Below are 108,866 nucleotides of genomic sequence, written 5' to 3' on the forward strand. Positions count from 1 at the left end.
GTAATATAATTTGTAAAAAAAAAAAAAAACCAAACAAGCCACCGTAAATCTAGTAATTGCATAGACCAAGATGTAATCATCATGTACCTTGTGCTGTAGGTCCCTTGCAGTTGGCAGTGGTAGCATGATGTGTCGCATTGGCAGTGTTGTTGCTCCCTTTTGTGTCTACCTGACAGATGTTTGGATATTCATGCCACAGGTTAGTTCATGCCATCATCTCTATATACATATATATAAATAAAGAGCAACAGGTAAACAATATAATATAACAATGCTGTGTATAATATACAGTGCCAATACACCGAATTAATGAATGTGTTATGATTGTAGATGCTGGTTGGAATAATGGCTTTCCTTACTGGAGTATTAACTTTAAAGCTTCCCGAAACCCTAGGGGTGCCATTGACAAGTACAATAGAAGAAGCAGCAGAGATGGGAACAAACAATAGGATCACTAAAAGGAAATCAATTACAGAATGTAAAGGGGTTTTAATGGAAAACGTCAACCCTTCAACGACAGACAACACTACTGCCTAAAAGGTCTTCTTATTTTTATACACTGTGACCATAACTGGTTTGTTCATTTTTCTGCAAAAGAGAACAGTGACTGTTTTTTTTCCTCTTAAACAACTGACCTGTATTTCCAACTCAAAAAACAATAATACAGTAATCTGCTGCTACACAGTGGGCTTCTGGGTTGAATCAGGACTTGGAAGTACACATTATACACAATATGGCATAGATCTGTGGTCCGATAAAAATGATAAATATGTTAACATTACTATAAAAATTATTTATTACTTGTAAATTATAATAGTTATTATAGATAAATCTTTAAAAAAGAAATGTGGATCAGCAGAAACACTAGAGTTATAACTTCACATCAGATTACAAAATATAAATGATTTTTTTCTGCAGCTGAAAGGCTTGCTGAGCAGGCATACATAAATAATCAAGTGATGACCAGGGGTGCTTGTTTTGGCTGATAGGATGATGACTTGTGAGCTTTTCTGCACAATACGTTACAGGCAGAGGGTTACTTTCAATCCAGAATATACAATACAGCTCCATCCCATCTGCAATTCTTCGAACACTGAGTGCCAAACAAAACACGGCAGCATCACACAGGAATTGGCTCCGTGACATGGCTTTTATTTGATCTTTTGTTCTGGGTGGATTTTGCATGCCAAGAAATTCACAGGGAAACCTTGAAAATGCACTAAACATGTTTACAGAGAATGTTGAGCTATACACCATTTTGTAACAGCCTTTTTGTAATTCCCACATTAATTCCATTTATACTGTAAATCAACAGAAAATGCAAGAAATAAATACACATGTAAACACTGAAATACACGGGACTTTCACTTCTCTGCTGTTCTAAGTGGCTTTTGCATTTTTGAATGAAACATAGTATTATTCATTTGTTTTATTTTCAGTTTTCAGGATTTTTAATAAATTTGCTGTACATCATTATTGAAATAACACAAAAACACTCCACTTGGCTCAGCTCCTACATTGCATTAAATGACAAGTAAAGCACGTAAAGTATAACTAAACCCTAAAAATGAATATGGCTAGAAATGTCATATTTTATATACTGAACCTACTGCACCAGCCTAAAGTTTCAGTATCTCTTTAGTTATAATGACCCAGGCCATCAAAGTTGTCACAGGAGCTCCCGATCTTGGATTTTGTTAGAAGTGTCAGTGACACTGCATATGCTCAGTGTGCTCTGGGCAGCTGTTGAGAAGCTAGGCTTAGGGGCCGTTCCAAATTATCAAGCAGAAAATGAGGTTTGTCTGTAATATAAGACAATGTTACAATGCTGCTTAATAAATTCAGATGCTGATTGCACTGATTTCAGAGCTGCCATGTAATGCGAATCAGAATAAATTACTTATCAACCTTATATTGGGATATTTCAATTCTATGAATACTGTATAGGTATATAACACTAGGGATATACTTATCAAGATGTTGTGATGAACAATACATAGGCAGAACATATAGATCCCTTAAAGAGGATAAAGGAACACAATGCACCTGTGGATCCTAACCTTAGTGTATAAACAGTGAATCAGTGAAAAATAAATGTGTATCAGCAATTGGTAAACACATTGTACTGCAACACGGAGTAGTCAAGTTAAATTTCAGGGCATATAGTTTGCCCTGAAATTGGGACCTAGAGGTGGTGAACTTTATAGACTTATAGCTCAAAGGGAAGTATACTGTGTCTATACTTTGAGAACACGGCTTCCTCAGGGGTTGAACTATGACTGGGAAGTATCATGTTTCTTGTAGATAATGGTACTAAACAATGATAAATATGCAGTCATATTAGATTGTTTATTGCTATATAAGTTCATTGGTCTAAAATTCCTCTCTGTTAACATTTTTTATTTTGGCCATTGAATACTTGATTGTACTTGAATACCTTGACGCGTGTCTTTCTGTGTATGGTAACTTTGCATATTATACAGGTATGGGACCTGGATGCTTGGGATCTTTCCATAATTTAGATCTTCTACTAAAAATTATTTAAACAGTATTTAAACCCAGTAGGATTGTTTTGGCTCCAATAATGACTAACTATATCTTAGCTGGGCTCAAGTATAAGCTACTGTCTTATTATAACAGAGAAAAAGGAAATAATTAAAAAAAATGTGAATTATTTGATTAAAATTTAGTCTATGGGAGATAGCTTTTCCACAATTTGGAACTTTCTGGATAATGGGTTTTCGGATAGCGGGTCCCATACCCGTATTGATTTTTTTTAATATTTAATGGGGTTGGTTTATATGAGGGGATGAGTTACTAGTGACTCCACCGAGGCAGGTGATTGCACACATCATGGTGGTGAGGATCAGCAGCGCAACTTGGTTGCACCAGGTTCCCCTGCAGAATAATCCTCTAAGGTCGCCCAGTGCAACCAGTGCCTCCTCCCAACCCTGACTCCTGGCCCCCTTGCACCGCACCTCCTGGCCCTGACTGTGCCGCTATATTTAAAGGTAGGAGAAGGGCCAGGGAGGGGGGACTATGGTACAGCAGTCTGCTGTATACATAGATACGCCACATTCATAGATGTGTCTTTGAATAAAATCTCTCTGTGTTTTTAATGCTGGTTGTATAATAAAGTTTTGTTAATTTTTAATGCTGTAACTTGGAAGACCATTGTTTTGTTTCCTTGTTGTCATTGTGAATGGGCTGTAGAGTCTAACTCCAAGTGGGTATCCTCAAGATCAGCATGATCCTTTGCAGGGGAAGCCCGGGATGGTGACATGTAAGTTTTGTACTTCACACTTTTGGCCTCCTTCAGCCTGAATGACTGCCCCAATGGCTACACAGCAGCTTATTCAAAAAAATTATAGTATTGTTCATAAAGCAAACACATTTGTACCAGTGCAGGGCAACAGTACATTATATTAAATGCATATAAAAACTTTTTTTTAAAGTTTTTTAGTGTCTTAATAGATATTTACTTGTTGCTTTTGGAGTGCTTCTTATGTCTTCATGTGTTTTTGTGTCAGATAATAAGGACATAACTTCAGAGTCCTAGCTACAGGGGTAAAACTCCTGGGGCTTTAGTAGGCCCCACAGTCCCAGATATATGCATTTTTTACCACAGAATACAAACAAAATGTTGTTTAAAAGGGCCATTGCACAATACCATATGCATGCTTTGAGAGATATTTTATGGGTGTATAGAAGATGTAGAATTAAGAATCTCTAAAGTCCTCCAGCAGTTGTAAAACTTCATATCCTAATGTCTTTATACAGTTAACTGAGTCTCTGTTTAAACACAGTCTCTGACACTCTTTGGTAGAGATGTTTTGGATGTTATGAGGCAAATGTATCAAAATGTGAGTTTAGAGCTTAATACATAAAAACTCACTCACATTCTAATCATTCCTAGGGGGTTTGGGGTGAGTTCTTAAATTCACATTTTCATGAATATGCCCCTTAATGTAGCAGCGGATGGAATAACTCTTACCAGTCACACTACCCCTAAACCTATCCTGTATTAAGTACTTACACAACTTGCACCTGTTTTTTCCACACCTGTAACAGCAATTTTGTGTGAGCCACTCTACTCCTTCCCTATTGGCTCTATGAAGACTGGGAGAAATGTCACATGACCATATACCTTACCACGTCTAAAGACAAATTTTACATCTTCAATAATAGAATTATCCAATAAAGGATCCATCCTAAGTATAGCTAACCTTTTTTTGATTATGTTTTGTAAGTTTCAGATTGTTTGCTATAAGTAGTTATAAAAAGTATGAAATATGTTCTCTCCTTGTAACTCCATGTTTCTTTTTTTCTACCTTTAACATTCGACAGCAAGCTAATTCTAGATGTTCCCACTGGCCTTTCATATGTCTTCCTGATCAATTCTCCATCATAGTTTCTTTGTAAATGCCTGTCCCACAAAGCCATACAGATAGGACAGCTCACGAGCAAGCAGTGTCCTGCATCATATCCGTATTGCAAAATATCTCTATTTTTTGTAGTACCTCTGACGTGAATATGTGTCAAGCCAAGCAAATGTTCAGCCATGCACTGTATCAGTTGAGAATTTCAGAAACTAGCTGGCATTGGATTCTGTTTTTCATTAAAAATTTATATTTTCTAGGACCCTTTGCCAAAGAACGGATTAAATGATGGCAAAGTGAGAACATTTTAGTCATCTAACATCTTAATTCCATTCTTATTTTGAAATATTATTTTTAGCAAGCCTAATTCAATAAATGCTGCTATTGCCCAAAAGCTTACAGAGGCAACATACACAAGCTGTGTATTGTGTGACTTGTGTAATGTTATCCAAATTTATTTTAAACTAGGTTTTATATGTGATTCTGCTATGGTAAGCTGATCATTGTAAACCTTGATATATAAGCCCCTTAAATGAAATTTCTTTACATCTCCCAGACATAGCAGACATCTTGTTTTAGTCATTTATTGGAGGTCTATGATATCTGAAGTAAACTGCATAGATAAAAAAACATACAAGATAAATCCAGTTTGAATAGGAATAGATTTTTGCAAGGAATAGCTTTATGCAAAAACATGTGGTTAAGTAACCTGTCTAATGCAGTTTTGGTGTTAAACATAAGGTATGCATTTAGTTGTCCATATCTGCCTGCCTTGGGGTCATACCCATATGCAAAAGAAGAATTGCCGCTCACTGTATAGACTGAAGTGTTGCAAAATTAATTTATTAGCTAAAAACATACAAGAAAGGTAACAGTTCAGGCCCTTGAAACCCTTTATCAAAGTCTGGCTTGAAGGCCTGATAGAGTACTAGCATAGACCTAGGAGCTGCGACACTGATGTTTGCTCCGTCTGAGATATGATACATTTTGCCCCAGGTTGAATCTGAGATAGAAACATGAATCTAATTTAGATTAGGGTTTTCCCACTGATTTTTTATTACAATCTGTCCCCTGCCAGGACATTAATCAATTAGATTTTGGGTGGGATGTGACTCCACATTAATGTAATAAAAAGCTTCTAATGACAGTTCTATGTTCCACTTACAAGTACTTCAGAACAGGCAAGTGCTTTTGGTGTATTTTGGGTTAAAGTTTCACTTAAAACTGCTCAGAGCTCACTTACAAATATAATCACAAGCACTAAACAAAAATTTGGACCAAATATTGTGTGTACAAGGATGCAATTCACAAAAGTACATACATGTTCCTTACTAGTTGAGCCCTTACAGTGAGCCCATTCAGACTGTTTTGATCAATTGTCTGCAAATATGTAGAAGTCCGAATTACAGGATGAATACAACTACAAACAAGTGACAATCAGCTGTGGTACAACTGGAACAACAGATCCCATAGAGTTAGATTTGTATACCTGCACAAAGATAATGCACATGCAGGTATATTTCCATACATTTCTACTTAGGTGTGTTGTTCTAATGTACAGCCATGGCTATTGAACCTTTTAACAGGTCTGTCTCTCAGATAATACTCTACCTCTCACAGCAACAGTGACAATTGAGACACATTTATCTCCATTTCTTGTAGCTGGAAACACAGCTTTTTGCTTTAGACCACTTTGTATATGCAAGAATATTAAGCACCATAGACTAAGTGCAGGGAATAAAAATGAAAACCAAATACTGATTTTAATAATTGCACAGCACCAGGTGACCTGCACCACATACCATTCATGCTATAGGGACACAATCTGTAATTACTTTAAAGGCAATATTTCTGTCCTCATCAGCAAAACCTGTGCAATACTGAGCATGTGTCTATAGTACTATGTGCATTGAATGCTATTATGAATTACAAGTGGAAGGGGGTCCAGGAAATACAGTAAATGATGGCAGTAAGTGAAAACTCCTTTCATAAATTTAATAAGCATTGGATTGCCTATAGCCCATGAATGCTTATATGCTTAATTTACTTTATTCCTAATTAAGAACTCATAGGTAATCAACCACCAATGGTAAAAACATTGTGCATTTTGTCATTTACACCACCGCACAATATAAGTAATATATTTCCCCACTGAAAAAGCAGTTATTGTGCACCAAATAAATGGTACCACATTCCAGCTATAATTAAAAAGTAAAATGCATAATTAAAGTATGTAATGTAATAGATTATTTAATAAACATTATATGTTTATCCATATTTTTGCTAACTTTTAGTTTGTTTACATTTCTTATTACATGCCACCCATAAATCAGTCACAGAGTGGCTGCACACTGTCCCGCCCACCAAAATGAGTCTTTGTTAGACCTTTGCACTTTGTCTGTCAGTTCTTCAGCTGCGTGCTGGGCAGAATAGAACTGCAGAATTGCACAGGAACACTTCATTTGTAAGGTATATGTTTACATTTTCAAGCTAGAAAACAAGAAAACAGAATAACAGGGGCTTTTTTAATTCATTTAGGTATATAACAGACAGCTTGTTCCCCCTATTTAGCACAACATGTGTCCTATGCCTCCACTATATGAGAGACCAGATATATTTTGACTGGCTTGCTTTTAACAACCCCAGAGTTACAATCACCGAAACAGAGTGACAAGTTTATTGCCAGGGATAAAGCAAACTTTAGAATAAACTTTAGTACGACATTACTGGGGGAAGAGTGGGGATGACAGGGATTAGATGCACCAAAATACGCATCCAGTCTTGGAGGTATTTAAAACAGGAATTGAGGCAAAAATCTTGGGATGGTGGTGCATGATTCTGATCCCTATGCTGCCAGGTAGAAGTCACTTTACAAAGCAATACTTATTGATATTTGATGTGCTAGGGAACCCTACTCAAGTGGCAGTTTCCTTGGGGTTCTCCTGAAAAGAATCTCAAAGCCTTTATGAGGGTTTTTTTCCCCTTCTGTGTCCTGAGAAGCAGTTATCTCAAATGTTCAGCCATGCACTGTATCAGTTGAGAATTTCAGAAACTAGCTGGCATTGGATTCTGTTTTTCATTAAAAATTTATATTTTCTAGGACCCTTTGCCAAAGCCTTTATGAGGGGTTTTTTCCCCTTCTGTGTCCTGAGAAGAGTGCCTGGGGTTTGCTTTTCTCTTGCTACAAGCAGTTATCTCTGGCCTGTTATTACCTCCACTGTCTCTTTGCTTCAGTCTCTAGCTCCTCTCTCTTTTTCCACGAGTCCCTCCTCCCGGAACAGCTGAAGGGTGGGGAGTCCTTCCCACTCCCTGCACAGAAACTCCCAGTCACTACAAGAACCAGACAGGCAACGAATACACACAGAGTGAGTAGCTGCAGAAAGGCCTAGGAATGGATTCCTCACTCCCAGCACAATACAAATTTAATAATGCTCATAGGCAAAAGCAGAGTTGCTACTTGTGCTTTTAATTGATATAGTTTTGTGACACATAGGTAACATAAATGGTGGGGGAAATATATTCATAATAGCCTTGTGCGCTGTAGAGCTGTACAGGAGCTGTAGAGGTACTGTTTGTTTTATTTCAGCAAACATACCTGTATGTAGCTGCTTGTGGGTGCTGGTGGTGCACAAAGCTTTGGACATGTTATCTGTGTATAGCAGACTAAACAGGGACACACAGGGTCACCTTGACCAGTTTAGTTGTTGCAGGATTCTCTGTATCCATTATTAATCATTTGCACCTTTATTTTTTAAATGTGTTGCATATATGGCCCTGCACCTGTTTAACTGTCCTCTTAATGATGGAACACATAATACTAAAATGTAATACATTAATCAATAAAAAAATAGACATGCTGTGCAGCTTTGGGCTACACTGTTTGTAAGCTGTTATTTATTATGTCCCCAGGGCTGCTAGCTCTTACCCCCTCTGTGTTAATATGTTTATGAGCTATATGAACTCACATGGCTGCATAGGTTTCTGCACAATGTGACAAACTCCATGGCTTAGTAATTAAAGGAGTGTTGTTTTTATTTAAAAACAACATTTTGAAAAATTGAGTTAAGGTTAAACTACAGGATACACAAACAAAAAGAAAACCTGTTTCTAAGTAACATCATGAAACTGGTTTATAGCCTCTGCTTACAATGTAGTAAATGTCCGCTGATAAAAAAAACCTGAAAGCAAACTGACTTCTGCTACATTGTTTCAAGCATATTTAGGACTAATAGCAGTGAATAAAAAAAAAGGATAAACAAATACTTCTATTAGTTTCAATTATTTTTTTCAAAATAGCTTGAAAACCACAGGGAATTTCTAATTAGTGTATATTGGAAAGTTGCCTAGAATGATATTTTTTCTTATACTATGGAAAAGCAGTTTTTAGGTAGATATCCCTTTAACTTTGCAATTCTAAACCTTGTTTGTATTTCAGGCCTCAGGGCTGTGACACACGGGGAGATTGCCGCGGGCGACTAATCTCCCCAAAATGCCATCCCACCGGCTAGAATGTAAATCGCCGGTGGGATGGCATAGCGGAAGTTTCCTCTCAATGCCATCCCATTTACTCTATTTGTGGCCTAGTTTATGAAGGTCCTGGACAAAAGTCCAAATCATACCCCTATTCAGAAATCAGTTACATCACGACATACCAGAGCACCATGTTCCGGATTAAAAATCTAGCATGAAATACAGAGTATAGTGCCAGTGTATGCAAAGCTCCTACCTTGTGCCCACTAGTGGCATCTAACTTGCATGTCTAAAGGACACACAGGGAGCATAAGAGGGAGTGCCTTCTTACCTTCAGCAGCCACCAAGAATGTAGTGTTACCAAACACTTGCACCTATATTTTGCACTTGGCCCCATTATCTATAAATCAGCCCACTAATGCTTCATCCCATTAAAGGTATTTTTGCCCCTTATGTTAGTAAATAGTCTTGAATCTGAAGCCATTTCAGTGCAGTAGAATACCATGCAATATATACCATGCAATATAATTTAGTGGGGTAATATTATAAAAGCTGCAACTTTGGCCCAGGTCCGGTAACCCATAGGAATCAATCAGATCCTTGCTTTCATCTGCCCTGTAAATGCTGTACCTGTACCACACTGTGCACCTTTAATTACCCCCTACAAAGACTACTTGGTGACTTAATTTGAACTTTGGGTTGAAACTGTGGAGACAACTAAATCCAAAGTGAAATATACAGCCTTTTCTGTTTTCCTTCTTGTCAATGCAGATGCCAAAAATTGCTATAATCGGAGGTGGACTGGTTGGTTTGTCTACTGCACTTTGCCTTTCCGAATCACTGCCACAATGCTCAGTCACTATTATTTCTGAAACCTTCTCCCCAAATACCACTGGTGATGTTGCAGCTGGATGCCTTATTCCTCATGCTTATCCTGGTAAGTGGCCACTTGTGTTCAACAAATCATATGCTGATCCAGGGTGGCCCACTGTAAATCCACTAACTTATCATATTACATGTTAGTAATATTGCAATGTGACTAATGGTTCTACTGGACAGACATTTGCCAATATGTAGGCAAAACAAGCCCTTATTCCAATAGATATATATATGGCCTCGATCAGATACTAAAAAGTATAGCTCATTTGTCAGCTCAATAGACAGTTTGATGCATTTATGTTTTAGGCTGATGGCACGCTAGGAGATTAGTAGCCATTGATAAATCTCCTCTATCATGGTCGACTAATCTCCTGTAAATGCTTTCCCACCGGCAATAATGTAAATCACCTGTGAGACAATATATATGCATTGCGTCAATTTCCCAAACTAGCCCTAAGTTTCCTTGTGAAGCCAGGATCGTCCAGATATCAATCAGACAGGTTGGGAGTTGAAGCATTTAACCCATCGGCTCATGATGAGGTCCTCACTCTGATGGCTCATATTCCCATTGTTGTAATCCTATATCGCCCCCCTCAAGGTGGGCATAATGGAGAAAAATCTGTTTGTTTTGCAACCATTCCAACATTATTTGAGTATCAACTAACATTTAAACATTTGTTAGGTGTAATAGTCATTCCTTTTCAAACTATAGTAAAGTATAGCTGAAATACATATCTATTGTTTGTTCTGGAACCTTTATAGTTCTTTAAAATAATGAAGTCCTGTAACTAGCCACGCTAGTTACCCCTTTTCTTCCCTGCCCATGGTAAAATATAACAAAGTGCATTTATATACAACAGGTGATATATTATACTTGTAAATATTCTTTGGGCATTAAATTTGCAGCTGGCATTACATTTGTGTGTTTGGGGCAATCAACTTGAGGTGAGCGCGGCATATACTGTATATATTGTAATGCTGTATGTGCTGTGGGTATTCGTTGCGTACCATTTATTTCAGCTTTGTTTATGTTTGCTATGAAAATAGAACAAAATGTATCACTAAAATGTGAGTGGGTGTGGGTAGAGTAGGAGTGGTCAAAAAGGGTGACAACAAATATTTTGTGACATGCTACGCACGTTGCTTTACCGGATTTTGCAGATTCAAAATCTGGCTGCTATATCCTGGTACTAACAGTTAAAATCTCAGCCGGGGGGGTGGAGTTCTCTTTTAATTACTTTACAGCAATTTTTGTAAATATTACGTCTTGTTTATTTTAGACTTGGATTTTCACGTAAAACTTTTAACTCGATTCTTGTTTTATTTCTTGAGACACTTCACTTCAACAGCAGAAAGAATGGTTTAAGGAGACATTTGACCATTTGCTCAAAATTGCTAACTCACCAGAGGCTTCAACAGCTGGAATTAGTTTGCTTTCTGGGTAAGAAAAGCAGTCCTTTAAAAATAAAATATATCTTGGGATTTGGAATACACATTTATATACAAGTGTATTTACATAAATTGGGTGATTTTCGTGACTTATAAGACAGAGCAGCTATAGAAAGAGTGTTCCCTTCCAGCAGGATATCAGGACAAATACAAAATACTTTGGTTATGTGTCTTCCATAAATCTAATCCACAGTAGTCTGTTTAGGGAAATAATGAAAAAATAAAACAGTGTAGAACTTGTAGGGTGTCACCTGTCCATGATATTTTGCTTAAACCTTGAATGTGGGTTTTAAAGAGCTTTAAATCAAAATATCAGAAATATCAGAATGGCCAGAGTGCAAATCAAAATCTACTGAATGTGTCACAATCTCAAATGTAGCATGATAAACAAAAGAAGAACATCATAATGTAATATAGATTAGTAATTAGAAGGAAGATCTTGATTGCTTACTCACAATGATTAGTAATGGGTGAAATGTTTTGTCAGGCATGAATTTGCTGCGCTTCCCAAAATTGTTGCCCGCGTCAAAAGAATTGTCGCGCGCCAAAATAAATAGTCGCTCGTCGGAAAAACTATTTGCGCGTCAAAATAAATAGTCGTGAGCGGCAAAAGAACAGAATAGTCACGAGCGTCAAGAATAGTTGCACGACAAAGTAAACGGTCACAAGACAAAATAAATAGTCGCGGGCATCAAAAGAATAGTCGCGCATAAAAATAAATAGTAGCGGGCGTCAAAAGAATAGTCGCGCGTCAAAATAAATAGTCGCTCTTCAAAATAAATAGTCGCGCAACAAAATAAATGGTCATGGCGACAATTTTTGTTGACGCACAACATTTTCACCATTTTGCTCACAGATTCGCTCATCACTAACAATGAATACAGCAGTGCATAAAAGTACAGTCCTCTGAGGTTTGGCCAAAATGCTGTGACATCTATTAAAGGTTGGAAAGCATTAGTAGAGATACAATTATGCATACAAAGTCAAGCTTGATCCCTTTAACCATGGATCCCCAACCTTTTATACCCGTGAGCCACATTTAAATGGAAAAAGTGTTGGGGAGCAACACAAGCATGGAAAAGGTTCCTAGGGGTAGAAATAAGAGCTTTAATTTGCTACTTAATAGCCCCTATGTGGACTGGCAGCCTTCAGAAGGCTCTGTTTGGCATAATACTTGGTTTTTATGCAAGCAACACTTGCCTCCTAACCAGAAATACAAAAATGAGCACCTACTTTGAGGCCTCTGGGAGCAACATCCAAAGGGTTGGGGAGCAACATGTTGCTCACGAGCCACTGGTTGGGGAACACTGCTTTAACTATTAAAAAGTTTCTGGCTGCTGTTGGAGGAAGGATGCTAGAAGCTGAACTGTAACTATCATCATTCAATAGACAGAAACTAGTAGTAGGCCCCAGTGTTTCTTAACCATAGGCCGGATTTATTAACAGTAGCAGCAGGTATTCCCTTAAACACAACAGATGGAAAGGCAGATATTGAGTGCACAGTGGCATCCTCACAGTAGCAATTACAGGGCATCATACACCAATACCATAGAAAAATGATAGTTGCAAAAGCTTAAGTTCAACAGTAGAGAGTTCCTCTTTAGTGGTATAGATCCCATCCAGTGAAAACCCTAGGAAGTACTAAATTGAGTTCTGCTATCCACTTTTTATGCTCCAAGGTCCCTGTTCCCTGACTTATCTAAAGCTTGGGTTACTGTATGGCTCCACTGGACTCATTTACAGAGGTCTACCTCCACCTCAGACTCTCTGGCAGAATTATTCCTGTTTGGACAGAACTGTTTCCATTGGTAATTTTAAAGGGGCTTTATATTGATCAGTGTTTCATTTTGAATGCACATGCCCTTTATAAACGGGCTTAACAATGTATTCCCACATTTCATGAAATTAATATTGGGTGTTGATGAAGTAAAATTGGTTGTTAATTGCACTGGTTGCAAGGGACCTATATTTGAACATTCTTTACACTTCAATGAAAGAAAAGATCAATCTGTTAATGTGTTACTTTAATATTCCATTAAGATTACAGAAGTTTAGCTTCTATCCTTGAGGCAATATCGGAAAAGGGAATATTGTTTCCAAAGATGTAGCCTTTCTAGCTATATGTGTCTCATCTTCTGCAATCTTAGGTTTTGAGTTTAATTTAAATCCTTTCCTACCTGAGCAGGCAAAATTAATTTAGGAGCTCATAAACCCAATACAAATTTAGTCAAATTTCACCCTTTGGGTCAGATTCAATTTCATAACATTTTATGGCACAAGATTTAATTTGAAGAAGAAAACTGTTTTTCTTCTACTTCAGTGCCATTTTTCTATAGACTAGCTTTCAGAAGATAAACCTCCTCTCATCTAATTGAATCTATATGTCGGGTTGCTTCTATTATTATTATTGCCTAGCTAGTATAAAATAGCTTTGTATTTTGTATTGTTTACAAATGCAGACTGTCACCAATGTAAGCAGTTTATCTGTAGTGGTATATCCTCATGGCTTTCCATTTTATCTTAGATGGCAAATATACAAGACCTCTCCTAAGGAAATCTATCCTTTTTGGTCAGATCTGGTCCTAGGCTTTAGGACAATGACAGACGCTGAACTGGCAAAGTTTCCTGGTTATTCTTTTGGTCAGGCTTTTACTACCCTGAAGTGCCAGTCCTCTCTTTATCTGGCCTGGATGAAGAAAAGGTTTGTTAGTAATACCAAACACCTTACTGTACTTTTCACATGCAACAGATTCATTGTCTACTAATATATTCATTATAATAATAGTATTTATTATTTTTGCTTACACAAAAAAGGCCCACATTTAGATGTGAGATGTTGTGTCATGTAAGGGCTATCCTTGTTCACAAAGTTCAAGGAAAGGTGCTTTTCACTATATAACTCTTTGTGTAGCGTTGGGTACAAGCTCCTCCCCACTGCCAGGGGCAATTGATAATTCACAATAAAATACGGTGCAGCACTCTGAAATGGTGAAAAAGGTGAATTTTATTTGTGCCAAAGACTAGGCAACGTTTCAGGTAACCACCCTTTATCAAGCCTACTGACTTGTGTAACACACTCGCTATGAATCAGTGTAAGAGAGGAAGGGACAAACATACTCCACCCATTTTTCAAACATTATATTTCCCATAGTGCTCTGTGAAACAATTCTCATAAATCCATAGATATCAGCTCCATCCAAGCTATTCAATAATCTTATTTACAAAAATTACAATTTTCTCATTGAAAATACCATTGATATAATAAAATATACATCTTCACAAGTGATTAATCCAAATATTGTGTCAGTGTCCACTGTTGTCATTACTTACATATATACCATATATAAAGCGTATTTGCTTTTTTCTTGGGTCTGGATGTCTATAATTGAAACACCAGTCATCCCAAGGTCTGGAGCAGGACTAAGTATAAGGGTTATCCTTGTTTACTTAAAAATCAAGACTGTGGAACAAATCTGTTGGTCATTTCCAACATTTTATTACCAACATTGTTCTGAAAGAAAAAGAAGTGGTTCGAAGCCTCATTTACAATGCCCCATATAAGTGCCATGACAAGTGATTTCCCTGTCACTATGCATCTTACAGGTAAAACATCAGATTTCAGACTTTTACCCCTCATATATGGTGCTGTGCATTTCAGTGCAAAAGTGAAGTCACTTGCTGTGGTAAAATAGAAGGTATGTGAGACCAGCAGGCAAACACCTCAAGATATCATTGCTTATTTACAGACTGATTGTGACAGTTTGCATGGGGAGTGTTTAACATGAAGGATATTGCTGGTTAAGCAAACATTTTGTTACTTACCAGTTGGCAAAAACTTAGACTGGTAGCTGAGTATTTATCCACTGACAAGACAGGCAACATTCATGCTTGGATCTGAGCTGTGTCTTGTCCTTTAGTGACTGATTAATTTGACCCTGATTAATTTTTTTTTAACTTTTTTTTTAAAAAGGTGCAGACATATACATAATAGTAAAATTTTAGCAGATAAAATTTAACTGGATATAAATATGAGAACCAATGTTTAAAACATGACACCCATGATCCACGTGAAGTTTTGTTTAGTGCTATACGTAAACTACGTTGTTGACAGAATACATTGGTCTGTGCTCTTATATTTTTGGTCAGTTATATGCATTTTATCTGTTAAAATGATTTGTATGTATGAAAAAATGTTGGTCCAGTAATTCAGCTAGGATTTATTTTAGTGGTTATTATTAATTTTTACTTTTGTTTTTTTGACCTCCCTGTGCTACAACACCCAGGTACTCCATTATTAAGTTTTACTTGCATAGTGCATTTTATATAGCTGTATATTAGAGGGACATGGTATTAGTTGTTGTTGGCAGGTTCTTTTTGTAGCTTATACTATAGTACTAACCAGGCTTTTCTTTTACTCATAGGTTTCAAAACCATGGTGGTTTGGTCCATAGAGAAAAAGTAATCAATGTCTGGGATCTTCATGGCAAATATGATGTAATTGTCAACTGCTCTGGTATTGGATCAAGAAATTTGTTTGATGACTTATCAATATATCCAGTCAAGGGCCAAGTACTACAGGTCCATGCTCCTTGGTTGAAACACTTTATCAGAGATGGTGATGGAAGCACTTATATCTATCCCGGAATAAGCAGCACTACCCTTGGTGGGACACGAGAAAAACATGACTGGACACTATCTCCAGATGCCAAGACAAGCAAAGAAATCTTTGAGAGGTGTTGTTCTCTTGAACCTTCTCTTCAGGGTAGTAGAGTAATTGAAGAGAAAGTTGGTTTGAGGCCTGTTAGATCTGCTATAAGACTAGAAAAAGAGATAATGATTAAGAATGGGCACCAGCTTCCCGTGATTCATAATTATGGGCACGGTGGGGGGGGCTTTTCAGTCCATATAGGAACTGCTAAAACAGCCAGCAGACTAGTTAAGGAGTTGCTTGTTGATTTAAGATACATTCAAACCAAGTCAAAACTTTAACAATGAAAAGATCTTTTAAATTTAGATAGATTGTTATGATTTCTCTGTATTAAATCATCTCTTTTAGAGAGAACAAGCATAAAATGATAGAAAGTAGACTCTCTTAATAATAAAATAGACAGTAGAAGGTAGCTGTAGCATAATGTAAGATATGTACATATGTACATAATGTAATGTAACTTAAAAACTTAAAAATATAGAGTGTGGAATTAGAATAAATTGTTTTATATATGCGTTAGTAGGAAACATAGTGTAGATGATGTAAGATGAAGAATAAAGTTTGATCCAGGAATAATAGGAAGGATTTTTTTTCCCAACAGAAACAAACTATTGAGTTATGTGAGTTGCAGTTTTTTGCCCTCCTGTGGACCATGTTAATATAAGTTATGTTATAACAGAAATAATTATGTTAGGAAAAAATAATATTGTTAGGGACCTGCTCAGAGAGCCTACCTTAATATCATTTAGCCAAACCTAATTAATCAGAGTATATAGCTCCTATCTCATTTTTTTCCTTAATTTAAGCAGAAAAGCTAAGGTAACCACTCACACAGCTGCCATATTTGCCAATGCAAGTGCTTGCAATAGGTGAAAGAAATACAGGCCAAAAAAAACCTCAGGTCATCAACAGGTACAAGTTCTGAAATTTTTACACTAAATTATCAAATATATAATAGCATTATCAAAGGCATGGAAAATGCCCTGAGTGGAACTCTTTCAATATTTCTTTTCCTGATGTCATCATGCAGGGCTGTGGGGGAGGCCTAGAGATTCAACAGACTGGGAAAGGCATGATTAGTGCAAAATTCATTTATTCCTAAATTTGACTGTAGAAGTCTTAGGGAGGACTCGGTAAAAAAAAAATTGCAAGTTGAAACCCTACAACTGGATGCCTACAAAGTCCATCATTTGCACAGTAAGCAATTATCTTACAGGTATACTTAGGACATTGTTGGTTTCTACCCACCCTTATTTCACCCATAAAGCATGTATATTTTACAGATGCCTAGTTTCCAAAAATAAGCAGACTAATGAAACAAACAGGATGTGTACAATTTTATTGCTATCAGCTACTCAAAGCATGTGTGTTCTTTAGCTGAATTGTAGCTGTAGTTTTAAGAATGGTGAAAGAAATCATCCTGAGGGAATATGCTACCATGTACCAGTGTAAGTTAAATATGGCCATGTAAGTCTTAATCCCTGGCACCCTGGTGCTGATCGCTGAAGCACTAGCACTGGAAGCCGACCTGGTCCTGCCTTCCATTGTGCATAATATTGGGTTGGACTGGGGTTGTGCTGGCCCACTGGGGCAGAAACCCTCCAGGGCTCCAACAAGGAGACCAGTAAGGGTTAGACCCTGTGTAGACAAGGCCACAAGTATAGGGACTTAATCGCTTAGGCTCAGTGATGAAAAATTCCTTGGGGGGGGGCAGAAGCTCCATTGAGTCTGGGAGCAGAACCATAGGCCAGTGCACGAGGTTTTAGTAAGCACAGTAGGTCTGTTATAGCACTTTCTAGGTAAGTGATGTAGTTAGCACCTAGTAAGAAAGGGCAGTTTTATAGCCCCAACAAAGGAGAGTTTAGATCTGGGAGTATTTCTCCTATCCTGCAGTGTTGCCTCAGTGTAGGGCCACGGAGTAGAGATAATGACAGGCATAGAATGAACCCTGATCCCTACTTGCCCGGAGGACTCATATACTAGGGGTTATCAACCTGAAGGATCAGATATCTACCCAGACTACCTCAACAGGGGTATTGGCTGAAAGGTGTATTTACCCTGCCCAGACTCTACTAAGAGGTGGGATAAAATGGTGTACACCCTCTCTTCCTCCTCAGAGTGTACTATCAAATAACATCTATCTCTGCTTGTGTGTGAGTATGTGATAACCCTGCATTGCATTGTCTCTGACAATAAACTTGTTCATAGTTAAACAGCAAGAACCTTCCTGGCGTCCATATTTCCTGCACTTGCACTACACAGTTACGGTGAGTTGTAGTTCAACTACACCCTCAGCTCCGTTCAGGTATCTTAGAGAAGGCCCATCCTAAGAAAGAGAGTCGCATGTAACACATGCCCTCATATCACTACTAACCTGATTTAACCATTTTATAGCCAAACACGTGTTACACAAGGTTTCACAAACCTCTAAACCCACAAACATCAGAATGTTGATAAATATGCCCCTTATAATTGTGCATGAGCAGTAACATTTTTCAGTTTTAGGGTACTGTACATGCACAAGCTACAGTTTCAGCAAGGGAATGCTGGTACAGCTGGAAAAGATGGAGGTGCGGTGCTGCTTTAAAATTTTCCCCAATGCCACGCGCATTTACTTTCCCAAAAAGAAGCACTAGCCCTAGGAAAAAACATAGTAATTGAAGTCATTTAATTCATTGGAGGAGTGCATAACATTTGGCACCACCCCAGAGAATTATTGTTTCCTTTAATTGTGCCCTTTAATTATTTTTGTAGCTTTTGTTTTTCACTATTCTCAGCAATGCTGTTCATAAGTAATTTCCATATTTGGTTTTGCCACTAGATGGTGCAGTTGTATTATCTATTATTTATTCAAGTCAACTGGTACTAAGGAAACTGCTGAAAAAGAATGCTTACTATGGATAGAAACCATTTAAATCAAAATGGAGCCAAAACCATTAGCATGCTTCTCTTTGAAGCTTTTTTCTAATTAGTTGTTTTTGGTAATAATCCTAGAAGATATTGATTATCAACCACTGGCAACTTCCCTGTTTTTAAGTAAATCAAAGTTAAAAGGAGCGAATAGGGTCTGTTTATTGTTGTGATACCATACACAATATTTAACTGTATGTAGTGCCCAAATGCCTTGGGCAGAGTGGGGTATGGTATTGCACCTTCTCCTAAAATCCCAGAAAATAAGTCAGGTGTAGATATCTGCTTGCTGATATTAATGTATAAAGCAACAGGCAGATTTATTCTCAGACAATTGCATTCTTAGTGGAGGTCACTACAGCAACTTTTGAAGTCAACTTCAAATATAAAGGCATTTGCAAGCGCACCTGCCCAGAGAGTCGAGTTTTAGACTGTGAACTACATTTCTCTTGCCGGCAGTAATAAGCACAAACCTAATTACAGTTCATTCCACAAGTCAAACAAGAATAACTCTGTGACAGCCAAAGTCAAGGAATCTCAACAGTCAACAGGCAAGCCGTATGAGGTGGCACTTTTTACAAAGCATTGGAAGCTTGGTATGCACGCCTCCTCCTCCTAATGAGTGGTGCTGGGGAGTTAAAAGCTTCAGGCAAGTGCATTCAAATACATTTCTTCTGTTCTGATTAGCAATTTTATTGTCTATTCCACAGTTCACTGAGGAGGTAAATATCACATGGTGAATGCTACTGAGTGGCTTAGAAACTGGAAATTGGATGCAGTGAATAGTGATGCTGCTGCTTCTGCACCACTACACCCCTTTCCATTTCCTATATGCATCAGAATAACATCAGAATAGCCTTTGCTTGACTACTCACACACTGTTTGGGAATGGATAGAACATATTTCCTGCAGGTTGCATATATCTGATATCTTGTTTTGCTTTGTTTTTAATGACTGAGACATGCAGAACAGTTATTGCTGCAAACAGCTGAAAAAAAATTCCAGGACACATTTGACTAAAGACATCTGCCATATGGCACTTTCACAGTGTGGGAGAGTTCATCACATGTGCCATACAGGATGCGCCTTATGCTATAATTACAGTATGCTTTTAAACAGCCATATTTTATAGAGTAAATTATATTTTTTAAAAATCACTAAACATTTATTCGTTAGTTAATTAAAAATGTAAGACATTTTGAAAGGGATTTTTTTTTTTTTAAAAAAAAAAAGGTCTTATCCCAATAAGTTGCGATCTTTCCAAGGGTAGTTTCTGAGGATGGTCCACAATTTGTATTTTTCTGCAAGACACCATAGGGGTAATCTATAACAATATCGGAACACTCTTGAACTGTGGTGTGCCCCACTGGGGCTGTCTTATTAGGTGCCATCACCCAAACTACAAACTTCTCCATAGGGCAAGAACAACGCCCCCCCTGCTTTGCACACATGTGCATGCTCCATACCTTTTGCTTACTTTTAATGCCTGCGATCGGGGGTTGAGGGGGGAGTGCCTGTGAGCACCCACAGACAGTTCCCAGAGGGGACGGGGAGCAGGCCTAGGTCGGTGGGGCCCACTATTTTTTTCCTTGTGTCCTACCAGCCAAGTCCGACACTGCACTGAGTAAAATAAATGCTACAGCAAGGAGGTCTCAAACACAGGGTCGGAACTAGGGGTAGGCAGAAGAGGCACAAGCCTATGGCACAAGGGGGGGGAGGCCCTAGGTACGTACCTCTTCTGCAGCCCTAGTTTGTTCCCGTGCCCAATGATTTACACCCCAAGACCACTCCTCAATTCCCACCCCACCCCACCTCAGTTTTCAGCATGTGTGCGTGAGTATGCAGGCACACGCGCTTGCGTGGGGGGGGGCAAGGTGAGGATGCTGGTGGGTTGCCTAGGGTGCAAAGTAGCCTTGTCCTTACTGCCTGCTCTCTTCCCTCCCCTAACTTGCTTGTTTAAATGATGTGCAAGAGGGGAGGGGCACCAATGTGTTTTCAACTACCTGCCATATGACCTGTATAAAATACCAGTAGCTGTAGCTAAAGCTCATCCACATGATAGGTCATTAGTCAAGCATGCACCCATGACAAATCTGCTAGAAGACATTGATGGATCAGACTGTGGAATGACAAAAGTATCTGGACACAAAAATTGTCTTCAGTAAGAACACTCACTGTCTCCAGAAGCAATCTCAACACAAGAACTATTCACAGGTAATGTGGGCTTTTATGGGTAGTCAGAAGTAAACAAACATCAAATTACCATGTGCAATTCAACTCATTAGTTGGAGTAATGTACAGGTCACATCCAGTGGACCAGTGAAAATTCTAATAGAAAAGTCAAAGTTTGGCAGATGCCAGAACACTACTTGTCTAATTGCATAATACTGGGCTTAAATATGCCAATGTTTGATCTGGGGCATGCATTCAGTCCTGATAATTTTGTACTTTCTGCTTTGTGGCAACAGTTTTGGAAGGCTTTTTCATTTTCTAGTACAATAATGCCAGAAACAAAGCAAAGTCCATACAGAATGGGTTTGCTGAAATAAAAGAACTTGACTATCCTGCTCAGAGCCCTGACCTTAACCCAACAAAATCCTTGTGGAATGAATGACAACATAGACTGCGAGCTGGCCCTGATCCCTAGCATCAGTAACCCACCTCATTACTAATATTTATGTGGCAGAATACAATCAAATCCCACCAAAAATGTTCTAATCTAATCTAATAGAAAGCTGTCCCAGAAAAGTACAAGCTGTTATAGCAGCAAAAACAGGACCAACTTCATAGTAATACCTTTGGGTTAGGAATGAGATGCTGGACAGGCAGATGTCCAGATACTTTTTGCCATACAGTGTATCATATTAATCACTCCTTAATCTAAAAAATAAATACTGACTCTCTTTGCAGCAGGCTCTGTGGTAATGGATATTGACACTGGGTGCTATGGGGAAAATGTGGAATAACATTTATAATTTTAAGCATGATACACAGATCTCAGTGTAACAGCAAACTGAGCAACAACTCATTCCTTTTTCAACAGGAGTATAAGTCAAGCACATTTATGTAATTGAATCCAGCCCAGAATGATTAACAGAGGTAGTGGGGAATGTAATAGAAGTTGTTAATGGGAAAAATATTTACTATGCAAAAAGTGATTCCTCTGCGGGAACTGAATAATGCTTTCGAGAACCTGGAATCTATTTAGCAAAATCATCCACCGTTGGAAGAAGAACTGCTTCTTGGAACTTCTTGGAAAAAAGTTATTATATTTCCACAAAAGGAGCATGCCATCTTTAAAGCAGAACATACCCCCCCCTAGACAAAAACACCTATCCACTACCCTTCGTTGAGCCCCTTCCCGCAGCGCTTTTACAGAGATTATTTATGATTCACGTCAATCCCTGCCCCAAAGGTCCCTATTACATTTACACATGGTCAATGGTCAATTTAGTCAGAAGCCAGTTAACCTGCCTGTGTGTTTTTGGAGTGTGGGAAGAAACCAGAGTACCCAGAGGAAACCCACGCAGACCCAGGGAGAACATTCAAACAAAGGGAGCAGATTTTGATGCAAGAAAAGCAGTTTTTTCTAGTGTAGGTAGAAAATAAATATGATAAAAATAGCCCCCCTTGGCTAGCAACAGCCAGCATTTCCCCATCAATCGGCTTTTAGGTAAATGCTCAACACCCTATACGTTCAGTAATTCTGGAAACAGCTAGTGCTACATATAGTTCTGGAGGTAAAGTCATACCTATGTTATGTAGCCTCCTGGAAACATTGACTGCAACGTTCCCTCTAATTTCTTCTCGGTTGTGTGTGCAAAATATCTATATTGTGCACACTTTTTAAACGCACCTGCAGTACAAAAAGATGTGTTTTCACCACAAGTTATTGTGTGCCCTGGTCTTAAAATTTGTTTGTGTGTGTACAGCTTAGAGGTAACATTGATTGGCAGTGATAATACGTACCGGTGCACCGCCTTGCATACTGAATACTGTTTTAACTCAGAATGCTGTACTTCATTCCTTGTTGGGGTTACCTACACCAGACAGGGACACTTCACTACACCCTGTGTTGCAATTACAGAGTACAAGAACAAACACTAGCTCATTTAGTACAGTGTGTTCCATTTATCCACTCTCGTACCAAAGAGGTTAAAATACTTTGCTGGTATAAGAAGAGCTGGAATCTCTCTCCTTGGACAGGTGGAATTCTTCCAGTCAAGAGAGCAGTCCAGACTTAATGGATTTGTTAATTAGAAAGTCCTCAGAGTAATATTACCTTTGTTTGGTTTAGAGCAGACAGTCTTTTGAGCAGAACAACCCGACTCCTGACCTTTATATTGCAGATGTTGTCTAATATCGCCTCAGGCACACAGTTTTCTTCAACAATGCATTTTTTTCCCATTTAAATCCCTGTGTGAAAATGCCCTAAGAAATGTCCAGATAATATCTTTGCAAAAAAAAGAAATCCTTGACACTCAAAAATTCTGATAATATGTTCCTTTCAGGCTTTGTGAAAACATCAGAAATGTAATCCTGCCTGATCCTTATAAGATTGCTTTTGTGCACTTTGTTTTTCATTTATTTCCACTAAAATAGGCAGTACAGTTTGAGGGCACAGGTTATTACGTGCTAAGAGCATTCATTTTTCTGTAGATTTGTGTTTAGGAAAAGGAAAAAATTAAAAGGAAAAAAACCGTTTCCCACTATGCTGGAAAGAAAATGTCCAAATAAATGCAGAAGTATATTCACACAAGAGGAAGAGAGGCAAAAATACTGTAATCAAGTTACAAATGACACAAAGAGGGCAATCCAAAACAAATCAGCATCATATATTCATGAGTGAAAAACAGAAGAAGCAGTACAATAGACGAAAAACAAAGATCAAAAGCAAAGCTGGTTTTTTTTTAATTACAAACTGTTCCCAGTGCGTTCCCATACCCCTGCACTTTGCCAAATCAGTGTTTATTTACACACCCCTTTAATAATCCATGCTGATACATACTGTCTATATGATGAACAAGCAGAAAGTCCTACCTGCTCCTATCCATACGCTAAACAATATGTCAAATTTCTCAATTTTATTTTATTTAATATTTGTTTAGGCCACTGCAGAATTCCAAAAAGTTTGTAGTAATGAGAGAGGGCAATGGGAGCCTGGACAAAAGGCTTTGATAACATATTAAAACTAATGTTCACCAAATGAGAGACTGTCTTCTTCCAAGCTACGTGGGAGCTTTGTGTTGATGTTAATGGCTCTGTTTGGTTATGAGCAACTCTGTGCCCAAAGAACTTCATGCAGTAGAAGGTTATGCTTTTTAGATCTGCAATTATTGAAGTGAAGAGGTCATACCTCCAAACTGTCCCAATTTTCACGGGACATTCCCAATTTTAATAGTTCAGCCCACAGTCCATTCTTATTGAAAAGTCCCTCATTTCCCTTTGATCTCCTGCATCGAACACCAAAAAGATACAAAGTTTCTCAAACTTAATTAGATTAATAGGCTTTTGGCAGAGTCCAGAATACTCAACACCTGCACTTAGATACAATTATAATTAATAAGATAAACAGGGGGGAACTGAGACTTGTATCTTAAGTGAGGTGACAGACAGGGAGATCAGTCACCCTGTGACACATCTTCGTTGCCGCGGGTGGCTAATCTCCCCGCAATGTCATCCCACCTGCAAGAATGTAAATCGCCGGTGGGATGGCATACACGTTGCTACGATTTCCGGAAGTTGCCCGAAGTTTCCTCTCAAGACTTCTGGAAATTGACACGTATCTTGCTGGTGGGATGGCATTGCGGGGAGATTAGTCCCCTGCGGCAATGATTTGTTGCAGGATGACTAATCTCCCCATTTGTCACTGCCCTAAGGGTGAAGACACACAGAGCTACTAGTAGCAGTTACTTGTTATGGCTACTAAAAAAGACAATGCTGATTATTAACTGATAATTGTCTCTCTGTGTGTTTTAGCAGAGGCAATTCAAAGTATTGTCCATGGCAGGGTATTTTCTGGAGTTTAGCAGCCTTAAAAAAGTAGCTGCTACTAGTAGCTCTGTGTGTCTTCACCCTATAGGCCTATTTCACCTTCATTAGAAAAACTGTAATAACACATAAAACAAGACAACAAAACCCCATGTATGTGTTCAAACTTTACATAACCTGCCAAATTTTGTAAAATGGGAGTGGTATTTAGGGGTGGGAGGGGTCACACAAATGAATATGGTCAATTTTTTGGGGGGCATTTTTTTTTGTCCCTTTCTATTTTCAAATGTTGGAAGGTATGACTTAGGTGTTAGTGGCACTCAGTGGCACAGTAGTATAATGGTTGTCTTGCTGCTTAGAAATGCTAGCATCATGGGTTTGACGAGACCAGGGTGCTATCTGCAAAATTCCAATTAAGTTGGCCAACTACATCAAAGTCCTCCCCGGTCTGGCCAGTTCTACACTCACTTTTATCTGACTCATTAAAAATTCTATTGCTTCATTATGCATTTTTCACAGGAACTAAGATTAACCTGCAACTTACTTGCTTTCACTGTTAAAACTCCCAAACGGTTTCCCTTTTATTGGCTCCACTGGGATCACCTGACTGTAGCTGGGAATGATGGGAACTACAACATGGAGCTGGCCACACCATTAGGCACAGGTGCAATTAGACAGTAGCAGACTACCATGGTGGCTAGCACCCATAGTCCCCAAGGAGCCCAATGACAGCAATTTTTTAGAAAAATAAGATGTAGAGCAAGGTACTGAGCAAGAACATGCATACCCCATGTTTTGTTTACACTGACAGTAAAAAGTTCAAGTGACAAAATGGTTTGCAGGGGAACTGACAAGTATATGGTGAGGAGCAAGGCACTTTGGCACCAAGTAGAGTTGCCACTTTTCTGGAAAGGAATACTGGCCTTCCTATATTTTTATCTGTATGTCCTGTTAACACTGGCATCAAGCATATGTTTTACCTGTCAGGAGGCCACCCTAGCACCAAGTTAGGAGTAGACAGAAGTGGGGAGGTCATGTAAGGCCCCACCATGTCCCAGCTGTAATCCCCCATAAAGTAACTGCTGTTGAGGAAATACTTGATAAATCAGTCATGTGTGATTTCTCTGATACCCACTCATTTGGCTGCCAAAGGGACACAGGTCTTTCTACTGACTAATACAGGAGGCATCAGGTAATGCCCTGCATTGGGATTAGCACACAACTGCAGGTAGGTCACTCCCAGGATGTCATCTGCAGCAGGACACAATACAATTATTCTGTAGCACAGTCACCCTCTGGGTCTGGTACTTACCAAGCTTATGCCCATGGCTGAGAGGTACTTTGCTCCATTTACCTCACCCCCACCTACAAATAACAATGCTCCACCTTACATTTCAAGCCTCATCTCCAGGTACACTCCATATTAACAACTTCTCTGCTCTAATGATTGTTAACTTTCTTTTTCCATAGTAACCACCCCCCAAGAATTCACCAAAGAAGCCCCCTACCTGTGGAATTCATGTGGAGTCAGACACTCCCCTACCCTGCAGAGTATTAAATGTTCCTTAAAAACTCACCTCTTCCTTGAAGCATACACACTTGCCTGCTAACCAAACAGATATGGAATATCACATAGCACACAATTTATGCTCAATATCACTGTCATAGCTACAATATTGTCCCAACATATACTTCCCCTACAGCTACAGAATTGTATAGCTTATGCATCAATTACTTCACCCTATAGACTGTAAACCCTTATGGACAATGCCCTCATTACCTAATGTATCAGTTTGTTTGTAAATGGTGTATTCATATGTGCAGCACTGCAGAAGATATTGGCACTTCAAAAATAGATGTAATAATAACATTATTTAAGTCACTGGGGGCACTGCTTTATTAGTCTTTGGATGTTATGCAATCAAGACCAAGAAAGAAGGTCTTAGAACTGCTGGGGGCCCAGAGCATTTAGAGGCCCATTGGGGCATTGCCACTGATTGATAAGCAGCTGTGTATGAAAAATGTCTTATTCCCAGAGTTTATGTGACATTAAAGCTATCCCTGTGCATAGACAGAAAGTTTGCATTTAGGGAAGCTAATTAAAGACACAGATTCCATCTTAGTATCTTTGCCGCCCACATCTATCTCACCCCCCACAGCTGCTCTCCTACCTCTGCCTGAGCTGGGGGACAAGTGAGGGCTCGCTGTGCGCATGTGTTCGGTATAATAAATACCCTAGAACACACAGGGGAGTAAATGCATTGGCAATTCCATTAATAATACCCCGAGACACAAAGCATTAATTAATTAATTAATAATACCACAGAACAGGTCAAAGTAAATGCACTGGCAATTCCACAGATAATACCCAGAGACACAAAGCAGAGTAAAAGTTTTGTTAATTCCAACAATAATAACCCAGAACAGATGGCACAATAAATGTGTAAATGCGTTGGCAATTCCATGTATAACACCCAACAACAGATAATAACACAGAGTAACATTCAGTTTATCACACACCCTAGAATACACGGCAGGTTAAGCACAGCCCCACACAACTGCGCAACGCCGAGCTCTCCAACACCGCGGCCATGTGTCCTGGGCAGGAAAGCAGCGGATAGAGTTACATGGGACTGGAGAAGAGAGAACTCTGACCGGGGAGGGGAGACAGATGGGAGGCTCCAAACTTTCTATTCAGTTACAGGAGCTGTAACCCTTCTCCACTTCACTCACTGGGCTGTGTAACCTGTGGGAGAATAGCAATGCCTCTCCCTTACCAAGGCATCACTCATTAACCAAGACATACACAAAAGCTCTTGCCATAACCCCCTACTCCATGCCGTAACCCCCTACTCCCGGCTGCTCGTACAGAGCTGGTAGCGCAGGATGCTGGGGAGAGAGCTCCGGCTGCGCTGGAGAATGTGCGCCTTGCGCCTCCTTGCCATCTCCCTGGGAATCCTGCTCTGTACTCACTTCTCAGCGGAGCTCAGGCGGAGGTCGGGGCCCCCGGAAAAACTGGTGGTGGCAAAGGTGGAGAGTACTGCTAGGGATCTCAATAAGAGGGCAGAGGAAATGCCAAGCAGAAGGCAAGTGATCTATGTGAGGCGAAGCAGTAGCAGCAGCAAGGCTGCCAACCCTGCCACTAACCGGAGGGACAATAATAAGGTCAGTATAAACATATGCAAACTGGCATGTCTCTATTTTAGCAGATCTTCTAACTGTTTGGGTTGGTACAATTGCTTTGCTCCTGGATTCATTCCTTTTTATGCTGCTTTGGGCACAGGTTTGGGCAGCTATCATCACGTTATGCTATTTTTTTTTACAATCCACTGCAGCCTAAAATGCTTCAATGTACTTCTTGGTGTTCATGAACAATATTCTGAATTGTCTGCACTATGAATTCAGCTTGCTCTGCTAGATTTTGTTGCTCATATGATCAGATAGTCAGTTCAGTCCCTGGTAATATTCACTCCCATAACTTACTCACAAGAGTTTCTAATCATTTGCTGATCTAGGGCTTCATAAATGTTGGGCTGTCACTTTGCATCATAATAAATTCAGCAAATCTTGCTTGATAAATATGTTAATAATTCAAGAAATGCCTTGCAGAATTTTTAATAAAAGCTTCCTTAACACAATTTATGCCTCAAGGAAAGAAAATCCATTACTTTCAATATTTTCTTTTCCCCTTGGGCGAGAAAAGGTTAATTATATGGTAGGAGTGCTCTGCTGTGCTGGGCTTTGTGTGTGCCACCTGTAGTGTGACATCCAAATAACAGGAGTAAGATGATGGAATGCAGAACACACCTTCCACAGCATAAAATCATTGTCAGAGCCTTTAAATAGCCTTATCTGGTAAGTTGCACTTTCTAGGTTAGCTGGTTAAAGTTAATTACATATCCCCAGCAGCATCTTCTATATTTGTATTATTGTTTGTATATAACCTAATGACACACAGAGACCACAAGGTGTTTTGCTGTTGGCACACAAATCGTACACATTTTTGTGGTTAATTCTTTAGGTTATTATCACACTATGTTTCTACTTCACAGGCAGAAAATCAGTGGTCTGCCATGGGGCAGGCTGTAAGGACTGGGCCCTGTTGCGGTGTGCATCCTCTACTGCTCCTTAACTAGCGTACCTAAATAATGTGCATGCATGCACCCCCAGTGCGCAGTCCGGGCAATTTACCTATACCAGAAGGCAGTGTGTACATTTTTTTAAACAAATGGCTGATTGCCGCTGTTTTTTGCACACAGCCATCAGTTAAGTATATGACCTCTGTAATGTGATATTAGCCTTAGAATTTGGCTAAAGCCTTTAAAGTCATGTGACTTTAGAGCTATGGGCAACTACTGGCAACCTCTTTTTTGCAGATGATGCAGTGAATTTTTAATCAAACTTGTATATGCAATTTGAGTTTCAGATCTGATTCAGTATTTAGTCAATGTGTTATTCTGTATATGAAATAATCCAAAATGATGGATTATTATTTGGTGCTTCTTTAACATAAGAGCATGCAACTCTGCACACAAAGCCTCAAACACACATACTAGAACCCTAATACCCTAATTAATACTGTCTCCTTGAAAATGTAATTTATCTTCCTTTGATAGATTTATGCACATTTTTTTCTGAAAATGACAGTTCTTCCCCTTAGCAAGTTATGTTGTTGGGTGCATCCTCCATGTGATCAGTCTCCTGGAAGATCATTTGTCTCTCTGCTCACTCATCTAACTGCATTCAACTTTCTGCTGATTTTAGAATACAAAAATCTCTGTTTTGTGCACCTATTTACCTTTACCAGAATCTTGCAGTTTATGAGTTGGCTTGTTCTCAGGTATAACACATGTTGAAGAAGGAAATGCTAAAAACCTTTTTACTGTGAGCCTTTTGTCTTTTGAAGAATGGCATAATTGTTACTCTCATAAAGTTGCACAATGGGAATGTCAAACTTCAGACCGGGGGCTGGTGTCTTCTCATGGCTAAAAAATTCTGGGGTTGTAGTTCATATCAGCAGTTTTGCACACTTGCTCTAGAATTAGGGATTGAAAAATCTAGAACTGCTCTAGAACAGTCACTTGCCAGTCCAAGGGTTGATTAGAAATGTCCTTATTTGTGGCAAGGCAATAATTACTGTTTGGATTTTTAAAATGACGCTTGCACCTCTCCCAAAATACACTGACAGGTGGATATAGCATGTTAGGCCTTACTAACGTTTAACGACGATTTTTTTGTGTGCTAAAACTCACATATAGTTTGAAAAACTCCAGATGTAAAACTATGGCATCTAAAAGTTAGAAAGTTCATGTAGAATTGGAGTTGTCCTAAGCAAAATTTGAATGATTTTTTTCTTTTCGAGATGTTTGAGTTTTAATATTCTGAATTTTGTGTGTTTGTAGGCCCATTGAAAATGAACAGAATATGGATTTGATGCATTCAAATTTTTTACAATTTTATTCAATCAAGTTTTTTATATTTATAGTTTTGTAAAATTTCAGGCTTTATTTGAATTAAAAAATTCCAATTTTTTTTTTTTTTAAAAATAAACCTCTAAGGGGCACATTTACAAAAGCACGAACGCTCCGAGCGTATTTTCGCCGTTTTTTTCAGGTGTCCGCACGACTTTTTCATACGGCGCACAACTTTTTCGTATGGCGCACGACTTTTTCGGACGTTTGCACAAAAAAATCGGAAAAGGTTTTACCGTTGTTTACAATTGTTCGGTACGAAAATTTTGTGACTTTCGGATCGCCAATACGATATTATTGTGACTAATACGATTTTTTCGTAAGCATTTTCGTGATATTTGCGATCTTCCGAAATTTTAGTTTCCAATACGATTTTTTCCCATTCGTGATTCGGATTCGTGGATTAGTAAATGTGCCCCTAAGTGTACACAGTGGCAACACAATATATGTGGCCTCTATAGGTATAAGAAAAGAATAATGGAAGTGACGTGGCCCAACCAAAAAAGGATGATTTATTAACTGCACATTCCCTGGTCTGGGGGGAGTGTAACTACAAGTTTGTAATCATAAAGCTTCTAAATCGCAATAATACGTGAGAGTATTCACATATAATGTTCCTAGCTATTTACCTCTGGTTATATATTTCATAGTCTGACACCACAGTGTTTGGATGGTGGGGAGCTTTCCAGACAATTGGGGTCATCCAGTTGTAGAGAGTGAAGGAAACATCTAAATGCCAGATGTGCTTGCCTGTTAGAAGCTGTCCCAAGTCTGGGAGTCTGATCTCAGCAGTTGCTGTTTTCAGTCTACATAAACAAACACAACAAAAATGTAACTTCAACAAAAGCTCCATCAGACATAATAATGCCCAAGGCTATAAACTGTGCCTTGCTTCTTTCAGCAAAAATAGCCTGTTTCTTTTGATACATTTGGCTCAATCCAAGGCACAAGAACAGTAAATGCAGCTGGCTTGAATGTTAGTGGAGGGTATTGGTATCCAGAGGGTGCTAAGTTTAAAAATAAGAAAAATATTTAAGTTTCTGATACAGTCATATGATTCTTTTTAGGTATAGCTAGCTTCAAATGTAAGCCCTCTAGGTGCTCCAAGTGGCACCAAAATTCTTAAAGTTACACTTCTGTGCAGTAGCACATCTGGCACTGATGTAGCCAGCTTTAGTTAGGAACTAACGACATTAGTGGTAGCGCCTGCCTTGAAGGTTGGCAGTAGATGTGTAAAATGGCTTTCAGTGCTGTGGTCAAGTTTTGCTATCAGGCACATAAGGCTCATCACTAACCCGAGACCTGCAAGACAGTGTATCCCAAGTGACTGAAGTTATAGGTATTATATTTTAGACAAATAATCCTAATTCTATACCTGTGTAGGGTTAGGGTTGCCGTATTGACTTCAGCAGTGACATATGGGGGGGGGGGTGTTGACATTTTGGGGGGTTGTGTATTTTAGGGGTTGAGTCTGTGACACCAGAGGTGATTATTGGCCACATTATTGTTTGGGTTTTACAAGGCACAAACTAATAACAGATAGTTGAGATGCTAAAAGTCCTAAGAAAAACCCAATTGCTCAGGTAACAGTAAATTTACATGAATACAGAGCTCTTTTATTTTTGTGTTGCAGCTTCTTTATTCCAGGTAAATCACATTTCAGGACACTTCCAACACAGGCCAACAGCTGAAGCTTGTTCACCACCATGGTGGATCATAATAAAACACAATGTAGATTTTGTAATACACAATTGGAAAGGGGTTATAAAATATTTCAAGTGATTGTGAATTGAAGAAACAATACAGTTGTAATTAGTCTGTAGCACTGTGTCTTTTCCACATAATAAAAGAAAATGCAGTTCTAAACAACTTTCCAGTATACTGTAAGAAGATATTATCAATGATTTTAAAGTTATTTGTTAATGTGATGGCTGCTGAAAACATTATTTGTTTATCCCGTCCTGTTGTCAGGGTATGACTTTTGAAAAAAAGTAGCACAAGGCAGTTCTGGGCAGAATTTACAGTACCATTTAAGAAGCACACCTTTTGTTATAACAGTTTACAACAATTTGAAGTTTTTGTTGTTATTAACCAAATTAACAGCATTAATAATGTCAGATTAAAAAAGGAAGTTAAACTATTTAAACTGTGTTACTGCAACATTTTGGAGTAAGAAACATTTTTTTGCCATAGGGTGGTGTTAAAAAAAATATGTAAAGTAGTAATTAAGAAGTTTGTGGATTTGGTGTTAGCAGTGGCGTGACCACTGGGAGCACCTGTACGCCCTTGACAGAGGCATATATATCTGGGTGGAAAGGTAGGGGATTTCTAGTACTTGAGTCCAGAGGGCAGTGGAAGACTTGGCTAATGCTAGTTACACCACTAGGTGTAAGATGTTGGGATAAGAAATATTATTGTAGTAACAAGAATGCCAGATTCCCGAAATCCTTACTTCGTTTTGTGAGTACAGTGGTTTTGTACCCTTTGGAATCAAATTTAGTGAATTTGGAGTACGACACTTTTCATGCAAATGCAGATTACAATTTACGTGTACATTTTTTTGAGTTATTAGCCCCATTTTGCTGGCGTTTATCAATATTGCTTTTTGGTGGCATAACTTAAAAATGTCATTCGGATAAATCATCGTTTGATAATATATCTGGGGTAAAACCATGCAGGGATACATTAGAGAGACATAGGGCTTTCTCTATTATGGAACTAATATGTCTGTGTCTGTGGGCAATAAGCAAATGATGGTGCAACGTGCAAAAAACATGATGGCCTGCACTTGGTTTTTGCACTTTGCACCCCGCTGCATGAGGAAATGAGCCCTACATCCCAATTGTTGAGGTCCAAGAACTGGGAACCATTGGTTTATTGCATACGTAAATTCTAGCTAAGAACTTTCTTTTAGTTATGGACATGGCCATGGCAAAATATATTACTTGTAAAGAAGCATGAACACTAACACCCATTTACTCCAGTTGATGCTGTCTGTATTACCTTGCTACGAGTAGGCCTTCAACTTGTCTCTTTAACACTTTTCTATGATTTTTTTGTTCTGGTGTAGTCTTTACTGAATGCTGCCTCTTTTAGTGCCTTTTGTTGTCTTCCTCTAAGGCCCTTCTCCACTGCTGCATAAATAAAACATGCTAGTCTCACTTTGACCATCCCTACTGATGGGATGATATTCTTATTTTAGTGCCATTGGCCAGCACCTTTTGTTTGTGTGGAACTCTTCACTTCTGTCTAACAAGGCTACTACCACCATGCCTGCAGTTATATTTTTTCTGTGGGCACCAAAATGACATAAGGCTACGCCAGACATTCATGCCATTTGTTGTGAGGTCATGAGCTTAGGAAAATCGTGCTTGTTTCTCATATTCAAGTAACTATGACACTTACCCCATTTCGTGGCCTTTACAAAAAGAACAGCTGTGCACTAGAGCTCAATATAGCTTAGTGTAGTTTCTGACAATAACATTCAGTGATAGCCAGCAAGAGCTCCTTTCTGACACAAGAGCGATTGTTAGGAAGCACAAAGGGAATGTACAATACACAAACATCAGATAACATTCTGTCTGTGCGTCTATAACCTTTAATGCAGTGATTCCCAAACTGTGGGTCTGGCTCTTTTAGGAGGATACAAAGTGGTGGATAGGATACATTTATGTTTATTTCTGTGCTTTAAACTATAGTATAGCAATGTTTTTATGTATATTTAAAGGAGACATATTGGATAAATAGGAAAAACCCTAATTTTGTAGGCAATTATGAATAATATATAAGCAAAGACATGATTCAGTTCCCTATCAGGTCAGCCTAGCTGCTGATTGGTTCCTGTCCTACAGTGCAGTGTACTGAGAACCGCCGGCTCCCCAGCTCATCCAGAGAATTCAGCCAGCAGGAAGTGGAACAGATGGGCGGGACTAGTGGGGTTTTGGTGGAATTTCTCTATAAATCAGTCTGAAACACAACTTTTTTAAGCACAATCCTTCTATATTTAAAGGAGTATAATTCACTGGTACATTCATCATTTTTATAGGATATGTATGCTTTAAACATAAGACATGGTATTTTGGATAAAGAATTAAGAAATATTTGGAGAAAGTGCAGTATTTTATTTCTGAATCAACCTATGCCGCCGAGAATTAGATCACCATTAAAACTAAATTAATTTGTTAGGTACCTTCACCGCGCCCTATGCCAATTACACTGGTTTTTAAGTATGTATAATTCTACATGCCCTTGCAAGTTCTTTATCTTTGGAACTGGCAAATTGGCATAGTTGTTAGATGTGATGGTTATTATTGTTTACAGGGCAGAATTTCTGTTTTATGATGCCCTTAAGACACTTTTGTTGCTATCCCACACTAAAAATACTTCCCGGTGTTTTTTAAGTATAAATGAGATATATGGGCACAACAGTAGAGCAGGCTTTGTTCTGTCCCAAAATTTCACCTAAGCCACTCCCTTTTTAGTTATATGCAGAACGAGGGCAACGCAGCAGCTGAAGATGTTCCTGTGAAATCATTCTTGACCGTCCAGTTATGTATATGTGTGATTAAAGAACCTCCTACCACTGTTTTGCTTTTCTTGTCATATTGGCCAATGGGCAATAAAGTTATTTAAGGGCTTGTACTCACAATTGTTTTTTCCTGCGCTCCTCTATGGTTGGTGTTCTCTTGCGTTCCATCACAAAGAAGCAGAGGAAAAAAGCACCCCATTCCTTCTATTGGGGCTGTACTAGTACAGGTTACACTGCATTATTTTATTATGAAAATAGAAGAAAAATAGCAGTTGATGAGTTTATGACATTCACATAGGGACACAATCATTTTTGAAAACACAATATATTTTGCAATGGTGATTTTAAAGAATAATAAAACTCACCTAACAACTGACCTATCAATTTGCTTTTTTTATCATGTAACTGAATCCAGAAAAACCAAATAGCATTTATGTAGTACTTTGTAGAAAGAATATAAAGACATCAAAGAAAAAATGCATGAAATTGGTTTCTTAGAGTAAACACACATGCAAATTAACTTCAGCCCTTTCTTATAAGAGATAGTGGAGCAAATAACCTGTACATAGATTTCTCTGAGTGACATTAGGCAAAATTGAAATTAATAACAACCAAGCAGCTGTACCGTGAGTCACTGTCAGAGCCAGGAAGAGCTGAAGCAAGTTTACACAAGACATAAAAACAGAACGTGTTGTAAAAATACTTAGGGCAGTTTTAACAATATTACTGTATATACAAGTGTAAGATTTGGGACCCTTAGTGCTATACAAAACAACAATGAGTGTCCCCTTGCTGTCATACCACTTGAATTCCTGTAATGGCTGCCCTGGCAGTGATTTACCTAACCTTCCTTGTGTTCAATGCACAACAAATGACCATCATTGCCATCCATTGGGCACATAATAGGCATGTAAGAAGAGTGTACAGCAGGCACAGGAACCTTGAACCACGGTAAGATTTGCTCGCTCGGCTAGGTTTTCCAAGGGAGCAGATCTTCTCCCGATATGCCCACCTACAGGTATCGGATATCGGGCTAATTCAGGCCCTAGGGCCAAACGATTGAATTAAAATGGCGGATATAGGCGCCGTCGGTTCGGGGGCAGCATCAACGATTTGACGGAAAAATCAAACCCGCCCGATCAAGATCTGATAGATTTCAGGCCAGCTGACGGTTAGGGAGGCCCATCATTCATGCCCATACATGGGCAGATAAGCCGAATTGGTCAAAAGGACCTTTATTGTATAGGACTTAGGAGTCCTTGGACATTGCCTTTGAAGCCAATCAAATATCCTCGTTTACCATACATGGTCTGGTGCAGGTCAGTGGACAAGAGTGTGTAACCCTTTCTTGGCTGTAACCAAGCCAACAGCACGGCTAGATAGGTTTAGAGCATGGGGTACATGTGACTCAATTCTTCAGGATGGGCCTTCGCTATGTGTAAGTGACCAAACGGAGCTATGGTGTAGTGCTACTACAACTCACTGTAGCTGTGTGTGGTGCAAAGTAACAAATGGGCACCAGAAGGTTCTTGCAGTTGAACAATAGAAATGGTTTATTGTCAGAGACAATCAATTTGCAGGGTTTTAGTAATACTCACACAGAGCAGATATCAGGTAATTGCACAGAAAGTAGAAAAATATGGTGTCCACCCGCAGGGCCGCCATCAGGGGAGCACAGGGGGTACAGCTGTCCCGGGCCCGGACGATTTTAACTTTAAAAGAGGGCCCGGCCGTGCTAAAGTTTTCTTAGTAGCTCGAGCCCCCTCAAATCGATTCCGGGCCCTGTCATTGGTGGTCAGCGGGTGATCCTATTGGTCGCGCCCCGTGCGTACATCACGTCAGCGCAACGGGGCGCAACCTTATAAAAGGGCCTGGCTTCTTTCGGCACTCAGAAGCGCCGAGGTGTCATGCAGGAAGGGCCTTGCCTGAGGAGCGCAAAGCCGCTGCCGCCACCGCCGACGACCAACAAGACGCTGGCTACCAATGTACTGGGGGAAGGGGGGCACAGCTGGCTACCAATGTACTGGGGGAAGGGGGGCACAGCTGGCTACCAATGTACTGGGGCAAGGGGGGCACAGCTGGCTACCAATGTACTGGGGCAAGGGGGGCAAAGCTGGCTACCAATGTACTGGGGGAAGGGGGGCAAAGCTGGCTACCAATGTACTGGGGCAAGGGGGGCACAGCTGGCTACCAATGTACTTGGGGAAGGGGGCAAAGCTGGCTACCAATATACTGGGGGGGGCACTGCTGGATACCAATGCATTAGGGGGGGCCCTGCTGGCTACCAATGTATTAGGGGGGCCCTGCTGGCTACCAATGTCTCATATCTGTGAGTCCTTTGTACTGGTGGGAGGGGGGCCCAGAAATTTTTTTTGTGAGGGGCCCCATGATTTCTGATGGCGGCCCTGTACCCGTATAACCCACCTCAGCCGAGGGTGGGGAAGGTAAGGACCACCAACCAGCACGGCCTCCCTGCGGGCAGTAGCCAGGCCAAGTATCTGTATCCTCAGGGAGTCCCTTAGCAGCCAAGGATCCCTCACAGCCGACTATGGATCAGGGTTAGGAACTGACCTGATACCTGTGTCTTAACCTTGTCCGGCTCTAAGGCAACAATGCCTGTAGGGAAGAGTACTTCCAGTTAATTTCCTGGTTGGAGCCGGAAAACTGCTCTTTCTAAATAATCTCACTATCTCACTTTCCTAAAAAGTGCTCCTTATAAGTTATCTTGACACTTACTATTCCTCATTCATGGGGTCCCTGTCCCCAACTTCTCTAGAGTAGATACAGCCTCTAGGGTACTCACTTTACTGGGGCCCTGTTGATCCCAGGCTCAGTGGAACATCCACCTGGGTCAGCAGATGCAGCCAAAGAGGAAGACCCACCCCCCTGCCTAAGTAGTGGTCTACCTGTAAACCAATAAGATACATAGGCAAACTCTAAACTGATACATGGGTCTTTTCCCAGTAACAGCACAAACCAAGGAAGCTGCAGGGTTTAAATCCATAGGGACATGTTAACCCTATGGGTCCCTACAAGTGTTAATACAAACTGGGGTAGTAGTTAAAATAGGACCCTCATTCTTTAGTTGCTGGACACTTGTAATGCAGTTATATGGATGTGTACACTGCTGTTCTACAGAAATATACGTAAGCCATCATCTACACCATTTTCAACTTTGAAATGTACTCCTACGCATACCTTATACTTGATGGCTTGTTGAAAAAAAACGAATAGCAATTTTCAGCTGAAATGACAGAGCTTTAAAAATCTCTTTGTATGGTATTGCTAACTTGTGAATATTGCCTATTGTGGTTCACTGACATGCCAACCATCAGCTTTTTTGGATAAAAGTTGACAGGAAGTAGAGAACCACTTCTCTGGACTATGAACTCAAGCAATGCTCTTTTTTATATGTAATATTTAAATAAAGTGTACATATGTAATGCCACTTCATGCAGGCCACTGGTACTGTGACTGCAGTGATGCCACAATCAATAAACATCTCATTGTACCATTGAGCAAGCAATAGTTTACTGTCCTGTTATGATTTTTAAGCAAACTGTAACAGAGGACTGCCTGCAGCATGGTCCAGCTAATGCACAGATGGCTCATTGTTTAACATGTTTAACTCCATGGTGCAACCCATGCAAGCAGGGACACTAGTAAGTGAAAGTACCTACTAATTAAAACAAATAAGAACAAAGGAAGGAATGAAAAAAAAAAAACATGAAAGAGAACCTAAACGACCGCTCCCTACAGTATCTGAGTCACTGTCTAATTGTCCTAACTGACATGCTTTCTCTGAGCAAGCACAATCAAGTTCTGTTATTCCTGGATAAGAATAATGTACACCGCATTTGTGAAGGAAGATGAATCAGCAAATAGGCCAAATGAATTAATGTATAGTAAGGGAAATATTAGCCTGCACTTATTTTGCCATCCTTGTGGCCAGTATGCTAGAAAAAAATAACATTGAAGCGCTATTCTCTTAAGAAAATAAAGAATGCCGCTTGAATACAAATGAGCAAATTTAACATCTGTACCCTGGTGTTATTTCCTGGAATTGATTGTCCCAAAATGGTAGCCTGTTGATCCTTGTTGGTATATATATAGTTATGAGTCAGCCTGGAATAGGAATATAAGCATTTCTGTTGTGGTAATATGGATTAAATTATGGATTCAATGCTATCTAACCATCCACAATAGCTGCACTTAAAGGGATGCAAATAGATGTGAATATCATGGGACCAACAAATAATGGATTCATAATGAGAAACAGCTGTATATAAGAAGAATAACAGATCGTAAGTAGACAAGAACAAGATGGTAACAGTAGGGTAAGATGGTGATGGTAATGCTTCATATCTGTGTTGAACAAATAGTGGAATTTCAGATGTTGCTGACGTACAACTCACAATACCTTTTGGGCATAGAACCTTAACTTAGAAGTGTCTGTTAAGTGTAGAGAATGTAGGTTCTATAAGAATGAAGAGCTAGATAGTACGATAGGGGCTGTATAGTTAAATTGCTTGGAAAAAGAGACAGTTGACAGTAATGGTCATCTTAGTGCCTCTGGAACAGCGGAAGGCGCATTTGTCTTCCCATACCAGGTGTGTCTGCTGGGGTAGACACTACTAATTGACTCACTATTGAGGAAGTTGCTGACAGGAATGATTAGTGCTGTCAGGACCCACTGTTGGTTTTTATGACCTCAGGTGATATTTATAATTACATATCCTTTTGGGAAAATGTTTTATTGCATTTGTGTCTCAGATCTGCATAGTTTTATACATGATTGTCTGTCTTTGCAGTTCAGCAGAATTATCTTTTCTTTTTTTTATGTTTATAGATAACTTTATTTTAATAGTATTTGTTATGCAAGCAGATTTTCATTTTCAGACTCATGTCTGTGGCTTTAAAGGGAAGGGGAATTGTGGACCTGTCTTGTGATAACAAAATAGAAATCCTGTGACATACTAGGCATGCATACTGGATTGTTGTTATTGTTTCTGTACTATATGTACCATTTGTAGCATTAACTGGTCTAGCACCACTGAAGTGTTCTTCTGTTTGTCTTTGCGAATAATAACTAAGCCAATGTAGCATTACCTACTAAAGTTGTTTCAGTCAAAGCATAAAAGTTAACAGCTTTCACAAAGGTATGCAAAATTCACAAGGAGCTGTGCTCTATTGAGCTTCACAAATCTCTAGTATTAATTAGCTGTATATAATAGATAGAATAAGCTGGTAGCCCGTTCTGCATCCTTGCCCATTTACCCTATCAGAAGTGGTTCCCATCCCTCTCACAAGCACTGCTGTTCAGATGCATAACAAAGCACAAAGTGAATTTAACTAAGGGTAGCAGGAACTGAAGATAATCTATTCAGTAAACACTAAGAAACCATGCATTTTATTCATTATATGCTGTATACCAAAATCCCATTATCCAGAGAGTTCCAAATTACGGAAAGACCATCTCCCATAGACTCCATTTTAACCAAATAATTCACATTTTTTAAAATAGTTTCCCTTTTCTCTGTAATAATAAATCAATACCTTGTACTTGATCCCAACTAAGATGTAATTAATCCTTATTGGAGCCAAACAATCCTATTGGGTTTATTACTGTTTAAATCATTTTTAGTAGACTTAGGAGAGTCAAATTACGGAAAGACCCCTTATCCAGAATACCTCAGGTCCTGAGCATTTTGGATAAAGGGTCCCATACCTGTAAATTGTTATTGATTTATATCCTTTTTTCTGTCCAATAATTCATAATTCACATTCACATACTTGTAGTATAAAACCCAGCTTTCTGGTTGGTTACAATGCAGCTTAACATAGGTCATAGCCTGTGCATAGATGAAAAAAATGTGCTGCAACTGGCAGAAAAGCAAAAAAAAATTAATCATTTCTTTTGGTATTGGGGTTTATCATACCCTGTCATGAAGAGAAGAAGCTAACGGTATCACACTTTAATACAGCAACTGTCCAGATGCTTCCACAGGGCTGTAAAGCAACCTCATGTCATGAGGGTGATCATGATCCAGTCCTGTGTTTTAAGCTTGAATTCCTCTTTAAACTAAATGATAACATCAAAAAAGTTCTTAAAAGACCTGAGTGGATCATTATCTCCCTCTTGACATGAGTTTGGCTGACAGCTTTGCTTCCAGTGCATCAGAGCACAACGTTAAATCTGAGTGTGTTCATATGTAGTAACTGTCAGATCATTTCAAGCAGCATTCATACTGCCAATTATTTGGATAGAAACATAAAGAACTCTTGGTCTCTGGTCAGTATTACAAAATAATAGCCTGGCTTTAGTAGAAACATAGAAATAATGTGGCAGAAAATTGAGTCTCTGCATTATTGTGTAGAGTGGGGATTCCCAGAGCTAAAAATGTACTTTAATGCAGCACAATGTTTTTTTTTATTATTCTGGTGGAGTTTCCCTTTAAATCTGCTTATTACATATACAGATTGCTATAATAAAACTAAGGGCTTTATTTTTACGAAGCAGAAGCTCAGCAAGACATTAATTGGGTTTTTAGGTTTAACATCTATTTTTGGTGCTAGAACAATCTGTCCAAATCCTTTCTCCCCCATGTGATTCCCATCAGGGATTAAGGATTCTAAATGGTGATAGCACTGATACTGCTGGTAAGTAAGGTTTAGCTCTACCACCCATTAGATCAGATTGCCCAGAGGAGTCAAACACATTCTAACAAATCAAAAACAAATGAGAAATGGGTCAGTTTGTTAATAACAAACAAATGTTCCTGACAGTCAGGAAAGTTGTGATACATTTTTGGAAACATAAATAACTACTGGCTGATGCCTGCGGATAAACCCACTTGGCTTTGAATGTTATGTAAAACACGTATACAAACGTATACATTTATGTTACTGTTTAATAATCTCAGTGGGAGCTGCCATAATGTTCATAGAGTATCTACATCTCTTACAAAATTCTCTTACAAAATTCCCATGAAGAATGGTAGAAAACTTGCTAATCTTAATAAAGTAATTAATGAGAATTATTTTTTTTTAAAGGGGATTTAATTTAGTATTTAACTGTACCTACCACTGTTGTCTGATAGCTGCAGGTACAAATTTGGAGGAATTGCCATCCCATAAATCAACCGAAGCCGACATAATGAACATAACTTAAGCCACATGATGTCATTTTGTATGCAAAGAAGCCAAGTTGTTTCTTCAAAGTAATTCTGGTCTGAACAAAAGACTAATGGATTGGTGACCTTAGCCCAAAGATATTTGCCTTGCCTTTAGATGACCTACCCAATACCTCACCTTATGCTTTTAAAGATTCAATGTAATCATTTTCTACTACTTAACGCAGTCGCTTATCTCTGGAATGCACCTTTAGCAATTTCCCATGATATGGCACTGGTAGTGTTTTGTAATCTAAAGATGGCCATACACGTGGCGACCATCGGTCGCACAAAACATCGTCAGATCCGCCACACACCATTCAGGGCTGAATCGGCAGGTAAGGAGGTAGAAACAATAGGATTTCTACCTCCTTCTGCCGATTCAGCGCTGAAGGGAGATTTTGGTCAGGCGCCTTCTATGGCGCCCAATCAAAATTTTCCAACTGGTCCGATCGGCGAGTCGTCCGATATCAGCAGCTTCCTGCGATATCGGTCGACTCGCCGACATACCATACACGCACCGAATATCGTACGAAACGAGGTTTCGTACGATATTATCGGTGCGTGTATGGCCACCTTTAGAGTTTATGTTGTCTAGCATAAAGAAGTTTACAATGAACACACTGTTCCAGACATACAGTTAGTTTTAATCACACTACCAAAAGTTATAATATGAAAGCAAAGATCTGATTGGTTAACTGCACTGGTAAAATTTAGCATGTATGTTCATAAATCAGTTCCTACATATGTAAAGGTGCCCATACACTATAAGATCCGCTCGCTTGGCGATGTCGCCAAGCGAGCGGATCTTCACCCGATATCCCCACCTACGGGTGGGCGATATCGGGTAGAAAGTAACATAAAAAAAAATAATCCGATCGTTTGGCCCTGGGGCCAAATGATCGGATTACATTTGTGGTTATGGGGCAGTCGATTCGGGGACCGCATCAACGAGCCGATGCGGTCCCCGATCCGACCGGATTTTCTAACCTGCCCGATCGAGATCTGGCCAATTTCAGGCCAGATATCGGTCGGCCAGGCCGCTCTGTTTTGCCCATACACGGGCCGATTATCTGCCGAATCGGTCCAAGGGGCCGATATCGGCAGCTATAGTCGGCCCGTGTATGGGGACCTTGACACTCAAGCAGCAGATTTAAATAAATGTAGAAAAAGCTATAAAATTCTCAACAAACTAATGACTAACCATCCAGGACTAACACACACAGTATCAGTTCAGATATGTCAGGGACACTTTATGTATTGAGGAATGAATGTTAATTTTTAGCAACACCAGTGTTAATGTAAAAGCTAATTTAATTGTATATATAAACAAAGTAACTACAGAAATCCACTTATGGGGGTCTGGTTATTTAATTGTGTTCTCCTCTCCTCTATCCCCTGAATTGGCAATTTCAACAAAACTAAAACATCATGGGGGAAATAAAAATATGTTATCATTGCTGCAGCAGCCTTAAAATATTATAACAAAATTAAAAGTTTCTTACAGTGACACATTCCTGCTTAATTGGAAAGTGTCACTATTTATTCAGTAGAATTTGTTGCTTGAAGGCTTTGGAAGATTCCTTTGCTAATGCTTAATGTGTCCTCTTTCTTACAGCCCATCCGTTGGCATATTGACTTACAGCCTTGGGCAAGTTCTTCTCATTCGCTTGACAGTGAGGCCATAAGGTTTCTGCGCTACATAACAACAACTCAGGTAAGTAACAATTGGACATGTGCATTTTCAGTTATATGCATACAATCTCAGGAGAATATTTATTCACACCTTGGCTTGTTCTGCACTTTTTTAAAAGAGATGGAAAGGGTTATTCACTGGGGATGACAATTAGTTAGTCCCCTCCCAGTAATTATACTCATTAACCCTGGTCCAGTGCTGAAAACTGCACTTACCTTGAGTACTATTGCAGAGAGCACTGTGTGACCATCTTGCTTCCAGTCAGTGGTGTAACAAAAAAGGAAGCAGAGCCCACAGTCACGGGGGTCCAGAGGACAGGGGGGCCTGGACCGTGGGGTCTGCTTGCTCCATTTTGCATGTAAATCTTTGGTCCACGCTGGCACCCAGGTAGGAGAGTGGGCAGGGAGCAGGGATTTATAGACAAGTGTGTCAGGGCAGGGGCCAGGTGAATTTGCTACTCTGCGCCAGGCCCCTCTGAAGATTAAACCACTGCTTCCAGTACCTGCTATCCTTACTGCTGCTCTGGGTGTTGCTTACGGGCAATAGGGTAAAATATTTACTTAAAACTTGCACATGTACAAAACCCAAAGTAGCAGTTAGGATCACAGAGACCTGAAGCAAAATGGCAATGCATTGCTCTCTACAAAAATACCCTGGGCCAGTGCATTTTATAGAGAAGAGCAACTCTGGCCTGGGGTATGAGGTTAGAGATTATAATCACTGGGAGATGCTTAACCAGTTGACAAACCTCATTGATTTAGTCGTTCCTTCTTCTCCTTTAGTCAACTGATTTTTACAGTCAAAACTATTATGTTAAGATATCAGAAAGAATTAGCTTCCAGCATGTATTTTCTGCTAGATACTTCAGTATCAATTCTCTTGCGAGAATTAAACAGTGACACACATTATTTAAATCCATATGTATACTGATTTCTATTGGCTGAAAACAGTATTGCAACTTTCTAGCAAGAACACTACAAGGGTCATTCAAATATGCCAGACCATGTAGTACTTTTAGAAAATTGAGTTTGATGTAATCAGACTCCAACATCATTGGTTGGTTTGACAGTTCACTATATACTAGTGATTGAACTGTCATGTTAAAGTGGCCTATTGGGATTTGGAAGCATGGCAAAAAGGAGAGATTTGCAGGGCAGCAAAAGCCAGATTATAGGAGAGCTGAATAAGCAGAAAATTGACTGGCAGGCCAGATGGGGAACAGAAGATAACATAAACAGAATCAGGAGCTGAAAGATGTTTTAGGAACAGCAGTTCTGCCACAGTGGGGCCCTAATTAGAGCACTTTTGATATATTTTTCTTTATTATTTATAATAAAGTTAACCAAAACTGGCCATACAAGATTCACTCATTTGGTGAGGTTGCCTAAGGAGCAGCTCTTTCACCAATATGCCTACCTTGAGTTGGGCAATGGCCCTTGGCCCAACAATTAGATCATAATAGTATGCAGACAGTCGAATTGAGGGCCCCATCAACGTGCAGATGCCTCGCACAGGAAAATTAAACATGCCTGATTGATATCTGGGCAATATCAGTTGGCTGGGCCCGTTGGGGGCATCCACACACTGGCAGATTAGGTGCCGAATCAGCCTGAAGGAGCCGAATCAACATTTTAAATCTGCCTGTGCATGGCCACGTTTACAACAATGAGAATGCAGTTTAGAGATTAAAGTAACAGCTGGGAAAAACCTCATGATGCATATTCAGCATTTTATATATATATATATATATATATATATATATATATATATATATATAGTGAAGAGCACACCAGAATGCAAATGCAATACCTGGGTGCCAGAGCAGCAGAAATGGAATAAAAATTGGAAAGTGTCGGCACTCACAGGATTCTCACAATAGTACTCACGGACAAAAAATCATAGGTGAGGTTTATTGAGCCTAAGTTTCGGTTCCTTACTGGAACCTTTGTCCTGGAACCCTGACGAAGGTTCCAGTAAGGAACCGAAACATAGGATCAATAAATCTCACCTTATTGCATCCAACTATGATTTATTGTCCGTGAGTACTATCGTGAGAATCCTGTGAGTGCCGACACTTTCCAATTTTTATTCCATTTCTGCTGCTCTGGCACCCAGGTATTGCATTTGCATTCTGGTGTGCTCTTCACTATATATATATATATATATATATATATATATATATATATAGCTGCCTTGCAAGCATATTTTTTAGCAGTCCGGCTACTGTGTAGCTTTAACTGACTGGTGGGGGAATGCTGGGAGTGCTGAATATTGCCTTCCCTTCCAATAAACTCTGCTAGAAATTATTATATTTTTGACACTGACACTCTTAATCTGACATTAAGAGGCAGATTTATCAAAATGTGAGATTAGAGCTCACCACAGAAAAATTCACCCACTTTCTATTCATTCCTATGGGATTTTTAAAAGTATATTTATCAAATGGTCAGCTCTAACGTTCACCCATTGATAAATATGCTTCTAAAAATGAATATTAAAGGGATACTGTCATGATGGTGTACTTTTTATTTCTAAATTACACTGTTTACATAGTAAATAATTCTTTCTACCATTTAAACTTTTATTCTTGAACCAACAAATGTATTTTTTTCAGTTGTAATATTGGTGTGTAGGCGCCATCTCAGTGCATTGTGCCTGAGTCTGAGCTTTCAGAAGGAGCCAGCGCTACACATTAGAACTGCTTTCAGGTAACCTATTGTTTCTCCTACTCCCATGTAACTGGAGGAGACCCAAGCTGGACTTGGATTTCTTACAATTGAGTGCTATTCTGATATCTACTGGGAGCTACTATTTTGCTACCTTCCCATTGTTCTGCTGATTGGCTGCTGTGGGGGGGTGATGTCACTTCAACTTGCAGCGCAGCAGTAAAGTGTGACTGAAGATTTTTAGAGCACAGGTCACATGGCTGTAGCACCCTGGGAAATATGGCTAGCCCCATGTGACATTTCAAAATTAAATATAAAAAAAATCTGTTTGTGTTTTTGGAAAACTTATCTCATGTCAATGCAGGATTCTGCTGGAGAAGCTCTATTAACTGATACATTTTGGAAATGACAGTAAAATTATTGTTTCAAACTTCATTATGAACGACCTTTTCTCCTTTGCTTCTCTAATCAGTACACCCTGAATAGAAATTAATATTTATGGTCTCTTTATATCAATGATTTCCTAATTAATTTCGTTTTTTATTTAGTTTAGGATTACATTGTCTAGTGAATGATCTACAGGTACTCTTGACATGTAAGAGAAACATATTTCATTGGACAGAAATTATGTTTTTCCCCCACAGATCATCTGCTCTCACAGGATAAAAAATGGACAGACAGATCAGTCTGTGGATGCCAGTAAACCTTGGACTGTCTGCTTAGATGAGAAATTTAACTTGGCGCATCAAATCAGAAATAAACAATGTCGTGTCTACTCCCTGGGGTAATTGGTGATAATGTTTTCTTTGTAATTCAATCCCATTAGCAAATCACATACATAGATCTCAGGGAAGTAAAAAATGTACTGATTTATTTTTTATAAATTATTTTGATATGTTTACCAAATTTGTTCTGTTCTTGTCCATTTTTGTAACTGTCTACCTCTAGGTGCTCCTGTATTTCAGTCCCAGCATTTCACTGGGAGTTGGTTGCCCTGCGGCATAATTTACAATTTTCATTCTGCTGGTTGAGTAAAAATTTTGTTGCATACATTTATTACTATAAACCTAATCTGTAGGGATGGCCCCTTCAGGGAGCCAGAAGCATTGGGCGGTGTCATTCTGAAGGCCAGTTGGGTTGATGTTTAAGGAAAATATTATATATATTCTTGAAAACCCAATGTAAGCCACAGTTGGTCTAGTTAGTATATGGAGTGGACAATCATTTGCTATCATAGGTATTTTTGTAATAACAGTATATGGCGGGATGCGGTAATACACATGCATTAATGGGGATGGAATTTGTAACTAGAAAGCCAGGCTTTAACTCTAAAAATCTGCAAACCCCTGCAATTAATCATTCTTTTCAGTTTCTGGGAGAACCAATTTGATACTTTGCAGGATATGTTTTCACCTATGCACCATTTAATTCATCAACACTTATGCTTTTACTTCTAGAGCTTTGATGTTCTGACAGTTCTTCTCTGACACTGAAATGTTTGTTGTAAGAAAGTACAGTGTTTGGTACTAGACTAAGAATTTACCCCCCCCCCCAGTTGTTACTAGACCCCAGGAGAATGATGGTGGTTGTTGTAGTTTAGCAGCAGAATATGTTCAAATTCAACACAAAATCTCTAGATCATATTTTACATGTTCCTTAATATTGGCTACTTTTAGACTTCACATTATCCTTGTAGCTGCTCGGCACTGTTGCCAGATGGAAACCTACAGCAACACTTGGCAAGATCTGACATTTAAAAGGCTTAGTGCCAAGCCAACCCCTCTCCAGTTCTTAGAAAAGCCTTTTCTTATCACATTGCAGCAGTTCCAAAGAGATTTGAATTAACTGATAGTATGCAGACGTGGAATTGAAGTTACATACAAAGATTAATTGTGAGTCACTGAAAGCCACTTTCCTCCACTGATTATGAAAATACAAACCGCTGAAAGGTTTATAGCTCCATGTAGGTTTCAAGAAACACTTAAACATTGGAAACTGCAACAGACTGTAACTATCTGTAATGTTTACCTAAAAAAACTCAACTGTTGCTAGCATATTTAATAGACAGACTTTTATAATAAGCCTTCAGTCCAAGGCCACTATGAGGCAGACCCTTTTGTGTGTAGTGGAAGGGCTATGCCTGCTTGTTAAACGGAGGTAACCACAATCCTGGAAGATGCTTCATTTAAATGTAATTTAATTGCATACCAACCATCAATGAAGCATAGTTGCAGCTAGTGGCACTATTCTGTTCAGGGCCATTTTAAAACAGGTATAGGATCAATTATCCAGAAAGCCCATCTCCATAGACTTAATTATAAGCAAATAATTCAAATTTTTTAAAATGATTTCCCTTTTCTCTGTAATAATAAAATGGTAAGATATACTGAATCCTTATTGAAAGCAAAACAATCCTACAGTGTTTATTTAATATTTAAATTACTTTTTTAGTAAACTTAAGGTATGGAGATCCAAATTATAGAAAAGATCTCTTATCGGAAAACCCCAGGTCCCAATCATTCTGGATTACAGGTGGTCCCATACCTGTAAATGGTCAGGGTGCCTACAATCAGACTAAAGGTGGTCATGCATTTTGCAATCTGCTCTTTTGCAGAGTTAATTAAAAAGGGTGGGCATAGGCCCATAGCTGCCATTGGAGTGAGTTAGCTAAAAACAGCAGGCATAAATGCCATTGGAGCGAGGAAAGCATCAATGAGCCAATGCAGTCCCCGATCCGACAGGAAATCAAACCTGCCCAATTGAGATCTGCCCAATTTTATACTGCCTGACCTGCTGTAACCTCTGAATAGTACATCCCCCAGAATTGGACCCCTAATGTGAGTTCTAATATGAGTTCTATCTTGACTGTAGCTAGAATATGTGATAGATCAGCCAAAATCATAGTGTCTTAAATTCTTTTATTTAGAAATAAACAGCATTTAGTGGAAAACTGAGCACTGAACATGGCTTGTGGGTTGGTGGTGGTGGGCGGGTGCATTTTTATAAACAGTCTTTCCCTCTTCATGAAAACTTTATGACACTAATTATAAGTGAGAAGCTGAAATGCTATTTGATGGTCCTGAATCAAAACATTCCTATCAGCCTTGTCAGTAAATGCCTTTACAGGACTGACATATTTCCAGATAAGTGCTATGATGTCACTGCTTGGGCTTTCATATCATTCTAAATGGCAAAGATTTGCATGAGAATCCTGCTTAAGCACCATATAAATTATTTCCCATATGTCCCTGGAGAGGAATATGGTTAGCAGTGTCACTTATAGATTCTCCAGTGTTTAATGTGGCTGTGCTCTGTACCACTGCTCCCCTTTTCATAGAAACTCAAGTCACAGTTTACATAACACATTTTTTCAGATTATTGGAAACTCATGCCCTGTTAGAACTTTTTGTAATGCTGTCCTTTTTAGTTAAAAAGAAATAGCTTTAATGCATAACCAGTTTACACACCCATTTAGATGCCATCTCTACCCAAGCCTGCTTATATTATTTTTATAGACATGCAGAAAATCCCTTGTATTTCTGATGCTCCATATTGCATGTCTGCATCCTCACAATACAGATGATTGGTAAAAAGTAATTTGAATTCTTTATTAAAAAGTCTCTGGAGGTTCCATGGTATTATAATGTATCTAGGCTAGAGGGGAGTGACAGTAATGCTGAGAGGACTGGTGCCATGCAGTTGCAACAATGACATTTCTCTGCTGTTAGTTTTTAGTGCATGCTTCGCCAGCAATAAAAAAACAAATACCCTATGGTATAGAATCCTTTCAAGGACCTCTGTACACAATAACTTACGTTTGAGTATAGGAAAGCAAAAGTCTTATACCTAAGGCATATTTTAATTCTAATTAATTAGCTGGAAATACAGTCTTTATTTTTGCATAGGTACTAAAGTATTTAATATTGTCTATTATATCCCACTCTTGAAAGAAATTCTGAAGATAAAAGTAATTAGTGTTCATAATATAAACTTCATCACTGAACTATGCTGTAGGCAGTCATTCCACAAGGATGTTCTTGCCAAGAATTTTGTTTTTAATGATGCGTAGTCAGTCCGACTCCTTAAGAGTACAAGAAGGCTCCTGATAAAGGCTGGCATTTAAAACAATCTGGTAATACACTGCTTTTGTTATCCTTACCCATTAGAACGACTTCACATTCAGCGAAATGTGTTTGGTTTCCCATGATTGAAATTGAGAGATTTTCATTGTTAAATATATTGAGGCCTCTATACATTACTGTACGTATAAATTAAATATAATATTCTTTTATCATAGGATGACAGCACAGTACATACAGTGTAATTACAATTACAACTGAAAAGCCATGTCAAAGGTTCAGAAAGCGTCACTGACTCTTCAGAAAACCTAACTTGGGCTTTACGTTGGCCTTGTATAGGGCTCCATGAGATGTAGAGAGTCTAGTAGTGCTAGGACAGCCATATACACCAGTATAAAAAGCACTGAGCCATAGTTTTTTAGCCTCTGTAAGGTAGTGATGGATCCTTCACTATCACACAGGAGACTAATGTATTTCCCCTTATTCATAAACGTTGCAGTTTTGACTTCAGCAGACCGAACAAGTGAGTTGCATTTGCAACTGTTAATTTGTTTTTTCTTCATCAGTTTTAAGTTTGTCTTTGATGAAGGTTATTTCACTGTGCCCATGTCCAACATATAGTGCAATCATATTTTCTCAAATATAACTAATGAAAAATACAGTGTTTATAGTAATAAGCATTGTTTACAACTGCAATTTGCTTCTGTTGAAAATGTCTACTGGCAAATATGGGTGTTTTGTTGACTTTTAATATATACTGACCTGATTATTAATCAACAGAAAATTTTTCATCTCAGTATAGCATAACCATCAGACAGTTTTATAACTTAAACGATGAGCAGTGTACAGCACCCTTATTAAATGAACATGGCTTAACCTCGGATACAGCAACATTTCAGGCACCACTTGGCCCTTATCAGTCTTGATAAAGGGCCAAGTGGGGCCTGAAACATCGCTGTATCCGAGGTTAAGCCATGTGCATTTAATAAAGGCATTTTATGATATTAAGGTGCTGTACACTGTTAACGTGTGACTATTGGGATGGAATGTGGCCATTGAAGTTACGTGCACCTGCTACTGCCATTGCAGGGGGACAGAGGAGCTGATTATATGAAATCGGATTTTATAATTTATTATCAAACAGTTTTAAAAACGAAGTAAAGTATGAAGCATACCTAATCTTGGGAGACAAATCTTCTCTGCAAGTCCTCATCAGTGCATATTATTGAGAACAGCAAAATGTGTTTATGACCTCTCTGTGGAGAATACCTCTGCCAAGACAAACATTAAATCGACTCCAATTAAATATATAAATGCAGACATGCAGTAAAATAAGGTTAAATATGTAGAGAATCCTCTGTTGAAGGAGCATATAGACAGTAATGCAGAAACATTTTGGTTTTCCTTTAAATAGCCTGCCTGGGCACTTGTGAAAGTCAGGAAATGAAGGTTTAGGCTAGACAAGATTCAGGTATATGATTCCTATGTATGCATTAAGTTGGCCCTCAGCACATCCTTATTGAAAGAGTAAGAGGAAACCTGCCCATAGCCAGCTAAGATGTTTTAATGCTAAATATATATTTTTTTGTTTTTAGACTGGGTGAAGATGACAACAATTTTGAAGTCAATATGGCCAGCAGAGGGTGTGAAGTCCATAGGTTTGACCCAAGCATTGCATCTACACAGATTCATGAAGGAGAACGTCTTTGGCATCATCGTCTTTCCATTGATTGGAGGGATCCTAAGCCTGCCATTGCCACACATAAATTACACATCACTACTAAAAAACTCGGTACCATTCTTAATGAATTTGGTCATTGGAAGGTAAGAGTTGTTCAAGCTTTCAGCAGGTCCTAGGCATACTAGTGGACTTATCATGTAAACCTCCAAACTTAACATGTTGGCTAAATAAAGCCTTCTATTTGTAGCCTCTCCAACAAAAATGTTATTTCTCATAATCTGCTGTGTTGTAGCTTGTATTTTTAGGGTCTATGACCTAGGCAAAGACTGTTGTCCTATTAGCAGTGCTGTATTTAGGTCTGGTGCCACCCTAGAAGTGATGTGACGTGTGTGAAGTCACTTCTGTTATGAGTGACATCATGTCTGACAAAAAATCGCTGGGTGCCCCTTCACCCCCCCAGCTCTGCCACTTGATTTACGCAGGTAGTCTCTGGCAGGTTTTTTATTTTTTAAAAAGTATTGCTTATATAGGCACCCGAGAGCTGTCCCCCTAATGCTGCCGCCCTAGGCACAGGCCCTTGGGTGCCTATATATATATATATATATATATATATATATATACAGTGGAGGAAATAATTATTTGACCCCTCACTGATTTTGTAAGTTTGTCCAATGACAAAGAAATGAAAAGTCTCAGAACAGTATCATTTCAATGGTAGGTTTATTTTAACAGTGGCAGATAGCACATCAAAAGGAAAATCGAAAAAATAACTTTAAATAAAAGATAGCAACTGATTTGCATTTCATTGAGTGAAATAAGTTTTTGAACCCCTACCAACCATTAAGAGTTCTGGCTCCCACAGAGTGGTTAGACACTTCTACTCAATTAGTCAACCTCATTAAGGACACCTGTCTTAACTAGTCACCTGTATAAAAGACACCTGTCCACAGAATCAATCAATCAAGCAGACTCCAAACTCTCCAACATGGGAAAGACCAAAGAGCTGTCCAAGGATGTCAGAGACAAAATTGTAGACCTGCACAAGGCTGGAATGGGCTACAAAACCATTAGCAAGAAGCTGGGAGAGAAGGTGACAACTGTTGGTGCGATTGTTCGAAAATGGAAGGAGCACAAAATGACCATCAATCGACCTCGCTCTGGGGCTCCACGCAAGATCTCACCTCGTGGGCTGTCAATGATTCTGAGAAAGGTGAAAAAGCATCCTAGAACTACACGGGAGGAGTTAGTTAAAGACCTCAAATTAGCAGGGACCACAGTCACCAAGAAAACCATTGGAAACACATTACACCGCAATGGATTAAAATCCTGCAGGGCTCGCAAGGTCCCCCTGCTCAAGAAGGCACATGTGCAGGCCCGTCTGAAGTTTGCCAATGAACACCTGAATGATTCTGTGAGTGACTGGGAGAAGGTGCTGTGGTCTGATGAGACCAAAATAGAGCTCTTTGGCATTAACTCAACTCGCTGTGTTTGGAGGAAGAAAAATGCTGCCTATGACCCCCAAAACACCGTCCCCACCGTCAAGCATGGGGGTGGAAACATTTTGCTTTGGGGGTGTTTTTCTGCTAAGGGCACAGGACAACTTATTCGCATTAACGGGAAAATGGACGGAGCCATGTATCGTGAAATCCTGAACGACAACCTCCTTCCCTCTGCCAGGAAACTGAAAATGGGTCGTGGATGGGTGTTCCAGCACGACAATGCCCCAAAACATACAGCAAAGGCAACAAAGGAGTGGCTCAAGAAGAAGCACATTAAGGTCATGGAGTGGCCTAGTCAGTCTCCGGACCTTAATCCAATAGAAAACCTATGGAGGGAGCTCAAGCTCAGAGTTGCACAGAGACAGCCTCGAAACCTTAGGGATTTAGAGATGATCTGCAAAGAGGAGTGGGACCAACATTCCTCCTAAAATGTGCGCAAACTTGGTCATCAATTACAAGAAACGTTTGACCTCTGTGCTTGCAAACAAGGGTTTTTCCACTAAGTATTGTCTTTTTTTGTTAGAGGGTTCAAAAACTTATTTCACTCAATGAAATGCAAATCAGTTGCTATCTTTTATTTAAAGTTATTTTTTCGATTTTCCATTTGATGTGCTATCTGCCACTGTTAAAATAAACCTACCATTGAAATTATACTGTTCTGAGACTTTTCATTTCTTTGTCATTGGACAAACTTACAAAATCAGTGAGGGGTCAAATAATTATTTCCTCCACTGTATATATATATATATATATATATATATATATACGGCCCTGCCTGTGAGGCTACAACTGTATTGTTACTTTTTAATAATTATCTTTCTATTAATGCCCTCTCCTATTCGTCTTCTAACCTGTCAATTAAATCATTGCCTGGTTGCTAGGGTAAAATGGATAGGAAAGGAGCTAGAGAGAATTAAAAGCTAAACAATTCAACTACCAAAAAAGAACTATGTCTCGGTTAAAATTGTTTTAAAATATCACATCATGTCTACATCATACTAAAATTTAATTTTAAGGTGAAATACCCCTTAAATTCATAATACTTTTGTGCAAAATAGAAGGAAATTACTTCTTCTCTTTGGGGTTCATGTGTTTGTGTGTGTGTAGGACCCAGGCTTTGTTCCTGCACAGTCCTCCAGCTTAGTCCCATTTAGGTTTGTTCCTGGGGTCAACCATATAAAGGTACATTGTGGGGTAAATGGAATTTGGGTATTTTTAACATATTGTTAGACCATTACTGCAGGTGATGGGACAAAACTGGCCTATTTTCCCAATATAAGGCATCCATCTATAGTAAGGAAGCAGTTGGTGCAGGATTAAGCCAAATCCCAAAAGTTTTCCAAGATTTCTAGCCAACTAGATTCTGTTGGGCACAGGCTCCATTAATCTGGTACCAAATCTGAGCCATTATGCATCATGGCTAACTGTCTTCATATTCAACCAAACTATTTAATCTGCTAGGTCTTGCCCACTTTGTGTATGAGAGAACTGGTTATATCTCACTTTGTACTATCAATGCTAGAAACAAAATTAAAGCAGATAATCTAAACTACTTGTTGTTTCTATTAATAAAAAGAAATAAAATAAATCTCATTAAAATCCTCTGCAGCTGTGCCAAGTTCCCTTCTTAAGCTCAAACGTAGCTATCATTGTGGCAAGAACACTCGCTAGCATTGCATCTTTAGATTCATTGTAGTAAAAGCCCAGTAGATCCATTCATCTGTTTTATTATCATTAAACATATAAATAGTTCTATGCAGTTTGTCTGAATCATCCTGCGCTTCTGCTCAGTTACCCTCAGTATAAACAGATATTTTGCTTTTTGGTAATAAAGTCTGTGCATCTTCTGTTTCCTGTAACACATGCATCTGCATTCTCTAGCACCAGGCAATATGGCATCTTAACTTGCTTCATTTATAACTTAAATTAGAGATTTGCTAAAAAGCTACAATAGTCTTTATTAGGTTATTTATAAAGTATAGGCAAACAGTGGCTTGTATGTTTGCGAAGGCTATGATACACGCAGCTGATACATACATTGTGGTGAGAGATGAGGATCATTGGAAGACCATAATATTTAATTTCACATGTTCAAACATCATAGTTGTTACTAGGTGGCTTAGAAGATCCATTCTTCCTGAACTTTGCAGGGAGTTTGATTATTTCACAAACATTTACATCGCCCATCACCTACTATGTGTGCTTTCTCTAGTGCTGTACCCCTGGCCTCTCTGTACCCTTATTCCAGTCATTTCATCAGAAGAGATAACATGGGAAAAACACTTAAATAAATATTTTGATTACACTCTCAGAATATTTACAGATAGGTATAAACAGCAGTAACGCAACACACACAAATCACCCTAGATTTACTCCAGATCTTAACAACATGCATGCTGAAGTTTTTCGGTAAAGAGAACATGTCTAGAAATACTTTAACATTCCACATAACTATAGTACTGTCTCATTATAACTTTAACTTTTGATAGTAAAGCCTAGGATATTCCATATACTGGAAATCATTCCTAGAAGTGCAGAGGCTGTTGAATCAACAAAGGGAGCACCAATATCATATTAAGGGCTCTGGCACACGGGGAGATTAGTCGCCCGCGACAAAACTCCCTGTTCGCGGGCGACTAATCTCCCCGAGTTGCCTTCCCCCTGCCATCCCACCGGCGAAAATGTAGGTCGCCGGTGGGATGGCACACGCGGCGGCGCTATTTCACCGAAGTTGCCTCGCAAGGCTTTTTTGGCGATTTGCGCGAAATCGCGCCGCCGCGTGTGCCATCCCACCAGTGACTTACATCTCGGGGAGATTAGTCGCCCGCGAACAGGGAGTTTTGTCGCGGGCGACTAATCTCCCCGTGTGCCAGAGCCCTAAAGCTGGCCATACACGCACCGATAATATCGTACGAAACCTCGTTTCGTACGATATTCTGTGCGTGTATGGCATGTCGGCGAGTCGACCGATATCGCAGGAAGCTGCTGATATCGGTCGACTCGCCGATCGGCCAGGTTAGAAAATTTTGATCGGGCGCCATAGAAGGCGCCTGACCAAAATCTGCCGTCAGGGCTGAATCGGCAGAAGGAGGTAGAAATCCTATTGTTTCTACCTCCTTATCTGCTGTTTCAGCCCTGAACAGTGTGTGGCGGATCTGACGATGTTTCGTGCGACGATGGTCGCACGAAACATCGTCAGATCGCCACGTGTGTGGCCACCTTTAGAGTGAAGACACATGAAGCTACTAGTGGCAGATACTTGTCACAGCTACTAAAATAGACAATGCTGATCATTTACTGATAATTGTCTCTACGTGTGTTTAGCAGAGGCAGTTCTCAGTATTGTCTATTGCATGGTATTTTCTGGTGCTAGTGGTAGTAGCCATGACAAGTAGCTGCTACTAGTAGCTTTATGTGTCTTCACCCTAAAGCCCCAGTTAAATTTGTCCTAGAAAGCACTGATCCCTCCCCTTCCATTTAGCTGAGGTGACCTAGAGCAACTCAGCCTGCCTAGAATTTAAATTGATTGCCTTTTTTTCCAATTAGAGAGAAGAATGCATTTATATGAGCTTTGGGTACTTTCATGTTGAATAATTTGATTCTGTTGCATTTTCAGATAGATGTTCTTAAAGCAGACATGGAAAGTGCTGAGTGGAAGATTCTGGAAAACCTCATTCTAGAAGGTGTTGTTGAACAGATAGGACAACTGATCTTTGAGATCCACCTTCACTGGCCGGGCTTCGAAGTCAGTGGAAATGACAGCAGCGTTGTCAGATACTGGTATAGCCTTTTTAAAGAACTTGAGCGCAAAGACTTCAAACTTTTCTACACTTACAAGGACTTATCAAAGCCACAAAGGTTCCTTAAAAAGGAAATCTATAATGCAAGCAGCTGCTACATACTAAGCTGGGTAAATACTAGATGGACATAACGTGGATACATGTATTCATTTGAACATTCAGAGCAGAGTCACTGTAAGGTTTTGTTGCCAGAAATGAGTATGGAGTAACAGTCTTTACATTCATTTGTATAAACAACAAAGTTACAGAACCTTAACAGTAACATTTCTATGTTTTCTGCAAAGGAAACTCTGGGTGACTTAAGAAAACAAAGTGTCACGTATGCATTCGCACTGTCAACTCACTTTATTGCTGGTGGAGGGGCAAAAATCTTGTGCTGTTGCGTAACAAGATTTTATCTGACCCACAAAATCTAATTAAAATCTCCTGTGTATTTAGCCCTTTACCTACAGGTCAGGAAACAAAATGACTACTTTTAAGTTTTTAATACTTGCCCTCAACATAAGGCTTGTATCTGCTAAAACCACCTTGGTATTGCTGCTTTGCTGTCAGCTTGTTAGACCAGGGAAATACGTCTTGGACTGAGTGGTAAGTGGTTTGAAGTAGTTAAAAATAGTCATACTTTGATGGCATCCTTTTAGGGGGCATGGGAGGGAATCTTGAGTATTTTGACACAGAGTTTCTTAGCAAGAATAAAAACATAGAGCAGCCCCCTACAAAACAACCCTATGTGCTTTTGCCCTCAAATAAGTGTTTCTATATTAACAGCCAGTTGACACCAAGAAATAAAAATGCCCTGAATGCACTTACATATACTGGTCACTTAGATTGCACTTTAGAAAATGTTTGCATTTTTTCAAAAACATGTTTTAATTCAAAATAACGGTAGTTTATTTTACAAGGTTTTTGGAGGAAGGTTATGAATGTTTGTTATCTAGGGCTTCAACAGAAGAAAACTGAACAGAGCTGGCTGCAGACATGCTGCAAGGAAAACATTTGTTCATATACAGAAAAGAAATGCCGAACCAATAATTTCTATTGTTTGTCTTACTGGTCCTTTAATAGTTAGCCATGCAGCATGTAGATTTTCTATGTCAAATATATACAGATACTGTACATTTAAAACAAAACACATCTACACGCTGCAGGGTTGGTTTATAATTATAACATGCACTGCAGAACTGAATAGAAATGAATGCAGTAGGGTGCTTTAGAGCTGGTAAGCAAAGAAGCTTGCAGAAGTACACCATAACTTTCATCTGTGTCCCATACATTTTGTAATTTTATTGGTTTAATAAAGTGCAGCAGTCAGTTAAGGTGACTTGGTTATAATAAATATTATGGCAAAAAATCTCAATGATTTACAGGGACCATATTTATACTAAGAACACAACTGGATTGTGTTGATATGAGAGCTTTAAATGGGTTGTTTGATATTTATTTATACCCACTGACTTTGGAATGTCAAAAGATGATTTTTTGGATGTCTAAATGAACAATAAAGAATGTTGCTGGTTTTAATATATAATGTTGTGACTTGTTAATGCTTGGTGGGCCCATAGTGCCACAGACAGCTAGGGACTGATGTAAATGTGCCACTTTTTATATGTAAATGCTAAGAAAATCAAGAAGACTGAGCCACTTTGCTTCTTCTGTCTGTGCTCAGCGCGCTATGTATTGAAGTGAGCAGATTGGGTTGGCTGCATATGTATCCCGCAGCAGCTTACATTAGACAAAACTAAATAATTGATTATTCAACTTCCATTTGAACCAAAGAAACCACAGGTTTAACTTTCTATGCACTAAAGAATTGTCTATAGAAGACATAAGGATAGATACTCTACTTGCAGGCTACAGTGCCAAACAGCAGAAATGAAGCACTGCTGCCTGGGATGGTTATTGCATAGCTAAACAGATGCAGATAATGTGGTTATCTGCAAAACCCAAGGTGCCAATATTTGGATCTGCCACTTGTTAAAAGTATTCTGTATAGGATCCCCGTCCTCCAATGAACCGTGTTGTATGTAGAGAGACAGAAATGATAGACTAGGCTTTATTTACAGTGCAAAACAGATACAAATGCCATACATAAAGCGATTGCTTCTATATTTTCTAGTACCTACTTTCAGTGCACCCATTGTGCTTAAAGGAAAAGTAACACAAAAAATTTTTAAGTAAAAAATCTATTCTACCCTACCCCAATAATTGCCCTATCCTGCAAACCATTTATTATTTTGAATGCTTTATTGGAAAATACCTGTTAAAACTTGGCTTCCAGTCATTTGAAAAAAGGTGATACGGCGATGCAGGGGAAGTATCAGGGGAAGCATCCGATCTATTGATCAAGCCTAGCCTGACTCCTTCCTATATTAGTGTTACTTTTCCTTTAATATTGAGGTGAAGACAGTCCCTTTGCACCTGCCATTGATCAGAGGAGATGCACAGGTCTCCCTAAAGAATTGCTTTGTGACCATATTTTGTATGTGGGCAATGAAGTGCCTTGCTGTCTCTTAATGATCTGAATAAACTTCAGCTGCACAGCCAAGTGTAAGGCTAATGAAAGGCAGATACATAGCTATACATAGACTAAAAACAGAATGTTCTAAGCGATATCCATATTTATAACTAGTTCAGTACAAAATGTCACTAAACAAAAGTAGACGAAGGTTGGGAAAATAAAAAGAGAATAAGATGATTTGCAAGTCATTTAACCCCTATATTTATTTGGAAATAGTACAAAGACAAAATATTAAAAGTTGAAACTGAGAAATGTTATTGTTTTGTGAAAAATATATACTAATTTTAATTTGATGCCAGCAACATGTTCCAAAAAAGTTGGAACAGGCACCAAAAGACTGGAAAAGTTGTGTTACAAAGAGCAAACGAGAGACGGGGTCACTCAGAAGTAAAGACTGAGAGGGGCACAGCACTCAATGTGCAGGCAAATATTCCAACAATGTAAGAATAACATTCCTCAATGTAAAATTGCAAAGAATTTGGGGATCATATACAGTAGAAATTAATATTCAAAGATTCAGAGAAATCTCTGTAGACAAGGGACACGACCAAAAGCCAGAATTGGATGGAAGTGATCTTCAGGCCCTCAGGTGGCACTGCTTTAATGCAGTGATTTTCACTAAAGAATCATGTCCAATGAACCAGAAATGACTGTATGGGTTGAAAGATAATTCTGAAAATCACAGTTTATCACTGCATTTACAAAAACAAGTTAAAACTCTACCATGCAAAAAAGAAACCATGTACAAACATTAGGGATGCACCGAATCCACTTTTTTGGATTCGTCCGAACCCCTGAACCCTTCGTAAAGGATTTGGCCGAATACCGCACTGATTCCGAATCTTAATTAGCATATGCTAATTAGATTTTGGAAGGGTTAAATATGGGAAACATTCTTAACTTTCGTGTTTACATGACAAAAAAGTCACATGATTTTTAGGATTCCGATTCGGTTTGGCCAGAGGCAAGGATTCAGCTGAATCCAAATCCTGACGAAAAAGGCCGAATCTTGGCAGAATCCTGGATTCTAATAAACATGAACAAAAAAAAAATCAGCATTTTCTGGGCCCAAACTCATTTCAGATGGACTGAGGCCTGCCCTATGCTGCCTGTGGGAGTTGAACCTAGGGAGGGTTTTTGCTGTGCTACCACTAGGTATGGAGTTTTACACACTCTGCTGGCAGAAGCACGCAGTGGGATGGACGAACATGTAAAGATATGGCTTGCCCTTACATGTATGGTTGCCTGGACTTAAAGTGCGAATGGCATAATGAGTACTTCCACTACTACTTCACATCCTTGGGTCTAGTAAATCTTCTGTCTGCTATTATCGACCCTCCACCACATAGGACAGAAATATTCTGGTGTCAGTACCACAGAAGCTGGGCAGCACTGGTTTAAATCATGAATGGGCTACCCAGCCCATAAAGTTAAGGACAAAAACACATAGTTATAGTGGGTGCAGTTAAGGTATCTTTTTACATTGGTAAATATTTATGCTACCCTCTTGAGTTAAAATTTTTCAAAGATCTGTTTGATTTAAGCCTACAGAAAGAAGATAGAGGAGCATTTGAGGAGTAATAATACCAGGCAAGTGTGGAGGGGCATTCAACATCTCACTAGTTATAAATCAAGCATCACTACAACCAGTGAGGGGGATGCTGCTCTAGCAGAAGAGCTGAACAGATTTTTTGCTCGGTTTGAGGTGACACCAACAACGGGACTATGGCAGTCAACTAGTCAAGAGGAGGATGTGTTTCAGGTGGGGAGACAGATGTGAGGCGGGTACTGAGGAAGGTGAACCCAAGGAAGGCTGCAGGACCTGACGGCGTGGCAGGGCGGGTGTTGAAGGACTGTGCAGATCAACTGGCTGAAGTCCTTACTAAGATTTTTAATCTGTCCCTTTCTCAGGCCTCTATTCCATCTTGTCTTAAGTCTTCTATCATTGTTCCGTTGCCAAAAAAATCTGCTACTAAGAGTCTGAATGACTTTCGTCCAGTGGCACTCACTTCAGTCATCATGAAATGTTTTGCGGAATCACATCATTGCGTGTCTACCAGCCGACTTGGATCCTTTCCAATTTGCTTATAAGGAAAAAAGATCTACTGAAGATGCTGTGGCTACAGCCCTTCATGTTGCCTTGACCCATTTGGAGCAACGGGGTGGTTATGCAAGACTGCTTTTTGTGGATTTTAGTTCGGCGTTTAATACCATACTTCCACTACGATTAGTGGCTAAATTGGCAGTTCTGGGACTTCCATCTTTCACCTGTAGTTGGATTTTGGACTTTCTGTCTGGTCGCTCTCAGAGGGTTAGACTGGGTTCACATATCTCGACTGCTCTTACTTTAAATACTGGGTCACCTCAGGGTTGTGTTTTGAGTCCACTACTGTATACTCTGTACACATATGATTGTGTTCCTTCTTACTCTGGAAATAAAATCATTAAGTTCGCAGATGATACTACGGTGATCGGACTGATCTCGGGAAAAGAGAGTGAGATGGACTACAGGGATGAGGTTGAGCGGCTATCGGAGTGGTGCAGAACTAACAACTTGCTCCTAAATACTGCGAAAACAAAGGAACTGGTTGTCGATTTTAGGAGAAATAAGACCGACATTGAGCCACTCATTATTGATGGAACGAATGTGGAGAGGGTTTCGGTGTTTAAATTCCTAGGAATGGAGTTGGAGGACGATCTGACTTGGAGTGCAAACATCAAGGGGCTGTTAAAGAAAGCGCAGCAGAGGCTGTACTTTCTGAGGATTTTAAGGAAAAACCATCTTCCTAAAAATCTGCTTCTTGCATTCTATCATTGTTCCATTGAAAGCATACTTACATATGGATTATGTGTGTGGTTTGGTGGCTGCACTTCTAAAGATGCAAAAGCACTAAATAGGGTTGTTAGGTCGGCAGAGGAAATAATTGATTGTTCGCTCCCCACCCTGGAACACATTTACATCTCTCGCTGCCGGAAAAAAGCTATGGACATTATACATGATCCAACCCATCCTGGCCACTGTCTCTTCCAGCTTTTGCCATCGGGGAAGAGATATAGAGTCTTGAAAGCAAGAACAAATAGGATGAGAAATAGCTTCTATTCAAAAGCAATTATGGCCCTAAATATGAAAGACTGATGTATTGCCGGTATTGTTGCTAAATGCTTTTCGCTTTGAGTTGTCCTTTTTTTGCTTCTGTAAATCTCGTTGTTCTCGTAACAATGACAATAAAGATATTCTATTCTATTTAAATAAGCAACATGCTAAAGAAATGCTGCTAAACTACCCATTACTAACATGGCCTTGTATTCCACATGGAAAGGAGAGGCATTATAGTCAAACATTCCCCAAAATCGTTCAGAATACCCCTTATGAAACATGCTTATGTGCAGGTCCCAAAACCCTCCTAAAAGATATCACATTATAATGAAAGCACGTTTCCATTCTTATGGTCAGATCATTTCCTAATAGCAATGGTGGCATATTGGTGTGACTAGCGGCCAACTGAGCATTGGGGAACCTGGAAGAACAATGGATAAGTCCTCTGAATACTCTGCCCTAGGTAACAGGATGATGCATTTTAAATACATACATTTTGAACACAGGGTGTAATGTATGTGTGCGTGTCTGTATATGTGTTCACACAGGTGTGGGATCTATTATTGGAAACCTGTTAACCAGCAAGCTCTGAAATATGGGAATGTGATCTCACTGTCTGATTCTAGACACTTTTGATTTGTCTTTTCTCTGTAATAACACAGGATGTGGTAGTTAACTAATTAAAACATGTTTAAACAAACACTTTTTGTAATATTTTTGGTGCCATAATGAATAATGCTACATATTATGAAAGGGACCATTTTATCCAGAAAACCCCATGCCCCAAGCATTCTAGATTAGTATATATTTATTTTTATATGTATATATTTTTCTCTATATTGTTTCTTCTTTATACCTATGCCTGAGCTATAAAATTAAAGGATCATTAAAATACATGCTGAGCAGATGCTTGACAGTTACATAATTTTTAAACATATATGTATTTTTTAAATACAAGAAAAGTATTTATTCTATAGGTGTAAAGAACCACGGATAATGTTTTGTCACCACCTTAGTAATAGAGTCATGGTATTGTACTCAGCTGACTTATCTGCTCTACAGATGTGGGCCCTATAACCCAATTTAAGTTTGAATGGCTGCCCCATGGCTACATAGTAGCTTATCAACAATTCAAGAAACTCTGAAGCAAACACAACTTTTACTAGTTTGTGCAACAATTATTTTGTTTTAATATATACAATGAACCACATATATTTGCAAACACCCATAATGCAAATTTCTGTAGAGTGTGTGGCTTGTAAAAAAAGAAAAACATTTGTATCACACACTTGTAGTATAAAAGCAACAAAAAGGAGTCATGAGTCCCTTGTGGCAAGTTTGTAAGCAATGTTCTTAATGAAGAACATATTATATCTGCTCTATATTATTACAAGAAGTGTAACAAAAGTCATTAAAACTTTATTATGGCTTATAAAAACAAGATCTATGTACATGGAACATAAATAACTGATGCTTAACAATTGGCTGCTATAAATCTCATGGAATACATACATGTCATGGTTCTAAATGTAACCAAGTAATTAAAGGGGCAGTATAACCCTTTTTTTAACAAGAGTTCAATAAATAGTGTTTATGTTGAACTTCATTTTTGTCTATTGTTTAAATTAAGAAAACATTGATTTTTGTTAGTTGTTGAGCCAAGTAGGACAAACAGATGATACTTTCTTTTTCAAAGTTTCTGGTTCTTGCAAGTAACGATGATAATCAGATTACCAGTGCCAATAAACCCTCTTCAAAATCAACTCCTTAATAACTTTGTAAGCCAAAACACAAAATGGGATGAATCACGCAAAGCCTGTTATCTGTATTTAAAGTGAACTATTTAAAGCTGATTTTGAATGACAACATAGGTCAAAATAATGCTTTCAAGGAATAATGTGGACTAAAAAAATAGGAATCTATTTATTTTTCTCATGTTGAAAAGGGTATGTACAAGTTTATACTGCTGCCCCCTTAAGCTACTGCTGCCAGCAGGGCAAATCAGATCAGAAAATACATTAGGTGAAACATTTTGTTTTAAAATAAAGAATGTTCTTTAACCTGTGGCACCTTATCTGTTGGAGAACTACAGAAACCAGGAACCAACATGACTGTTTAGACTTGAAGTCCAGCAACTGGATAGTCACATTTGAGCTACTCTTTAATCCATTCTGTTAAGCACAAAAATACACCTGAAGAGTAGAAAAATAGAACCCAATCAGCATGCATCTGCAACAACATATACAAAATATCTTTCTTTCACAGCTGCATTATTGGCAGCCTTATCACATTTACACTTAGTTGGCACTGTTAAGTGATCCAGATATTGGTGTGCTTCTCCGGTGCTACTTATACTTTTGTCCAAAGGTAACCAACCATTATTTATAGCCTCACGGAACCATATAGGCACAGATGTTTCACTCTGCTTAGTCCCATAACTTGATAAGACCATCCCATCCACATGTGATTACTTTGGAAGTTTCATGAGGGTGCCAAACAGCACTTATGCAAACTTTATCATGTGCTTTCAGTCTGCTGTACAGTTTAGTTGTCTTCCAGTCCCAAATGTTCAACTTTCCATCTGCATCTCCCGACACTACATAGCTGTATATGGAGAAGAAAAATCAACTTCTGTTAATGCATTAAAGTAACACAATTATTAAGAGTGTGTGCGCATGTAAAAGCACAAGAATAAAATTGTAGTTATACATGTCACAGTTTTTCTTATTGGCTTCCAATATCCTTTGTAAATTTCAGAAGGGGGTATGTTATTTATTTAAGTACACAAGCTATTACAGTCAGTTACAACCAGCACCCAACATATTTCCTGTGTTGGCAATTGGTCATAATCAGCTAAAGGAGTTCAGTTTGGTTACTTTGGGATATAGTATTCTCTCAAAAGACATATAAAGTTGCTATAATTGTCTCTGTCTTTGATGTCAGGCAGGAAAAATTGTAACTATAAAATGGTCATGTAGAACCAATGTGCAAAAATAGACTAGTAGGCATTTTGAGCAGGAAGTGAGTGATGCAGTGCCACCTGCTCTCTGAAGTGTCTCAGAATATATTTCTCCAGCAGAACAGTGAATCTGGGCATAACAAACTTACTGCAGCACCCATTAAATTTGTCTGATTGGTGACCAGTAAAAGTCCTGCACCCTCTGCTCCAGGTTTTATGTAGTTTAAAGGGTGAGGTTCCCTGCACTTTTAGCCTCTTCTTGATACAGTTTACTTACCTCATATCTGGAGAAAAGTCAACTTGACAGGCATACCCTGCCACCATATGGCCCTTGAAGATTTTCTTTTTATTCAGTCTGAATCTGTTTTGAGCACCAAATATTAAAATCTGATTGTCCATGGACTGACAGGCTAGCCATTTACCTGTGAATTTATGAAAGGAGATCAATCCTTAGTAAGAGTTAGAGAGTTTGATTTAGTGTCTTTGCTTGCAAATTACAGGGTCTGTAAACCCAAACATAACACACGGCAAAAGAAATAGAATGTAATTATAAGCATTTTTCCAATATCCAAAACGTTATATCTCTCTCCCTATATATTTCTAAGATAGAAGCAGAAACATGCTGCAGAAATCAGCATGTTAAAAACCTTTATTGCGGAGGTGCAACGTTTCGGGGCAAAGTGACCCCTTTATCAAGCATGCTTGAAAAAGGGGTCACTTAGCCCCGAAATGTTGCACCTCCGCAATAAAGGTTTTTAAAGGGGCTTGCCCCCTTTTTTTGCAGCTCTGAGTGCCATTTGCTTTTTGTCGCTACTTAGGTTTTTGGGAGGGTGCTGATCCCTCCAGCAGTGTGCACCGGCGTTTGAATTTTGGAGAGCCAAAGGGTGTGCGGCACAGGTCTCTGTTTTGCATACGAAAGCCCTAGCAACCACATGGCAGTTGAAATTCCAAGCCAGTGAGTTGAAGAAAAAAAAAAATGTAAAAATAGTTATGGGATCCCTTATTTAGAAACCAGTTATCCAAAAATCTCTCTGGATTACAGTAAGACCATCTCCATGACAGTTCATTATAAGCAAATAATTCTACATTTTAAGAAGGATTTCCCTTTTCTCCGCAATAATAAACAATACCTTGTATTCGATGCTTGCTAAGATATAATTACTCCTTAATAGAGGTAAACCAATCCAATTGGGTTCATTTAATGTTTAAACGATTTTGTAGTACACTGAAAATATCAGGGTCCAAATTACTATCCAGAAAATGCCAGGTCCCGAGCATTCTAGATAATAGGTCCTATACCTTTATTTCAATATCCCTAATCAGTAAAAGAAATAAAGGATAACTGCAAATAGTCTTACAATAGTGCTGTCTATATTATACAATAACTAATTTTAAGGTTAACTTCCCCTTTTAGTGTGCTTTCATTATGCAGTTTTTTTTTTAAATTAGTTTTTTACCCCCTTAATTTTTATTTACAGCTAAGAAACAGAATATGGATAAACAGAGAAAAGCTGCTGGTTACTAACTGTAGCCATAAGCCAGGTGGCAAAACCAAGTTAAAGGCAGTGTTAAACAAAAGCTGCAAGGAGTATAAACCACAGTAAATGCAGACCATCATAGCCTGAGCTGCATATATACTACTGGTTTAGTGTTGGCCGCATACCTTAAAGGAAAACTATACCCCAAGAATAAATAATATATATATATATATATATATATATATATATATATATATATATATATATATATATATATATATATATATATATATATACTGTATATGTAATTATTTTGTGACCTATTAAAGAATGTCACCAAACTGGAATATATATATCAATAAATATTGCCCTTTTACATCCTTTCCGTTGAGCCACCATTTAGTGATGGGCTGTGTGCTCCCTCAGAGATCACCTGACAGGAAATAATGCAGCCCTAACTGTAACAGGAAGTAGTGTGGGAGCAAAAAGCAGAACTCTGCCCATTAATTGGCTGATGTGACCTAGCATGTATGTGTGCCTTGGCTTGTTTGTGTGCTCTGTGAATCCTATGATCGCAAGGGGTGTCCCTTAATTCTTAAAATGGCCATTTTCTATTTTGGATTACCCAACAGCACATACTACTAAAAAAGTATATATATTTAGATAAAGTTGTTTTTACATATGAACTTGTTTATGCAATATTATTTTTAGAGAGACCTACATTGTTTGGGGGTATAGTTTTCCTTTAACTCGGCAGATGATAATTATTTTTTTTTTTAATTCATGATATTAAACCATGCACAGAGCATGTTTGTCTTGTACTCTTTCCTAGCAGTCAGTGCCCACTATGTGAAAGTAACCCGATTTATGATACTTGATAGAGTACAAAGGGTGCTCAGTATTTCCCTTGCAAAGGCGAGGACTAAAAAATTACCTTTCCTGCTGCATTAAAGGCAATGGATAAAAAGATGGAGTATAAAAGTAAGTCAGTCATTCTCCATTTGAAGATTTACCATTTCATTAATGCACCCCTCCTTATTAGGCGTATACATGATATAGGTGTATGCTGCCTCATACCTATACCCACAATGACCTTAGAATGCATATATGTAAAGAAATATTTTCATAAGGTTACTTTAGCATATTTCTAAATCTAATAGTGCATACAATGATGTAGCATCTGTAGGCTGCAGCTGAATACTGAGTAGGCTATTTTTAGCTTCATCATAGATCAGAAAAAACTAAACCTCTGGTGCTGGAGAAAAGACAGTGAACAGCGTAATTTCCCTTGGAATATTCCCAGAATCACAAGTAGCTATGATGAACCAAGGTGTATATTAAGGGTCATGGAATGTTTTAGGTAATTTTTTCTTTACTATAGCTAACCTTTCACATGTGGTAGTAGTGATCCTTATATTATATGCAGAAAATTGTGTGTTTGCTTAAATGAAATTGCAGGTACAGTGTAGGTCAGATGGCACATTTAGTGTCCAAATAGGCTCCACTGATGCTTTAGGCACTCTCATATGTAACTTTGTTTTTATGAGGCTGCTTCCATGTTACTGAAAGGGCTGCTGTAGTGGGTTAGGTTGGGTAATGGGTCTAATGGTGGCCATACACATTACAATTATGATCTTATAATTTGTAGACTACACTAATGTTTCTGAATCTGCAGATATGCAGGTAGAAACACAACACACCTCAAGCAAATAAAAGTGATGACAACTGGTGGAGGTGGGTGGATTTGATCATTGAGGATTTTTATCTTTAATTATATGCAGGTGTAGACATTGATTTCGAATTTTGAAGACAAGGCTGCTTCTATGAGCCCACGTGCTGCAGAGAACATGCCATTAATGACTGCCCTGTTAACATATCCCAATATGATCACTGTCATCTGCAGCAATTACAAATGTAAGGACATGCTTAAATTAAAAGGTGTAGACATGCTCCTGTACATGCCTGCCAGATGAGTTGTAGTGAGCTCTGCACACTGGGCTCTGAAAGTAGAAATGTGCAACATCTGATTTAATATACAGGTTTTGTCTAAGCATGACGACTACAACCCCGTTTCCAAAAAGAAAAAAAGTTGGGACACCGCATAAATCATATTTAAAAAGGGAATGGGCCGATTTGCAAATCAGTTACACCATATATTTAATTGCAAATCATACAAAGACAATATAGCAAATGTTGAAACTGAAAAATATATGTTCATTTAGGACATCTGTCTGTCCTTGCAGTGCAAAGTAACCATGCAGATTAGGACAGGTGAAAGACTTGAGGTAAAGCAAAGTGGCTTGTGCCGACTTACCATTTGGTGACAAGGTGACAGCAGGCATAGAGTGCATGCTTGGCTCTGCTATGTACTTAAAATCCACAGGAATGTCCCTTAAAAAAAAATGCATTGGCCCTATTATACAAAGAATCAATATGTATGCAGATCAGAGTATGTGAGCTAGCCACGACATTACTCTTGAGAAAAGGGGGGGGGGGGATGTCCCTGAAACGTCACGTGAATGTGGCAAACTGCATGGATAAGTAACTATTTTCACATTGCTTTGAACTCTTTTTGTCTATATTTTTAACGATGCTTTAAAAAAAACTACGTTTTACATATACGGAGTGCGACTCGGTTGGTGAATATATTATATAAAAAATACAATATTAAATGAGTGAATTATTTGTGTTTGTGTTGCCAGAGGTTAAATCTTGGCTACAGCAGGTGACTAATCTCCCCAAAATGTCTTCCCACCTGCAATAAAGTGAATTGCCTGTGGGAGGCATACATGTTGCTTTGTTTTCCTCCTGCAGAAAACTTCAGGGCAGCTTTGGAAAACAAAGTGCTGCTTCTAACTATCCACCGGTGATTCACTTAATTGCTAGTGGGAAGATATTTCGGGGAGATTAGTTGCCCATGGCAGCAGAGATTTACTGTGGCCAAATAATCTCCCAATGGGTCCTAGTTTTGGCCATTTCTCAGCTGAAAAATGTAGTGGTAGCAGTATAGAAACATGAAGTTCCTATTGATTTAGGCAACTAAAACATTCAGGAGAGGTGTCAGGGAGAGTAGATATCTTGTTACCTGTCCATTGTTCTTAGGCCAGACAGAACAAATAAGATTCTGTTCGCATTAGCTGTTGAGGGGGTGGGGGAAGGGGCATTAGTCTGAAGGGCACCAGTAAGAGAGCTGCAATTCAGGACACTGAAATAACTAGAATATCTTGCTTGATATGTAAAAAATAAAAATGTTTTGCTTTCAGTAGAGGATTACACCTGATGAACCCTATTAGTTGCTGTGCTTTAAAGACAGCATGTTTCCCTACCTCCCCCCACAACAAATTCAGGGCCATTTTCAAGTTTCTGTAAACATTTTAACATGCAAGAATGCAAAAGAAAAACAGTTCTTGAAAATGCCGGCTGTTAATGTTTGACTGTTTAACCCCAGCTGAAGCATGCATAATCAAAGCACATACATCTTTAGGAATAAGAAATGCTTATACCATCTGCTGGAAAAGAACATATGCTAGAGAAAAATACAAACAGTATCAAGGCAAAATATATAAAACTGGAATTCTAGAAAAAAAAAAAAAAAAAAAAAAAAAAAAAGAAAAAGCTGTGCCAATAGATTCACTTAAAACTACTGATTTTTTAAAAAAAATATCTTATACCATTTGTGCAAATGATTAGAATAAAAAAAAAATACAGAACTCACCACTCCCACACCCTCAAGCTTTTGTCATCTGAGGTGCTCACAAAACGCCTATTCTCATCCACAAATGTGATGGTGTTGACAGCCCCCAGATGCCTGTCATACTCTTGGACTATCTCTCCACTTCGAATATCCCACTGGAATGTTGAAGAGAGACTTTTTTAATAAAAAAAACAAAATATATGACACTAACCATGTTCTGGGGCACATTTATCCAAGAAGCTGGACAGTTTTTTCTAACTAAACTATCTAGGAACACTTGCAGGGATTATATATAATACCCACACCTTGATTAAGCTGTAAAAATCCTAGTGATATCACATGACTCAGTACTGTCTAACTGAATGCTTTGGTCAAAGCTACCAAACAGAAAGAGAAAATTGAGACAATGCTTATGATGTAGAATTTACAGAAGCCACAATTTTACATAAAAGTAAAAACAAATCAAATACCATCTAATACTTCCATAATATACAAATCCCATAATCTTTGGGTCTGTTAAATTATGAGATTTGGGCCTCCTTTAAAAAAAGCAACCTTGTAGGCAAACTGAACTTTCAGAATGATCTAGACTAATAATCTAAAAAGCAATTAGCTTTTTTTCTTTTTTCAATCTTTCTTTTTTAACAAAGATTTTTTTGTAGCTTTAAAGTTTGAAATTTAAAGTTATCTGTTGCTAGAACCATTCATACTAGCAACCATGATCAGAAGAGAAGCAAGAGGTCCTGAATAGAATGATTAATACAAAGTAATAAAAAAGCTTGCAACTTAAGCACCAACATTTGCAACAAAACAGTAGTTTAAATTTTAGGTTGGAGAGGGGCAGATAAATACTTTTTAAAAATCATATCAAATTAAATATTAATCTTTTGAGGAATTGCTGCATTTAGCATTTCTCTGATCTGGCAGTGTTTTTACACTAAAAAATTTGGCTGGTGGAGAAGGGCCACAAAACTTATTCCATGAGACATTGTTAAAATTGCTACTTTTAGGAATTTTTCAGGAATTGGAATGCAGGTGAGGGAGGGAGAGTTTCTCACTAATCAAGTAACTCATCTAGCTTTGGGGAAAGTGTGCAAATGTGCTGCAATAACTCGATAACATATCTGTACAGCTGTGAATTAATATGACGCAGCCATATCAGATCTTTTAGTGAACACACACATCTGCATAATGATTTTGTGCTGCAACAAAGCTTACATTTCTATTGCTGCCCAAGATCTAAAAATGTAACATAATCAGGACCAGAAGTCTATTTAAAATCAGAACAAGCTGTTTACATTTTAACAACATAAAGAACACTCTAAATAACTAACAGACAAACAAGCAGTATTGTCTGTGTTTGTTGCTCATGATAAGTGACAACATATAAAGCTATATGTAGCAAAAACACCTAAAAGATGGTCATACACACAGGGGAATACTATCGGACAACCTGGGCAATTACAACCAAATGTGTCTATGTGGGTCAATAATAACCCAGCAGTCCCATCAGCATCTGTCTGATATGGAACAGATTATCATTAGCTATACTGAAATGACTGGCTAGCCCATGTTTTAGATATGTGTGTGTGTGATTAAGATTATGCACACTTAGAACAAAACAAGTTTTACCTGAACAATCTTCTTATCAGACATTCCAGCTACAAACAGACTCTGTTTATCTTCATCAGGATTGAATTTTACACAGTATGGTACTTTTCTATTTGTAAACCTAGAAATACATTGTCCTAAAAAACACAGGAGATGAAATTCAGTAATCAATAATAATTCAAAATGTACAAAATTCTGTAAAATGGTTTAAGGGCTTTGCCACATGCAGCACATTCTTGGCCTGCGGATAAATGCATGCCAAAAAAACCACCCCTATGATCCAAAGATCATTCTGATGTGCCTGCACCCGGAGCCATTGTGTTGGCCCAGGTGCAGCCACATGGAACAGAGTTCCAGATGTAGTGGCTCAAGTCAAGTGACTCAAAATCATAAGATTTTTGGAGCGAAGGGGAATCTTGGGGCTGGGTTCTTGTTGCCAGGAATCCACCCAGAGTAGCAGAGCCCTAAGCCTATACAAAATGTATTTTTGTTCCAGCAAACCACTTTACTGCATAAATGCTTACCATGGGTTTTTTGACAACAATGAGCAATGAATTGTCAAAGGAATTCATCTAATGTGTGGGTGTGTAAAAGTGTTTACATAATCACTTTGTACAATTACTAATAAAGAATCAGCATGAATACAAAATAAGCTCAATGCTTTTGTTCTGCAAGCCAAGTTGCCTCCTTTAGTCAGATGGCAGATGCACATCAGCTGCTGAAAAGTATTTTATATAGTACATCAAAGCTGACATACGAGTATAAAAGGCCTTAGTGCCAATAACTGTGCTTTTTATGATTTTGCCATATATGCCCTTTTGCCATAAAATGTAGTAATGCAAATACTGTTTGTATATAACATCAGATACATTTACAAGTGATTAAAACAAGTTTCCTTTTAGAACAGTTAAAATAATCAAAATAAAATGTAACAATTAGAATTATTTATTCAACAACAATAGGAAAATATGCTCTAGGGGAGCATCAGCAGCAGGTAAAACAATAAAAGAAAATATTTTGCTAGTTGCTATCGCTACCGCAGTGGTATAAATGCTCCCATGTTTCATGGTTTTAAAGTTAATGTACCTGTTTCTGTGTCCCAAAGCTTGAGATACCGGTCATAAGCAGCGCTTAAGAATTGGGTCCCCGCATTGTTGAAAGATATGTCTCTCACAGCTTTACTGTGCCCTGAGCAACCATTAAAAAACAAGTTATAGTTAAAGGCAAACAATCATACTATTTAAAGGTGTCCTTAACAGAGTGATCATATAACAGCAACATTCAGCAACTTTCCAATATACATTAAAAAAGTTAAACGGCTTTTAAGTTATTTGTAAAAGTAATTGCAGTCTAAAGCTGCATTTGTTAATCCCATCCTATTATTAGGGTATGACTGATGTTGTTTCAGGATTTGGAACCAGGAGTGCAGAAAGTACAAACAGACCGAAGATACTGTTTTAATGGCAAATAAATTAATAAACATTTCCTTAGAATTATCTTTCCTTTTACTATGCAAAAAGATGATCTTATTGTTTAACCCCACATCAATAGCTGATGTAGTCCTCGCCAGATGGAATTTTCTGTCAGATAGTTATCTGGATGATTTTTTTGGCAGACATCCATCAGGGGTGGCTGCTACACAGGTCAATTAGCTGAAGGCCACATCAGCATATCTGCAGCTTTTATCAGGTACATATTGAGTTCTGTGGTGCCTGATCCCAATGCAACTTTAGTGGTCACAAAGAGACCCCTGCCATTATGGTTATGTGTCTCTGGGCAGCCTTGAATAAGACAAAGGTTTGGAGGAGTGGCCTTCAATGAGTGCTGGCGTGTTATGGCAGATACATTAAATAACTATGCATTTCTTCTAGGCTGATGTGTCACAATGGTATGTCCAGTAATGGGAAAATCAGGCTTCCTTTTATCACCTATCACCTTTACCAAAGAGGCAGCAAGCATAACAGCAAGGATCAGTTTGCTATTCCTAAAGCAGCTGCTTGGGGGATAACAACTGACCTAAGCTAATCACCTGACCTCCTACTAATGTTCACCGTTTTATTAATAGAAACATTTAAATCATTCTATTGATTGTTAATTAGAAAAAATATTTTTTCCTTTTGGGAGGAATAAAATATGGCATGTCTAGGGATGAGTCGCCATTTAAGCTAAGAGCAACAAGATGGAGTGCAAAAGATTAACACACTCTCTCAGAATTTTTATAGTAAGTGTTAGAAGCAGATGACCAGATATACACAGTAGCTCTAATCAGGCATATTATACTAAATGGATAGATCTGGTAACGGTTTTTGCAGCTAACACTGCCAATTCCTAAAAAGGGCCATGTGTACAATAGAGAACTTAACAGGCATAACATCAGTCAGTAGCATAATGATATCGGATACTTTGTTTCCCATACTGTACATAAAGCCACGACATGTGTCAGCTATTAAATATGACACCACAATCTGTACAAGGTGGAAGCTGGACGTGCCACTTTCTAGCTGTGGAGGCTTAAGGCATGGCATACAGTCTTGCACACTAATCACATGCCATTAAGAGACAATCCCCGCAACTCTAAGTCAATTTATGGGCATACCTCACGGTCCTTGGACTTGGACTTACTTTTATGCAGTTCTATCTTTGAACATACTTTAAAAAAAAAAGTCAATTCAGCACTGTACCTATAAATGTGCGTAAGCATCTTCGGTCTTTGTACACCTCCCAGAGCTATTCAAATAAAAACATAAAATATAAAAAAAAAGTAAAAAAAAAAAAAATGGAAACACCTTAGCAGAACTGAGCATCACAAAATATAGATATCAAACAAAGAAAAATTTCTTAAAGGCAAAGACACAGGTTATTTTAAAGTGTGACCAAGTAAGCTAGTCAAAAAGTTAGTGAAAACATTTAATACAGTGAAACCTCAATTTTAGATACCCTGATTTTAAGTTTTCTTGCTTTTCACATTGATTTTTGTGGTCCCACCAATTTATAATGCATTTCAATGGGTGCTTTTCCCTGACGTCCCCAAAAATGTATGTTTGTCCTTTATAAATATTATTAGTGAAACAAAAGAGTGTTATAATACTAACCAACTGCATATTTTGCAATGTTATGGGGAGATTTATCAACATTTTTTGGATAAAAAAAAAAAACCTCAAATTTAAATTATGTTTCAAGAACTCGAATGTCTGAAACTTAATGAGTGCAAAAAACCTGAAAACTTGAATGTAAAAGTTCGCCACCTAAAAGCTTGTAAGTTACTATAAAAGTCAATGCGAAAAATCATTGCAAAAAAAAAAAAAAAAATGTTTTTTGTTTCAACGAGTTTTCTTTATTAATAAACAAGCAGTTGATATGTACGTTTATTCGATTTATAAAGACAAACTCAAATTCACAAACTCCAAAATTGATAAATAAGCCCATTAATGTCAGTCAATTACAATTAGTCTGCACCTCATATAAACATGCACACACCACTTATTACTTTAGGTTGCGCATCTGACCGTCAGAGAGGTCTTGTAAATCCCTCTGTCCACTGCTTAACCCTTGTCATTCACACACTAGGGGGCTGATTTACTTACCCACGAACGGGTCGAATGGAGTCCGATTGCGTTTTTTTCGTAATGATCGGTACTTTGCGATTTTTTCGTATGTTTTGCGATTTTTTCGGATTCTTTACGAATTTTTCGGATCCAATACGATTTTTGCGTAAAAACGCGAGTTTTCCTATCCATTACGAAAGTTGCGTAAAAAGTTGCGCATTTTGCGTAGCGTTAAAACTTACGCGAAAAGTTGCGCATTTTTCGTAGCGTTAAAACTTAACGCTACGAAAAATGCGCAACTTTTCGCGTAAGTTTTAACGCTACGCAAAATGCGCAACTTTTTACGCAACTTTCGTAATGGATACGAAAAACTCGCGTTTTTACGCAAAAATCTTATTGGTAACGAAAAATTCGTACAGAATCCGAAAAAATCGCAAAACATACGAAAAAGTCGCAAAATGTTCGTTTTCAAGTCGGAACTTTTCCAATTCGGGTCGGATTCGTGGGTTAGTAAATCAGCCCCTAAATCTTGTAAAACTGACTCCCTGTGTTTATATCCTTTAGGTACTTGAAAAATAAGTTAACACATTTCCCTCATTTTAGATTTTCCCAGATTTTACACCATTTTTCCTGGTCCGCTAAAAAAGTAAAATGGGGATTCTACTGTATAACAAATATGGTGAAAAGTTGATATTTTTAGTGGCCAACTATAATGACAATAAGATCAAGCCTTTTTGGAACATGCAAGTTCCTTTTTCAAAGCTGATAAGTTATTTATTAGAATTATTAACAAGATGCGTTGAAAGGCTGTCTCATCTATGTCTTTCATGGTTACATATCCATTTGGCGAAGAGAAATTCTCACCTTAATCTTGCAGTCCATGGAACACGACAACAGCAAATGTCCAGAAACTGGAAACAATCTTACAGCACTGACACCCTGCAAACCAAAAGGTTTTATAAAAAAAGGTCATATAGAAAAACTGAATGCAGTTGAATGATGTCAGAATATAACATTTTGTATACATCCTTAACCCCTTAGATTTTTTTATATTTGTTTTTTTTTATATTTTTTATAACACAAGTGAATTTGAAGGAGAAGAAAAGCCTAAATCACTGAGGGAAGGGGGTGCCAAATGTTTGGAACCCCCCCAGGGTTCCAAACATTCCGGTAGGTATCCAGTAGGTATCACCTACCAGAAACCCTGGGCTGGTGCTCGTGTTAGCAGGAAGCTGCACTAACTCCCTGAGCACCATCCACCTGCAATATCCCCAGGCCGCGCATGCATGGTAGAACAAAAAAGTTGGCTTATTGTTAAACAGGGGGTTTGATCAATGCACATTCTCTGGTCCTGTTTTACTAGAGATTTAGTATCTATGCAAGTGCATGTATTTACAAAAACAGGTGTCTCTCTAGTAAAACAGGGGACAAGGGAATGTGCATTGAACATAACCTAATTTTTGCATGCTTGTACAGTTATGGGAAACCAGTTATCCAGAAAGTTCCGAATTATGGAAAGGAAATCTCTCAGACTCCATTATAAGCAAATAATTCTGATTTTTTAAAATGATTTTCTTTTTCTCTGCAATAAAACAGTACCTTGTACTCGATTCTAACAAAGATATAATTAATCCTTATTGGAGGCAAAACAAGCCTATAGGGTTTATTCAATATTTAAATGATTTTTAGCAGACTTAAGTTATGGAGATCCAAATTACAGATTTCCCTTATCCGGAAAACCCCAGGTCCCAAGCATTCTGGATAACAGGTCCCATACATGTACTAATTTGGCCAGATCCATTGTAATTTTTATTGTACTTCTATAATTTACTTGCGGTTATATTAATCATGCTGTGTAAAAAGTGGAGTGAAGCATTACCGGTGATGTTGCCCAGGGCAACCGACCAGCAATTTGATTTCAACAGTTAGAAAACCAAAGCAAAGCATCTAATTGGCTTCTATGAGCAACATAACCGGTAATGTTTTACTCCGCTTTTTACACAGCATGATAAATATACCCCTTGGAGTGCTCCCACAACCCCCTCCTGTGTGTATTTTTGGGCTTTTTTTGTTGAAGTTCAGCTTTTCACTCTATTGTGCAAAGAAAGAAGAAGCAGGAGAGATATTGCTTCTTGGTGCTTGTTGAGAAGTACACCAGGCTGGTACAGTTTTCTGCTAACAGGAGCACTAGCCTGGGGTAACAAGTAGGTGGTTACATTCATTGGGAGTGCTTAACATTTGGCACCCCTCAGTAATTTAGACTTTTCTTCTCCTTTAAAAATATCAAAAGAAATCAGATGGCTGCATATATATTATAGATAAACGGAATATACAATTTTAGGAGTTGGTAGGAGCAACTGTAGCTGCAACAACAGTCCAAGTTACATTAAGTCTCTAACAGCTTTCCATATCTGGATACTGCAATTTTTGCCCATTCTTCTTTGCAAAATTACTCAAGGTCTGTCAGGCTGGAGGGGACTATTATAGGTTAATGGCTGTAAACTACTCCCGTGCAGCTGTAGTAGCATGTTTAGTGTCATTGTTTTGTTGGACGTTTTTTGCAGCAAATAACCACAAACGTGATACTGTAAAGGAGGATGCAAAGATGTATATCTCTGTTTATTTAGAGATAACACAAATGTTTCAAGGAATTAAACACTGTATAACCTCTGAACAAACACAGACGTATCCATTTTTATACAACGGACTTACACTGTTCAGTATTCAATCATTAGGATATAGTTTTTCTTTATAACCCAACCCTGATTAGTGTTTTTCTAGAACTTTAATTACTAGCTCTTGCATAACTTCATATTTGAGCAGTGCTACAGCACAGTGATTCAATCCATATATTGTGAAAAATACAATATTTGCTCTAATACTTTTGGAACAGTTTTAAGTATTACCTTAGTATGCCCAGACCAGACATGTATTTGCTTTTTTGGAAGATAGCACTTTTCTGGGAATTCTGTTGAGCGTAAGTTGACATCGATATCCTGAGGAATATGAAGATAAGATCTTCCTTGATAGTCGTACATTTCCTTAACTAAGGGAAAAAAATTGTTTTTATAATCTAATAAAAGTAACATTATGGCATACTTGTCTTTACATAATTTATATTTTTCAAATACTACATGCATCTTGCACTACAAACTTTTTGAATGAGCAGTTTGCCTCCCAAATGTAAACATAACAGCACATAAGATTTCTGAATATAATAATCAAATAATTTTAATTAGGGATGTACTAAACGCAGTTTTTTGGGTTTGGCTGAACCCCTGAATCCACCCGATGGATTCAGTGAATACTGAACCGAATCCTAATTACCACACGCTAATTATAATCCGGAAGGGGTAAAAATCGCTGCACGCTGAAACTATTTTCCCCCCTAAAATTTAACCCTTCCAAATCCCACTTAGAATATGCTAATTTGTGCTAACTGCGATTCTGATTCAGTTCGGCCAGGACCGTGGATTGGGCCGAATCCGGACCCTGCCAAAAATGGCCGAATACCGAACCGATTCCTGGATTCGGTTCATCCCCAATATTATTTTAATCTGCAAATAAGTTATTAATTGAATGGGTACAGTATGCTAAAACAAATCTGAAATGAAGTCCAACCAAAGCATTCTATCCCACAAAAGGTAAGATTTACTTAAAAGGGACCACTTCCAGGAGCACCCAGTTGTATGTACACTGAATACAGCCAACAGTTGTGTACATGCAAAACACATGGCTATGTTTAAAATCCTCTCTCTATAGAAAATATTCTCAAAGGGCTACCAAGCTTTTGAAAACATATGAAAAATTAAATAATTTTGAAGCAGGATACCATGTAAAATGGTCTTCTCCTCTGCAGGCTTATCCTCCTCTTGTTTGCCCCGCTTCTGCCTTTTCGCTGTTATTTCATCCAACTCTTTCTGCTCTTCCTATAAGTATAAAAGCACAAAATATCAATTATGATAATTAATGCATGTTAATAAACACTAAAGATTCCCTACATGGTGTATGAAACACAAGAGATTTAGTTTATGGTTATTTAATGGTAACAGCCAAAACACCAGGAACTGCCAAGAGCAACCCACAGTATGCTTCTTGCAGTGCTTCCCACACAAATTTTGTTTACCATATCAAATTGCCCTATGTGCTTTATTTCTGGAAGTTTACCTCTGAAGGTTTTGCAACATCCTTTTCATCAATATATTTTGCCCATGGGCCAAGAAAACCATCTATGTTAGAGGCGTCACTTCCTTTAACTTTCTTTCTTTTGTCAGATTTCTTCTGAGTTGTTTCAAACACTGTTAAACCTGAAATGAAAGAATTATTATTTAAAATACCAGTTAACGTTTATGTTTTCATTACAGTTGAAATTACACAGCACAGGGAGTAAACCTATTTTGTTCCTGATTTTAGACTTGATGTTGAAAACCAATACTGGTTGTCTGTAACCAATATTTACAGTTGGGGTAACGGTAGAAAGATACTCATTGCATACTGTTGGCAGTCACTTCATATTATGGGGATAATGCTTAACGCTTTCTATACAATGGAGTGGAAGGACTGGTGTAATGGAATATACATATACACCAAACTGTTTCTTGACATGCACTTGTTATTTTTTTTTTAGCTTTTTTACATCTTTATTGTATCATGACAAATAATACAACAAAACCCTAAGCTTTAATTCTTCATTATCAGCTGAATGGAAACACTGCAGTCTATTTTCTATTCAAGGAGAATGCCAAAGATTAAGTAGACAGCTTTGTTGTGTTCTCATTACAAATATGCAATTATGCCATATAGCAGTGAAAGGTGAATGGCTCTCTGTGATGGCTGAACAGTGAACAGCAGGAATACAACACTATACTGTTCATCAGTTTCTACTGGCATTTCCCAGTAAAGGCTTGTATGCACAAAATAACACACACAAAAAATAAACCTTAGCAGAGAACATGGTTACATTCTTTATCTTCTCAGCTTTACTGTGCCTGTGTAGATAAGCAGGGATTTTTTCTGTGGCACTTAGACATTATGCAGAGGTAATGCAACGCCTTTAGGGCTTTTTCGCCCCGCCACGTCTGCCATCCCGCTGGCGACTTACATGTTCGCCGGTGGGATGGCAGGGGGAAGGCAACTCGGGGAGATTAGTCGCCCGCGAGCAGGGAGTTTTGCCGCGGGCGACTAATCTCCCCGTGTACCAGAGCCCTTACAGGAGTCGCTAGTGAAAAGGCCACACATCAATTCCTAAAAAAACTCCTATTGTTGCTGGTGGAAATGCATTTCGCAGCAGTTAGCCGCCCGCGGTAACAGAGATTTATTATGGGCGACTAACTTACTCCGTGGGCCATCAGCCTAATAGGTCACATCTCAATTATATCAACTAGAAGCACCACTACCAGTCCTGTACTGGAAAGCCATCTGCAAGCCAAGCCTGATACCCAACAGTGCCTGAACTAACTAACTAACTAACTAGTGTTCCTGTGGCTGAATAAAATCCTAGAATGTTTCATATACTGGAAATCTTTCCTAGAAGAGCAGAGGCTGTTGAATCAACAAAGGGAGCACCAATATCATATTAATACCCTTGGTTTCAGAATGAGGTGGATAAATGCCTGGTTAAATTTTGCCATAGAGCAGTGGTTCTCAACCTTCCTAATGCCGCGACCCTTTAATACAGTTCCTCATGTTGTGGTGACCCCCAACCATAATAATATTCCTAAGACCATAGGAAATATGTGTTTTCCAATGGTCTTAGGCAACCCCTGTGAAAGGGTTGTTCTACCCCCAAAGGAGTCCCAACCCACAAGTTGAGAAGCGCTGCCATAGAGTTTATCTTCCTATTTATAAAAACATTGTACTTTTCCCCTATCTTTTGCCACATCTAAAAGACAAAGATCACTAAAAAGTTCAGACAATGCTATACAATACTAGTGCATTAAAAGAACTGCATTATGTATTAGTTGAAGGTTCTATTAAATAGTAACATGCACAAATGACTGACACTAATTTATACAAATAATAAAAAGATGACTGCATGTAACTGCATGTTTAAAAAAGTAAATTCTAAATATATATTTCAAAATATTAATATATTTACCTTGATTCTTTTCTGCTTCATCAACAGAACCAATATATTTTGTGCTGGTTTCCTGATGGTCTATGGAAGGATCTAGCGCATAACCTAAGAAATGGAGCATAAATAGCTGGAATATTTATGCAGGAACAGAATCTTTTTGTTTATATAGAAATTCAGGTTTTGTTAACTTTTTCAAAAGTAACAGGGATTTAAGGCAGAGAAAAACCTAACACTTTTTGCAGGTGTCTCACAAAGCAGGTATGAACAGTATGCACCAATATATTCATGCTCTATACTCACAATAAGGCCATTGTAAGTGTATGGAATTTAAGGACAACATTGTAGACAGCACCACCTAATGGACCAGTTAAATAACATACTCAGTTCCAACCCTTAACATAATAACATATGGGGGCACATTCATCAAAGCACGAATTCAGAGTACGATTCAGGGCTGTGGAGTCGGAGAGTCGGAGTCAATTTTGGGTACCTGGAGTCGGAGTCGGCAAAAAAATGAACCGACTCCGACTCCTACTAAATTTAAATGGGAATAAAAAAATAAAAAAAATAAAGCAAGTTTAAATGTCCCAATTCACAAACAGTCATAATTAATTACTTCTCTGCTATAAGAATAAAGCCCAATGCAAGCAGTGCATAAACGAACACGTTGAGTGACCATGAAGCATGCTTTTCATTGACTGTATGCTTCAGTCAATGGGACTCAAAACGCACAGTTAAGGTTCGGCAGCTCCACTGCGTCGTGTTCCTCTGTTACAGGGAACCCAATGCCCACTGGGAACCTAGCCTAACTCTCACTGATAACTAATTAAGTAAAAAAAATTTGCAGGACTAGAAATACTTGTATACGTGAAGAGAATGGATAGTCAATAATTTAAAGGAACAGTAACACCAAAAAATGAAAGTGTATAAAAGTAACTAAAATATAATGTGCTGCTGCCCTGCACTGTGTGTTTACTTCAGAAAATCTACTATAATTTATATAAATAAGCTGCTGTGTAGTATGGGGGCAGCCATTCCTGCACTGGTACAGCTGGGGTGTTTGCTACATAAACCCTACTATAGTTTATATAAATACACTTATATTGTACTGTCACCCACAGTGACCTACAGCACTTATATTTGCCTATTTGTATATAAATACCCCCCCTGTGTAGCCCCGGGGGCAGCCATTCCTGCACTGGTACAGCTGGGGTGTTTGCTACAGAAACCCTACTATAGTTTATACAAATACCCCGCTGTGTAGCCCCGGGGGCAGCCGTTCCTGCACTGGTACAGCTGGGGTGTTTGCTACAGAAACCCTACTATAGTTTATATAAATACCCCGCTGTGTAGCCCCGGGGCAGCCATTCCTGCACTTGTACAGCTGGGGTGTTTGCTACAGAAACCCTACTATAGTTTATATAAATACCCCGCTGTGTAGCCCCGGGGCAGCCGTTCCTGCACTGGTACAGCTGGGGTGTTTGCTACAGAAACCCTACTATAGTTTATATAAATACCCCGCTGTGTAGCCCCGGGGCAGCCGTTCCTGCACTGGTACAGCTGGGGTGTTTGCTACAGAAACCCTACTATAGTTTATATAAATACCCCGCTGTGTAGCCCCGGGGCAGCCATTCCTGCACTTGTACAGCTGGGGTGTTTGCTACAGAAACCCTACTATAGTTTATATAAATACCCCGCTGTGTAGCCCCGGGGCAGCCGTTCCTGCACCGGTACAGCTGGGGTGTTTGCTACAGAAACCCTACTATAGTTTATATAAATACCCGCTGTGTAGCCCCGGGGGCAGCCGTTCAAAGGAGAAAAGGCACGGGCACATAGCAGATAACAGATAAAACACTATTGTATTCTACAGAACTTGTCTGTTATCTGCTATGTAACCTGTGCCTTTTCTCCTTTTTTCCAGCTTGAATGGCTGCCCCCATGGCTACACAGCAGCTTATTATATAAATTATAGTAGTTTTACTGTAGCAAACACACCAGTTTTACCAGTGCAGGGCAACAGTGGATTATATTTTTATTACTTTAAAGCTCTATTTTTTGGTGTTACTGTTCCTTTAAGACTGAAGCTTTAAAACATTTGAAAAACTGCTGTAATTCAGCTGTAATGTTAGCTTAAACTTTAAACATGACTATGGGATTCTAGGGAAATCATTAGGAGTAGGAGTATAGATAAAATTGTCTATCAGTTTATTATCAGTTCAGTTGTGTTTTAAGCGCCCCTTACTGGATGTATAAAATACATTAGCATATTAAAAACAGAGGAGTCGGAGTCGTGGAGTCGGAAGTATCAGAAACTGATGAGTCGGAGAATTTATCTACCGACTCCACAGCCCTGGTACGATTTGCGAAAATTCGAATTAAATGCGAAAATTTCTGATGTGCGTTAATTTTGCAAAAAGTTGTGAAAATATTGCGGTACAATATGAAAATTACGCATTATTCGTATCCAAACGATCATAAATGGCAGGAAAACCTTTCTGACTTTGATCCTTCTGTGCATGATTTTGGAAGCCTCCCACATGACTCAATGGCACTCTGCAGCTCCAACCTGGCCCAGGGAAAGTAACGATAACGAAGCTTGAATGAATCCGAAGCTTTCGTACTCGCTGCAACAAATGCGATTTTGTTGCGCAAATAAACGAAAATATTGCAGAAAATACGCAAAAGTTGTACACTTTAGAAAAAATAAACATTTTTTTAAATCTGAAATGTCGTTCTTTGATAAATGTGCCCCTTAGAGTCCACCCAGTACACAACAGAACGCAATTTGTAATAAAGGCAATTCAAAATACTTTTCAGGGTCCCCATACACAGCAGCTTAAAACTGCCCGTGTGTAGCCACCTCAAAATGATTCTCATGGAGAAACCAAAGCTCCGATTTACAGTGCCTCCATATTTTAGAAACAAATAAATTAGGTTGAGGAGACTGCCTCATACAGACAAAAGCAAACAAAAGGAATTCTGGGAGTGAATTCCAAACTCTTAAAAAAATCCCATTTACATGGGTTTATCCTATAGGCTAAAGCTCACCCACTGGGTTTGAAGCTGAAGCCAGGACAATAGCTGATCAGATTCCCAACTACAGACCGGTTTCGCCCTTATTGGGGGCTCATCAGTGTAGTTTTGCTTTTCCATATTTTAGAAAATTCACTGATAATAAATGACATGAAATGTGTACATACATGGTATTACAGGTATAACTTCTATTATTGAGAATAATTAAGACTGGGGATGAAGTATATTATTTAAACTGGAGAAAAATCAGATTTGCTGATTGGAACAAGTTAAGTCTGCAGCACAGCAAACTAGGATTAAGTGACACAACCTTCTGACTACATATAAATTATTCAGCAGGGGGATAGGCGTTTTACAAAAGGAATTTCAACCTTATGATATAAGCTCATATACTAATATTATCCAATACACGGATGAATGCTGTCCATGCAGAGAACTCAACAGCCATTTATCATAGAGCAAACAAACCAATAATGCCTTAAGGCTTGGTAAATTCTGAATGAAACATAATATGAATGATACTTTCCTTTCCCTATACATTTAAATAAGCACTATTAGTAAAGGCTATAAGTAGGTAAACACTTTATTCAAAAGGATGTTGCCATTTGGATCCAATCCAATTACTTGTATAATTAAAGAGAAACTAAACTTTTCACAATAACCAGTTTTTTATGCAGCAGTTTCCAAATGGTTTCTCTATACAAGCTATAGTAATTACCCCAATGCCCTTCTGCAGCATACTTTGCAATATGTCCTGACCTGTCTAACAGTAAATAGGCATAAAATGGAAGTCTAGTTTGATGGTGCTCAGGGCTTATGCAACCTGCCAGCTAAACCAACCATATGGAGTGACATATATATAGCAAGAGACACTGAGCATATGCAGGCAACAGGGAGTGTATTTTGTTTGCATACAGCTATTCTACATGAAAATATTAAAGCAGCTCTATGCCCTTTTGTAAGAAACTAAATATATACTTGAAAGTGACTGCAGCCGAATAGGGAAGCCCCAATGACACAAACCTAACAAAAAATCAGTGAGTAGAGACAGGCTTTATAAACACAGACATCTGAGTGTGATTTTACCTCCAAATGCAGTCTGTACTCAATGCATCAATGCATCTGGCGAGGCCAAGCCTAGTATTAATATAGGGCTAGGACCTTATGCAGCACTTTACTCTATGGCTTTAAAGCCAATCATGACGTCAGTTTTATACACTGCTTAGTGGAAAAAGACTGAACTGATAAAATTTTATGCATATAAAATAAAGAGATAAATCCAGAACAATTTTTTTCGGTAGAATTATTTCTTTTTCACATTGTAGTCAACAGGCAGCAACACTGATAATGAAAAGAATAATTTCTGATTTCTGCCATTTAAGGTAAAGGAATACATAACAAAAACCAAATCAACCTTGGTGCCATTAGAATAAATAAAACTTGTTTAAAATATATATTTTTAACAAAGCTAATATCACTGGGATGAGAAGCACAATGTTAAATACATCTTAAATATATCAATGATTACATTCCTTACCATATGTTGCAAACGTTCTTCTCTGTTGTTCAAACATGAAATCGTTAATATGCGTTGGTTCTGCATATCCTGAGAGCATGTTCCTGGGAGCAGCCATCTGCTGTGTTTTGAACGGATTTTTGGGGCCGAACTGCAGCAATACAATCAAAAGCAAAATGTGAAGCAGCAATCTGGAAATATTTTTTTTAATGACAAGCAAGATTAAAGGGGTAGTTCACTTTCAGGTAATTTTAGTATGTTATAGAATGTCTTATGGGTTAATGCAATAAAGCTGCACAATTTGCACCAGGTCTAGTAACCCAAAGCAACCAATCAGCAGGTAGCATTTTCTACTCACTTGCTTAAAGTTACCAATACGGGGGTATTGAACATAGCTTTTCCTTTACATACATTAAAACTATGTATGTAAAACACTTAGCATGCAGCAATCCCAGGTATCTGTTCAAAAATGTCTTCTTCAAGTTCACACTATAAATTTGGATTACCGTGTTTTATGTGTGGGAATCATAATGGATCAGGAGGAGAAGGAATTTTTGGGCAATTTGTTGTCTAAAAGAGAGGTGATTTCCCAAGGGGGACAAAGCACCCTATCTGTCTTTTCCATTAGTATTATATTGCAGTGACTGACCTTCAGCCACTAATGCCAGCAGAATGGTACTATACTAAGATGTTCAGAAAATCTTACCTCTGGTGCAAACATTGTCTCATAGGTTGGATTAAACTGAACCTCTTTGGCATAAGGATCAAGGTGATCTCCAGTCTCAACATCTTCCTATAACAAAACAGGCATGTTAATGTAATCAGCAGAATCACAGAGGAATGGTAATTTCTGCTTTCATTTTGAAAAAAAAACCACACAATTTTAGCTTACACTTAAAAAAAATAGTTTAAAAAGTAGCTTCAGCCCTATTGATCAAACACCATGACATGAGGTTTTACTTTCCAGTCAATTATACAATTTGGTACATTAGTAACACCAGCCTACCAAATTAGAGAATGATTCACAGAGATAATTACGGATTACTTGGAGGCAGACAATAGCTACTTGCAAGACTATTTCAGTCTGTTATAATAATTTCTCAAACTCAGATAAACAATTAAATCTCCATGATAATTGACTTAAGTACAGGGTGAGCAATGTGTTTACATTTATTCACTGAAAACAAACAGTCTGCAAACAGAATCGATGGCATTCCAAAGGAACATTGAAGAATCAGGTCTGTGGTTATCTTATTTAGAATCGGCTATAAAGTCCCACTATGCAGAAAAAGCCTCGCGAGGCAACTTTGGCGATTTGCCAAAATCGTGCCGCCGCGTGTGCCATCCCACTGGTGACTTACATTTTTGTCGGTGGGATGGCAGGTGATGGCAACTCGGGGAGATTAGTCGCGGGCAACTAATCTCCCCGTGTGGCAGAGCCCTTAAAGTGACCTGAAACGGCTACTTCATAAAACAAAACTTTAAAACCAAATATAAAGTACTTGGTCAAGTTAAAATAACATTTTAAAAGAATTCTTTATCTGGGCTTAACATTATCTAAATGCATTCCCTGCAGTTTTTGATGCAGTTGTATTCAGGACATACAAAAACAATTACAACAATAGCAATACAATAATAACAGTACCACTACTACCACCACCACTACTACTACTACTACTACTAATAATAATAATAATAATAATTAAAAATAAAACATTTTGTGGAGTTTCTAAATTTCATCCCTTTGTGGGGTGTTCACCATGCTGCCAAGCTCTGCCTCACAAAAATGCATGTGCCTATGCACATGTGCTCTTGGTCAAACAGACTAAATACATAATGAAACCATACTTCATAGACAAGATGTTAAGATGAGTAGGTGGCCCCTAGTGTGATTTAGTTACTGTACATGGGCTTTGTGCAGACAAGTAAATACACAGTATAATAATAAAATATGTTTTGTAAAAGTACTGAGCTATGCAAACGGCATTCTGAAAGCTTATTTTGAGTTGCTGAACACCTTGTCCTTATGCCACCTTATGCCAACATATAAAGGGAATGAATGCCATACTCATGGTGTATTTAAAGAGGAAAGGAAAGCCTGGCCAGTTCTGCTTCAGCAAGGTTACCCTAAGGTCATGGATTGCTAGTGAGGTAGCAGCCATCCATGTATTACATAAAACCAACACATATAAATGATAGAAATAAAAATTACAAGCCTCGCCAAGATGAATAGATGCTAACTACTGAGCGTGGGAGACAGACAAGCTTTCAACTTGGCACCATGTTGCCTTGGTGACAAATTGAAATGCACTATTCCATCCAAAACAACGTTGATTCTTTTTTCTAGAATACGCAATCAAACATGTTTCAAATGTATGTCCTCTCTACATGAGCAAAAGAAATCATGAAAAATACACAATTTACAAGAGACAGAAATAGGTAGGGGTGATAACAGCAAAATAGGACACCAGAAAAGCACTAAAGTACATGCTTGTCAGTGAAAGATTTTGTATCATTTCTGATTATCAACAGTTCCACTCAACTTGTACCTATATGCTTCTAAAGCTTATTTTACAGTGTGTAATAGATAGATTTTATATATTTATATATATTTACAAAGAGATGTCGGCACTCACGTATAGATAAGTTGCTGGTGCCTGGGTGCAGGTCCAAAAAGTGTTGAATATACTGGAGAAAGGGTCAGCACTCGCAGGACTTATACAGAAAAAGTTATTTTATTAAGGAGACCAACTATTTGGCTAGAAGCCTAGCCTTTATCAAAGTGGTGAATACCACAAACACAGTGTCAAAAAAGCACACGGTGGCGGAAAAAAGTGGAGATGACGTCACCCTACGTCACCAGACAGACAGCATAACAGAAATAAACAAATAATAAAAGATAATAAATGTAAACACACAATTAAAACAAAAAACTAAATGGACAAAATAGAAAGTACAAGAGAATAACCTATGATTAAGTACCAGGAGGTACGAAACGCGTAAGGCTCTTTGTATCATGTGTTAAATAAAAAGTTTTTTGATTTTACTTCCACTTCTCATGAACAATTGCTATCCACTTATGACTTTACCGGAGTGCCTGCCTTTTTTCTATTTTTGAGACGTATACAAGAGAATAACCACAAGGTCTAAGTAAAGTAGCTCTTTTTATAAAAAAGAAACAAAGTATCAAAGTTAGCACGCTACTCTAGCTAGATGACAGGGATGTACTGTGAAAGTAACTGATTTGTATCAGATCCCAGGCACTGGGATATAGTATAGCTTAATGTAATCCATTTTCTTATCTGTAAGGAAATCAACAACTACTTTGATTTAAAAGAAAAAAAAAAAGAAAAATTGAGCCCCGGTGTGCAATAAACCCCACTGCAACGATCATTTATTTTGCTACAGAATAGAAACTATTTAGGGAATTTACAGGTACTGTTCACTTTATATCAGAGGTCAGAGGCTGCTTTTGTTGACAATACATCAGTCCCCTACTTATAAGTTACCAGTCTAACAAGAGGTCGTACACAGGCAAATTTCAGCTGCTGATCTTTAGCCAAAAGCTTCTCTGCCCCGGCATGGGCACCCCCGATGGGCCAATCTGGCCAATTTTAGGCCAGACATCTATCAGGAAGGTTTGACTTTCCATTGGATTGGGATCCGCATCAGTTCGTTGACCTTTAGGTGGCCATATCAGGAGAAGATTCTTGCCAAACTAGCAAACCTTCCCATGTATGGCCACCTTAAATAAGATTTTGGCCTTCCACAGGGATTGATCATATTTTACAATGTGTCTTCCCTGGGTGTAATTTTCTTTATTGTACAATTTTTACAGCACTTCATATCATAAAAGACAGACCTATTTGGGGGTTTTCAAGGATACTAAACTTGTTTAAGTGCACCATTAGTCATGCAATACTGGGTACAGTCCTTGATTAATGATATTGCAGCACTTCATTATTCCACTACACAGAACTACACAGCAGCACAAATGGTTTAACATTTTTTTTAAAGGAGAATACTGTGTAAAACCTGGGCCCCCTTCTGTACCACACCACAAGGGTCCTCTAAAACAGTCTTGTTTTATGCACTTGATTATAAAAAGTAGAGTAGTTTTGCGGGTTGGTAGGCGCCACATTATTCCACTTCAGGTCCTCTTCTCTGAGACCATGTGGAGCGAATACCAAGATAAAACCAATCCGCTTCAACTGTATATGCTCCTGTCATTAGATCACGCAAGATAGCAATCACTGACCCCTTTGCAATACTCTGCCCTCACACAGAATTACAATTTCTACATGATACAATCACTCCAAAGATTGATTGGCTTCTGACAAGTCATCCTGTGATTAAAGTATGTGTATGTTCATTACATTAAAATAACTTGGTCTAGATATAAATGAGAGAAAGTCTAGCTAGAATGTCATTGTATTTTATTGAACCCGACTGGTTGTGATGTGTGCTTTCACAAAAAGTTGAACAGCACCCAACTCTATAGTATTCTTGATGCGGGTTTCCCCAGGTGGAAACTCAAAAGAAAATGACATCCTGGAAGCTAATTGACACTGTCAAATTCAAAGACCTATCTGCAACAACCAACCACTTCCACAAAAAGACCACTCCCTGTTATCCAAGGATTGGCCCTTTGCCTAATGGCAGCACGGGACTGAAGTTTCAAAGAATCGATGCCCCGAGGCCAAGCAAAGGGGGTACCCGGATACAGAGACTGAGGTTGAACGCTCAGTCAAGGCCAAGCAGTGACCAATCAGCTTCTGTAAGCAAAAAGGCACAAAATAGGCTTCTACCTCTTAGGCTGCATACTACTGTCTGCCTAGGGATTGCAAGTTTTTAAATAGAGCATATCTGACCCCTTATAGTCTGGCAAAAATATATAATAATGTGTTGGACCTATGTCCCAAATGTAGGCTTCATGTCTTTTGGACCTGGAGGTAATTCAAAGATTCTGGGGCGAGATGTTGCAATTTATTACTGAGAAGCTAGCACATCCAAATAACCACTCCCCTTAGCTGTGTCTACTAGGAGTAATTGGAGATCTACAACTCTGTTCCTTTTTCAGACTATGCTATTTGCAGTTGCTTTACTATGCAAGAAAGGTTATCTTAATGCACTGGAAATCACAAGATTCTCCTTCCCTACAATTCTGATAAAAGTTGGTAAATGACTCCCTTTCAAGTCACAAATTGACATATCTAACAAGAGGTTTCCCAGAGAAATTTAATGCCATATGGGGTGCCTGGCTTGACTTCACTATCTTCTTTTTCCCTTTCTATCTCTCTTTGTTTATTCCTTTATTGTTTGTAATGAAAAATATGCAAAACAAAGTCTTTAAAAAAAAAAAAAAAAAAAATTACCAGTAAACAACAGGTCAGACCAATACTGTAATATATGTTAAAAGAATCTTATTGGTTGCTACTGGTAATTGTACTAGAGCAATATAGCACCTCTATTGTAAATTAGTCTCTACCTCCGTTAGTGAATCACATTAGTCTAGGTAGCTTCAATTTAATTTAATTCAAAAATATCCTCTGGTTCAACTATTTCTAAGCAATGTAGTTGTCTCCAAATAGGTCTTATACTTGTATATCACATATTGTATCAACCTTTATATACATGATATGAGCTTGTGCGCATAAAACATTTTTCGGTGCTTACTATAATTTTTGTATGCTATGGCGTCATAATGGTGTATGAGCACAGAGTACTACTCAGGAAAACTTGGTTCTTACTGGTAAAGCTTAGAATCTATTTGTACTAAATGATTTGCCTTCAGCTTGGTTCCAGGCATTATCTCCACTACCTGGGGACTATTCCTTTAAAGGTTTAACTACACAGACAACACGGACATATAAAGAACACAGGTGCAGCACGATTGTCTCAGGAAGATTAAATAGCCACCAGCTTAGCAACACTAGAAGAGTTACCTGAATATAAGACAGAAGTATTAGCAGGTTGCAACATTATCATTATTATACTATACTTATGACTTTCAAGCTTGGAAAACCTAGAAATTAATACACAATTGTCAGTTTATCTTTTGTACTCATAAAGTATCTACCTTACATGATAAGCTCTTTTGGGCAGGGCCCTCTTCACATCTTGTATCGATTATTGGTTGCTTTGTATTTAAATCTGTATGTTCAACGTATATAACCATTTATTGTACGGTGCTGCAGAATATGTTGTTGCTTTATAAATACATGTTGATAATAATAACCATAATAACTAGTGTTAATCTAGTTAAGTCTTATTCACTGTAGACTCCAACTCCAGGCTCTTTATAATTGACTATTTTCCCACAAGAAGAGAGGAGCCTTATATAGAACCAAGGCTTAGTGCTCTATACCACGTAACTACTAAAAAGTACTTAGGAAAATAACATGTGATGTTTTGTCAACCATGAGCAGTTAGAATCCTACAGAATAACATAACAAAAACCTTTACATAGTAGCGCACTGAACCTCCCAAATATCCACATGATATAAGTTGTTTTGTGATTGCCATTTTGTTGCCCATGGAAAAAAAATATTCCTAAGGACAACAAAGCCTCTATGACATTACCCTTGAAGAGGGATGAAAAAAATATTGAGCCAATTCTTTTAGGATTTTTACAGAGACATGCCAGATGAAGGGGCGTGCCCCCAAAGCATTACATGGTGCTAATAAAATAGCAGGGTTCATCCCGTTTAAATAAGTCCTGTTATGCCAGTATGTTTGTGCATTTTGGAACATAGTGGAGGGTGCCGAAGCCTCTCTAAATATTGTGTACCAAGCAGAACATACGTGGGAAGGCCAGGGTGTGCTGGTGAGTGTGGATTCACTTTAAAGGAGAAGGAAAGGCTAATAAAGTGTTAATCTCAAGCTGCAGGCATACCTTCAGTTCTCTCAATAGTGCCCTTAAGTCTCCCCATATTTTACCTGTTCAGATGATCAGAAGCCTCATAGGAAAAAAAAAAAAACCCACTGAGCTGTGTAAACAAAATTCCCATAATTCCTCGCTCCTGTACCAAGACCAAGATCGATGTACATTCTCAGTTTGTAAGACTATGAGGAAGCTTCCTGCTGATTGGCTCAGATCCACATTCCTAAGGAGGGAGTTCTTAGTATTCTTGAGGGAGGGGGTAGAGAGTTGCGTGTCTCTGGCAGAGGAAAACAGACAAGAAATCCTGTGTTTCTTTTCAAAGAGAACTCAGTGCAGCATTTCTGCGAGTGCTTATAGCTACATTTTCTTATACCTTTCTGATAAAACTTACTTAGTTTTTACCTTTCCTTCTCCTTTAAGCTTACCCATTTAATCACCAATCTACCTTGTGAGCAATAACTGTTTCCTTCCACGGCAATCCAAAAGATGGTAATAACACAGCTAGGGGTGATATGATAGTTCCAACTGCATCCATTTAGAAATGTAACCCAAAAAAGACTATTCTAATTACCTTTAAACCGGCAGTGCTGTCTAGAAATATTTTACAGGATTAACATTATTTTTATTTTAAATAGTAAACAACAATAAATGATCATTAAAATCAGTCATGAGATACCAGCAGCAGGCTCCAAACTCTACAGAAAAAACATTTAGTGATCAGATTTGTTTTAATCAATAAAAGCTGCTAGAAGCAAGGAGAAAACACAGCAAAACTTGTTATGTGCAACAAGGAGCTCTGAACAAATGCGGGACCTCAAATGGATGGTGGAATTAAAACAGGCTAAAAAAAACAGCACTTTCCTCAGAGATCAGATACACACCAGTAAGCATATAGACTCTCATATGCAAGCTGCAACTTTAGCAGTAAAATCCTGCCAGCCACACATCTATTGTTATTTATACAATATCACAGCAAACTACAGACATACATTAAATTAAAAAGTTGCAGAACTGAAGGATTAGAGGGTTAATCTTGCAAAAACAATATATGGAGGGCAATGAAGACAGAAGACTAACATTGTTACTTTGCATTTTTTAACTAGCCAATATTAGTGACTGGTAAGGGTAAATCCTTCCAGGATGTACAGAGAAAATACATAAATGCATACAAATATTGCCATATGTTATTTCTGATGAATATTTTTTTTTTTAAATAGCCTGTACTATCAAATAACTCTTGGATTTCCGTGAGTTCAGAAGTCCTGGCTAAACATCTGCTATCGAACTCTTGGGAAAAGAATCAAACACATTTTAAAACACAAAGCTACAATTAAATCGAGAAAGACGCAAACTGCATCAAACATTTCTTGGCTGGGTGTAAACGGGTATTTCATTGGTCCAACTATAATATCCAGGGCACACATACAGAACAAGGCACAAGTAGAAGTTAACCAAGCACCCACCTTCACCGCTACCTCTGGTGCCGAGTCCACAACTCTCAAGACCCCTGTTCCCGGGGGTAAAGATTTTAAATGAGCGCTGCAATCTTCACTGTCTGCCTCACTATCAGAGTCTGAAGCACTGCCGTACGACACTAAAGATGTAAGAGCCGCCATGTTGCCACTGGACGTGAGCAGTTCCGGAAGTTCGATCGCAAGGGAGCTTGGGAGAAGCAATAGAAGCATGGGCTTCCAGGACGTTTTGTCAGCCTGTGAATACCTTTGCGTATACATAAAGTTTGATTTAGGGAAAAAAAAAAAAAAGGATTTAAAAGGCTCTGGGGGAGAGCTGATTAGAGTTCCACCTTTGTGAATACCGATAATGGCCGCTTGGATTATCTATTTAGTCTAATGCTAGAGTCAAAAATACAGTTTATGGCGCTGACCACTGCAAAAAGGGATTAGGGCGGACGTCGGACAACATGGCTCACCTTACTACTTACTACCAACCATGCTTTGGCTAACGCAGCGTGTTTCTGAGAATTTTTGGTTGCATTTCACTACGCCTTAACTAAAAGATATTTTGGATAGAAATTAAGTAGAGCCAGTGTTTAATTAAGGAAACGGAGGCAAAACAGGGAAATGAAAAAAAAGACTCCTCAGTTTTTGGTTTATAAATGTATTTTCTGTGTTAATCAATAATATACCAGGCATTTCATCACTGCCAAGAATTTTCAAGCTATATGCAGATGGTATCTGCTTTTGGGAACAAACCAAAGAACTACTGACTAGGAAGCAGTTAATATTGGGGGTTACGCATTGTTTCGGAGGGACAGGGGCAATAGAAAAGGAGGAGGGTGTGTGTTCGTTAAGCAGGAATTTAAAGCAAATATTAAGGAGAAAGTGATGGGGGTAACAGAGGGAGCTGAATCCTTATGGGCTCTGGCACACGGGGAGATTAGTCGCCCGCGACAAAACTCCCTGTTCGCGGGCGACTAATCTCCCCGAGTTGCCATCACCTGCCATCCCACCGGCGAAAATGTAAGTCGCCGGTGGGATGGCACACGCGGCGGCGCGATTTCGGCAAATCGCAGAAAAAGCCTCGCGAGGCAACTTCGGCGATTTGCCGAAATCGCGCCGCCGCGTGTCCCATCCCACCGGCGACTTACATTTTCGCCGGTGGGATGGCAGGTGATGGCAACTCGGGGAGATTAGTCGCCCGCGAACAGGGAGTTTTGTCGCGGGCGACTAATCTCCCCGTGTGCCAGAGCCCTTATGGGTTGAGCTTCTCACAGATAGTAAAGAATCTACCAAATTAATGGTAGGGGTATGCTATAGACCCCCCTCCTAATGTAAGCGAACAGGCTCAGCTTCTGTTGCAAATAGAAAAGGCTGCTAGTTTGGAGAAAATTATAATAATGGGGGATTTTAATTATCCTGATATTGACTTGGGCAATAGTACTGCCAGGACAGTAAATTGGAACAAGTTTATAAACTTGTTGCATGACAACTTGACCACACAGGTGGTTGAGGAGCCAACCAGTAACCATGCTATATTGGATCTAATGTTCTCTAATGACCCAGAACGTATAGCAAATGTGCAAGTGGTTGAACCCCTGGGTAATAGTGATCATAATGTTATTTCATTTGATGTTTGGTGCAGGAAACAAATTTACACTGGGGCAACAAAGACACTAGGGTTGATTCACTAAAGTGCGATAAAACAAGCGCAATTTATAGCAAGCGTTAAAAAAATTATTGCGTCTTATTTTTCGCGTCTTAACGCACAATTGAATAAAAGGATATTTGCATTCATTTAGACGCAATGCTGTTTGTGTTATTTAAGTCGCGAAGACTATTTTAGTGCGGTATTTGATATAATGCACGCTAATTAATGCAGCATGCTACTTGTCGCGCACGCTATCGTGCGCATGCCGTATTAGCGATACACACCATTATGTTCATAAAACTACTTTTTTTTGAAAATGACCATTTCCCTGCAAACTGGAGGCTGCATCACTCTAGGGCCAACACATACTTGAATAAATCACACTGCAAAGTCCATAATGTGTTGCTGAAAGCTCATGAACTGTACATGTGTTTCATTCCCTCCCCCCCTCCCCTCTGCCAGATCCGCTTCTGATTGGCTGGTGGGCATGTGTAGCTCAGAACAGGAGACAGGATCAAGTTACACACATGCTCAGAGAATAGGAAGACTGCCGCTGGCAGCCTACAGGAAGGACAGAGAGATTTCAGTGATGTCACTGTAGTCTTCACACTGCTGTAGGCTGCCAGCACCATATCTCAGAGAAGCAAGCAGGGATCTGGGAATTTAGATATGCAGTAAGTACTTAAAAAGAATGCCTTTAGACTTACTTTTAATTTATATTAACCTTTCATTGTCCTTTAAGGGAAGTGCTTCAGGGCATAGATTGGGGCATTATGTTTTCTGATAAAAACACAGCAGAAATGGTTGTCATTTAAAATGATAATAAATCATTACTGTTCTCAATTCATTCCATTAATAATAAAAAGTAGAAGTGTTAACAATCACCGTATGTGGCTTAACTCTGAGGTAAAGAAGTTAATAGGGAAAAAAAAGAAAAGCTTTTAAGAAATATGTCAAGGGGGACAGTAGCTGCGTTTAATGAATATAAACACTATAACAAGTGTTGTAAAATAGCAATCCAGAAGGCTAAGATAGAAAATGAGGAGCGCATTGCGGCAGAAGCCCGGACTAACTCCAAAAAGTTTTTTAAGTATATTAATAGTAAAAATATGCAGGTTGAAGGTGTGGCCCCATTGAGTTATAGTAACAATATGGTTACAGCGGATACAGAAAAGGCAGATGTGCTTAACCAGAGTGCCAATTCCCACCCAATAGCTGCACTGTTGCCTCAGCTCCAACTACGCAGTGGTTGACACAGGAAATGGTGCTTAAAGGGTTACACACGATAAATGTAAACAAGGCACCTGGGCCAGATAGAAAACACCCTCGGGTACTGAGAGAGCTAGGGTCAGATTTACAGCGGCCTTTGTTTCTGATATTCTCAGACTCTCTTTCATCAGGTATGGTACCTAGGGATTGGAAGAAGGCGAATGTCATTCCTATATTTAAAAAGGGAGTAAGATCTCAGCCTGGCAATTATAGGCCTGTAAGTTTGACATCCGTGGTGGGCAAGTTATTTGAAGGCTTGTTAAGGGATCACATAAAAAATTATGTACTGGAGAATGGCATTATGAGCAGTAATCAGCATGGCTTTATGAAGGACAGGTCATGTCAGACCAGTTTAATTGCTTTTATGATGAGGTAAGTACGAAGCTGGACAGTGGGGATGCAGTACATATAATCTATTTGGATTTTGCCAAAGCATTTGATACCGTTCCCCACAAACGACTGCTTTCTAAACTAAGGTCTATTGGTCTTAGTGAAGTCATTTGCACATGGATAGAAAACTGGCTACAGGATCGGGTACAGAGGGTGACTGATACATTGGTACATTCTCTACTTGGAGTAAGGTTCTCAGTGGGGTCCCTCAGGGTTCTGTACTGGGTCCACTTTTGTTTAACTTGTTCATAAATAATTTAGGGGAGGGTATTATAAGCAATGTATCAGTGTTTGCAGATGACACAAAACTCTGCAGACCAGTCAATTCTATCCAGGATGTGGCATCCTTGCAGCAGGATCTTGACCAACTGGCAATCTGGGCAGCTAAGTGGCAAATGAGATTTAATGTGGATAAATGTAAGGTCATGCACCTGGGATGTAAAAATATGCAAGTCACTTATACTCTTAATGGGACTGCACTAGGCAAATCCATAATGGAGAAGGACCTTGGACTCCTTGTAGATAATAAACTTGGCTGTAGCAAGCAATGCCAGGCAGCAGCTGCAAGGGCAAGCAGGGTTTTAAGCTGTATTAAAAGGGGTATAGATTCACGGGAGGAGGGTGTCATTGTTCCCCTTTACAGAGTGTTGGTAAGGCCCCATCTAGAATATGCTGTTCAGTTTTGGTCTCCAGTGCTTAAATGGGATATTATTGAATTAGAGAGGGTCCAGAGAAGGGCAACTAAGCTGGTAAAGGGTATGGGAAGTCTCAGTTATGAAGAAAAACTGGCCAAGTTGGGTCTGTTTACACTGGAGAAGAGGCGTTTAAGAGGTGACATGATAACTATGTATAAATATACAGTATAATGCCCTATTTACCAGTAAGTCCTTCCAACGGACATGAGGGCACCCACTCCGTTTAGAAGAAGGGAGGTTCCATTTAAATATTCAAAAAGGATTTTTTACTGTGAAAGCTGTGAAGTTGTGGAATTCCCTCCCCCCGAATCAGTTGTGCTAGTTGATACATTACATATCTTAAGAAGGGGCTGGGATGGCTTCTTAGCAAGTGAGGGAATACAGGGTTATGGGAGATAGCTCTTAGTACAAGTTGATCCCGGGACTGGTCATCTTGGAGTCAGGAAGGAATTTTTTTCCCCTCTGCGGCAAATTTGAGAGGCTTTAGATGGTTTTTTTTTGCCTTCCTCTGGATCAACTAGAAGTTAGGCATTATGGTTGAACGTGATGGACGTACACCTTTTTTCAAAGTAACTTACTATGTTACTAGGTTGAAGCTGATGTCCCTATTGGCCATCCAAACCTGGCGCTGCCAACATTAATGAGGATACTAGGGTTGCCACCTGGATGGTATTTTACCAGCCTGGCCAGTAAAAAATATGCTTGATGCCAATGTAATATAGAGAGAAGAGGTGGCAACTCTATGTTTAAATGTGGGTCTTAAATGTGGGGACTTCCTCCTGGCTATCTCCTCCTGGATAAACCAACGCCACTTCAAACTTAACCTAGCTTAAACAGAGCTCATGGTCTTCCCGCCCAAACCTAGCTCTTCTCCTCCTTTCACCATCACTATTGACGGCATGACCATTAACCCTGTTAATTCAGCACACTGCCTTGGGGTCGTCTTTGACCAGTCCCTCTCCTTCTCTAACCATATTACTAACACTGCCAAAACCTGCCAGTTTTTACTCCACAATATTGCCAAGATACACCCCTTTCTTTCACAAGGAACAGCTAAAACACTAATCCATATCCTTATCCTTTCCCATTTAGATTACTGCAATATCGTACTAACCGGCCTCCCAGACTCCTCCCTCTCTCCCCTGCAATCAATCTTAAACTCTGCTGCCAGGATCCTCCTGCTCTCTCTTAAGAGGGAAACTGCTCAGCCCCACTTAAAGGAGAAGGAAAGGCAAAGTCACTTGGGGGTGCCAAAATGTTAGGCACCCCCAAGTGACTTCAATAGCCTACCTCGTACCCCGGGCTGGTGCCCCTGTTAGGAGAGAACAGCACCAGCCCGGGGGTAGCTGCCAGCGCTTCCTCCTTCCTGTGAAAAGCTGAACTTTAACATAGAAGTCAGCTTTTCACTCTACAGCGCATGCAATTGTCTGGGACATTCGGCAGCAGCACGAGTAGGAAGGAGGAAGCACTCTTGACAGGTACCCCAGGCTGGTGCTGTTTTCTCCTAACAGGGGCACCAGCTCCATGTTGTAGCTACCACCTTTCCCCGCTACAGTCATTTGGGAGTTTTAACCCTGAAAGCAAGTTGCAGGTAAAACTTAGTCCCTGTGAAAAATGTGTAATGAAGCAGAATTCTAAATGAATCAGATTAAAGTGAGTGTAGAATTATCCAGACCAGGGATGACTTTGATGTAGTTGACCAGTTTGAAAACATTGCAATATATTGGCAAATCAGGGCCGCCATCAGAAATCACGGGGCCCCTCGCAACAAAATCCCCCCAAGAATTCTCCCCAGCGTCGTCCTGCTTCCCCTAAGCATCCTCCCCAGCTCCCCCCTCCATCGTTCTTCTGCTTCCCCCGGCTCATCCTGTTTTTTCTGGCTTCCCCTGCTTCCTCCAGCTTCCCCTGCGTCCTCCGGCTATGTCCCCTGGTTCCCCGAGGCACCTTTACTTTTATAAGGTGGTGCACCATGTGTAGTGACGTCACACATATGCACGGGGCACGACCAATAGCATTACCCGCTGGCCACCAATGACAGGACCCTGAATTGATTAAAGGGGGCCCGAGCTACTAAGAAAACTGTAGCACTTTAACTTAAGTTAAGATCCCCCGGGCCCAGGGTGACCGTCCCCTTCTGATGGCGGCCCTGTGACAAACAATTCTTGTTTTGTTTAATAGGGAGGGCATTTTTAGTAGCTTAATGCACAAAATGTCTTAATTTCCTATATATATGGTTAGTGGGTAAATGCAGAGGACTTGTCTTACTATTTATTATACTACTGCTAAATTTGTGGTGTTTTACTGGCTTGGCAGGTAAAATTCCAGCCAGGAAGCAACCCGGCAGGGGCCGACGTATAAGCCCACTGCCTGTGTTCTGACAAGTAGATTACTTTGCCTACTAAGTAGAACTGGGGCCTAAATTTATTTTTAAAAAAATGCTCACCTATGTAACACACACCTGAACACACCAAATACTCACCCAAATTCTGCCTATTTTTCTAGCATGTCTTTCCCCCATTAAAATGGAGGCCCTGCATATCTTAGAAATAAACTGTATACATGAAACAGTAAAGCTAGCTTTATAGTACATAAAGAAAATATTAATCTTAATGTTGATGATAGCAGTTTGACCATATTTTTAGCATTTACCCATGTGGACAGTACATAGTGTACTATTATATGGCTAAGAAGAAAAACATTTTGTGATAACAAAAATGGCAAAAAGCATAGCCTTCATACTTCTACCATGTGTGATAACAAATGGGTCATCTATGCCCTGCAATGTGGGTGTGGTGTGAGACACTTGGGTAAAGTCTGGTGTAGAGAAGGCACACGGGTTTTGGAAAACCATGATTATATGTTTAGTCAAAATTTTAGAAGTTTTCTGCATGCAAAAACTTTAAATTATGTGGGCACAGGTAAATTAATCACAGCACTAGGGACTACAGAAGTTCCAGCCATCAAAAGAGGTGGAAAATATTTCGATAAGGTGCTTCAAAAGCCAAGTAAGATATACAGATTTGACATGTTATACCCAATGAACTTAATGAGGAACTATTATTCATTAATTTATTCAGTAATTAATTTAGGTGATAGCCTATGATTAAGTACCCTGTTAGGTACGAAACGCGTAAGGCTTTTGCAGTTGTTTTTTATGGAATAAATACATTTTGATACTTTTTTCAACACTACAAGCTGCTTCTTGAAAACTTTTTTTGACGCAAAAGGGACCCCAGATGTGCCTGCCTGTTTGTTCCAGTGTATGATAATGGCAAGGTTGATTTATATAATCCTTCTGAGCATGTGGAAGTCACTTTCCTTTATCACCTGGGATATGTCTAAAATGAAGGTGGCTATACATAGGCCAATAAAATCTCCTAACATGGTCAGTCCAGACTTAGTCAGCAGCTTATTGGCTCATATAAGGATTGTCCAACCAATATCCCATTGGGCGAAAAACATATCAGAGCATTGATGTAATTTTCTCCCAATGGGTCTTTAAAGGCCTTGCTGTATGAACTGGTCCTTGTCCCAGTGAGTGAGTGGCCAAATCAGGTCTAAAGGTTGCCAAACGAGCAGACTTAACAGTATATGGCCACTTAGAGGCCCTGCTTACGTACATCATCACATTCTATGGATCCAAAAGGGAATAGTGAAGCAGCTATGGTGTCTTACTATATATTTTAAAGCATGTGAGCAGCAGCCTTGAGGAAGCTCCAACACCATGCATTGGACAGCTCCGAATTACGGAAAGCCCATCTCCCATAGACTCCATTTTAATCAAATAAATTAGAATTTTAAAACTGATTCCCTTTTTCTCTGTAATAATAAAACAGTACCTTGTAACTGATCCCAACTAAGATATAAATAATCCTTATTGGGGGCAGAACAGTCCTATTGGGTTTATTTAATGTTTTATTGATTTTTTAGTAGACTTAAGGTATGGAGATCCAATTTACGGAAAGACCCCTTATCCGGAATACCCTTGGTCCCGAGCATTCTGGATAACGGGTCCTATACCTGTATACAGAAATATGTAATTTCCGTACGTAATATATAAAAGTTAAAGTCTTGCCAGACTAATTTTAATTGCCTTTTATGAGGAGGTGAGCAGGAACATTGATGCTGGAATGGCAGTGGATGGCTAAAGCATTTGATACAGTATCGCACAGAAAGTTAATGATAAAATTGAGGAATATTGGCCTGGAACATAATATTTGTAATTGGATAGAGGACTGGCTGAAGGATAGATTACAAAGAGTGGTGGTAAATGGAACATTTTCTAATTGGACCAGAGTTGTGGAGTACTGTTTCTATTTTTACTGACAATACTAAATTGTGCAAAACTATAAGTTCCATGGCAGAATCTGTTATTGCCTTTAAGAGGCTATCGTGATACTAAAATTTAAAATTAGTGATGGATGCACCAGACCTAGGATTTGGTTCAGAATTTGGGCAAGATTCTGCCTTTTTTCAGTAGGTTTCGGGCAAATCCATGGTCTGGGCTGAAACTAATCCTTAAAATCACACGACTTTTTGTAACATAATCACGGAAGTTGAAAATGTTTTACCATGCGCTGTGTGCGGTTCTTTTTATCCCCCCATATGCTTTATTTGCATATGCAAATTAAGATTCAGATTCAGTTCGATATTCTGCCAAATCTTTCACCAAGGATTCGAGGTGAAAGAAATCCTTAAATTGTGGATTTGGTGCATCCCTACAATCAGGGGTCCATTCATTAAAGTCCGAATGAGTACGAATGAGAAAACATTTTATTTTTTCTAACTTTTAGAACTTTGCGTATTTTCTACTATATTTTCAATAAATTAGGTGTCTTTTTTGTGCTTTGCATCAATTTGTGCAACAAAATCGTATTTGTCCCAACAACTACGAAAGTTTCGAATTTCATTCAAGCTTCAGAATTGTGACTTTCTTTTGGCCAGGTTGGAGCTGCAGAGTGCTATTGAGTCCCATGGAAGGCTTCCAAAATCATGCATTGAAGGTTCAAAGTCAGAAAGGTTTTTGCGCCGTTTACAATCGCTCGGATACTAAAATTTGTAACTTTTGGATCGCACCACGATATTTTCGTACGACCACAATACGAATTTTAGCTCAATTAACGCACATCAGAAATTATCATGGTTAGTCAAAATTTTTTCCAATCGTGCTTTTAATTCCAAAATTTCATACTTTGATAAATGTGCCCCTTTGTATTGTTGTTGGTATATATAGTTTATATATGTGTGTGTATAGATAGGTCAGTATAGGTTTATGTGTTTGCTGGGTTTACTTGTAAGGGTTGAACTTTATGGACTTTGGTCTTTTTTTCAACGCAACCTAACTATGTAACATACCAGTATAAAAAAAATAAGGGAAAAAGAAAAGTAAAATTTGGGATAGTCTTTACATATTATTATACCGTACAAGGAGGTTACATATCTTCAAGACCAATATGAGAAATAATGGGGCCTTATACTATTTAGTTAATAGGGCCAGAGGGATTAGGTTTTTAGCTCACTGTCCACCTGGGCCCTGTCCACTATGTAGAATGGTGCAATTAAAGGGGATGTTAATTCAAAAATATAATTTTTTTTTTGTATAATGAAAGACAATGTAATTCTAAACCACTTCCTTATATTAATTAATAATTGTAAAGATTTTATAGTTGTTTGTAATGATTGTAATTAAAAGTTATTTCTGTTTGTCCTAAGTATTTCATCTAGGTTTGTCAGACTAGAGACAAAATGTATCAGAAAACAATTCTCCACCAGGGAGTATTCAAGTTGCCACAATACTTCCGGAAAAGACCTGACTACCGATGTTAAAGTGGTATGAGTAGTCAGGAAAAGGACAGGAGTAAACAGCTTTCAATTGCAATAACATTAACAAATAAGTCTAAAATAATTAAACATTTTTACATAAAGGACCATTTCATCTTCCCAGGACCCCAACTACCAGAGCACCTGTTCATTTCTGATGGCTGGCTAGTAGGGCTTCTACCCCTCGTGGGCATGAGCTGCAACAGCAGCAGCAGCAGACTACTGTATGGCTTACTAAATTTATGATTCTGTGCAGAATCATTTTTCTTTTTCCTTTTTTAAACAAGCTCTGTAGTACATAAAGAGCAGGCTTACTATTTTGTTCCAACTTGGAGGTAAAGTTCAGGGCTTGCCTGAAGAGACTATAGATGTTTTTGTTTTTTTTTGTATTTTTTAAAGGTTTACAAAACAGATACTGACACAAGTATTCCAACAAAAGGAATAGAAATGAAAGGTGAGAAAGAGGAAGGTTAGTGCATTAAAGGAAAAATAACACTAACATTTTTTAAGTAAAAAAGCTATTCTACCCTGCACCAATAACTGCCTATCCTGTAAACCACTTAGTATTTTAAATGCTTTAATAGAAAATACCTGCTAAAACTTGGCTTCCTGTCAATTGAATTGACGGCGATGCAGGGCAGAATCCAGTATGCGACAATCGATTGATCGAGCCTAGCCTGACTCCTTCCTATACAGAAGGAAGGCTAGGCTTGATCATTCAATCGTCGCATAGTGGATGCTGCTCCTTCCTTCGCCGTATCGCTGTAGTTCAATTGACAGGAAGCCAAGTTTTAGCAGGTATTTTCTATTAAAGCATTTAAAATACTAAGTGGTTTACAGGATAGGGCAGTTATTGGTGCAGGGTAGAATAGCTTTTTTACTTAAAAAACTTTAGTGTTACTTTTCCTTTAAGGCGTGAGTATACATGGGAGTTGGATGAGACACAATCTGCATAGTACAGTGGGGATATGCACTGTGGAATGCTGTGTGTTCCATATTCCAGAGAGAAAGATAGGTATCAGAGTCCTTGAATAGGATACATCTGCAAGCCCTGGTTTTGGTTACTGATTTACTTATAATTAAGATATCATAACTTTATTTTAAAAAGCTTTTCTGTCAGGGGATGGGGGAAGTCACTGCAGGGTGAGGAAGCCAATTTGCCCTTTGTCCAGGGCCCATAGAGACCTTGATTTAGCCCTGGTTCCTATCCTACAGTGCCACCAGCATCTCTGCACAGCCTAAGCACAGATAAGCATGACTAGAAAGGTTTTAGGGCAATTAAAAAAAAAACAAAACAAAAAACAACAACAACTTTTCTAAGCAGATTCCTTTGATATTTAAAAAGAGTATAATGCACTGACACATTCTTGGTTTTCAAAAAATATGTCCCCTATATATTAACCATTTCCGTCTAGAGGGGCTACAATTAGGGGATCGCATCAGGTCATTGCTGTGGTCCGATGGCTCTTATACCCATCATTGTAGTTTGATCATTTGGCCCTCGCCAAACGTGCAGATCTTAAAGTGTATGCCCACCTTAACAGTGTTGTCAACTGTAATTGTGAAATAAACATAAAACAATTAGGCCAAGGAATAAAAAAAATATTAGGGCTCCTACACTGGGGGTAATAATTCTAGTGCTAAGAAATTAGATACAGGTCTGTATGAAAAACAGTACAATAATCACATTATAGCATTGGTAAAAAAAGAACAATTGCTCTTTTAACTGTAAAGCTTATAGGGTAATTCCACATGGGACTGATTTGTGGCCTAAACACCATTTGCCTATTGTTTAAAGCCAGTTTTATTTTACAACATCCTGTTACTTTCTAATTCCAAGGAATTTCAAAGGAATTGATAGAACTAATTACCAGTTAACTAAGAAGCCCCTGATAATCAGCTGCTCAAAAGCTGCTGCTTAGAGAAGGGAGAGAATTGTGTGTTTAAAGATAGATAGGGAGCTCTGAACAAATTGTCCTGTTTATAAAGTGGGGGGAGGGGTATGTTCAATAAAATAGCCCAAATTACAAAATAATGCTTTATAAATACACAAAAAATAGTAAAATATGGGTTATTTTAATAAAAACCACAGGCAAAATGTATTTATTGTGCTCATTTTTAGCATAGGTGTTTTTAGGAGTATACTGTCACCTGCTAGCTGATGCACTTGCTTGAGAAAGCCGCACTGAGTGAAATGCTTCACTCACTAAAAATATCCATACATTGTCTGGGATGCTCTAATTGGCGGTAGTGAATCTCTATTTTTTTTATCTTAATGCTATGGCCCTGAGTGCAAGGACTCTAGGTGGAATTTTGGGATGACTATGGGGCATATTTGCATAGAGGCGGGGCAGACAATTACTTTTACTTTCAGCACTTTGCAGATGTCACTGCCCTCCTCACTTCCCCCCTCCCTCACTCACTGTCTTATTATGTAACTAGTGCATGAGCATGGGCATCAGGTCCACCATTCTGGCACATAAACAAGATTTTTCTCCTAACAAAATGGCTCCTGCCTGTAGTAGTTGTGTAATTCCAAGACTGAAGGTAACAAGATTTAAAACATTTATATAGTGTAAGTTAAGTCTATTATGCTTGACTAACCTGATAAAAAAAAAATTGTAATTATTTATTAGGATGACAGGTCCCCTTAAAGCACCCTGGTGTGTGCTAGCACTGCTATACCTGTTTCGACCTCATCCTGGAATGTCTTTGGTTGCAGAATTCTCCTTGTATTCTCCTGGCATTTTCCTCTCTTATTAGTTGCTGCTTCCATATGAAAGTAAATAAGCAAATAGATTTGCCTGGTAATTAATCTCTTCTAGCGGTGGCGACTAGTATGCTTGAGTGCTTTCCTTCCAGCAATAATGTAAACTGGCAGTAAGAAAATATTTGTGTTGCTTCGGCTTTCCAAATTCGAATGAAGTTTCCTTGCGAGGCATGACTTTGCAAAGCCAAAGCAACACACTGGTAGAAAAACATTTGAGCATACTGGTCACCACTTCAAGAGGTGATTAATTGTGGGGCTAAAGGTTACAATGTTTTAGAAAGTTAGAAATGTTTAGAAAGTTAATCAGCAGGCAGATTAGCACACAAAAACAAACTGTTAGTAGGTCTTCCCTAACATCTATTGTCTAGTCTTTAGAACCCTCATATAAATAAACAAACCCCCCCTGATTTTCTCTCAACTAGGCAACCATCCCCCTACTTCTGTTGACCATGACCTGGGGGACACCACCAGGGACTCTCTAACTCCTAAGGGCTCTGGTACACGGGGAGATTAGTCGCCCGCGGCAAAACTCCCTGCTCGCAGGCGACTAATCTCCCTGAGTTGCCTTCCCCCTGCCATCCCACCGGCGAACATGTAAGTCGCTGGCGGGATGGCAGACGCGGCGGAGCGATTTCGCGCAAATCGCCGAAAAAGACTCGCGAGGCTTTTTCGGCGATTTCCCGAAATCGCCCCGCCGCGTCTGCCATCCCGCCAGCGACTTACACGTTAGCCGGTGGGATGGCAGGGGGAAGGCAACTCGGGGAGATTAGTCGCCCGCGAGCAGGGAGTTTTGCCGCGGGCGACTAATCTCCCCGTGTACCAGAGCCCTAAAGGGAAGAAGAAAGGGACCCTGGTAAATCTTAATTCTTATTAGGCTTTATGCCTACCTGCTGTACAAGGCCACACACAGCATAGTTTATGTTAGCTAAGTGCCATATGGGGCAGATTCTAAGACTGTGGATAAGCGTAGGCCGAGAATCTGCCCCTACGCCTTAAAAATTGAAAAGTTGTGCCTGCACCAGAAAC

General features: G+C 38.8%; 4 protein-coding genes across 8 annotated transcripts in view; 3 read left to right on the forward strand and 1 right to left on the reverse strand.

The window, feature by feature from the left end:
• slc22a16 (solute carrier family 22 member 16) overlaps window positions 1-1,352 on the forward strand; it is a 16,987-nt gene extending 15,635 nt beyond the window's left edge. Inside the window, exons 7-8 of the mRNA XM_002936935.3 lie at window positions 100-199; window positions 331-1,352. Coding sequence (XP_002936981.2) covers window positions 100-199; window positions 331-537 — 307 coding nt within the window. The 3' untranslated portion in view covers window positions 538-1,352. The remainder of the gene's footprint in view (window positions 1-99; window positions 200-330) is intronic.
• A 5,437-nt stretch (window positions 1,353-6,789) lies between these two features.
• On the forward strand, window positions 6,790-16,169 carry ddo (D-aspartate oxidase). 3 transcript variants are annotated; one of them, XM_004914558.4, is made up of 6 exons: window positions 6,792-6,848; window positions 7,614-7,744; window positions 9,621-9,786; window positions 11,061-11,169; window positions 13,702-13,878; window positions 15,599-16,169. In XM_004914558.4, the coding sequence occupies exons 3-6, from the start codon at window positions 9,621-9,623 to the stop codon at window positions 16,164-16,166; spliced, it is 1,020 nt and encodes a 339-aa protein (XP_004914615.2). In that variant the 5' UTR covers window positions 6,792-6,848; window positions 7,614-7,744; the 3' UTR covers window positions 16,167-16,169. The 3 variants fall into 3 exon arrangements, with proteins under 3 accessions (XP_004914617.2, XP_004914615.2, XP_012819017.2); XM_004914560.4 differs by lacking the exon at window positions 7,614-7,744 and having other exon boundaries at window positions 6,790-6,848; XM_012963563.3 differs by lacking the exons at window positions 6,792-6,848; window positions 7,614-7,744 and having other exon boundaries at window positions 9,615-9,786.
• A 10,856-nt stretch (window positions 16,170-27,025) lies between these two features.
• Window positions 27,026-58,903, forward strand: mettl24 (methyltransferase like 24). Of its 3 annotated transcripts, none has more exons than NM_001127109.1 (5): window positions 27,582-27,951; window positions 43,576-43,674; window positions 46,964-47,103; window positions 51,994-52,222; window positions 57,195-58,903. In NM_001127109.1, exons 1-5 carry the CDS (start codon window positions 27,673-27,675, stop codon window positions 57,507-57,509), a joined length of 1,062 nt encoding a protein of 353 aa, NP_001120581.1. In that variant the 5' UTR covers window positions 27,582-27,672; the 3' UTR covers window positions 57,510-58,903. The 3 variants fall into 3 exon arrangements, with proteins under 3 accessions (XP_031757394.1, NP_001120581.1, XP_031757393.1); XM_031901533.1 differs by lacking the exon at window positions 27,582-27,951 and adding an exon at window positions 41,407-41,445; XM_031901534.1 differs by lacking the exon at window positions 46,964-47,103 and having other exon boundaries at window positions 27,026-27,951.
• A 5,489-nt stretch (window positions 58,904-64,392) lies between these two features.
• Window positions 64,393-95,422, reverse strand: cdc40 (cell division cycle 40). The gene is made up of 15 exons (NM_001011457.1): window positions 95,252-95,422; window positions 87,612-87,698; window positions 86,927-87,056; window positions 82,378-82,461; window positions 80,448-80,587; window positions 80,113-80,209; window positions 79,187-79,326; window positions 77,145-77,219; window positions 75,417-75,462; window positions 73,822-73,923; window positions 72,757-72,872; window positions 71,146-71,279; window positions 69,745-69,821; window positions 66,230-66,374; window positions 64,393-65,597 (listed from the first exon to the last, which is right to left on the reverse strand). The coding sequence occupies exons 1-15, from the start codon at window positions 95,402-95,404 to the stop codon at window positions 65,420-65,422; spliced, it is 1,704 nt and encodes a 567-aa protein (NP_001011457.1). The 5' UTR covers window positions 95,405-95,422; the 3' UTR covers window positions 64,393-65,419.
• Between the last annotated feature and the right edge of the window lie 13,444 nt (window positions 95,423-108,866).

Source organism: Xenopus tropicalis, chromosome 5, assembly GCF_000004195.4.
Source record: "Xenopus tropicalis strain Nigerian chromosome 5, UCB_Xtro_10.0, whole genome shotgun sequence".
NCBI classification, from domain to species: domain Eukaryota; kingdom Metazoa; phylum Chordata; class Amphibia; order Anura; family Pipidae; genus Xenopus; species Xenopus tropicalis.

Excerpts from the sequence above, each read along its gene's own strand:
- ddo (XM_012963563.3), top strand. The coding sequence starts at position 9,615 with ATGCAGATGCCAAAAATTGCTATAATCGGAGGTGGACTGGTTGGTTTG. Across the intron at positions 11,170-13,701 it reads GGAATTAGTTTGCTTTCTGG|ATGGCAAATATACAAGACCT; the intron begins GTAAGAAAAGCA and ends ATTTTATCTTAG. Across the intron at positions 13,879-15,598 it reads CTGGCCTGGATGAAGAAAAG|GTTTCAAAACCATGGTGGTT; the intron begins GTTTGTTAGTAA and ends TTTTACTCATAG.
- mettl24 (NM_001127109.1), top strand. The coding sequence starts at position 27,673 with ATGCTGGGGAGAGAGCTCCGGCTGCGCTGGAGAATGTGCGCCTTGCGC. Across the intron at positions 43,675-46,963 it reads GCTACATAACAACAACTCAG|ATCATCTGCTCTCACAGGAT; the intron begins GTAAGTAACAAT and ends TTTCCCCCACAG. Across the intron at positions 47,104-51,993 it reads TGTCGTGTCTACTCCCTGGG|ACTGGGTGAAGATGACAACA; the intron begins GTAATTGGTGAT and ends TTTTGTTTTTAG.
- cdc40 (NM_001011457.1), bottom strand. The coding sequence starts at position 95,404 with ATGGCGGCTCTTACATCTTTAGTGTCGTACGGCAGTGCTTCAGACTCT. Across the intron at positions 72,873-73,821 it reads GCTTTGGGACACAGAAACAG|GACAATGTATTTCTAGGTTT; the intron begins GTACATTAACTT and ends TGTGTTTTTTAG. Across the intron at positions 71,280-72,756 it reads CTGATAAGAAGATTGTTCAG|TGGGATATTCGAAGTGGAGA; the intron begins GTAAAACTTGTT and ends TCAACATTCCAG.